Raw genomic sequence first — 111,969 nt, forward strand, 5'->3', positions numbered from 1 at the left:
AAGTGAATCAAATGAATGAAAGTGATTTGGTGCATTGGGTGAGTGTTTGAGATGCGCATTTTATGATACTGTGAAGTTCTGCATTTTAAGTTATTGTAATAGTTTTCAAAAATTGCAGTGTGACAATCTCCAATGTTGAGATTGTAGACTTGTTCACCAAGCCTGTGTGTTTGAATGCGCACTTTTTGTCACCCTGCTAGGTAACATTGTCAATGCGCCTCTGGTGAAGCATTGGTGTTCTTGTTATTTATATGCCTGGGGAGACAAACGTCGCCCGTCTGAGTACGACCCACAAACAGCTATACTTCCTACAGTTACCTAGCAGGGTGACGAAACATCTGCAATCAAACACACCAGCTCAGTGAGCAAGTCTACAACCTTGTCCACAACCTGAGATACAAAACTTCTCAAAAATATTCAATCTCCTTTTGTTTTTTTTTGAGACACTATGTAATGCATCTCTTGACTGAAAAAATTGAATATTGCTGAAAAGAGGCATATTGAACTCATCAGAACAACCCAATGCAAATTTCAAATATTGAACCAGTGTATACAACAGGAAAAAATGATACAAATTGGTTAGGAGATTCATAGGCTTTACATCCCTGCAAGTGGCAAACTCAATTAAACAATATGCCTTTTACTTTTTGTAATGAGCAGAGTACAGACCGTGCTCAACCAGGGCACCTTTTAAAAGTTCAAAAAGAAAAAGTATTTTTAGATGTGATTTTGTATTTGGGTAGCACTTGCTGGGCAATCCACAGTGTGCTACAGTCATGCTTATTACCAATTTGAAGTAATCAGTCAAGCACATAAAATGGATGGTTTTTAAAAAATTTATTCAAAGGACGTTTGTGTCGCTCGCTATTCTGGCTTTTATTACCCATCTCTAATTGCATGGAGGGCAGTTGTCAGTCAGCCACGTTGCTGTGGGTCTGGAGTCTCATGTAGACTAGATCAGGTAAAGATCGCGGCTTTCAATCCCTAAAGGATTTTAGCAAGCCAGATTTTTAAAATAACAATTGCGAAGGTTCCATGGTTGCTACTTGGCTAACTTTTTAATTCTGGATTTATTTTTGTTTAATTCCAATTTCATCATCTGCCATGGCAGGATTCAAACCCAGGTTACTGAGCATTAGTTTGGGTTTCTGGATTAGTAGCCCAGTGACAGACGCCGCTTTACCTTTGCTAGAAATGACATACTCAGTCAGGGCCCTGTTCTCTATAAACGAAAGGAGCATGTTCAAGCTGTCTGGTTATTTTGAATTAACTGGGATCTGAGAGCCTGCAGTTCCCTGTGGAAATGAACTTGGCCAATCTGAGTCAACTTGTCAGTCAATCAGCATTTTTTCTTTGTATTAATGGTCATGCTTGTTTAAAATTTGCATTCTCGCAAATGTTCCGATGCGTACTAGTCACATTTTCAGCAAGATGAAAATGGCTACCTCTGTCCAATTCTGATATTTCACACAAATGATCAACTTCTTGACCCTTGCTGTGCTTTCTTGTATTGACGAATTGTAAAGAGATTCAGAAAAATACCTGGAGCTCTGTTGTAAGGTGATGTAAGCGTTTGGCTGAGATTAGAAACTGATGTAACTGCCCCTTAGCATTCTCTAATTACAATTTGTAAGGTATTTGAACCTTCCACGTGCCTGTGGTCTTCAGTCCTGTCTAAGCTATTTTCAGCAGCTGTGGCTAACCAAACATCTGATTTAGAGGCATGACTGCAAAAACATTCCAACACAGGTGGTACTATTTGCAAATTTTGTACTAGTATTCAGATTTTTGATCAACAAGAGTCACAGGTCATGGGGAAACAAACCAATAAAGTGCAATTGAGGCCATGTTAAGATAAGCCATGATCTCATTGAATGATGGGATATGCTTGACGGGCAGAATGGCCTACTTGAATTTCGACTGATCTGGAGGACATGACAAGTGGCCTAAAAGAGTGGATGACTTGCACATAATCAAGATGGGAGAAAGACAGCCACAATCTTTCGTAGGACAAGTAGGAATGAAGGAATGATTCTTTATAAATGATTGTCTCCCTCAAAATTTGACTCTGCACCTAGATATTCCTTAGGGAATTGCAATATAGAATTCAGTCAGAAACCTCCACGCTGATAGGTGAGTTATGAAATTGTCTATGTCCGTGGCTCCTCAGTTTTGATTAATGATAGTGAAAATGTTTTCAGGTTTTAATAGTAAACCTAAGAGAAGTCATTGCAGAATATGACTGTAAAGCTCATGTTTGACTCGTGTTGAAGTAGCATTGGGATGCACGCTATTAAATGGCATCATTAAGGCAGGTACCTGGAGTTCTGCAGGAAGTGAACAACACTTGGAAAGGATTTTGAAACTAAATGAAGAAGATTTATTTAAAATTGTGTCAGAAATGGGGAGAGGCAACAGGGTGACCGGTATCAGTCATTGCAAATGGATGAAATAAGATGGGTCTGATGGACTCCTGCATCCCTAAGTATTGTGCAAATTTGGGCATGGATTACTTTTCACCAGTGCATGTGATGTGGCTCAACAGGAAACAAGAAAATTTTAATTTGTTTGATTTAATAAAGATATAAAATACGCTTTTGGCAAGAATTTAGGAGAAAATAACAGTTCTAGCTAACTTGATTCAGAGGTTGAATATAATGCAACATTTTTTAAAAAATTTTTATGTAGTAAATTTCTGCATGCGGTCCTGAACATAGTATGTTGATTAATGTACATTTTTATTTATGCAAGATGGAGGGGTGAACCTGCAGAAACTTAACCTAAGATTTAGCTGGAGGCCACGACCGAACAATTGTGACAAAACATAATCAGAAAGGTTGACATTGAGATCTGCAATGGAGTGTGGTAACAGAAGAGTGACCTAATTGCAATAACAGGAAGTCAAGTTTGTACACAGGAACTCATTTGCCCTGTCACCTCAGTCACTGGTAGTAGTTGGAGATGTCATAATCATGGTGTCAGTAGCAGATAAGCTGAATTTGGACAGAGATGCAGTGTGTTTCAGAGGTCCCAGCAATGAGGGTCAGGGTTCAGTAGCCAGCCAAGGTTCGGGTCAGATCGAACGTGAAGGCTGCAAACAGCCTGTATCATGCCCCAACTGTCAGGGAGAGGCATGGAATTGGTGGCAAAAAAGCTTGTGGTGAGGACTAAAGGCAAGTGCTTCAGTCTTTCTTTTATTTAATTGGAGGAAATTTCTGCCTATCCAGTACTGAATCTATCACACACATGAACAATCAGAAGTAATGAAGGAGTAGAGATGGTTGATGTTGAGGTAGAATTGGGTGAAATGCCAGTGTACGTGTGGATCATGACGTTTTTAGCTGATGTTGCCGAATGGAAGCTATGGTGTAAAGGGAAGGGCATTGGTTGGATTCAGATCTTTAAAAATGTTTACGTTGCATCTGACATTTTGCATTGTTACTTAAATGTGTACAGCATGCTTGGAAAGTTAATGCAGCACCAAATGCAATCCACTTCTTTAAAAATTTAATCACGATTACTTGATTATCAAGGCTAAACATGTAGAAAATGGAGCCGTTTTAAAAAGTGTGTACAAATAAATACTGAAAGCTAACATGGGAGGTATTCACTAAGTCTTGGAAGCAGGCTGGAAGTGAATTAGTAATTAGACAGGGAGTTACCCACTAAGAAATAAAGGAGACAATTTTGTAGGAGAATATAATTGAATAATGGCTTAAAACGTGAGAAATACTCCAACAGATCCTGGGAGCATTTATGGACAGAGGGACAGAATGAATAGTCCTGCCAGTGATTTTTATCAGAACTCCATTTGAATGAAAGATTATGGATCTGAAACATTTAATTCTTCATGGATATTGCCTGACCTACAAAGTATTTGCAGCATCCTCTCTATTTCAATTTTGTAGAACTGAATGATGGAATAATTTTAACAATATGTTGCCTTTATTTAGAAAAGGGAGTGAAAGAATTGCAGAAGTACCATAAAATGATGCTGAACCACAACTGAGAAGCATTAAAATGTGATCTGAAATTGGCTATAATGTGAAACAATAGTGAGTCTGTATTCTGGGACACTGCATCCCGGAGGCTAGAACATAGAACAATACAGTGCAGAACAGGCCCTTCGGCCCTTGATGTTGCGCTGATCTGTGAACGAATCTAAGCCCCTCCCCCTACACTATCCCATCATTATCCATATGCTTATCCAAGGACTGTTTAAATGCCCCTAATGTGGCTGCGTTAACTACATTGGCAGGCAGGGCGTTCAACGCCCTTACCACTCTGAGTAAAGAATCTGCCTCTGACATCTGTCTTAAATCTATCACCCCTCACCTTGTAGCTATGCCGCCTTGTACAAGCTGAAGTCAACATCCTCGGAAAAAGACTCTCACTGTCTACCTTATCTAATCCTCTGATCATCTTGTGTGTCTCTGTTAGATCCCCTCTTAGCCGCCGCCTCTCCAATGAGAACAGACCCAAGTCCCTCAGCCTTTCTTCATAGGGCCTGCGCTCCAGACCAGGCAACATCCTGGTAAATCTCCTCTGCACCTTTTCCAATGCTTCCACATCCTTTCTGTAATGGGGCAACCAGAACCGCACGCAATATTCCAAATGAGGCCACACTAGCGTATTGTACAGTTGCAGCATGACATCACGGCTCCAGAACTCAATCCCTCTACCAATAAAGCCTTACACGCCGTAAGCCTTTGTAACAGTACTATCAACCTGGATGGCAACTTTCAGGGATCTGTGTACATGGACACCAAGATCCCTCTGCACATCCACACTACCAAAAATCTTTCCATTGACCCAGTATTCTGCCTTCCTATTATTCTTCCCAAAGTGAATCACCTCACATTTATCCGCATTGAACTCCATTTGCCACCTTTCAGCCCAATTCTGCAGTTTATCCAAGTCTCCCTGCAACATTTTTCCACACTGTCCACCACTTTTGTTTTAGTGATATAGGAAAGCTGCTAATGAAATTTCCAAATACTTTGGAAATATCCGTTACATTGATGAGATTATGTCTTGCGTTACTTTTATTTAAGAAAGCAATTCACCAAGCACTGAACTTTTAAGCAGTTGGTTAATAAAGATGATAATATTGCTGAACAGTTGAAATTGAGAATTGGTCTCGTACTTGATAAAAGGCTTTCTTCTGGCTGGGAAGTCAGTTATGAGGGGTTGTGATGAACATAAGTCAGAGTAGGGAATAGGTGAAGTTGTACACGGTGGCTCAGTGGTTAGCACTGCTGCCTCACAGCACCAAGGACCCAGGTTTGATTCCACCTTCAGGCGACTGTCTGCGTGGAGTTTGCACACTCTCCCCACGTGTGCGTAGGTTTCCTCCAGGTACGCTGATTTCTTCCAACAGTCCAAAGATGTGCAAGTTAGGTGGATTGGCCATGCTAAATTGCCTGCAGTGTTTAAGTGGGTTATAAGGGAATGGGTGTAGACTACTTGGACTAAAGGGCCTGTTTTCACAGTGTAGGGATTCTCTGATTTTTAGGTTGCTGTGAACTTAAGATCATAGTTGAACATCAATATAACTGCATTTCAGTTTCATGTCTCATGAGGTGGGCAAGCAAATTTTGGAAAGATATGACCTTAGATGCTTATGTTGCTACTAATTAAAATAACAAAACTATGCATGTTTACGATCAAGTTTCAATTGAAAAGACTAATTTAATAAAATTTCTAATCATTTTATTGAACACTGATTTACTAAGGTGACTGGATTGCTTTTGCTTGTCCAGGTAATCAGTGACGTAAGGCTGTCAAATTTGCCAGCAAGTGTTTGAAAATAATTTTTCTTGTTACTGTATTTCTTTTTTTTTAAAAAAAAGGTATTTTGGTTGCTTTTGACCCTGGATAAATATCCTGTAATTCCATATCTAATATTATTGTGGGGGTGCTATCGGAGCACAGACTACGGCACTTCCAGAAGCAGCTTAAACAGCATGGTGGTAGCTGACAATTAATGATGGCATTGATAAATGCTGCTCACATCCAAGAATGTAATTTAAAACTCTGAACATTTGAAGTAGACTATAAAAATCTATCCAAAACCCTTGAACCTAAAATGGTTAATTTTAGATTGAGCAGATCTACTTGTTTTCAAAGTCCCACATTAGAAATTGTTAAAGATTAAACTTGGCAACAATTTCTCCGATCCAGTCCAGCTCAAACTGATGCTACAAAAAAGATTTGCAAGAGGCCAGTGACCAACTTTTGAGTCGCTATTCTTCCTTATTGAAACCAACACTTAACTTCTGTCTTTTTAGTCTAGGTTATGTGAACTATGCCTGCAATGAAATAAATTTAAAATACAGAGGATTAATTAATGAGAGATAATGGGAACTGCAGATGCTGGAGAATTCCAAGATAACAAAGTGAGGCTGGATGAACACAGCAGGCCCAGCAGCATCTCAGGAGCACCAAAGCTGACGTTTCGGGCCTAGACCCTTCAGGTTAATTAATGTTGGTTTTACCCCTCCATCTTCACCCCTGGGCCCTAGCTACACGCATGCTAGATCCAGTAACTCTGATTCAGTGAATTGCGTGGTTTCCTCCTTAGCTTCCTGGAGCCACAGCTTTAAGCTCCAAGGGGACAAATCTCTGTGTTATTCCTCTACCAGTGCTTTGTGACCCTTCTGGTGGGGTTCAATCACAAAGAGCATTCAGATGGGACTGTCACCATTGTTTGGGAGTGGGCAGCATGATGATAGGACTGCTTCAGCACCGGTTATGAAAAGTTTGTGACTAGCCAGACTCTGACCTGCAGTCTATATGTTGGACAATCCTGCCTGAAAACCTATCCATTATAGTGTTGAACATATTCATGGAATGACTCGGGTCTTGTCCTGAGAGGTGTAGAGCAAATCGGAATCACCATGTTAAGGAAGCTGTGTGCACATCCACAGCTTCCTTAACATGGTGGGACAAGTTGGTAAACTGGTTACAAAGGTGTGTAGATATTTTCCTTGGCTGAGGCATAAAATAAATGAGCAAGGACGTTATGCTGAAGTTATTAAAATACTAGTTAGACCACAACTTAAGTACAGTGGTACAACAGTTTTACATCAGTATTTTTGGTCACCTCATTTGTAGAAATTATGGAGCTGTGCTAAAGAGAGTGTAGATGAAATTTACATAATGTTAGTGGCGTTGGAAAATTGGGATAAGAGCGGTGCACAAGGTTATGAGGAGCCTGAATTGTGTGGATGGCAAAAATATATTTCCCTTAGAGGGATGGATGACTAAGTATAGAGGTATAGGGTTCAAGTGATTCAAAGGATTAGAGGGAGATGAAAACATTTCTCACTCAGATGGTGATATGAGTCTGGAATTTGCTCCCTTAAAAGGGAGTAGTGACAGAAACCCTCACCTTGCTTAAGGTGCCTGGATGTGCACCTGAAGTCTCGTAACCTCCAGAGATGCAGACTTATATGCCTAAAAATGGGATTTGGCTGGGTGACCTGTTTTTCAGTTGCTTCAGTGTGACTTCCTGAACTGGAATTTTTTTAATGTTTTCTAAATATTCTGAGTATCTGGAGAAAAGGAACGTGCAGAGCTAGAGGAGTGGAAGTATGGGAGAGCCAGCTCAAAAATGATTTGAATGGCCTTATATGCTGCAACCATTCAATGCTCTGCAGCCCCCAGAAATGGAGAATTCCAAACATTTATAAACTGAGTGAACACATTTCTCCTCCATTTAATGTCAAATCAGGTATTTTCTTAGCAATGAAACTAAGAACATGGTATAGGAAAGGGTTTTGAGTGTGCGGCTACACATCACTGAAAGCTAATATTTAAGAAAGGCTGCAGATGCTGAAGATCTGAACCAAAAACAAAATGCTGGAGAAACTTAGCAAGATTAACAGTTCTGAAGAAGGGTTACTAGATTTGATTTACCTCTAATTTCTCTCCTCTAAAAGCTAATACTTGGCTACAAAAAATAATCAAAAAGCTGATGGTGTGTTTGCCTTTGTCTCGGCGTATGGAATACTGTTTTTTGTTTTACAGAGCTTTGGTCACACCCCATTTGAGGTACTGTTCAGTTTTCAGCGCCAAACCCTGAAGTATTTTGGCTGTGGAATGGTTACTGTGTAGAAACGTCAAAGTTAAAGAAGGCTTTAAAGGGTTAAATTGAGATTGGGTTGAAAGACCCTGGCTTATATACCTTTTTCCATTTAGAAGACAAGTAAGCAAAATGACTCTTTTAGTATTTTAAAACTATTTGAGGTTGTTAATAGAGGAGCTTATTCTCATAAAATCAAGAACAAAGTGGTATGATTTTAAAACTTAAACTAGGCACGTGAATATTGGTAAACACCTAACAAAAAGCAGAGTAATGGAATCTGAAACCCTGTCCTCAAGCTTTGGACTATCCAAGCTGATTAAAATTTTCAAGATTGTGGTCGACAAGAGCTTTGTTGGCAAGAGTACTGATAGATACTGATCAAAGGCATGCAAATGGATTTGAGGTACAACTCAGTTGCTTTTTCACTTCATGGCCTAAAAAAGCTAAAGGAGCTAAATGGTCTTCTCTTGTTCGAACATTACTCTGAACAATTATTAAAGTTACTGCCAGAGCATTTTGTCATTATTCCCATTAAGGGTTCAACAAGAGAGGGTAAACAAAGTTCTCCAATATTGTTGAGGCTCTGCTGTTCCTCATCCCAAGCCAAAATATATTTTTAACATTGTGGATTAGAAATTTCAAGACAGCTGTATTGATGTAGCATTACATTGAGATCCATTCACACAAATTAAATTTTGAAATTACGTGGTTATATGGTGAATGTTTGGTCCTTAAATATCTCTGACTGAATGAGATGTTTATTGCAATTACAGAGGCAGACCATAAATAGGCTTAAATATACAGAGGATATTTATTTAAAAACTGGTTTCTGCATCCAGTCACCATTGGTTTTTAAAGTAATCTTGCTGCAGATGACAGTTTATTATCTACGCAGACATGTTTTGACAATTTTTATTAACTTATTCACTCTGACTTGTCCTGAACAAATTTCTGAAGTTGTGTAGGGTGTATCCGGCTACAAACAGTCCAGACATTTACACATCCTTAATCCTTGACAGTAAAGTATGTTTAATAATTCTGTGCACCCAGCCTCAGACAGCTGGAAATTGGCCTCAAATCATTCTATAGCAATCCATTTCCCACAGTTTCCACATTATTTCTTACACGCATGCGTAAGATCAGGAATCAGGACATGTACTGGTAGATCTTACAGAAAAAAGACATTCATTTATTCAAAATTTAACAAAGGAATAAAGAATATTCAGAAAATCTACAGCCTGTGTCCAATTTTTTTGGTTTTTTTTTGCAGGATGAATTTTAGTTGGGAGTGGACTGTCTAAAGTGTAGGATAAGCAAACTCCATGTGTGAAAGTGGGTTGATTTAATAATTGGCGGAAAAGTTAGCAGAGGTTTTGGGGATGAGCAGGAGAATGGGATTAATTGCATTTCACATTCAAAGCTGCTAACTTTAATTCAAAAGTTGGTACCAACACGATAGATCAAATGGACTTCTGTGCACCAATCTACAATACTATTTTAAAATAAATGTTAAGACTGAAAATAGGGACCAGCAGAAAAATCAGTTATCTTAATGAACAAATTAAGATTAAGTTTCAGGTATAGCTTTAAAGAAATGCTAGATAACCTCTGTCTTGGACATCACAGTATCACTGAATAAGCAACGTCAGAAATGCTCTCGTTCCAAAAATTTTAAAGCAAACGCTGCTTACTTAGAAAGTCACAGTGAAGCAGCAGCACATCAAAAGATATCTAATTCCTAAAATCTTTGAAATTACTGTCATGATAGTATACAAAATGCCTGAGAATACAAGAAGCCCCTGGACTTTTTCCAAGTTGGGAATTACTGGTCAGATTTCCAAAGCAAATTCAGCTTCTTAATGGTAGCATTGATAAACATGCAGTTGAATGAAATCTGTTGCAGGCCTAGAAAAATGAGACACTCCATCTCATGGGTTTGGTCAAGAATCTGAGCATCCAAAAAGATTCTTATGACTCTGATGATTCTTGAATACATCAATTGCTATATCTCCGAAAGTGTGCCTCCGTTCATATTTTCCCTCCAACCTCAAATGTGAGATCATCAAAGGAATGTTTGTTCAACCCACACAGCCATTTCTTTCAAAGCTATCTTGCAACATGACGCCTTTCTATGCTAGCTGGCTTTTAAATGCAACTTTTAAGTTTCTTTAAAACTCTTTTGAAGGAGGGTAGATTGATAGGGGCAGGGAACAATTTATAATATAGATTGTTGTATTAACATGTTTGTTTTTGTCATTCCTTCTTGAATTGCGTATTTATAGATATACTATGAAAACTTTGGCAGCCAGAAGAGTTGTGCAATTTGAACTGTAAAATCAATTTGGCTCTGTGTGCTCTGAAATGAAGAGGAAACATGCCTGTGACATTCCTGAAGTATAACTAAGAATAACATGAAACATGTGTGGCTGTGTTTCAGTTTACAAATGGAAACTACAAGGTGTTCACAGATTTCAAAACTCTCAAGTCACTACTGTATTGAACCTTGACCATAGCCTAAACAGCTAACCATTCAAGGTCATTATTGTTCCATATTTCTAAGTTTTTTTTTAATAATTTTCTTTCCTACACTTACAAGACAAGCAAGTTTTTTTTTGTTGTTAATGACTTGAATAGAGTGGTGCCTATAATTTAAGAAAAACGCTGAAGTGGTTTTAACTTGGTCAGTTAAGTAAGGTAAAATCAGTAGCTGTCTCTGCTCTTCTGCTTAAAAATAAGGCTGAGTTTACTAACTTACTTTCACTAGCCACCACACTCAGCTTCTGAGCAGTGGACAGGTAGCCATCCTGTCCAAAAACAGACAGTGGGTCTCCTTCACAATTTGACCTGTTTTTGTAAGACCTGATATTGGCAGACCCTGACTGTAAGCACATTGTGTTTGCAGCTGCTCTGTGTCAACTGTGTCCTATAACAGCTCTGAAAGGGATTGAAATTGTTTGAGATAGCAGGAACTGCAGATGCTGGAGAGCCTGAGATAACAAGGAGTAGAACTGGATGAACACAGCCGGCCAAGCAGCATCAGAGGAGCAGGAAAGCTGACGTTTTGCGCCTAGACCCCGCTTCTCGGCCCGAAACGTCAGCCTTCCTGCTCCTTTGATGCTGCTCGGCCTGCTGTGTTCATCCAGCTCTGCACCTTGTTATCTCTGAAGGGGATTGTATGCCTTTTAATATCCAGATAGTGTGCGACCATAGGTGGGAAATTATGTTGGTCATTGTCTGATATCCTGGGAACAGTCACATTGCCACAACTCAGAGTGGTTACTGGTTAACGACAACATCCTCTGATGAGGTGGCTGGTGACTCCTGTCTGTATAAAATAAAACCATGCTGACACATGAAATGACAGGGCAGGGATTCATGCACTAAAAGAACACCACTGGAACCATCCTACAGTACGCTGCAGAATCCTGCAGATGCGTCGTACAGCAATCATCAGATGACAGCCCATACTGTCAGCTATTTGATGAGAAGGAAGAAGGATCGACAACTTAATTTTTTTTGCGGACAGATTGAAAGCTGATTTGGGTATGGTATGAGCACTGAACGCCTACTCCCCATTTACCAACATTCCAACAATTTTCCTTTCCTCTGCCATTGACCATCTCGGTATTCACATTGTCCCCATACAAGGATAATGTAAACACAAATGTTTCAAACCAAATTTATGCATGAACCCACAACATCTTGCATGAAAAGATGAACCAATTGCCTTATTCTCTCAGAGCCAGTCTTGCAAATGATATTGTCTGTCCTAGTTTCTTTTTCCTGCAGGTCTACTCCAGTGATTCTAAGTATGCCTGGAAGAAGACTCCTAACTTACATTGGAGGAAATTTCAATTGGACCTTGGAGCATGATCTCAAGAAACTCTGGGCCTAGAAAACTTTATTGCCGAGACACCATGGTGCAGTGGTTAACTCACTGGCAGGTGACAGGAAGGGTATTGACAGAGGTGAGAGTGCACCAAGTTCATGATTCATGATGCAAAACACACCAGCAATCCGAGTAATCTGTTGGACAGATTGCTGAAATGCTGCAATGTCATGCAAACCCTATTGAACAGTAATAACCAGAACCATGATGACAGCAGTCTGAATCTGCACAGCAGCAGCTGAGCTCACTTGTCAGCAGCCAGTGTTCACTGTAATAGTCAGATATTGAGTGTCTGTTGCTTGGGTTTCAGTAGAAGTTGTGATCATGGTTTGGTCCACGAGTGTGCAAACAGAGTTGGTCAGTACTTCCATGCTGGAAAGAATGGGTTCAAGCTCTGTGCCAAATTGGTGCCAGACATCTTCGCACTTCCAAATGTTGAACACCATTGTAGGCTTCTGGTTTGTACTCAGTAATTTGCTGATTTTTAGGTGGTTTGAATTGTCACCAGTTCCCTGGTTCTGACACTGGACTTATTTAGGAAATGCAAAATGAAGAAGGCAGTAGATAGGCATTTCAGGGCAAAAGAATCTCTGCTTAAATACAAAAAAAACACAAGAAAATAAAGGTAAATGTAACAAACAGTGAAAGTAACACTATCAGCTATATAGAGGACAGTAATGAAATACACTATTCAAACAGTATTAGAACCTAAACAGCAGTTTTAATCTCAAAATTTAATCAGGCTTCCAACCCTTGGAGTCCCATGCACTGTCACCACCTGCCTTCCCCTCCCTGCTAGCTAGGTTGGAAACTTTTGGGGTCTTAGGACTTTAAGCTCACCGCTGAGGAAAATGCAGTTTTGAAGTTCTGCAGGCTGTTGAGGTTCTTGCTATTGGTTCAGAACAGACCTGTGTCTGGAAGCTCTTTATCGGATCGTGCTTGGTTTGCTTCCCTGCTCCCGGAATGTCCTTTGTTGCGATGGTACCCTTGGTTTGGGTTGCCGTCTGAGTTTCTGTTCGTCCTCTGTAGTTCTCCATTCTGAAGCTGCGTGTTGGTGCTGGAACTCTGGGGAAGCTGTTCATGCAGGAGTTTATTGTTGAAAAAGCTCTCCCCTCGGGTCAGATCAGGGCTAGCAGTTACACAGACCAATTGTCCAGTTATCCCCCCACAAATCTGTGTTGTCCTCACCGTTCCTGGTGTTTCCTTCTGAAATCAATTATCTTCCCAATAGTTGAGTATGTATAAATGGATTTTGATTGAAGTTAAATGTTTGGTATCTGTGTAGGGTCCATACTGCTTGTGCTGGGTAGCCCAAGGTGTAAAAGTTGGTTCTGATTTAGAGTGTTAGGTTTACTAGGTTGACCTCTTAAAGTGGAGGTGTAAATTGGAATCCCAGGCTGAACATTGGTTCTGAGCAGCCATCTCTGTGTTTTTATATTTTTTCCAGAGCTCAGCCCAGCTGACCAATTTACTTTTAAAAGTTTTGAAAAGTCCAGAGTCCTGTTCAGTATTTTATGATGGAGATTTTTGCTCAATCCCACACCATCAGCATTCTTTTGTGGGTTGCCTCACTGAAGTTTTGTGTGAGTTGTTTGCAGTGAACCCATGGAAGGCACCTGTGCTATCCTTGCCCATTTCAGCATTGCTGTGCTCAGGCCAGGTGTCTTACAGCATATGAAACTTTCTTCAGTGATCAACTATCATTCACCCTTGACATCTACAACACATTTTAGTGAGCCAGTTGAATAATAATATGGTGATTTTTTTTAAAAATAGCAATACCAGAAATTTAAACAGATTTGTTTGAAAAAAAATTTAAGAAACCCTTGGCAAAGTTTCAAATCCTGGATCTTCTACACTTACTTGCACCTCCCATATTTGTTCATGTATATCCCAGCTTCACTTTCAATGACCTCTCATCCATTGCATCATTGCTTTGTGGTTTATCCTTTAAACTGGAATTCTTGAGCTAATTCCAAACATTAGCACTTTGGGGGAGAGGGGGGTGGATGGGGGTGGGGAGGGGGTATTGGGACCATAAAGTGGAATCACGAGCTGAAATTTTGGGGCTGTCAACTCTGAGGCAGCAATATCTGCCATGGGGCTCCAAGTTCTAGCAGCATGCTCATTTCTAAGAGGCTGTTGTTTTCTCTGAAGCTACAACCACCCCCCCCCCCCAAAAAACCCTACTCCTCCACCCAAGTTCTCATTAAGAAGTCACAACAATTTTCAAGTCTAGAAATGGACTCACGGTGGGGGAAAAAGAATCGGGTATGCTGGCCTAGATGTTATGCTTAAAATAGATCATGAATTGGCAACCCTCTGACTCCAAGGTGGGAATGACACCACCTGAGCTTCAGCTGACTGTGCAAAAGCATCTCTTATCAAGTTTGTCAGCCAGTGAGCATTGACTGAATTTGGTCACACAGGATGATACAGTGACACCATTCTCAGCCAGTGCTTCTGCAGCTAGTTAATACGGACTTTGGAGAACAAACAGGACAGAAACGTTGATAACAAAGTGTGGAGCTGGATGAACACAGCAGGCCAAGCAGCATCTCAGGTGCTCCTGAGATGCTGCTTGGCCTGCTGTGTTCATCCAGCTCCACACTTTGTTATCTTGGATTCTGCAGCATCTGCAGTTCCCATTATTACAGGACAGAAACGTTGCCTTCCCTCTCCTCCTCGTCCCAGTCCAAAAACTGTAAAATACTTCAATGTCTGCCTTTCTAAGATTTGCAAAATTAGCACATTGGATTGGAATTTCCTCCTTCTGCCTGCTAGTACAATACCAATACTACCCAAGGAGCCTTACTCCTTCATGCAACATCCCCAAACCGCTGCTCTTTAACCGCAGTGTTGGAGGCTGATATTATGAACAGATTAGGGACTGAGGTTCATTGATCAGCAGTTGCAAAGAGCCGGTAGACTCGATGACTTCATATTGAAACTGAAGAAATGCACGAGGTAAAATAGCTTTTAAGATTGACTGGTACTCGCTGAATACAATGAGAATCGTATAACTGTACTGTGTCCATTTTAGCTCTATGTAGCAATTCCATTATGACCCACAGAGCGTAAATACGGCACAGGGCTGAGTGGTTTGTGTGCGGAGTGCCTATTAGAATCGTAGGAACCAAGTAAGCAAGTAGGGAGGGAGGAGACTTGCACAGCCCTGCTGCACTTAAGCACTCATGTAAAGGCAGCTGGTGGAAGAACCAGCCGCCCACATCAGGAAGTGGTCGGATCTCTCTGAAAGGAAGGGGAAGTAGAGGCAGCTTCTCAGTGCAGCAGTCTCTCAGCCCTTTGCTGGAGCTACTGCACTGCCGTTCATGTTGACGGAACAGAGTCCATGAACTGAGGCAACTTTGAATTTTTTTAAATATAAAAGCAAGGAGATTTACATTTCTTCTTAACTGCTTCATTGTGTTTTCTTGTGCAGGTAAGTTCACTGTTTTGGTTGTCTCCTTTTTAGAGCGCGGGCTGTCAGTTTGTTTGCGTAAGGGCTTCTTTCACTGAAGCCTTTCAGTATTGACTTTGGGGCAGGAATGTGTAATGACTGTTTGTAGTTAAATGCCATATTCGTTCCAAGAAATTGCTCCACATTGTCGCAGAGTAAGTAACAATCTTGACCATTTTGTGTCTGGGAAACGGTATGTTATGAACCAGTTAGCAGGAACTTTCAGGACGGTTAGTAGTGGAGAAACTGATCAAATGGGAGACGGGAGTTTGAGTATTTCCAGCCTCACCCGGACAGTGTCCCGTAGAAGCTAAAGATGCGGCGAAACTGGAACTTCGAATCCATGGGAGAAACATCCACGAGTTGGATTTTTAAAAATTGTTCACAACCACTCAAATATGTCGACTTAACTCCTTGTGGGCTAAATGAATTATCAGCTCCACCTGTCAGGTTGTGTGATCTGAGCGATGCTCGATTGGGCACTTTCACATTGCAATTTTTAAGCTTGCAGTCATTTTATTTTTGGGAAGTGAAAATGAAATTTCGATGCTCAGCCCCTGTTTGCTCTGGCATGGAGCATTAGGAAAGAATTCGTAACCAGCACTGTGAACCTGGATTGTATTTCTCTGGAAAATGTGGTGTAAGCGTGGAGTGCTCGGAGGAGCAGGAGTGATGCACTGCAACAGGATGTTATAGATATGGCTGCTGTGGTCAGCAGTGGGTTGGAACAGTGGAAACCATTAGTCAGTGAAAAGACATTGTCTGTTCCTTAGCCATGTTTCTGTTCAGCTTTTTAAATATATGCTACAGCATTACTTAACACTCGGTCTATAACACAGCCCCCTCTGAGTCAGGAAGTTCTACATTCTGCTGACAGATTTGAGCATGATAAAGGGAGACTGGCTCTGATGGAGTGCTGATTTGCCAGGGATGCCATCTTGAATGAGATGTTAAACTAATGCCTCTGTCTGTTCCCTTGGGTGGATGTAAAGCATCTTGACTTGGGCGAGAGTAAGGTGGTGACTGATGTTTTATTCACTTAATTCTGACGGGAATTACTTTAGGAACGTTGATATCTATCATTTTAAAAAATATATTTAAACAATTCAACACAATCTCTTTCTGCATTTTATTCCCTCCCTCCTGAAAAATTACAGGGCAGTTTAACCTCCAGTTCTTTTCAGCTGTGTTTGAGACTGCAACCTTGTTCACCTTTTTATTAGGCTGTAAAGACCTCAATAAAAGACCAGCACACTCCATGTTCTTCCTTTGTTCCCAATCCAAGTCTTGTCCAAAAATGTAGAGGCCTTTGGAACATCTCCGTCTCCCCTAAACTGATGTGTCTCTAATTGAGATGTAGGTGTCACTGGAAAGACTGGCATTCATTTGTCTGTTGCTGATGCTATTGAGAAGGTAGCGGTGAGCTGCAGCCTTGAACAGCCAACAAGATACTGGCAAGGTGCTGTTAGGTTTAAAGTAATGAGTTTGGATCAGCAGCAACGAAAGAATGGCATTACTGTGTTCAGATTTAAAATGGTGGGTGATTTGGAGGGAAATTTGAAGATATTAATGTACCTATGCATTTACAGCGCTTGACAAGAGGTAACAGACTTGGAAAACGCTGTCGGAGTAGTTTAGGCCTAAAAACTGAAATTTAAACCCAAGCCGCCTGCTAATTACCTGAATACTGCTGTGTTAAAGCCATAGAAATAGCTTGTATCTCCATTTGAAGTTCTAAGCTAATAGAATGAAGCATTGGATGCAGTGTTTGAGTTGTTTTGATATAGTTCAATGTGTAGAGTCTGTATCATGTTCACTTTATTGCTAATGAGAAAGGTGGAGAATTTGGTTATATTAAATAGATGGTCTACAGTCTGTTTTGAAGATTGGTAATAATGACATGCTTCTGCTTTGCTAGATATTTTAGTTTTATTTTGATATCCTGGCTCACCTCAACTGTCGTGTCAACCTATTCTAGACTTTAGAATGATTCCTGGTAGAATAAAGATTGTAATTGAGATCATTTTAAATTAGAGAATTTAGGGCTGGCACATTGCATGGGTAACAAAGTTTTTCAAGCTGCAATTATTCCTGAGGCTAAGCTCACTGACCTCAGTGTTATAGTTGGTAGCAATGCTGTTGAGTTGGGTGGGAAAAATCAGTCAATATTCTCACTGCTGTTCAGAAATGACTGGCTATTGTTGTTGAACATGAAATAGCTTAAACTAAGCTGTGATGATGTTTTCAGGTGGGGCTTTGAAATGAAGAATGGCATATATGACCAGAAGTAAACGTTTGTTCTGCCTTCTGGCGGGATCATGGCTGATCAGATTTTGAGCTTATCTCAATTGCACTGCCTGCCCCCATAGCCCTTAACTGCTAGTCAATCTGAACTGTCTAACTCAGTCTTGAATACATTTAATAAACCTTACCCCAGAGAATTCCAAAGACTAGCAACATTGAGTGGAGAGATTCCTGTGTTTCCATCTGAAATGGGAAACTCCTTAATTTCAACACAGTCCCCAACAGGTCTGGATTCCTCCAGTCAGCATCCATCCTGTTCAGCCACCATCACGTGGCATATTTTGGACTTGTCACAGTCTTGGGAAGGAAAAGGAATGGTCAGAAACATAGAATTCAAAACATAATTTGCAGGGCTGTGGGCAAGAGTAGGGGGTGGGACCAATTAGACCTTTGAAAGGCCTTCATGGGCATAATGTTCAAAATGGCAATCTTCAGCTTGTATTTAAAACTTGAGATTAAATGTTAATATTCAACACGATTTATTTTTATTGCAAAAATATTAATGATTGGCATTGAAAATATGCATGTAGTTTTTAAAGCAAAATTAATTTTTCAGGTTTACTCCCTGTTCCTAGTGAGATGCATATAAGACATAGCTGAGTATACAGAGGATGTTGTCATTATGACAGGTACAGTCTGACTGTAGCTTAGCTGCTGTATAAAAGTTAAAGATAGTTGTTCAGGTGTCAGATCACAAGATCAAACCCGTCTGTGCATATACACACCCTGTTGCTACAGCCATGATTTGCAAACATGCCCATCGGCACTGTGGATGGAAGGTTTCTCGTGAGCAATTGGGTATCTGTCATGACTTCTGAATGGCAAATAAGAAATATGACAATCAGCAGCAAATCTTAATCAAAAAAAATTCCACAATTGTGACCAGAAGTTTCTGAAAAATATCAGGAAGTAGCTTTGGGAGTGTAGCAAATGGATGACCCCTGTTCTATCTTGTAAGCTGGATATAAATATTTTATTTAAAGCTAAGAAAAGCCCATTAATGCATGCCACAGTTGTTAGAACATCATGAAACCACTGGTTCTTCTGTCTCTATATCAATGTGTGGCTCCAGTCACCACTAATTCTCTCCATCTGCTTTAGTTCCAGACAAACAGCAATGTCTTACCACAGCTTCCTGCTTGAGCCAATCAGCTGTCATGCCTGGAATAAAGACAGGACCCGTGAGTATTTGTTACAAGTAAATGCAGTGTAAACCCTTCTGGCTCACCGGAAATAAAGTACTTGTAACCAAGTGTCTTTATTTCAAATGCTAAATGACCTCAATGTTTTTACATCATTGCATATCTGCAGAACTCAATTGCCTCATGCCTAATGTTGCTTTTGGAGTTCCAAAGAAAGGAGCAAGAAAAAGAGTCAGTTAAATGCTTTGCGTTTTACCAAATACCGTAAAAGAACTCCTGAGCCAATGGTTCAAATGCCAATGAGTTAAACTTAAATTGTTGCTTCCCCCAGACTTCTACAAGGGCAGCACAGTAGCTCTGTGGTTAGCATCGCTGCCTCACAGCGCTGGAGGCCCAGGTTTGATTCTATCCTCGGGCGACTGTGTGTGGAGTTTGCACGTTTTCCCCATGTCTATGTGGGTTTCGGTCAGGTGCTCTGGTTTCCTCCCACAGTCGCAAAGATGTGCACGTTAGGTGGATTGGCTGTGCTAATATTGCCCATAATGTTCAGGAAGGTTAGGTGCATTAGCCATGGAAAATGCAGGGTTATGGAGATAGGGTAGGGGGATGAGTCTGGATGGGATGCTGTTCAGAGGGTCAGTGTGTGTTTGTTGGGCCAAATGGCCTGTGTCCACCTAAGGATTCTATGGAATGTATGTTGCCTCATCGCTTGATAAGCAAGCCACACCCATTTTGTGTTAGGGAGACTGATTGTAACTGTCATGCCATAGTTTCACATGTGAAATAAAACAGCTCAACAATTTCATATCTGGTTTGCTCTGGCCAGGTACTTCCATGTTTGTCTTTACAAAGGTTAAAAATGTTCAAGTACACGATACAGAGGTTTCTAATTCGAATAACAAAAATGCGTTGTGGTTAAATTCAGGAGTCACATTGTTGCTTAGGGTCGGACAGTGTAGGCACGGACTTAAATACAAGACATTCAGATCCCGATGTGAACATTCAATAGTACTATCTAGCACAAGACCTTAAACTTATGTCTGAAATTTCCTACTTTAGGTAGTACTGACATGCAATAAAATGCCCTTGTCTCTAGATCAGTTTCCTTTGTAAAATCAGTATAAGGTTCTCAGTCTGAGCATATTCATTATAGGATGTTTGATCACTGCACTTGAAACTTAGTGCTGTCGTTGGATATGTACTATACACTATACTGTAACTGAGAACAGTAATAACTAATCAAAGATGCCCATGTGCGATTTGTAATTGACTACTCAGTTCGAGCCCCCTGAAGATAGTGAGCCACATACTAGTTTGCAATATTTTCAAAATGCTGCCTTGGTCAATTACTGGAGACTATTTGACAATGAACGAAAAAAACCTTACGGAGGAAATTAATGCAGTTCACACACTGAGGAATCTATGCATTTTACTTAAATGCATAGAAACGATCTGTGCAACAAAGTAAAATCCAGATGGACAGAACACCAGAGTAAGATTACAGAGCTGCATTCAGTCACATGCAGACAGATCAGGGATCGTTTTGGCAGTCAGTGCTAATCAGAGTTTTTCAGCCTTGTTCGGTTAGCACCCTCATACTGTTCTTTCTGTTAGACCAGTGTGACTTATTTCGGTAGTTGCTCAGGCCTATTAACTTTAGCTTTCAGAATACGTAACACTGCCGTGCTTTGACAAAATCCCATCTCGTTGAGAGCATAGTGAACCATGGTATTTCTGTTGGGCTGTGATGAAGACAGTCTGACTTGAATCCATAACAATTCTACTGTTGAGGATATGAAAGATTCCATCTTAAACTTTCACAGGGAACATTTTCATAGAAAGAAAGCTCACTTTGTTACAAAGGTGTATTCTTAACCAAGATAGAATCACCTCAAAACAATTTTTAAAGAGACATTTGTGAAGAAATCACTAAACGCCTCTGTTAAGTACTCTTCCTTTTAGTTTAATTCTGTGCATTCAATTATTTCCAACAAAATTTGAAGCATATTTTCCTTCAGCAATGTTGGAACTTGTCGGGAAGCAGACTGTTGTTCAGCTTGATGCGGGCTTGTTGAGTTGCACTGGTATGTTGAAGTATTGTTCAATTACAGAAGCATTTATTCCAGCCCAGGCCTGTGTGGTCATGTGGTGCTGGTTCACAAAAAGTAACTCAGTAGAAGGCTCTTCAGGGATGTTCAGATGGAGCTGATTTAGTTTGGGTTTGTCCCTTTTCTTCGCCCACTTTATTTTGTTCTTGTTAGTCCTCTCGCACAACCTGCTGGTGTTAGGGTTGCTAACTGTGGTTAGGTGTGTTCTTCTAGGTTTGATTGACATCCCATTCCTCAACTGCCATAAAAAAATGTCCAGTGCAGCAATTCCCTTTCCTCACTTGTAACATTCTTATCTCTGATTCAAGTTTAAATGTTCAGTTGCATTAAAAATAACACATTTCTTAATGCCATAATGATTGCCCTTGTGGTCACACAATAGCTCTGCAGATTGATCTTCAAATCCAGAAGTCTCTGGGACAACCTTGGAGGTGTGGCAGTTTTATTTTATGTGCCAATGCTGCTGTAGCAGCCAATTGCACGCACACTGCTACCAGAGATTGCATGTCCATTTTACCAAGTTTCCACCCATCTTTCTTCAGTAGCCCAGTGAAACTGACAAATTTGTAGGCTTTCTTTTCTCCTGTCAGAAATACGTGCGTTTTGTTTTCGTTGTGTTGTCCCTATGGAACTCTAAATGAAATAATTATCAATTAATATGTCAAGATTGACCCGCAAGTAGTTCTGTGAGGTAAGGTGAAGTCACACTGGACTATCGTAGCGTGTAAAGATGTTAGCACATTGTGAAATTCTGTTGAAGAACAATTTTGTGTGTGGTTCATTTCATGAGCTCGGAGCATTCCAAAGGACTTTGTAGCCAGGAGGTAGATTTGGAATTGTATTTCTTGTAATGTAGGAGGCGCAGCAGTGAATTTGCACACAGCTGGGTCTCTCAAAACAGCAATTAACTAATGAGCATATTGTCTGTTTTAGTGACATTGTTTCAGGGATAAATATCGGCCAGTGCCTCATTTGGAAAAATCAGTGTGGGCCATCTGAAAGGGTAAACAGGGCTTTATTTAACATCTGCTAAAGGCAATGCCTCTGACTGTTCAGGGCTGGAAATGGCAGCCTAGGCTGTGTGCTCAACACTTCCATCCTGTCAGAACTGCAGGCAACAGAATTTCACACAAATATTTCAACATGTTTGAATGATCATGTCACGACCGCAACTTGATGTCAATAACCTGGGAGGATGCACCCTATTAGATATTTTTCAAATGATATTCATTAGATTTAGAGTAAGTGGAGGGAAGACGACAAGATCGAATATTATGAAGTTGTTGCTTACAACTTAAAATCTATAAAGAGTCACTGCTGATATCTGAGCTCCCTTGATGACCTGTGTTGATCTAGTGACACTCTTAACATTTTTTAAAAATAATTTGCTTCACCACTTGCAGTCGATACAAGCTGTCAGTCCGTGACTGAAACAATTCAGCATGGAGACATGAGGAAGCACACAGTGAGATTCAGGATTCCCATCAATGTTTGATCATTCTAAGTGAAGAAATCCCTGGCTTTTGCTCATTCTTTTTCTATTGAGGCAATGTGATGAAGGGTTAGTGCTGAGGGAATCATTTAATGAGGCTTGCCACACAAATAAGACATTTTGACAAGCTTTACCAATCAATAAGGTGAATGGTGAGAAGACCACAGTACTATTTGCAGTTCCAAGTTCCTGGCTGCAAGCATAGATTCAAGAACAATATTTTATATAATGCCTGTAAGATCTATGTGCCTCCTTTTAACACTTAGAGATGATCAAAATGTATAGATGCCCAGCCTGATGAGTGGGCAATTTGAACTGCGCAAATGAATCTTACAGAGCAACTCCTTTGTAGGATTTGTTAGTGGAGCTTCCCTGTTCTTTCTCGAAATGGTAGCTGAATATTGTACTGCAAAGATTGTAGATAGTATGTAATGTCACTTGTTACTAAGTTGCTGGCTGTCGCCCTCACAACTAACACCTGATGTTCTGAGTGCTTGCAGTCTCCGTAACAGCTTCTCCTTCCCTCCGTAAACTTGAGCTCATCAATTTATATCGTTGTGATACAAATGCAAATCGTTGTTCGGCTCTGGCCAGGAAATTGAGGAATCAACTGTCTGCTCATTATCAACAGTCCATTTGAGCCAGTAATGGTCAGAAGATAAGCTCAGCCTGATTGCTGGAAGGCCGTCTGCATTTTAAATAGAGAAATCTATAATTGTTGCGTGTTTTCTTCTTTCTATGTCACTGTACTAAATGTGAACTTCACTAAATGCACAGAATATATTATACCCCCCTCCAGAAGTTATCAACTAGTGCCACTGTGGGCTCTGAGTCAAAAAGTTCTGGGTTCAACTCCCACTTCAGAAGCCTAAGAATAACATTCAGAATTAGAGTTAGATTTTATTGTCATGTGTACTCAAGTACAATAGTATAGGAGTATGGTGAAGAATGTACTATGTCGCCACAGGAGGTGCCATCGTGGGTACCAAGTACCGAGTTACAAATCTTGGGTACTGAAATAGATTAGGTACAAAAATAGAGAAATAAAGAAAAAAAGCCAGAAGTTCTACATGACAGTTCTTCATAGTATAAATTAGGAAAATAAATAAAATTAAAAGATTAGACATTGAACTGCATGCAGGTGCCAACTTAGAGGAGTAGCATAGTTAAAGCTGCTAAGCTTTGGATGAGGTGCTAAAGTAAGGCTCTATCTCTTCCCTTGATCAGATATCAGAAACCCGAATTCAGTCGTCTTGAGATGATGGAGGTCTCAACTAACATTACCTAGATGTTTATCTCATTGGCTGTCCTCTAATTCTGGCTCCTTCTGCATTCCAATTTTAATTCCTCCACTATTGGTCAGCAGGCCTGGGGGTGGGGGTGTGAACCCAAAGCTCCAGACAGCTGTCTCCCCATCTTTCTGGTTCTGTATTTTGCCTTCCTCCTCGAGAACACTCTTCAAAGACTACATATTGACCGAGCTTTTGTTCAACTAATCTAATACCTCCTTAAGTAGCATAATGTCTTCTCCTCCTAAACTGTGAAGCTCCTGGGTATGTTTCATTGCAATGAAGATGTTATCAAAACACAAATTGCTGGTGTTTTGCTGCTTGTGGAACTTTGATCGAGTTTAACTGCTGTTTTGTACATTACAAGTGTGCCTACAGTTTAAAAATTGCTTCATTTGCTGCAAACAGCAAGTTGTTCATTTCCTGTAGGGTTACAACCATTCAAAGGATGTTGGGGAATTTTTTTTTTTGATTCTGAAAAAACCACAGAATGATGACATCGAGGAGCATGGCCAGAGCTTCTGGCCTGCCTGGCCATAGTAGAGGAAGCTACACCAAACTCCCAGCTCCAGCTAGCTTTGTGCACAGTCTGCTTTGCTGAGGCTACAGAATTCTTTTTGTTCTTGTTAAAACTTTGCCTAGAACAGAAAGGGCTTGGTGTGAAGTTGAGACAGCAGCAAGTTTCTTTTCCCACCAGTTTTCTACTCTGATTTCAAATTGTACTGTGCTCTCTTCTAGCCTGATGATCTTCTGCGCGCTTGCCTTCATTGCTCAGACCTTTCAGTATAGGAGTTGGGACGTCATGTTGTCATAGTACAGGATGTTGGTGAGGCCTTCTGGAGTACTGTGTACAGATACGGTAGCCTTGTTATAGGAAGAATACTATTGCAGTGGGTTCAGAAAGATTTACCAGGATGATGGTAGAAATGGAGGGTTTAACTTAGGATTGATAGGCTGGGACTTCTTTCACTGGAACATCGGAGGTCCAGGGCTGACTTTATCAAAGTTTATAAAATTGTGAGGGGCGTAGTTAAGCAAAGGTATTTTTCCTAGGGTGGGAGCATATTTTTAAGGCGAAAGGAGTAAGATTTATAATTGAAATGAGGTGCAACTTTTTCAGACAGAGGCTGGTTAGTGTGTGCAGTGAAGTGCCAGAGCAAGTGTGGATGAAGATACGGTTACAATGTTTGAGCCTTTGGATAAGTACATAAATAGGAACGGTTTGGAGGGATATAGGCTATACGCGGGCAAATGGGACTAGTCTGGTTTGGCAACATGGTGGACATGGACTAGTTGGACCAAGTGGTCCATTTTCATGCTGTATGACTCTATGTAGGTATGTCTGAATCCTAGCCTTTGTGCATGCACGTGTACATACGCAGCACACCCCCAAACACCATTAGAGTTCTCCATGACAGCTATCTCTGCGACCAGTCAAGTCCTCACATCCCATGGCTTGGCCATTGCGATACCATGCTGATAAATGATCTGCTACGCAACGGGCACTGTACGTGATGTTGTTATCCTCTGCCCAAAGCGCACAAGGAATGCTCTAGTACCTCAGGGAAATGTAAATCAAGGCAGTGAGGGACAGGTAGAGGAAAGAAACTGCAGCCAGATCCAGGCAGGTATTGGTGGAGGGCAATCGGGAGCAGGAATTACAGCTGCTCCTGTTAAAATGGGCAGGAGTACAGCTTGAGGCTCTGCGAACTCTGGTGAATGCTGGTTAATTTAAAAAGGAAAGCAGTGGTATTTATGTAGTATCTTTCTCCATTTCAGAATGTCTCCAAGAGGCTTAGCAGCCAATGGAGCATATTTTGGAAGTTCAGTTGATGTTATAATCTGGGGCACACAGCAAGCCTCCACAAGTAGAAACGCAGTAACGATATTTAGGATGTGGAGAAGTCACTGCTGAATATTGGTGTCAGTTTGATTACCGATGCACACGAGTGTTAATTAACCTTGGCTCAGTGGTGTTGGCTAAATCTCCTGCCTTCCTCAACTACTGCTTGCCTTTGCCAACTGAATATCAAAAAAATCTTATTTATTATTTTCCTGACTGATTTGCTAGATAAATCCCTCAACGATTTGAACCAATACAATATTTTAGTAACTTGTCATTATTTCATAGTATCTTCTTTCCCAGGAGGGTCAGAAATCTAAAACTCTGGTTAAAATCTGCAGCCATAATTCCGTAATGGGCCTTTGAATATCTCGAGCCTGGTAACTGATTAGGTACACAAGGCACAAAAGGTGTTTGCAGAAAGGTAGTGCAGTGATTAATGCATCTATGAATGTTCTTCATAGAAAGGTTTTGTTTAAATAGGGATTGCATGAATTTCCCATGGTCAAAATCTCAGTAGGCGGATGAATATTAAATTGAATTATTTTGAAAAAGTCTGCTCCGGGGGTTTCTAGAAAAATGTTTTCTTTTTAGTGCTGTTTTAGCTGATTTTTTTCTTTCTGAATTAGTTGGTACAGAATCTTCTTAGACACTTGAAGTGAAACAGCCAGTGCTAAATATTGAAGTTGGTTTTATTACCAGTGCAGTAAAGTGATAACTAACGTTAAGCTCAATTGGTAGTGCTCTTGTCTCGAAGCCTGAGATATATGGGTTCGAGCCCGCTCTACAGACTCGTTAATAATCATGGTAGCAACTTAGTTGCTCAATGGGATCTACAGCCTCCCTGAATAATTAAAGGGAAGTTACCAGCCATTTTCCCAGGCTGCTGGCAAAATAGAGTAACTCCAGTGCTTGGATAAACTATTGCACCCAGTGATGTCATGGGCCACTGAGGGGGTTTCATAGAACGACAGATGTCACTGCTGGAGAGCTTTTATATCAGATCAGCAGTACCTGCCTAAGTGGCCCCAGTACAGGAGCAAATGTTGTTTTTTAAAGTTCCTCCCAAGGTCGTCTGGAATGGAGATGTCCCCCTGCGCTTTGTACAGCTTCAGCGATGATGCCTATCAGAGCCATTATTGACACTCAGAGCTACCCACACACTGAGGTGGCCTTGTGTAATGCTAGCCCTTTGTCAGAAATTGAACATTGAGCCTGGTGACCTGTCTCTTGGCTTCCAGTAGGAAAGTTACCATTGGCCATCTGCGTGGCTCAGGATCCAGGTGAGACAAATAGTATTTTGGCCTTTGCAAGAGTGTTTGAATTCAGAAGTAGAGATGTTTTAATGCAGTTATACTAGTTCCTGGTGAGACCACACCTAGAGAACTGTGTGCAGGTTTGGCCTCCCTTTCTAAGAAAGGACATATTTGCCACAGAAGCAATGCAGTGGGCGTTTGCAAAGTTGGTAAAGGAATTACAGTCTGTCCTGTTTTGGGAGATTACTTTAACTGAGCCTGCATTCACTCTAAATTTAGATGGATGAGAACCAATCTGATTGGAATCTATAACATTCTAAGGGGGCTGGACAGACTGGATGCAGAGAGGATGCTTTCCCTGGCTCAGGAGTCTAGAACCGGGGTTTACAGCCTCAGGGGATGAGGTAAATCATTTAAGACTGAGATGAATAAACATTTCTTCACACAAAGGATAGTGAACCTGTGAAACTCTTGACCGGAGAAGGCCAAGAGCACCAAGTCACTGAATTCGATTCGAGAAAGAGAGAGAAAAATTTCTAGATTTTAAACGATCCAGGGGTATGGGGAGAAAGTAGGAATATGGTTTTGAGATAGAGGGTCAACAGGCTCAAAATCATTTACTCCTAATTTCTGTGTTACTCATCAGGACTCTCCTTGTACATAGAAAATTCTAATCTCTGCTACCCTGCCTAACACTTTATTCTAAATATTTAATAACTTCTGAGTTGAAAACATGTTTTCTCTGCATTAACAGCAATGGAAAAAAAAAATCCCTGAGGCAGTTTATTTGAATACGTGAGTCAGTATTAAGTTGCCAGCATAAATAGCAGGTCACCTGAAGTTAATATGATTTCTGCCAACACACTGCTTTGAGATTCGCATTGGCAACTGTTCTGGTCCATAACCACAAGCAATCTGCATTCTGACATTCAAATACAGTCCCACCCACCTTCCGTTTCTTTGTGATAAAACTTCTCTAAACAGTCTCACGCATTGCTTTCATCTTTTGTCAAAATCAAGTTCCTGTTTCGGTGCTGAGGTTACTTGCCCTTATTTGGAAATAATAACTTCCAGTTTTGTTTCCTATAGCTAACTCATTGTTCACTTTTTATAGTTTTCTACTGCTCTATTGTACAATGACTGACTCAGCGTGATACACTGACCAGTTATTAAAAGGTGCAAGATTGGTGTTAAATTGTCAAGTATCTGTACCTCTTAACTTGTGCTGAAACCCTGCAGGGGGCAAAAATATTCCAGGCCTGGTCAACAACTGCAAACCACCAGAAGTATTCAGGTCGTAAGTCCAAGCTGACTACTGACAACAGAAATCGGACAAGTAAACGGGTCAACTTTTTACCTGATTCAGATTGCATAATGAAGTTTCAGTTTGATGCCCTTCTGTCCAGTTAGTGATAGGATTGAAACCAGGACCGTATTCTTAATTGGCTGTATCTATTTTGCTCTCTCTTGTCTGTCTCGTTAAGATCCCCTTCGTTCGAGGCTGAGAATTCATGGCTTTCTTCTTGCCTCAATTGGCCAGTTTTTGGTTCACACTTCACTGCCTTGCCTCTGAGGCCTTGTATGTTTCCCACGTAAACTGGAAACTAGGACTGAAGGTGGAGATACCCTTCAGACATTTCATAAATGAGAAATGTTGGTTCAGGACATGACTTGGCTCATTACTACTGTATTTTGACTCCAATTCTTTCATCTTGGCCCCTGGCCAAGTTAACATTCACAGATGTTGGGGAATGCATGTTACAAATGCTGATTTCTTGTCTGAGCAAGTTTGTACAATGTGCAGTGTTTTATGGCTGCAACTTCAACATTCCAGTAAGTGTACTAACAGTGAGATTCAAACTAAGAAGAAACAACTTCCATTTATTGGGCAGTTTGACTCGGAGGAAGTCATATTAGAGCAATAGTGCAGCAAGACAGAAAGGAGATCAGAGGAATGGAGAATTTGAAGGTTTTTTTTAAAAAAAGAAAATGTGTTCTAGATGGTTTTTCAAAACGAAGAAGCAGCAAGGTGGGGATCTGAGTAAGGAGCTCCAGTGAAAAGGAGCAGAATAATTGGTGAAACCTGGTAGGGAGGAGGATCAGGAGATTGTCTCTTGGGTAAGATGAGGCAAAACCATAAATTCTGTAATCAGTACCTCAAGCGATAGGGACTAGAGCAATGTCATGTAAAATGAGCACGGAATCTTTTCTTAAAATCATTATTTGATGAAGTGGCTGTAGCTGGCAAGGCCAGCATTTGATGCCAATCCCTAATTGCCCTTGAACGAATTGGCTTCCTGGGCCATTTCAGAGGGCAGTAACTTTTTGAGAAGGCTGGTGTAGGATTCAAACTTGCACCTTGCCTCCTCCGCATAGGGACAACACCTCTTTACAGTCACTGGTTTTATTTGCAGTTTCAGGATGACTTATGAAGCGTGCAAAATGATTCTGATGCTATTGACCAAAAGGCCAGGCTTGCGTTATTGAGCACCTGCTGTACCCCGAGCTCCTTCAGTAGCCTTGGCAATGGATGCTAACCACAGGCTAACTTTCATGTGAAATTATACTCTCCAGTTGTTGCCAATGTTATATGTGCTAGAACTCCAAAAATCACCACTGTGCAGTGGAATAACTACCCCTAAATTGCATGACATGTTGTTTTAAAATATTAGACAACAGCAGTTTTTGTGCTTGTTCATGATGTTTTCTGTTTAATGGTGAATGTGAAATCTTATCTGTGTGGGCTGGGCACAGTGGATTGAACAACAGGAAATGAAGCACAAAAAATCCACGTCCCTTAACTAATGGAATCCCTCTTTTAGCCAAAAGTGACAGAATGCTTGATTTCCTCAGTAGTTAGCTATCCATTAATAATGTTGAACAAACAGTCGACCTTTGAAACATGTAGTTTGTTTAGCTGTTCATGTAATGTCAGAAAATGACCATTTGTTGTTACATGTAACCTTTTCCTCTGAGTCCTAAGATTTCAGTTGTTCATCTGCAAAATATCCTGCTAACCAGCTGTTATTATCCAAGATTTTTATAGGAAGTAAATAGATTTTCCTTGCACGTGTGCACTGTATTAGGTATTTGTAAGTTAAGCCCAGAAAATTGTTAAAATGTTAGAGTACGGATGGGATTTAAAAGCTTCCTGGATAGACGTTGTTGGTGAGCTGTGAGGGTCTTCAGTTTTACTTGTTAACTGTGAAACATTGCAGATGAAGCAGTTGGAGTTGGGAGGTCACACAATGAAACCTCCAGGTGCTCCGCTGATCAATGGAGAGAATTTACTGTCACACACTCCCTTGAATGCTGTACAGTGTACTTGAGATTTTTTTAAAAAGCCATTCATTGTTCAGTTTATTCACAGTCACAGCGTGGACATATGCAGTAAAATCAATAAAGTAAGGTCTGAAACCTTTGGCCATACCAGCCTTTCTAGCACCTTCCATTCCTCATTCCCATTGTTATTAAAAATGACATTCAATAAGCTAGCTCCATTATGGTACATGAAGCCAGTGCTTCCCAAACCTGTGATCCCATTTCAAGGATGGAAGGTTGATGTGAGAATCTAGGTAGCCTGCCTGGAGCAGGAGTAAGACTGATGTAACTCAGAGCTTTCTCGTTGCTGGGTCATTGGTGCCTTGGAGTTGGTGATCCCATTTGGATCCTGACCCTCAGTTTGGAAAGCCCTGGATTAAGGAAGCAAATAGCTTCTGATGTCCTTGAAACACATCACCAGGCATTTAATGTCATTCCTGAACTCGAGACAGTAATTCCTTTGCCTATTGTTGCTAAATTTCACTTAATGCAAAAGCAATTTTCTTCTCACCTTTAACTTCCTGTTTTTCACATTTATTTGAAAATGGTTTCTGAACTGTTTATTTTTGACTTTGCCACATGGTTTACATTTTTGAATTGCTTCCTCAGAAATTGCTATTTGTCCCAACAACCACGAGGTTCACATTTACAAGAAAGAAGGGTCCAAGTGGAACAGGATTCACGAGCTGAAGGAGCACAGTGGACATGTGACAGGTGAGACCCACTGTACGCCATTCTGTTGTATGTCAAGTTGTGCAAGACGTCTGTGACCGTACCAGCTCCTGGTATCAGGGCAGACTTACAGCTTAGTGTCTTATCCCTGATGAAACCTCATCACAGGCCAACTAATCTTCTAGACTTTGGATTTCATGAAGCTGAAATTATTCAAAATATTTTCCAGATAAATGATTGTAATGATTTTGCAAGTAAGGAAGAATGTTGTGTTTATATAGGGCCTCACACAATCACATGGTGCCTTGAGGTTCTTCAAAGCCAAAATACTTTGAATTTTAGGTATTGTTGTAATTTTGGAATATTAGGAGAAACTAATACAAATAAAAACATTTTTTATTTAATGACTTAGTGTCCATAGAGGACTCTGTCCAACAGTTACACCTACTCCAAGTTCCAATTGTGACAATTTCCTTCAGTAACTTATACATTCAGTCTGCAATGATTCTATGTAATTTACAAATTTACACCTTTACACCAATATAGAACATATATGGTGGAGATATTTGAATATATTTTAGGAAGGTTATGCCAGTATAAGGTGCACAGTATAGTTCAATGTATCATAAGCATGGTATGTTCTAGTATGATCATACATCCGAACTATTTCAGGTTCCCGTGGACAGCACGGATAGCAGTGGTTCAGGCTCTGCAGACAGGAAGCGAATGGATGACCACCAGACTAAACAAGAGAGATAGGCAGGAATCTCCTGTGACCATTCCCCTGCAAAACAAATATACCATTTTGGATACTGTTGTGGAGAATAACCTCCGGGAGGAAGCAGCAGCAGCCAAACTTGTTGCGTCACAATTGATTCTCCTGCGGAAGGGAGGAGTAGAAAGTGTGCCAGGGCAATAGTTATAGGGGCTTCAGCTGTAAGGGGAATAAACAGGTATTTCTGTGGCCGCAAACAAGACTCCAGGATGGTATGTTGCCTCCCAGGTGCTAGGGTCAAGGATGTCTTAGAGTAAGTACAGGACATTCTGGAGGGGGAGGGTGAACAGCCAGTGGTCATTGTATATGTCAGTACAAATGACACATCCCTTTTTTTTTTAAAAAAGCCTGAAGTCCTAAAATTAATATACAGGGAGCTAGGAAGAAAGTTAAGAAATCAGATCTCAAGGTAGTGATCTCAGGATTACTACCGGTGCTACGTGCTGGTCAGAGGAGAAATGACTGTATACGTTAAATAAATATATGGCTGAAAAATGGTGTTAAGCAGAGGGTTTCATATGCAGATAGGGCATTGGGACTGATTCTGGGTCAGGTGGGACATGTACAAATTGGACGGGTTACACTTGGACAGGACTGGGACTGATGTCCTGGGGGAGTGTTTGCTAGAGTTTTTGGAGAGTTTAAACTAATATGTTGGGGTGGCGGGGGGGGTGGGGGAAACCAATGTAAGGAGTCAGGAGGAGGGAACAAGGACAAAAACCAAAAGATAGAGAAGTGATAAGCTGAGAAACCAAGGACAAATTTCAAACAGGGCTATTGAGGAAAATAAGAGCGAGACAAACAACATTAAAAAGATGAGCTGGAAGGCTTTGTGCCTTAACGTGTGGAGCACTTGCAATAAAGTGGACTAACTAATTGCGCAGATGGATGTAAATGATATAATTGCAATTACAGTGACATGTCTGCAGGGTGACCAGGGATGGGAACTGAATGTCTCAGGGTAGTCTGTATTTAGGAAGAACAGACAAAAAGGAAAAGGTGGTGGAGTGGCATTGCTGGTTAAAGAGTAAATTAACACAATAGTGCGAATGGATATTAGCTCTGACAACGTGGAGTCTTATATGGGTAGAGTTGAGAAACACCAAGGGGGAAAAAAACATTAGTGGGTGTTATGTAGACCCCCCAAACTGGTGATGTTGGGAATAGCATTAAACGGGAAATTTAGAGATAAGGGAATAATAGTGATTATGGATGATATTAATCTGCACGTTGAGCAAATCGAATTAGCCACAATGCCATAGAGAAGGAATTCCTAGAGTGTACGTAGGATGAGTTTTCTTGACCAATATGTGGAGGAACTAACTAGAGAGCAGGCCATCTTAGACTGCATATTGTGTAATGAGAAGGGAATCATTATCAATCTAGCTGTGTAAGACCCCTTGGGGATAAGCAACCATAACATAGAATATTTTTTATCAATGTGAAGAGTGAAATAGTTGATTTTTGGAGACTAGGGTGCTAAATCTTAATAAAATAAACTCTGAAGATGAGACGTGAGTTGCCCTTGATAGTTTAGGGAGAGTTACGTAAAAGGATTCGGTGATGGCAAACATTCAAACATATTGGGGGAACTGCACCAACTGTTTATTCCTATCTGGCACAAAATTAAAATGGGTAAAACGCCATGGTTTACAATGGAAATTAGAGACAGTATCAGATCCCAGGAAGAAGCCTATAGATTGGCCAAGACAAAAATATGTTTGACGATTGGGAGCAGTTTAGAATTCAGCAAAAAGACCAAGGGATTGATTTAAAGAGGGAATTACAGTATGAAAGTAAGCTTGCATGGAACATAAAGATCGACACTAAGCATTTCTACAGGTATGTGAAGACAAAGAGATTGGTCACTCTCAAAAACAGGTTTGTCTAATTCTTCATTAGAGTTTAGTTATTCTCTTTACATTTCTAGTCACTAATCACCCCTGCCTTTGGTCAGCTTTAGTCTCTGTTGATGACTTTTCTTGTGGTGCAGGTATATTAAGAACTTTTAGATGTTCTTGAGGATCTGATCTTTCTTTGTACCATATGATCAATCCAAATCAATATGTTATTCTTGAATTAGGGATTGGCTGGGCTCCAGAGAGCAATCGAATCGTGACCTGTGGCACTGACCGTAATGCCTATGTCTGGACCCTGAAGGGAAATGTTTGGAAGCCTACTCTTGTCATTTTAAGAATCAACCGTGCTGCACGATGTGTGAAGTGGTCACCAAAGGAGAACAAGTTTGCAGTGGGCAGCGGGTCACGAGTGATTTCTGTCTGCTATTTTGAGCAGGACAATGATTGGTGAGTTTGCAGTGACTAGAATATGAAATAAAAGTAAAAGCAGGTACACAATAGTCAAGAAACCAGCAACGCTGATAGGTCATGGAGTTGTTCAGCACGGGACCCTTTGGCTCAATTTGTCCATGCTGACCAGATATCTTAAATATAGTCCCATTTGCCAGCATTTGGCCCCTGTCCCTCTAAAGCCTTCCTCATCATGTATCTATCCAGATGCCTTTTTAGATATTGTGATTGTACCAGCCTCCATCACTTCCTCTGGCAATTCATTCCATACATGCACTACCTTCCTTTTTGAATCTTTCCCCTCTCTCCTTCAACTTATTTCCTCTAGTTCTGGACTCACCTACCCTGGAGAAAAGTCCATGCCCTTCATGATTTTATAAACCTCTATAAGGTCATCCCTCAACCTCCAATGCTTCAGGGACAGTAGCCCCAGCCTATTCAGCCTCTCCCTATAGCTCAAACCCTCCAACCCTGCCAACATCCTTGTAAATCTTTTCTGAACCCTTTTTCAAGTTTCACAACATCCATCCTATACCAAGCACACCAGAATTGAACGCAGTGCTCCAAAAATGGCCTAAACAATGTCCTGTACAGTCACAATGTGACCTTCCAATTCAATGAACTGACCAATAAAGACAAGAATACCAAAAAGCCAATGGCTGCTGTTGCCCTCTCAGTACAGTCTGTTCATTTCTCTGGCATGGAGATTGGAGATTCTTTTGAGGGGAAATAATGGGCACATTTGCATCTGGGAGAGCTGGGGTAGCATTTGGTTCTTGTGGTGTTACATTGCAGCCTAAATCAAAATCTCCCATCCCCAATGGTCCTGCAGGAGAGGATTTTGACAAGGCTGAACTGAATTTCTGGGGGCAAAGTCTTTGGTTTTAATTAACACAAGCTTGGAGTAGCTCCAAAAATTCCTCTTGGGGAAAATGAGGGAAAATATCAAACAACACATTGTTTCAGAAGAAAGGACACTTTTGAGTTTGGAACTAGCCCACCTTGAAGTCGCAGAACCAACGATGCCGTGTTCAAGCCTGACACACACAAAAACAGGAATTGCTGGAGAAACCCAGCAGGTCTGGCAACAGCTGTGGAGAGAGTTTAACGTTTCACATCCAGTGACCCTCTTCACAGCTGCTGCCAGACTGCTGGGTTTCTGCAGCAGTTTCTATTTTTGTATGTTTCAGATCTCCAGCGTCCACAGTTCTTAGGATTGATCACTAAAATAATACAGACTTTGGTACTTAGTGTCTGATAAGGGAAATGCTCCCTATCCTAGCACCAACAAATGTTGGCCAGGACAGAAGAAAACACTTACAGAAATCGTGCAGTATTAGACAGAACCCTGGATTAAGGAGAATGTGTATACCAGGAAAGAATGAATGGAACAGACTTAAAGAAAACCTGGATTCTGTTTTCCACATCACATTAGGATTTAAACTTGGACACTTACGTTTTGCAGGTGGGTTTGCAAACATATCAAGAAACCCATTCGTTCCACTGTACTGAGTCTGGATTGGCATTCCAATAACGTTCTATTGGCTGCTGGATCCTCTGACTTCAAATGCAGGTAATGAAGACCTGATGCTTTCATTATTTGAAATGTACTTGGCAAGGTTTGAAAAATCAACTTTCAGTCTGCACAACTTGTTTGATTTTATAATTGAAATTCACTGATTCTTAGGAATTTACTTCTCCAGAGTAATGGTCCAGGTCTGTGCATTATTAATCCAGTGACTATTTAGCACAACAGCACCATCCACCCTTTGCATAATACTGCATGTGTTATACTTAAATATCTCTACATCTCTTGTGTGTATTCTACAATGGAGTATACAGTTTATATTATACTAGAAATGTGACATATGTGGTTGTTGGGACATGAAGCAATTAGGAAATGTAACTCGGGTGAGAACTTGGGCATGCTTATGTTAAGGGAATAATACGGTTGTAAATTGTAGAAAGCCAGGAAATTAAAAAGGAGAAGCAAATTGCTTTTACGCATCGGATAATAACGAGTAAACAAAACATAGGAATTGACATTGTTCTTGATCACCAGTTCTTACCATTGCCTGTCTATTAACTTTTTTTAAACTTCCCTTCTGATTCCCCCTCATTCAGGATTTTTCAGGAAAGGTAGTCATGTCACTGGATTAATGATCCAGAGGTCCAGACTAATCACTGTGACCGTGGAGTTGTTTTCAATTTTTGTGAAAACCCAGTTGATTTCTTTATGTCCAACACAAAAGGAAATCAACAGTCCTTAACGGAGATAATGGGAACTGCAGAGACTGGAGAATCCGAGATAACAGTGTGAAGCTGAACAAACACAGCAGGCCAAGCAGCATCTTAGGAGCACAAAAGCTGACGTTTCAGGCCTAGACCCTTCATCAGAAAAAGGGTCTAGGCCCGAAATGTCAGCTCTTGTGCTCCTAAGATGCTGTTTGGCCTGCTGTGTTCATCTATCTCCACATTTTGTCCTTAACACAGTTTGGCCAACGTGGTTGACTCTTAACTGCCCTCGGAAATAGCCCAGCAAGCCATTCAGTTCAAGAAAAGTATAGGGATCAGCAACAAATGCTGGCCTTGCCAGTGATTCCAACATTACATAGTGAACAAATTTAAAAATAGTTTACAGTATGTGAAGTAATGAGCGTGTGCATATAAAACTACATCTCCACTCTCAGGAGAATTATTTTACATTATGTGCAATATCACATTGACCCCGACATTGCGCCAATGATTTCATCTGAGGCACCTTTAAAGCTGCCAAAATAGGTTTCTGTTGTTTGGAGCAGGGGTGAAGAAAATCAGCCTCTGCTCCCTGCTCCTGGTTTGAAGCCCATTACTGAATGTCAGGATCAATCTTGGATGTGTGAAGCTCCACAAAAAAGGCCCTCACCTTTGCCTCCCAGATCAGATGCCATGAATTCAGGGAGGTAACAACAATAGCAGTGAAGCTTTCCTGAAATGCAAATGCGTAAACCTGAACCAGAGTGCGAATGATGCAAGAGTAATATGTGAAAAAAACTCTGTTGCACTGTGAGTATTTTGGGGTCTGGAAGGCACTGCTTGGAAATGAGATGAAGGCAGGTTCAAGAGGGGCATTGGATTATTAATGATAGAAATAGTGTGTAGGGATATAGGGAAAAGGCAGAAGATTGGTGCTAGGTAAAAGAAACAGTGTAGGCAGCATGGGGGCCAAATGGCTTCCTGGACCATAGATAACAGTATGGAGCTGGAGGAACACAGCAGGCCAGGCAGCATCAGAGGAGTAGGAAAGTTGACATTTTGGGTCTGAAGGTAGGTCCCAACCCAAAACGTCAACTTTCCTGCACTTCTGATGCTGCCTGGCCGGCTGTGTTCCTTCAGCTCCACACAAGTGTTATCTCTGATTCCAACTTCAGCAGTTCTGACTATCACCTTCTGTGCCATACCACTTCTGTGATTTGGAGGTGCCAGTGTTGGACTAAGTCAGAAGTTACATGACACCAGGTTATAGTCCAAGAGTTTATTTGAAATAAAAAGCTTTTTGGAGCATAGCCTCGTTAACAGGTGAAGTGAGAGAGGGGGCACACAGCCAAAATTTATGGACAGAGAGATCAAAAGACCATGCAAATGGTTTGAGCGGAGTGTCGAAAAGTAAATCCCTGTAGGTGATCCAAAGTGTTAGACGGTGTGAGTAAAATGTCAACAGCTGTATAACAAGCAAAGGGATGACCTATTATCCGATTTAAATGAGGCAGAGAAAAAATGACACAAAAGTTTAAAAATAAGGTGGTGCTGGAGATCAACCAAATGACCAGAATAACTTAGAACCATCGCACATGCCGAGGGTCTGACTAAAGTCATAAATAATCCAAAAGTGTACAAACTAAGAGAGGAGATAACAATTTATCCAGGTGACGGTGACTAAACAGAAGGGTAGGCACAATTATACAGATACAGAATGGTTATAGTGGGGTCACACTTAATACAGCTTGAACAAAGATCATGGTTGAGGCTGTCTTCATGGGTACAGAACTTGGCGATCAATTTCTGCTCAGTGATTCTGGGTTGTGTATCTCGAAGGCTGCCTCGGAGAAAGCTTACCCAAAAATAGGCTAAATGTCACCTGATTAAATTGTTATGATCTACCTTAGTTTGTACACTTTTGGAATCTTTATGACTTCAGTCACATGCCGAGGGTCTAACTATTCTGTTATTCCGGTCATTTGGTTTGTCTCCAGCACCACCTTATTTTTAATTATTTGTAATTATCTCTCTGCCTCATTTAAATCAGATGATAGGTCATCTCTTTGCTTGTTATACAGCTGTTGACATTTTACACTCACCATGGATCACCTACAGGGATATATTTTTCAGCACTCTGCTCACACCATTTGTATATTCTTCTTGATTTCTCTCCATCTGTGTGCTTCTCTCTTACCTCGGAAAGCTTTTCATTTCAAAGAAACCTATTGGAGTATAACCTGGTGTTGTGTGACTTCTGTGATTCTGATACTATTGGATTTATCACAGCCTTAGGCCAGTTAGAATCTCAAGAATGCACAGTGCTTGGCAGTAGCTAGCTATAAGAATGTAGTTTCGTTGCCAGCATTCTAACTACACTAAAACTTTCTCATCATCAGGGTTTTCTCTGCCTACATTAAGGAGGTTGAGGAGAAACCATCCCCCACGCCGTGGGGTTCGAAGATGCCATTTGGAGAACTTTTGTTCGAGTCCAGTGGAACTGGAGGCTGGGTTCATGGAGTCTGTTTCTCTGATAGCGGGAACCGCTTGGTCTGGGTCAGCCATGATAGCACTGTGTGTGTCACTGATGCCAACAAGAAATCAACGTAAGCCTCCATTTTAAACCACGCTCATTACAGTTTGAGAACATGTTTTTAAATGCAAAAATGGTCCAAACAACACAACTTTTCATAATGTGGTTTTGTGAGTAAAATGTACATTTTTTTTTCCTAGAAAAGTCAGAACAGTAGTCATGTTTAACATCAAACTGCTACCAGTGTAGAGCCCCTCTTACACTTTGCATCAATAGTGGTCACTTGGTCATCAAAGGTATTCGCAGTACTGCTCTGAGCAGGTTTTGTGTGGCAACACACATCTCCATTCCAGAGTGTATGCGTTATGTTGAGAGACCTCTGCACCATTCTCTCATTCAATCAGGATAATGCACATATTCCCAGTAGATATTCTAGTCTTTCCATTAACTGGTATTATGTTAATGATGGGATAGAAGATAGACTTCTTTGTGTCTACGTTACTGACCCAATGCTGATATACAGCCAATTTTGTGACCCAAGGAGGTCTGCAATTTAGCTGGATAATTTCTCAGGCATCATTGAAGAGCTCTTCAGGAAGCGGACATCCCTCAAAGTCAGGTAGGCCCAGGCTGCTTTTTGTTGTACTTTATTGACAATGAGTGCATCTGAGGGATGGCTGCCCCAGTCATGTTTGATTGATTGAAATTTACTTTGTGGAAATGAAAGCAGGATCCTTTCTCCCCTCTCTACAATAATACTGCTGTCTGTCAGCGTGTCTCCTCCGAGTGTCTTGCAGTCCTGCTGAATATCCACATCAATAAGGCTGCTGGCCCAAATAGCTTTCCCATAGCATACAAAGGGTGTCTGTGGAGTTGCAGCAGGAACCTGGAGCTGACAAAGATTTCAGGAAAACCCAACTGTCTGCTGTTTGCAGAGAATCTACACTAGGCCTCAAATTGTCTTGCCTGTGGAATATTAATGTGTTGGGGAAGGATACAGTTGGGTTATGTTGAGAGATGTACCCAGATTATGCAGCTAAGGCCAGGTGCAACAGTGTCTCAGCCTAATGGCCTCGTTCTGTACTGTAATGCTTCCGAGACTTAGTGTCAAGAAGCTCCTGGGATATGTTATCTGTTTGTTCTTCGTTTTTCTACTGACCTGAGTTATTTTCTCATGCTTCCAGGATTACTACCCTTGACACTGCGTCTCTACCTCTCCTGACTGTTACGTTTATCACCGAGAGCAGTTTAGTGGCAGCGGTGAGTCACTTTGCCAGACACCAGTGGATTTCTACAAACTGGGATAATGGGAACTGCAGCTGCTGGAGAATCAAAGATAACAAAGTGTGAAGCTGGATGAACACAGCAGGCCAAGCAGCATCTCAGGAGCACAAAAGCTGACGTTTCGGGCCTAGACCCTTCATCAGAGAACACTCTGAAGGATTTAGGCCTGAAACGTCAGCTTTGGTGCTCCCGAGATGCTGCTTGGCCTGCTGTGTTCATCCAGCTTCACACTTTGTTTTCTACAAACAGGATCTGGTTTCTAAGTGTCGCTGTGTCCACAAGGGACCAAGCTGCTTGGAAGAATTTCTTCTCAAACATTGAAAAATATAAACTTAGTTGATGGCTAACAGCCAGAGTAATAATCAATATGAAATTTTCCTACACCCTGAAAAGTAATATTGGAGTTTGCCAGGTGTTAGTATTGGGACTAAAACTTTTTTTCTATTTACATTAATGATCTGGATCCTGGTGTGCAGAATAATCTCAAAGTTTGCAGACTGTACCAGTGAAGGACACTGACACACTGGCTGGACAGATGGCAAATTAACAATGCAGAGAAGTGGTGAGGTTGATACATTTGGGAATGAATAACAGACAGATGGTTACAATAAGTGTGATTATTCTAAAGGGTGCTCAGGATTAGAGACACCTTGATGTATACATGCATTAAATCATTAAAGTATCAGGACAGCTAGAGAGAGCTATTAATAAAGCACGGTATTCTCGGCTTCATAAATAGATACATGGAATACAAGAGCAGGGAATGATAAATTTATATTAGGTACTGGTCAGTCACCAACTGGAGTGTTGTGTACTATTCTAGGTACCACACTATAGGGAGGATGTGAAAGCACAGGAGTGAGTGCAGAAGACGTTACAAGCATGTTTCCAGGGATGACATTTTCAGTTCTGATGAGGATTGATGAATAAGTGGAACTGATTTCCTTTGAGAGGAGACTGATAAAATTTGTCAAAAATCATGTGGGGTCTGGACAGAGTGGATAGGGGAGAAACTGTTCAAGTATCAGAGGACACCGGTTTTAAAGAGTTTTACAGTAAAATACAAGATGAGAACAAGTGAGTTGTCGAGAGTTCGGAATGCACTGCCTGGAAGTGGTAGTGGAAGCATTCAAGAGAACATTATTTAAATAATCAATCACCCAATGCACGGGGTTACGAGGAAAAGGCAGGAATAAGATTGGTGCTCAATTAAAATGCTTAGTCAGTGTGGGCAAGATGAGCCAAATGGCCTCCCACTGCAACATAACAATTCTTTGAAAACAGTTCTTTCACATACTTGAAAAGAGATGTAGAGCTGATGTTAGTGGTTTGGTACCTGGATGTAAAGTAATTGGAAAAGCTTAGGTGATTTAATGGAAGTGCTGAAAATTTTAGAAGTGTTTTGAGTATGTTAGAGATACTGTCTCCACTGGCGAAGGGTCAGTAATCAGAGGACAGAGATTTAAGATAATTGTTAGAAGAACCGACAATGACATAGATCAATATGGTTTCTGAAATGTGACAGAATATCCCAAGGCACTCCACAGGAGCATTATCAAATCTTAAAAGTTGCAGAAGGTCAAAGGTTTGGTCAGAGTTAGGTTATATCACTCTACAACTGTAGTGTCTCCCATCCGCCCTCCTCCTCTAACCTAGTTAATAAGGTAAGGTTCATTCTAAACTTTCTCTATTGAACATAAGTTTGTTATTAATTTGTTATTATTACTTGAAATGAGCTTTTTGCTTTAGTATTGAGTGGGTGTTCAGATAAGTGGGGTATGGATGCTAGGGCAGTTGCTTGCTCCTCCTGCAAAATGTGGCAGTTGGGAGATGTGGCACACGTCTCCGCTGGCTACATCTGCGGGAAGTGCACCCAGCTACAGCTCCTTGAAAACCGTGTTAGGGAAATGGAGCTGGAGCTGGATGAACTACGGATCATTCGGGAGGCAGAGGGGGTAATTGAGAGGAGTTACCGGGAGTTGGTCACTCCTAAGGCTCAGGACAAGGATAGATGGGTTACAGTTAGGGGGAGGAAAGGGGACAGACAGACAGTGCAGAGATCCCCTGTGGGCATTCCCCTCAGCAATAAGTATACCGTTTTGGATACTGCTGGGGGGGTTGACCTACCAGAGGAAAGCCATAGTAGTCAGTTCTCTGGCACTGAGCCTGACACTGTGGCAAAGAAGGGAAGGGGGCAGAATAGAAAAGTACTCGTGGTAGGGGACTCGATAGTTAGGGGAATCGACAGGAGATTTTGTGGGCAAGATCGGGATTCCCGGAAGGTATGTTGCCTCCCTGGTGCCAGGGTCCGGGACGTCTCCGATCGGGTGTATAAAGTTCTGAAAGGGGAGGGTGAACAGCCAGAAATCGTGTTACATATTGGCACAAATGATATAGCCAGAAATAGGTTTGAGGATATAAAAAGTGATTTCAGGGAGTTAGGATGGAAGCTGCAGAGCAGGACGAACAGAGTAGTGTTCTCTGGTTTACTACCGGTGCCACGAGATAGCGAGGTGAGGAACAGGGAGCGGGCGCAGCTGAACACGTGGCTACGCAGCTGGTGTAGGAGGGAGGGTTTCAGATATGTTGATAATTGGGATGCCTTCTGGGGAAGGTGGGACCTGTACAAGAAGGACGGGTTGCATCTGAACTGGAAGGGGACCAATGTCCTGGGTGGAAGGTTTGCTCGAGTAGTTCGAGAGGGTTTAAACTAGTATGGCAGGGGGGTGGGAACCTGAGCTGTATACCAGAGGTGAGCGTTGATGCAGGTGAGGCAGTAGCAAGAGGTAGACCAGCTAGTGGGAAGGATTTTCCTGGGAAGGAACCAAGGGATCGGTTAAAGTGTGTTTGCTTTAATGCAAGGAGTATCAGGAATAAAAGTGATGAACTTAGAGCATGGATCAGTACCTGGTGCTATGATGTTGTGGCCATAACAGAGACATGGGTTTCTCATGGGCTGGAATGGTTGCTGGATATTCCAGGGTTTAGAACATTTAAAAAGAATAGGGAGGGGGGAAAAAGAGGAGGGGGTGTAGCACTACTAATCAGAGAGGGTATCACAGCTACAGAAGCTTCCATTGTCGAGGAAGATCTGCCTACTGAGTCAGTATGGGTGGAAATTAGGAACAGCAAGGGAGTAGTCACCTCGTTAGGGGTTTACTACAGGCCCCCCAATAGCAGCAGGGAGATTGAAGAAAGCATAGGTCGACAGATTTTGGAAAAGTGTGCACGTAGTAGGGTTGTTGTAATGGGTGACTTTAACTTTCCTAATATTGATTGGAACCTCCTTCGAGCAGAAGATTTGAATGGAGCTGTTTTTGTAAGGTGTGTTCAGGAGGGTTTCCTAACGCAGTACGTTGACAGGCCGACGAGGGGAGAGGCCATTCTAGACTTGGTGCTCGGAAACGAGCCGGGGCAGGTATCAGATCTTGTGGTGGGAGAGCATTTTGGTGATAGTGACCATAACACTCTCTCATTCTACATAGCTATGGAGAAGGAGAGGATTAGGCAGAATGGGAGGATATTTAATTGGGGAAGAGGAAACTATGATGCGATTAGACACGAGTTAGGAAGCATGGACTGGGAGCAGTTGTTCCATGGTAAGGGAACTATAGACATGTGGAGATGGTTTAAGGAACAGTTGTTGGGAGTGATGAGTAAATATGTCCCTCTGAGACAGGCAAGACGGGGTAAGATAAAGGAACCTTGGATGACGAGAGCGGTGGAGCTTCTAGTGAAAAGGAAGAAGGTAGCTTACATTAAGGTGGAGGAAGCTAGGGTCAAGTTCAGCTAGAGAGGATTACATGCAGGCAAGGAAGGAGCTCAAAAATGGTCTGAGGAGAGCCAGGAGGGGGCACGAGAAAGGCTTGGCAGAAGGAATCCGGGAAAACACAAAGGCATTTTACACTTACGTGAGGTATAAGAGAATGGTCAAAGAAAGAGTAGGGCCGATCAGGGATAGCATAGGAAACTTGTGTGTGGAGCCTGAGGAGGTAGGGGAAGCCCTAAATGAGTTTTTTGCTTCTGTCTTTACGAAAGAAACGACCTGTGTAGTGAATGAAACCTTTGAAGAGCAGGTGTGCATGCTGGAATGGATAGAGATAGAGGAAGCTGATGTACTGAAAATTTTGTCAAACATTAAGATTGACAAGTCGCCAGGCCCGGATCAGATTTGTCCTCGGCTGCTTTAGGAAGCGAGAAATGCAATTGCTTCGCCACTTGCGAAGATCTTTGCATCCTCGCTCTCCACTGGAGTCGTACCTGAGGACTGGAGAGAGGCAAATGTAATTCCTCTCTTCAAGAAAGGAAATAGGGAAATCCCCGGCAATTATAGACCGGTAAGTCTCACGTCTGTCGTCTGCAAGGTGTTAGAAAGGATTCTGAGGGATAAGATTTATGACCATCTGGAAGAGCATGGCTTGATCAAATACAGTCAACACGGCTTTGTGAGGGGTAGGTCATGCCTTACAAACCTTATCGAGTTTTTTGAGGATGTGACTAGTAAGGTTGATGAGGGTCAAGCTGTGGATGTGGTGTATATGGACTTCAGTAAGGCATTTGATAAGGTTCCCCATGGAAGGCTCATTCAGAAGGTCAGGAGGAATGGGATACAGGGGAACTTAGCTGCTTGGATACAGAATTGGCTGGCCAACAGAAGACAGCGAGTGGTAGTAGAAGGAAAATATTCTGCCTGGAAGTCAGTGGTGAGTGGGGTTCCACAGGGCTCTGTCCTTGGGCCTCTACTGTTTGTAATTTTTATTAATGACTTGGACGAGGGAATTGAAGGATGGGTCAGCAAGTTTGCAGACGACACAAAGGTCGGAGGTGTCGTTGACAGTGTAGAGGGCTGTTGTAGGCTGCAGCGGGACATTGACAGGATGCAGAGATGGGCTGAGAGGTGGCAGATGGAGTTCAACCTGGATAAATGCGAGGTGATGCATTTTGGAAGGTCGAATTTGAAAGCTGAGTACAGGATTAAGGATAGGATTCTTGGCAGCGTGGAGGAACAGAGGGATCTTGGTGTGCAGATACATAGATCCCTTAAAATGGCCACCCAAGTGGACAGGGTTGTTAAGAAAGCATATGGTGTTTTGGCTTTCATTAACAGGGGGATTGAGTTTAAGAGTCGTGAGATCTTGTTGCAGCTCTATAAAACTTTGGTTAGACCGCACTTGGAATACTGCGTCCAGTTCTGGGCGCCCTATTATAGGAAAGATGTGGATGCTTTGGAGAGGGTTCAGAGGAGGTTTACCAGGATGCTGCTGGACTGGAGGGCTTATCTTATGAAGAGAGGTTGACTGAGCTCGGTCTCTTTTCATTGGAGAAAAGGAGGAGGAGAGGGGACCTAATTGAGGTATACAAGATAATGAGAGGCATAGATAGAGTCGATAGCCAGAGACTATTTCCCAGGGCAGAAATGGCTAGCACGAGGGGTCATAGTTTTAAGCTGGTTGGTGGAAAGTATAGAGGGGATGTCAGAGGCAGGTTCTTTACGCAGAGAGTTGTGAGAGCATGGAATGCGTTGCCAGCAGCAGTTGTGGAAGCAAGGTCATTGGGGTCATTTAAGAGACTGCTGGACATGCATATGGTCACAGAAATTTGAGGGTGCATCCATGAGGATCAATGGTCGGCACAACATTGTGGGCTGAAGGGCCTGTTCTGTGCTGTACTGTTCTATGTTCTATGTTCTATGTTCTAAAATACTTTGAAAGAGAAAATGCCTGTGGTCCAACAGGCTCTCAGAATCCTTTATCCTAGCATCCACTGTTGCTCAACTTTTTAAAGCAGCTTTCTCAAAGAGATGACCTTACCCAGCTTCTCTCCTTTCCTCCCCTCCTCCCCCGCATCAACACAAACAACATTAAATTGTGCCCTCAGAGTGAGGTAGCGAATTTGAAATTAAAAGGTGCTTAACTGGGTTGAAGGTCATAGTTTCAGACAGAAATGAGGAAATTCTTCATGAAGCTAGTAAATCTCTGCAATTCTTTGAGAGGCTGGGTTATTAAGTACATAAAAGGCTGAGGTAGATGGATTTTTAATCTGTAAGGAAATCGGCACTAAAGTAGAATTGAGTATTATCAATAACTCTAACAATATCTTGAAGCAGATTTGATGAGCTGAGTGACAGGTGACTCACGATCAAAAAAGCCCTAAAAGGAGCACGTTAAATTCTAATTTTTGAAGGGAGTTGGATGTGAACTTGAGGAAAGGGTGAGGGTCAATTTCGGCTGAATGGATGTGAAATTTTGCTGTACTAGGCTTATGCTTTGCAAAGTGTTGCTGCTGAAGGAGGCAAATTATATTTGGTCATCCTGAGTCAGTACATGTCTACTGTGCTAATATCAAATAAAGGACACTGCTCAGGCTGACCATACTATAGTAGCATGTTGAACATTGAATTGGCCTAGTGCCCTAGCAAAGAGGTGTATATCGGTCAAATTGCTCATTTCAGATGCTGCCAGCTAACTCCTAGTGCCTATGTGGACGTGAGATGCAAGGCCAACCTCATGGTGATATCCTGTGAAAGTTAGCCTGCTGACGAAATTTGCACATGGCCTACCCTCAGCAACTTCTAAAGGACTGCTTGTGCTTGGATACCCTTAGCCCAGCATTTTTCATGCCTTTAGTAAGAAAGCAATTAGAAAGATAAATCTTTGAGTTTTACATTGAAACACTTAGGTGTAGTATCCTACATAATGTACATTAATAAAAGATGATGGCAGGCAAAGAGATGAAAATTCATTCCCTAGGTGTAAGTAAATTGTAATTTATATAGGACCTGAACATTCACTTTGAGTCTGCTGCCTTTTCTTAGGGTCATGACTGCTACCCTGTGCTGTTCACTTATGATAGCACCAAAGACACAGTGACAATCGGCAAGAAGCTGGATGTTCCCAAGCAGAATGTGCAACGCGGAATGACAGCTTTAGCAAAATTCAGGAACCTGGATAAAACTGCATCTGCTGATAACACCACCAACACCCTGGAGACCCTACACAAGAACAGCATCAGGTACTGTCTTTCAAAAGTACCGGTTCACATTTCTGCTCATTGTACTGTAATGAACTCTACAACTCTCCTCCTCATTGCCTGCCACTTTGATAAAATAAAATGCTGTAGCCCCAGGTGGTGAGAACAGCAAGCATAAAATGGTCTCTTGGTGTGAGACTTAAATGATGTAAATCGCTTGAGTCACCTAAATTTTAAAAACCTGAGCATCTGACTTGGGAAGAACTCTACACTACACTAGCTCTACTTATCACCACTTTCTCCATATTAGGGGTTGTCTGTAAACAATGACGTGGGTTTGCCCATCAGTGCTTTCACAAGAATGGGGCAAGCCAGAATTGGCTGTCCATCCTGTACCTGCTTCTGAGCAATGTTCAGTTGCAGCATGACCTATGATAGGGTGCTCTCTGAGAATCAAAGGAACATTGCGTTCAGGGTGTTGATGCCTCCACCTCCAGTATGGAGGTATAATGGCTGACTGCTGGGCTGCTCCCTCAGTGTGTAGCTCAGATCAATCATACAGTTCATCAGACAGCAGATATTATCAGATGAGTTTTCCTGGATGAATGATAACATCCCTCAGAAAAAGAAAATTTTTCAGAACACTGAGGTGAGAAAGAGGAAATGAATGGGTTTCAGAGAGGCAGTGAAACCAAGTGACTTGGAGAGAATTGTGAAAGGCAGGGAAGCAGTCACCTGTACTGGAAAACTCAAAACTACTAACAAAGCCTGATTTCCAGGAGATCAAACATTGCTTTCCTAGAATAGTCGTTACATGATACAATAATTAAATAAAATGGCTATATATCATGCCCTGTAAATGTTAACACCGACCAAATGATTTGGATCAATGAAAATCTATTACTTCAGAAAGATACTGCACAGTCAGGAAGTGAAGTGTTGTTCAGACCCTCCGAATCCAGAATCTAATTTTTTTTTTTCCATGCGGTGCAGTTCAAACATTTATTTTCTTGTAATGAATTCAGTGTTCTGGGTGACTCAGTATCCACACCCACAGAGACTGGCTTGAGAACAAGTCAGGCAGTCCATTAGACATTGCATGCTCCATTGATTCACTTTTGACTCTTTCAGTTCTGCCTTTACTACAAACCATTTCCTGATTAACGAGCAGAGACAGATCCTCCAACTGACTTGACATTTTAAGGTTTTTTGTCTCTGTTATATGCCTGCCTCTGCATTAGTTCCAAAGACATTAAGTTTATACCTTGTCATACTGATAAACTTGCTCCCATGCAACCTAATCAGTAAAGAAACCAATTGATGTGAAGGTTCAAAATTGCAGAGTATTACAGAACAGAATCTTATGTTAGATTAAAAACCAAGGATTCTTAACTTGCTGGCCCACAAGTTGTTACTAAATAGCTGACTTCCTTGATTTCTGTTCTATAGTAAATCAGGTCTGAGTTCAGGTCTCATTAGCCACTGTTAAACTTAGAGTCAGTCAGTGCTTTACATAAAGGCACTATGTCTGGGCCACGTGACTAGAAAGTTACAAGGCTACTTCAGTGCTCCTGCCTGCTTTCAGTAGTTATAGATTAGATTCCCTCAACTCTACGTCCACAATTCTTCTTTTTTGTTACAGCCAAATTTCCATTGTTGAGGGTGGAAAGAAGAACTGTTCTAAATTTTGCACCACTGGTATGGATGGTGGAATGGCAATCTGGGATATTAAGGTAAAAATTACACTGACTCTTCCTCTCCTCCCACCGCCTGCACCAAATGTGTCAACTTTAAGTGTGGTACTGAGCTTCATAAAACAGGAGGCCTGGTCTGTGATCTGATCTCAGCACTTGGGACCAGCTATTGCTACTTATGCACTCCCCCCAACTCTTAAGAGAGGATATAGGACCAGTATTCCTACCTCCAGCAATCGGAGATGTAGGGTCAGGAAAACAAGCCCCATCCCCATGCTGAAATAGATTAACATTGCACTTAAACAAACATTTCAAATTTTGACAATCCGTTGCTAGTTCTACTAAGGAAAACTTTTTGACAATTATATTGATGCTCATTCACTTCCCTTGTTTTCAAAGTTCCTCCATGCTATTGTCCAGTTGCACCATCTCAGATTTCTTCTTAAATTAATCCACGGTGCTGAGTTCAAACATCTGGCCACCAAGCACTGTAGTGAATTGAGTCTCTATCATCTTCCTGACCAGAAAAATCTCCTGTCACTACCAGCTTTCTGGGCTGCACAACTCAAAGCATCATATAGTTTGGCACAAACTGAGAAAACTCAAGCCGTAAAGTTGAGGGCCAGTTTGGGAAATTGAACAATTTTCCCCCACACTCTTTCTCCCCCTGCTGCACCCCCCCCCCCCCCCCCCCCAGCACAGTAGTTTCTCACTTTTGAAGGGGAACTTTTGAAACTTCCTCCTGTAATTTACCAATTCTGGATTTGCCCATTGCTGCTAATCAAAGCTAAAACTGAAGCAGGGCATCTCATTACAGAACAACATGGTAAAATGTTTTTTAAAAAGAGGGCACTTGCAGACTCCTTGTCTTAAAATCTGAGGTTTTTTTTTGTTTTCCTTCCTCCCACAGACGCTGGAAGCTGATTTGAAAGATTTGAAGATTGTCTGAATCATTGAACTGATGTCTTAAAATCTGCAAGTCCTTAAACTGCCCTGTCATTTTTTTCACATACCTATGCTTAATGCAACATATTTTCAACCAACTCAAAGGCAAAGTACATTGAGTGATGCCCTTTATTATAATCCATGTACCTAATAATGCCTGGTACACAAGGTACAGGAGTCTGAAATTCAGTGAACTGCTTTGCAAAGACTCTGTGCTTTACTTTTGAATGCTGCATATGGTGCCTTGGGCAAGTTCCATTTAGGGTCCTCAGGGATTTGTCAGTTTAAACTTAAGATTTTCTAAAAAGCAAGAATCTGCGCTGTTTAATTAGTTTCAGGCTATCTTTGCTGGTCATAAGATGAAATCTATCAAAGTTCTTGCAGTAATAAAATTAACAAATCAAGCACATTTTTGTTCTCATTTGTTTTTCTTATGGTTGCAACTAGAGAACAAAAAACCTGTGAATAAACAGTTCTTCCATTTTAAATGAGGACAATAAGTAAAATACTGTACTCATCTCTAGTGAGAATGTTTAAGCTGTGTCAGTCTCACAAAGGATGCATGCTCAGTGGGTACAAGACAGGCAAAAACATTATTAATCTGACCCATGCTGAGGGTTGTTTTGGGGTCTTGTGTTGCAGTTGCATAGTTGTTTTACACTTTTGTTTTGTATTTCATTATCTCTTACTCAGCTTTCAAATACAAATCGGTTCAGCCACAACTTACTGTGCTGAAGGTTAAACAGAGATTTAACAATCTCAAGATTTTCAATAAGGATAAATAGGTGGCTGGGTAACAAAAGTACATTGAAGGTGATTGGCAAAAAGACAGGTGCTGGGGAGAGGAAAAACTTTCTTCAAGCAGCAACTGAAATTCTTTTCATTCCCCTTTCAGAACACAACTATATTATTGAAATTTAAAAAGGAAAAAATGATAGGGATCAGGACTAATCAAATAGCTCAGCAAACTGGCACAGACTGATGGATCAAATTGTGTCCTACTGATTGCATCTCCATCTTTGTAAATTATTTACAGGCTATTGAAACTGTTGCTCCCTCACTTCATACACATTCTTCACTGCCTGTCCAGCTCTTATCTACCAACAGGTCTCGATGCAAATTGTTTCATTGTTTTCAGGTGTACTTGATGCACATTTCTGATGACAAATTGAATCATTGTAATCTCTGATCTACAGCTATTGCTGCCATCTTGTGCTTCAACTCCAAACTGCATGGACAAAGCAGTGCTTTGCAGGAACACAGGCACAGCTTGCTATTTAGCCTCAAGCCAGTTTTTCTTTCTCGTGACAACATGGCTACTTTTGTTACTTACCTTCCTGTATTTGACTTTGTCTCTTGTTCCTTAATATCTAGCACCTATTGTTTGGAGCGGGAGCGGGGTCTAAATTTCAGTCCTGAAATTTGTCACTAGTTTTTAAAACTATATCCCCTTTATCTTGACAATTCATTAGGAGAAAACTTCTTCCAATATATTTTACTCCATGCTTTGGTCAAATCATCTACCATGCTTCTACACTGCAGGAAATACAACCCTAGTTTTACTTAGTCTTTGAAGCTCTGATATCATGATAATACACTACACGTTGCAGGGCATAAATGTACCGTTCAAAACTGATCAGTCCTTCACGTGTGATCTAATCATGTACTGTGTAAAAAAAAAAACCACTACTATAATCCAACTATAAATTATTTTCTGTACCTGATTATGGTACTTAAATTACATGTACTTGAACCCCCAAGTTACTTTGCAGCTCCATTGGTCCTAGCTTATCACCATTTAAAAAGTATCCTGTTTTATCCTTTTCAGACCTAAGTGAACAACTTCCCTTTAACTGCAATAAAATCCATTTTTCCAAAGTTATTCCCACTTATTTCATCAGCAGATCCAAATCATCACATGGGATCCGACGTACCTGCCCGAAGTCCTTATTCTGTCTCATTCCACTCAGCCCATTTCCTGACCTCAACTTTAACCAAGTCTCTTATGGGGGATTTTACTGAATAATTTCTGGAAATTCAGATAAAGATTACACATTTCCATGCCACTACTTTAGCCACTTGTTCATAATTGATCTACTAACAGGTCAGTTTAAAAGAAAATGCTGAACAATTGAAGCATCTTTACACCAAAACCTGCTACCGGTGGATGCCCTGTGAGATGTTCTTGCCAGGTGAACATCTGCTTTGTTAAACATTTTCAAAATTACTACACTCCAAATATCCTGTATTAAGATCCCTCTTTGAAACATTTCAAATTCTTTATGAACCACATGGAAATTAATAACACCTATGAACAGGACTAGTATGAGTGCTTGATTAAATGACTTCATCGGAGAAGTCCATGGCCCAGAAGTCCAGCCAGGAAACTCCAAAGATAAAACTACTTTTAGTTTGATCTGGGTCCAATATATTGGATTCCAACCCAGACGTGTGGTGCTGTCAAACACTAAGCCATTTTTGCTACTGTATCAACTGAATCACTTCTACAGGGGGACAAATTTACAGATATGATTTATGAACGTGATCATCTACAGGTGTGGATTAAACCTATATCAGACATGAGCGTTTCCTCATGCTGACAGCTATTTTACATTGTCCTATGTTGTGTTCTGTTTTGCAAATAGGATCGAGAATAGGGCACGTGTATTGCTATTATAAAAGTAGGTTTCCTTCTTACAGCATCCCTAACTTCTGGTTACACTAAGTAATGACCTAGTTCTGTGCAAGTGGCATTATTCTTCAGGGAAAAGAAAACACTAGTCTGATTATTTTTACATTTCCAGCATAGTTGCCATTCTAAGCTCTGGGCTTACTCAGATGTAACACATTGCTAATGTTGAGAATTTTAACAGTTCCTTTTGAATTGACAGTTGTTTAAAACAAACAATCTCCTAGATGGGAAACTCACCATATCTGTTTCTACAATAAAAGTTACAGGCATTGGCTGAAATCAATGTGTCCTTTTCATGAAGTTCACGCTGGCATTAAAAGGCTTCATTAGCCTTCAGCCTTTCCAGTCCCCCCTCCTCCAATAACATGCTACATTCCTCGACTTCATCCTGTGCAGCTATGATCTACCACTCGGGAAATAAATTCAAATTTACCTGAAGTTTGCTTCCAATAATAACAATTGACCTGCTCGGTCAGCAGTTGATATTTATGGAATATAGCTGGCATCAAGTTTTGCAATAGAGACTCATTTCACTCTTGTTCATTGAGACAATATTTTCCTCCAGCAGAGACCTATAAATAATGACTCTTATCCAACATAGTTTTACTTGCACAAGGTTAATAACTAATGGCAATTTATTACTCACAGGAGAATACAAATTGTGAATCACGTTCCTACCAAATCAGAGAACGTTGAACTGATTATCATGAATAGCACCAGCTGAAGCTTACCCACTAGGTGGCTTTAACATTATGCAGGGGTAGTCAATGATGTTTTCAGTTGAAGAGGAGACCAACGCTAGGGGCTATAAACAAAAGATAGTCACAAATAAATCAATTTAGAATCTTGGTAAATTAATATGAAATCTGCCACAACAGGAAGCTAGCAAAGGAAATAGGATTATGCTGATGGGGTCTGATGCAGAGGGTTAGGAGGTTGCTTGAGTGCTGGCATTCTACAGATCTTTTCATCTGTTCATGAAATTTGGATAGCAAGGGCAGCATTTACTGCCCATCTCTAATTCTCCTTGAAGATTTGTGCTGCAGTCCTATTTTGCTAATCAACCTGTTCAGAGATGATTATACACCTCTAAGGCAAATGGGACTTGAACCTGGACCTCCTGGTCCAGCAGAAGGGGTCACTAACACTGCACCACAAGAGGTCCACATTATATATATTGTGTAATTTTATTTTTACAGAATGGTCCATTTTGCTTGCAGGTAAAATATAGAGAAGCAAAATTATATTAGACTAACTGATAAAATTGACATTAATGTCCTGTAAATCAAAGTGAAATCCTTGCATTACTCATTTGTAATAATTTCTTTATAGGAAGGATCACTCCCATGAGTTGTTATACTCTGTGTACATTAGATGATGTTTCAAAACTTCAGTTGAGCCATGAACATGCTTTACAGCCAAATAATTTAAAAATAACTAGCTAATCAAACAAACTGGTTTTCAACACTGAAATAGACAGACACCGATTTTTGACAGAGCAATTGGAAAACAACTCCAGTTCTGAAGAGACTAAAACTTGATTCATTCTGGAACAAAGACTTACTTTACTATAATCCAGTGATACCATTTAAATTTTTCAAGGAAGCACTTGGATATTAACTCAACCTATAATATAAACATATCTGAAAGCAGAGGTAGGAAAATTTCTACCAGCACACACTTACCAAAAAAAACTTACTACTCAGGTTATGAAGCACAACTTAGGTGACTGGTCCAAAATACCAGGATTGAAAATGTTTTCTTCAGGACACTGGTAAATAGCTGAATTTCACTGCCCACCCCAATAGGAGTTATGATTATTCTCCATCACCAACAGAAGAAAGCAGTGTGCTTGCAGTACAAGCAATTACCCACTCTTGATTGATACTCTTAAGCTTAGAAGTAGCCAAGGACTAATCAAGAGACTATTACAGTGAAATCTAACAGTGTCATCACTTCATGTTCACTCTCTTGCTTGTAAAGGACTGAGACATTTTTGGTTATTTTTCCTCTCCATATACAGAGTAGAAGTGAGCAGATAATAGTGCCTTCTTCAACTATATTTCCTCTCCCTAACTGCAAGGCACCATGGTCAATTGTACTGCACCCACCCCCAGAGAAAGGAAACCTATCAAAGGATCTTTGAAGCTACCTTCAGCCTCAAACAGCGTGTTGCATTTTTTCACAAGGTTGAAACTCCCTGCAATCTGTTTGGGAACTGGGTGAAGGTCAACATGGAATATAACAGCCACCAGCACCTAACTTCATCCCCCAAACCTGCCGCATTCAATCCCATTATCAGGTATTGAGGCATCTCAAAAGACAGGAGTCAAAAGTAGCATTTTTGGCTAGTTAATTGCTTTTAATTTTCTTTTGAAATCTTTCTTCAGTATTTAGCACTGTGCTAAAATGTGCAAATTCATTGTCTTTCACCTCTGCTGCAAACTAAACTATTCAATTTACAAGTTTTACCAAATTCATTTTTAAACTGGCAAAAAAAACACTAATTTTTTATTTGAGTCAAATGAGAAGCAAATCAGGAACATGTCCCATGAGAGATAGATCACCTTCCCCGATTTATATTTCCTAGATAGGCAACAACCCAACAGTTAAAAATCTACTCAACACAATGACACCCTCATACTATTAAACAAATGTTTACACCACAAATACTTTTGCTATCAGAAGGACAGTGCTACATCAGAAAACATAAAATGTAAGCTTTGAGGATACCAATATACTTCAGAACTAATCTGGAATGACATGTCAGAAGCATACCATAATTCTGGGATCATACTTTGAAAGCAAAAATACTTCAGTTTACACTAAACATCAAAAATGTCAGTACCAAAAGTTGGATTAAAACAAAATACATTTCTGTTCAATGTAGAATTTAGTTAGTTCACAGGATACACCATTGTTTCTACCTCCTCCTTTCTGCTTGTTCACCTCCCACCCTACACTTGTCCCAGACTCAGAATACAGGTTGCGGTACAGAATCCAAAACAGCTATTCTTTACTCAAGAGTCTGGACTTCGGTGGATTGTCAGCCGTTTTGAACCAGCGGAGGGTACTGCAGAGCTGAGCCCAATTCTCATCTCACATTTATTAAAGTAGTGCTTTTGGGGTAGCAAACAGGAGTGGAGAAAGTCAGGTTCAAGTTTCCCTTCTCTAGCTCTGACTCCCACAGACCAGCTTCTGTGCTTTAATACAGTCGTAGCTGAAAGCACCTCATTCAGTCCAAACGGCTAAGTTATTCACTCACTGATGAAGCCTAGCTTTAAAAGGATTCCTTCAATATCATAAATATGAAATCTTAGTTTGCTCAAGAAATGTTATCACTGAGCACATCAAATCTAACAGATGTGGCCTGTTGCCCTGCATCAAGCGATTTGATATTGGCTCCCTTTACTATCCAAGGTTTGATCATCTTAGTGTACCGTAACAACTAGAAATCCCAGTTGCTGATGACAGTTAATGTGGGTACAGACTTAAAAACACACAAGCATCGGTGCAGTTTTGGGACATTTTCAGACAGTCTCCTCCAAAAAACATGAGCTTCAACAAATCCCATATTCAGTTGCTGGGGAACAGAATACAATGCACAGATTAATTCTGCTGCAATACTAATGATTGGAAAGCATTTTTCACATTGTTCTGTCAATCTTTAAACAAAGTTCAATAAAAGGTGCAACATTTCAGCAACACATCTAAACAATAAAATATTTTAGCATCACCAATCACATCCTTGTACATATTGGATTACAATATTGTAAAGTGGGCATGCAAGGCACCTACCAGCACAATGAGACCCTCTGGGTAACAGTGGATAGCAGATGGGACAAGTGTTAAGAATATCAAGTGCACTCTTCTATTAAGTATGGCCACAGATAGGAGCTTAAGGAATTTGCTAATAACAGCCCAAAAAGCTGCAGATGAGTTTAAACAAAGTAGCAGTCAATTTCCTCAATACCACTGTCAAATAAATTACCACTGCAGAATTTTTAAGGCTGATTGCTTATTAGCAACAGGCATCTGTGAATACTAGAAGATAACGGAGGGCTCTCCTATATCATCACTTAGATGATCAGTGGGCATTTTGTGTTAATACCTAGTTTTCAATAGCTTTTGGTCATACTAATCCCAAACATGATGTGCTCTGCAGAACATTAGGCACAGGTGAAACAAATCATAAATGAGTTATTTATGTCTATCATGACCAGGGGGTTTGTAAGTCGAACATTACAATTTGGACTCAATCCAGTCATTTCATACCTATGTTAAAAAAAATAGTCTCTACTGCATCATTTAGTTGTGGAAATGGCCAAATTCCAGCAAACCATTACCTCTCCTTGGCAACTTTCTCAAATTAACTTTCCAGATCATGTCCAACTATTGAACTTAATTAAATATAAGCAAAACCTTCACATTTTAACTTAAAGCTAAAAAGTAAAACAATTCCATGGTCCCTTTCAATGATCTCATTTTAACAACCAGCACTTGAAATGTGCTTCTTTATTGCTGCCGCTGATGAACGAAAAACCATTATTGTAGGATTGCTACATTGTAAGAATTCTGAAACACTTTGCCAGAGGCTACAAGTGGATTTCGGTACTGGCTGGATACTGGCTTGCTGAAGTTTGTCCATTTGGACAATAGAAAAAAAAATTCCAAAGTCAGACTGCTAAACCATTCTCCAATCTGAGGCACAAAGTAGCAACCCCACCCCATCTGACATACAGCAATTACAGACATGCCAGCAGAAATGCAAGGTGGTCAAGACGCAGGAAAGAAGTAGTGCCCTAAATATCATTTCCCTAGAAAAAAAAACTGTTGTAACCACATAATTCAACAAACATGGTATACCAGCTTTTATTTTCAGAGTAAATTACAAATATTCACTCAAAATTTAAACCCTTAGGATAAGGTTGTGATTCATTTTTGCTGTCACACACTATGAACCATCCCTATTTGGAGCAAGTTTTTTTTTGTAAAAATGATCAGTTTGCCCCAAAAGACTGAAATTCTAAGGACCAGAACTTCACATTAGTCTGATTTCAGCAGCTCAACAAACTTCCACGAAGTTCCAAATACAGGAAGCCAGAAAGAATGTTTTATTGTTTTTAAGAAACTGGATTGGGTGGGGTTGCTACCTTACAACTCTTTGGAAACCTATTGCTCAGGATAGAGGAACAAGGTACTGCAATTTTTTTTTCCATTTGCATTATGTAACGAAAGATGAATTCAGTGGGAGAACAACTAGACTGGCAATATTATAGTGGCTTCTAAACTCTCAACTCTTGGCACATGTATACATGCAAAGCGAATAGGCTCCAGGCTGCATCAGGCAGCACATCGTGTTTTGGCCAGAAAGAGAAAAAAAAAGACATTTACTCTAATTCTTTACAGGAATTAAAAGCCACTGAGGGAAAAACAATATATTTCTTACCCAATATTAAAGAATTAAGCTACAGCTACAATTTTATTTAAAATTTTCCTTTCATACTTTTCTTCACTTTCTGTCCTGCAACGATAAAAGTCTGTAGCAGCATCACAATACAGTTAATTGCAAGTGTTCACTCTGTCAACATGTGCCAGTTCACAAGTCAAAAGTCACTCGCTCTTAAGAATCAAGGGAGGAGTCTCATTGTCTTCATCTAATCGCAGTGTGCCAATGTTCAAATCATCATCTGGTTCAACTCCACCCACTGCTCCTTGGTCCTCTGGATAGGCTGCACAGAACAGATAATATAAAAGAACAAGTTCAAGTCATTTCAGTTTATCACAGTCAGAGTTATAAAGCACAGAAACAGACCCTTAGTCCAATTCATCCACACCAACCAGATATCAAACCAACTTAATCCCATTTGACAGCACTTGGCTCATATAACTCAAAAATTTTCCTATTCAGTCCCACTCCATCAGCAAGTTACTGCCTACTGACATCAGGAGGCAAATAGTACGCACTTTTTTTCCCCAAATAGGCTGACAGCCCTGCTAACAGCATGGAGCTTTATAAAGTTCTGTTACATTCGAGTGCACAACATTAATCAACTCGTACACATTCAGCAAGAACAGATACTGAATCAGGCAGTTTGAAGGAGCTGATGAATTTCTGTGTGCTCCAGAAGCCCACTGTTACAACAAAGTAGCAACACTTACAAAAGGGCAGCACGGTGGCTCAGTAGTTAGCACTGCTGCCTCACAGCATCAGGAACCTGGGTTCAAATCCACCTCAGGCCACTGCATGGAGTTTGCACATTCTCCCTGTGTCTGCGTGGGTTTCCTCCCACAGTCCAAAGATGTACAGGTTAGGTGGATTGGCTATGCTAAATTGCCTGTAATGTTCAGGGATGCCTAGATTAGGGGGGTTAAAGGGGGATAGGTCTGGGTGGGATGCTCTGAGGGTTGGTGTAGACTTGTTCGGCTAAATGGCCTGTTTCCAGACTTTAAGGATTCTATGAAATTTGAAACTTCCAGACAACCGACCAGTGTCTCACTAGTTTATACAAACCTGGAAAATGAATCTAATATTTTGGATACTCATCCCCTATAGACCATCAAGGGTACAGGAAGAAATTAATTCAGCAGAGTAAGTAATTTGGTTAGATTTTGTGAAAGACTGTAGTGCATGATCTCATTAAGGGACAGTGTTAATTATTTAAATATTCTTTTACCATTCCACAGGCATTTTTTTGGTAAGAAGTTCTTAGTTATCCTCTAACTAGAATTTAACCTAGTTAATACCAGACTTTCTGCAATGCTAATATTCCCATGGATTTGAAACATTTCACCATGAATTTCATATCATACAATAAGCACCAAAGACTGTAACATTTCTAATAAGCACAAGTGTAAACTCTGGCTCTTTCCATAAGTGAACTCACTACTGATTTATAGCAACAGACTCCCTCTTTTGGGAGCCGATACAGATGACCAATCAAATGGCTTCCTTCTGTACTGTAAAATTCTACAATTCTAAGTCTGGTCGAAATGAATGCAATGTATAATACATTAAAGAAACCCCAAGAACTTAAGAATCCCTAGAAATCAAAAACATTTATTATAGTCTAATACATCCCAGCTATAATCAAATCTCACAATCAAAATCAATGAAATTTCTTTCAGCTATCTAGATGTTAGTCACGAAAAACATGCTCTGAAATGTCAAAGCAATTACTGATGACCATTACCATGGTTGTAGTTAATACTTCAGAACAACTGAAAATTAACACAAATAAATCAATAAAATAAAAGGAAGATTCCACAGTTACTAAAATATCACAATACAGGGATATATAGAATATCCAAACTACGAAGACTTGTAATAATGAATGCGATCAAATTCAGGGGCGTATTGATATTAAATTTTCAAGTTCCAACAGACAAATGTTTCCTTGTACTTAGGAGTTATTTTACACTGTCTTGCATCATGTTCAGACTTGCGTACAAATCAACTAGCTAATGAACTTAAGAACAGAACCCATTCACAAGGACTGCATGTATTGGTCTTTCCACTTGTGCTCCATCTGTTACCATAATTACTGCTCTGATTACAAGCTGTAAGGATTAAGAAAGGAAACCTGTATATTTCTAATTAAACAGTGCCTTCAGAACAACTCAGAATTTGTAGTGCAGAAAAATGACAGCCAGCCAAACTGCTCCCACACTACTACATGTCATTATCATCCTGTTCTATCCCTCCCTCCATATATTTAATTGGCTTCCCTATCAATGCATTGAAAAAAATGCCCAAATATGATTGTTCAAGACTACTACCAGCTCTTTACCATGTCGTGTTGGCGACGAAGGGGTATAAGTAACTTTGGCAGCAGGTGAACTGTACGTCTGAGACACTAATGGCCGGTCGTGTGGTGAAGGCTCCAGAATCTCATTGGCCGATTCCACACTACCATCTAGCCTACAAGGAAAGACAGACAGCACAGAAATCAAGTCTTTTAAAAGAATGTCACATGAAATTATTTTCACTGCATGGCCATCTGAATCACTGAACTGAAAGAAAATGTCAAAATATTAAAGATTCAGTAACCACACTGATTTATAGAACTTTATTTAAATAATTGTATGGAAGCAGACATTAATTTTCAAACAACTAAATTCCTGTAATAAAAATCTGAGGAATGCATTGCACAGGATGAATTTTAAAGAAGCAATGAAAAAAAGTGCATCTTAATAAAACTTAATCTGGTCAAAAGCACTGATTCTATTAAATTGTTTCCTTGACTTTTAAGTAAGGAAATATAAATGCAATGACAAACCATCTCCCAATTTTCATTAGGGTCAAACTCAGGAGCAGGCCTCTATTTATAAGATGGTCAGTTCTAGACTTGTAGTACACACTCAAATTCATCAAGCTGTCTTGCATAAATGATTTGCTAGTATGGACTACAATTACTAACAGAGAGGATTTCCTTAATGGTTATAAGCAAATAACTATAAAAATCCAAGGAGAACTGTTCCATCTTCTGAGACAGTCAACAGCACATCAAAACATTGTGCATATTAGGATTGGATTTCTGATTGCATCTTGCAGTCAGTAATTGTGAAAGACGACTATCCAGCATTTACAGAACCTGCCTGACATTTATCCCAATTAAACCAGCATAATGGAGGTCAAGTAACTTTCATAAAGAGTAAACATCCCATTTTCCCAAGCAATGAAAATGACAATCTACTCATGTTTAAGTGAAGCAAATTAAGTGTTTTGAACGATAAACACCACATACAAAATATCTAAGTGACTAAGTAGTATTTATCCAAAGGTTGACTGGAAAGACCAGTTCCACCTAAATTTCTTTGTATCCTGTCATTGCTGACAAACAGCCACACAATGTACTCCCAATAATGTGGTTCATATGCTCCAAAATATTTGCTTAAAAGAACACTTTTGGGGGGTGCGGGCAGAGAAAGCCTTTTTTGTTTGCTAGGTGGAAGGGGAAAGGGTTTGACTATTAAACCACAACCCAACAAAAAAAAAAGCACCATCAACAGCACGTAGACCTTTTACTATGAAAGTGGTTAGACATTTTAATAGAACAAGGCATGTGATCTGTGAACTAACGTGTTACTTCCTCTCAATTCTTAGCATTTTAATCCTCGTACAAGAGCTTGATTTTACTTCTCAACACAAGTGAAAGAGTTTCTAGTGCAATGTAGCCAATAATTTCTATACACAAAATTTCTAAATGCAACATGTGGAAAAATGCAGACAAAAGATTAAGAGGAATATTCGGAACCTAATAAATCACATCAAATCAAATTTCAAAAAAGCCTTCCCAATTATGCATTATTGATTTTTTCCCTTCTTTGGTCTCATTGTTAAGGTTGTAATTCTTATATAGCTATTCAAATATACATGACATTCAGCAAGTTGTTGCATCAGTTGTGATTTTCAAGAATCCCTAGAGTATGGAAATAGGCCATTCGACCCAACAAGTCCACACTGACTCTCCAAAGAACATCCCACCTGAGCTCACCCTCCTACCCTATCCTCACAATCCTACATTTCCCATGGCTAACCCACCTGATCTATACACCCCTGGACACTATGGGCAATTTAGCTTGGCCAATCCACCTAACCTGCACATTTCTGAACTGAGAGGGGAAACCAGAGCGCTTGGCAGAAACTCATGTAGACACAGGGAGAACGCGCAAACTCCTCACAGACAGGTGCCAGAAGCTGGAAGTGAACCTGGGTCCCTGGCGCAGTGAGGCAGCAGTGCTAACCACTGAGCCATTATGCTGCCCTTATTATGTGTGTTAGATGGGAGATGCAAAAATAGAGCAACATCCTGCTATCAAAAAGTTCTATTTCGACATATTTTCTAGTCTCCACAGTGCAATCGTTCCAAAGATGATTTCCTATATGAAGTTATTTATCCTTGACCAGAAATGCAGAGTTGTCCTTTTTTCTGAGAAAGGTTTGCTTCAATTAGGAGTCTCTTATACATTCCTCTACTTCTCAATCAAATCAAAACATTGAAATAATAGCAAAATGGTAAATGCGGTAAATTTGAAGTAAAAACAAATAATACTGGAGAAGCTCAGTAAAATGAATTGCATCTCTGGATAGAGAAGCAGAGTTAACATTTTAAGTTCAATATGAATCAGTCATATGGGACTTGAAATGTTAACTTTGCCTTATTCTCTACAAATGCTGCTGAATTTGTCCAGCGTTTTCTGTTTTTAATAAACAAAGTAATGGCCTGGATTTCAGTGTCAGGCACAAAGACTTCCAATTATGCATTATTGATTATGCAGACTTCTCCTTAAGTAGACTTCTCCTTTCCCAATGTCAGTTTAATTCTAGCAATTTCAAGGCATACAGCAGCAGTAATATCATCAACAGGATAAACAGCCAATCAGATTGAACTGTTTTCACTGACAGCAAACCAGGGTTAAAAGCCATTTTATCCTTGGTTATACAGCAAAATAAATTATGACTGAATTAGGATAGAAGCTAACCTAACTACATACATAAATTCTGTTGCAAAATTTAAAACATGACATTTGAAACAAAAAGAGAAATTAGTGGAATATGAAATGTGAATTAGTCTTTTAGACCTGGTTAGGTTGTTCAGCAGGAACAATCAGAATAGTGTACCATTTAAAAACTTAGTTTCATCTCTTCTAATAAGATACAGCTTTTAAGCGTTTTTACAACAACACTTAATATTGCAGTACAATGCATGAACTGCCTATTGATTCCAGTCTGGGGCGTCTCAACAGTGCACCTCTGGAGAAGCACAGCATCACTGAAAGCTGCGACTTGTCATTCTGCACATGTACAGACTTCACAACTTGCCATCAGTTTAAATGGAGAAACAATGGGTGTAGCTGACATGTCATTATTACCAAGACAAAATCTCAATTAACAGGCATCATCTTACAAGTGTGGTGCAAATAATCATTTCACAGCAACTTCTGGAATGTACTTCCAGCAGGCCACAGTCGTGTTGCTTACTTGTGCTGTTTCATTAGTGTGCACTCGCCCCCTTCTTGTGGGTCCAAGTTATACATGTAGAGATAACCATCTGCCGCTGCTACCAGTAACCGCGGAATCTTCTGTATTCTGCAGAAATGTCAAATACCAAATTAAGATAGTGGGAACTATTGCCACGCTGCACTTACTTCATTTTTCCTTATTTATCCTCCTATTCCTGACTTTTCCAATTATTTCCTAATGTCACATTCCTTCCTTTCAGATATTTTCCCCCCAATTCTTTTCCATATTTTACTTCTTTCAGACAAACTAATTACACTACACCAGAATTGACAACTTCTCAATCAGACTATAAAACTGAACAGTCAAAACTTACTGAATACTCAATGCATTTTATCACTAAAAACTCCGAAAATGACAGGCTTAGTTTGACTATAAAGTTTATGCATTAATTTTCATAAAATCCAAAAGTGGATCATATGTCTAATCTTTAGCACAATGTATACTTACGTTGCCAACGCACAAATATTTCTATGCCCCGAGAATGGCAGCCGAACTGTTGCAAATGCCCTCCCTTGATTGAACATCTCAGTGACCTGGGAAGGCAGGTAACTAGTGGAAGCCATGAGCACCTTCCCAAAATAACCAGTCCACGTGGTTGGCTCCTCCTGTGGTCTAAACAGGGAGAGGTGTTCGGAAATATTACATAACCAATCTCTTCCTCAACCCCCTATTATTTATTCACAACAAAAACAGAAGTTGCTGGAAAAGCTCAACAGGTCTGGCACAATCTGAAGAAAAAAAATCACAGTTAACATTCTGAAGGGTCACTGGACCCGAAACATTAATTCTGCTTTCTTCTTTACAGACGCTGCCAGACCTGCTGAGCTTTTCCAGCAACTTCTGTTCTGACATTCCAGGGAAAATAGCCCCATCTTATTCTTGGAGCAGAAACAGTTGAGGTGACTTTATTAAACTGTTCAAAATTATGAACAATTTTGACAGGGTAAAGAAAGGTATTCTGCTTCCACGAGTTTGTGGTAATCAGTAATTAGGCATCACAATTTCAGGGATTGTTAGCAAAAGAGCTAGGAATGAAATGAGGAGAAACATTATAAAATGAGGGGCATGGGTTCAGTGAATGGTCAAGGTCTTTTCCCCAGGGTAGTGGGGTCCAAAACTGGACGGCATAGGTTTAAGGTGAGAGGGGAAAGATTATAAAAGGATCTAAGGGGTAACTTTATCACACAGAGGGTGCTGAGTGTATGGAATGAACTGCCAGAGGATGTGATGGAGGCTGGTACAATTACAATATTTAAAATATTTACAATATGAATAGGAAGGGTTAAGGAAGGATACCACACATCGTCATAGAATCCCTACAGTGTGGAAACAGGCCCTCCAGCCCAACAGATCCACAATGACCCCAGGAGCATCCCACCCAGACACATCCCCCTATAAACCACCTAATCTACATATCCCTGAACACTATGGGCAATTTAGCATGGACAATCCACCCACCCTGCACATCTTGGACTGCGGGAGGAAACCGGAGCACCCAGAGGAAACCTATGCAGACGTGGGGAGAACGTGCAAACTCCACACAGACAATTGCCCGAGGGTGGAATCAAACCTGGGTCCCCGGCGCTGTGAGGCAGCAGTGCTAGCCGCTGAGCCACTGTCTTGCCAATACGGGATATAGGCCAAATGCTGGCAAAGGGGACTAGATTAATTTGGGACATCTATGGACGAGTTGGATCAAATGAGTTGCTTCTGTGCAGTACATCTCTAAGAAGGATTCACTCAATTTCTCAATTTTTTATCTTTTCTAAAATCCTGGCATCTAGTAAATCCCCTTTGCATTCTCTCCAGGGCTTTAACTTCCTTCCTTATATAGGAAGTTCAGAACTGAACACAATACTCCAAATGCAGGAGGTATAGCATCATTTCCTTGCAGGAGGTATAGCATCATTTCCTTGCTTTTACACTCTATGCCTCTACTTATAAACCCAAGAACCTATAGCCTTCTTTTGAACGCCTTACTGCACTGAGAACATTTGAACAGTCCCTCCTCAGTGCGTACTTGGCAGTGACTCAGAAGGTGGGATAACAGTTATTTTAAAACTTAAGCAAGACCATGAAAGCTAAGATAGCTGAAATAAATTGGCCTACTAGGCTAAGAAACAGATGAAAAGAAAAGCAGTGCTATGCATTTAAGGGGTATTTCAAAACACTCAATGATTACAGTCAAATGACAAATAAATTTCATGGGGAAAAAGCCACCATTGGATGCTAAAGAAGTTGTGAGCATCGAACTTAAGGGGGAAAAAAAATTGCACAATGATGAGCGGCAGATCAGAAAAACAGATTATGATGTACAGATAGACTACTAGATTAAATCAGAGGAACAGTAGGAGAGGAAGCTAGCTAGAAATGTAAAAATCACAGAGCAAGAGTTTAAACAAATATTTAAAAAGAAAAAGTGCACGTAAAAAGTGTCTTGGTCTGCTATGAAAATGCAAATGTTAATAGTAAATAATAGGGAAAAACGAGAATGAAAACAATTCATATTTTGCTTCAACTTTACTAGAGGTTACCAAAAACATTCCAGTAATAGTAGTCAATCAGAAGGTGGAAGAGAGACTGGAACTTGGTGGAATTACAACCACCATGGAAACTGTAATGAAGAAACTGATGAGCTACACGCTAACAAGTCTCCAGGTCATGACAGACTTCATTTTAGGGTCTTAAAATGAACAGCTAATGAGATACGGAGAAGCACGTGTGTTAATTTTCCAAAATTTGAGACGTCCTTGGAAGTTTTTTGCTTTTTCCAGCTGTATGAAACCTGTTTACTCAATTAGGGAGGGCAGCAGAAAACAAGACACTTAAGCTTGACTGTTGTGGGGAAGACATCTCTACCAACTGTCAAGTTAGTTATTGTTGAGCACTTCAAAAATCCAAGGAACTAGGAAGTGTCACCATGTTTTAGTGAAAAACAAATCATGTTTGACCAATTAATCGCAGTTCTTTGAAGGAATAACATGTACTAGGTTTAAAGAGGATCCTGTAGGCACACTATACTTGAATTTCCAAAAGGCACTTGACAAAATGCCACATCAAAAGGTTATTGTGCAAAATAAGAGCTCATGGTGTAGCTCAAACATGAAAGATTGACTAGCTGGTAGAAAACAGTATGCATAATCAGGTATTTTTTTGATGGACAGGATGTGAGAAGTGTACACACACAGGTCTGTGCTGGCCTCAACTTTTCTTCGATCTATAATGGGTGACTTAGATGAGGTTGTCAAAGGCACGGTACCCAGATTTGCAAATGACACAAAGATATGGAGTCATATATGTTTTGAAGACACAAGGAGTATAAAAGATCTTGAATGGTCTTGACCAGGTGGACATAGAAAGAATGTTTCTTTTGTGGGTCAGTCCAAAACTAAAGGGCACTTTTTAACAACTGATCTTTTCAGACAGATAAGGAGAACTGTTTTCTCTCAGAGCTGAGACACTCAAACTCTGTCTCAGAAGCGGAGGTGGCACCAATGAACATTTTTAATGCAAAGATTGACAGATTCTTGTTGCAACATGAATCATAAATTATTAGAGATAGGTGAGAATATGAAATTCAAAACAAAAACTGATCAGCCCACGATCTAATTGAACAGATAAATGGTCTTGAATGGCTGAATGGCCAACTGCCGTTTCTAGTTGGTATTTGAGTGAGGGAAGTTAGGAGAGAGAACGTGAAATGGACAGAGGGAGAGGGAAAACAGAAACAGAAAGACAGTGAATGGGGAGCAGGAGGGGAGAAGAGCTTGTGGGGAGGGGAAAGAGAATGAGGGAGAGAGCTGCAACGTAAAGTCATGACACACTGTACAGCATTTTTGGTGAGTGTCTAAAAGTCATTGTGGTCAACAACACTGCCGTTCTGGTGGGACTTAATTGAGAATCTTTCTTTCATGAGGCTTGTCATTCAACACTGACAATTATTTCAGTGATTACTTACTTCTCTTTTTGCGTCTCCAGTTTGAAGATGTGAACTGTTTCTGTGTTACTGGATGCAGACAGGAACATTCCATCCATACTGAATGCTAATGAACAAATACTGACACACCTAAATGATAAGAAGTTTGTCACTGAGCAAGTAAAAGCCTGCTTATCGAACTAAGACCTTAAAATTAATGTCAATAAACTTATGACAAAAATATCTAGCATTTTAAAAACAAAATTCTCCATATGCTACCTTCCTGCAGAAAATGCCCGAAAATGTCACAAACTCCATTTCACGTTAGTGTCAATTTTAAGTGACTAATGCAAAACCCAAAAGCAGGCAAATATAATTTCAACTAGCATGAGCCTGTCTCTTCATCCCTTCGTTTAACTTAATGTAATATTTGAGGTTTACCTTTTCCACTTTTATTACCATATCTTGAAGACTTTATATAGGATACCCTCTCGGCTAAACAGCACAAATGTCTTCAATTTTTCCTCACGGCTCATCCTCCCATGGAAGATTCTCACATTCCTCCAGCACCAGAAATTGGCCTCTGAGGTCAAATACCAGAACTCTCAAAACACTCAAGATGTTGAAACCAGAACACTGAATACTTCAATCATAACTTTTTCAGGTTTATTCTTAACTGTTCCAGTCATAGCATCATAGGAACAGACCCTTTGGACTAACTTGTCTGCGCTGGCCAGATAACGCAAACTACCCCAGTCCCATTTGCCAGCATTTAGTCCATATCCGCATAAACCCTTCCTATTCATATATCTATCCAGACGCCTTTTAAATGTTGTAATTATACCCACCTATACCACTTGTTCTGGCAGTTTGTTTCAAGCACGCACCACCCTCTACACAAAAAATTGCCTCAGGTCCTTTTTAAATCTTTCCCCTCCCACCGTAAACGAATACCCTCTCGCTTTGATTCATCTACCATGGGAAAAGACCTTGGCTATTCACCTTTAATGTCCCTCGACTTTATAAACCATGATAAGGTCAACCCTCAGCCTCCAACACTCCAAAGGAAAATGCCCTAACCTATTCAGCTTCTCCCTACAGTTCAAACCCTCCAGGCCCAGAAACATCCTTGTAAAATTTTTTTCTGCACCCTCTCAAGCTTAACAACATTTTTCCTATGGAAGGACAACAAGAACTGTTTGCAGTATTCTAAAAGAGGCCTCACCAACATCCTGTACAGCCACAATATGATGCCCCAACTCCTATATTCAATGTTCTGGCCAATGTAGGCATGGATGCCAAATGCTTTCTTCACCACCCTGTCCACATGCAGCTCCATTTTCAAGGAACAATGCACATGTAGGTCTCTATGTTCAGCAAAACACCCCACAATGCTACCATTAACTTTACAAATCTTACCATGGTTTGCTTTACCCAGATGCAACATCACATTTATCTACATTAAAATGCATCTGCCACTCCTTGGCCTATTCTACTGACTGCTCGGAATGGTTTGCTTATACATGGCACTCGTATATTAAGACTCCGAAGTCTTTCACGTTCTTCCTTAGATATTTCAATACCATTCATGGACTAAGTGTATCATCCCATTTTCCTTACGCACAATATCTTACATGTTCCAACACAAAATTTAATCTGATATTATCCTCCTCATCTACGTTTTAACTCTCAGTCTGTTAGTACAAACTTCCTCAGATTTAGTATCATTTATAAATTTTACATTGCTTTTAGATTCTGAACTGTTTGAAATAGAAACCATAATAACCCTAAATATGGAACAAATCAGGTCACAATTCCTTGTACCATAATTAGTTCCATTCCTTTAACACAAGGCCATTGATTTCTCTCCCTCAGTAAGCCTCTTACCTATGAATTGTTGTAACGAATATCTATGGCTAATGGAACACAGAAGAATAGTGGTAAGGCTACAGAGTTCCAGAACTATGCTCTGGGGACATGGGGTAAAATCGCACCACAATGAGATTTGAATTAAATAAAAATAAAGTTTAAAAGTGCGTCAAATTGTGATAATTGTTACAATTGGCAAAAAAATTAGTTTGGAGCTTAAGTTGTAACTTACATTTTTAATTCCTTCTTGGAATGTAAGCATTGTTGGCTTTTCACTAGTCACTCTTGGAGAAGATGCTAACTGTCTTGAATGCTACAGTCCATGCAATGTTGGTAGACCCACAGTGCTTCTATGGGAATTCCAGGGTTTTGACTCAAAACTCAAACTTAAAATGTATTTTGTATTTCACTGCGGAAGACTTAAGAAAAACAATCTAGATATTGTAAGGAACAAAGATCCAATGAAAATGCAGTTCTTAATTTAAGATTAATATGGAAAAAAATTCACTGGAAAATTTCATATATGTGTATAAGTAGTGACAAATCCAATTCTGCTCACGGCCCACACCCTGGATTTTGTTTTTTCCAAGAAAGAAAAAGTAGTTCCATAGATAGTTGGTTGCATTCCCTAGATTTTAGTATGGCCCTTATGAATTGTAAAGAAGCAAACATAGCCATGTTATTCAGGAAAGGGAGGGAAAGAAAGGACAGAATTAAGTCATTAGCCAAAGATCAGTCATAACAAGTTTAGAATTTAGTTTTCAGGACATGGTTAACATGACACTTATAGATCATAATGACCGGATAGAGTCAATATGGATTAATCAAAGGAAAATTAAGTTTAACAAACAGTTGAGTATTTTGTTTGAGGTTGTAGGTAAAGAGAAATTAGCAGATGCAGTGTACTTGCATTTTCAAATGCAACATTCAATAAAGTAGCACTCAAGAGGTCATTCCACAAAATTAAGGTTCATGTAATTGAAGCAGTGGACTGATATTACAGGATTTCAGGATTGTCTAAGGGACAGAAAGGAGAGGGCAGGAACAAACATTTTTGCATTGCTAGGCTTTAATCTAACAGGGTACTGCAAAGATGAGTGCTATTTACAAACTACATCCATGACTTTGATGACAGCAAACATGAACAGACATATGCAGTTCTAACAATGCAAAGTTTGAAGGGTAAGTAAACGGTGAGAAGAATGCAAAATGGTTGTAAAGCAAGACTGATAGGTTAGGTGAGTAAGCAAAAATGAGGCAGATGAATTACGATGTGGAGAAATGTCAAGTTATTGATTTTATTTAGTAGCAAAGTTAAGAGACTGGAAAAACTTAGCTGAAATACAATAAGTGATCTCAATGAAACATAAGAAATATACAAAAGGTGTTTCAATGGGTAGATGGTGGTAAAACATTTTTCCATCAGCAGCACTTCTAGAGGCGAAATATCTTCAAAGTTGTGAACCTTGGAAATTCATTACCCAAGAGGACTGTACAAAGTTTTTGACGATACTCAAGACAGACTTTGATAGATTTTTGACTACCAAACACTAATTCTGTAATACACTTGAAGGATGGAAATGGGTTATTCTGTTTCTACTTGTTACATTTTTGTTACTGTACTTCAGATGAATTGGGTTTTTATTCCTTACAAGTCTAGCAGGCTTGCCACTAAGTTTACATTTACCTTCTTTCTTACCTCTTAACTCCCCTTCGGAATTCAAAGAGTTTCTGTCCCTCTGGAATGGAGAACACTCTGATGACTGTTCCCTACAACAAAACAAACGAAACAAAAATCAGCAAAAGAAGCATGAAAATGCAAGTTATAGTAAACCAAGCTGACTAAGCAAGGAAAACATTCTGGCTCTGCACTGCGTTAATACATTTACTTTAAAAAAAGGGCCATTTACGAAATGGAATTCAAATACTATCCTGTCATACAGCATAGACTTTATCAAAAATTGGAATATAACGTAATGGCCTGATACCGCTGTGCTTTGCAGCAGAGTGATATTCAACCCATTATGATGAAGAAGAATTTCTTTTGTCAGGGTGGAGACTCTGTTGAACTCATTGCTGCAGAGGACAGAGGAGGCCAAGTCATTGAGTGTATTTAAGATAGAGAGGGATAAGTTCTCAATTAGTAAGATGATAAACGGTTGCAGGGAGAAGGCAGGAAATGGGGCTGAGAAACATATAGCCATGATTGAATGCAGAGCAAACTTGATGGGCTGAATGGTCCAATTCTGCTCCTTCATCCTATGGTCTCAAGTTCTAGGTATTAGTGCAGTTTCCACAGACAAGACTTGTTCACAGAGACAGAAACCATAGCAACAGGCCAGAAATAAATCGGCCATTCCCAAATGCCTCGTAGCAGCTGGCCACAATCCACAAATGGCTCACCCACCTGACATCTAGACCCTTACTTCAGATTTTCTGACAGATCTTATATGTTAGTACTTGTAAAGAAATAATATAAAAGCACAGGGGTAACAACTAAAGAAGTGGGGTTATAATAGTTCTTATGGTAGTGTCGTGACTACAACACTGAACTAGCAGGAAAGCAGCTGCAAGCTCATAATCACATTATGACCAGTCGTCATGCAATGAATAAATAAATCCAGTAAAGCTAATGGCTATCATAAAAGTCGAACTGACTGAGCAATGTACATTGGAAAGAGAACTGGCCAGCTTCCCAAGGGCCAACACAAAACTCTAGACTTATGAAATATGGTTAGCTTTTCATGTTCTTCAAGATCTAAAAAAAATCTCGCACTTGTAAAATAATTGCTACATTAAAGAAATTGATAGCAAGATGGTTAATAGATACTCCACAGCATCTCTGCCCAAACTCCAAGGAATAGTTTTAGAAATAACAAGCACAAAGAATGGATCAAATGGGTGAGATAGCTCCCTCCTCTATTGTAACTGCCATTGTTTTACACTGATGGCTTTTAACAATCTCGATCCAGGATGCAACAGATATTTCTTAAAAACTGAATTATTTCAAACACTTGGAGAATGAAGTTGTTTTAAGTCAAGATTTTTTAAATAGAATACTGGACCATCACATGCAAATCATGCTGACAAGAGTGCAACATACAGCAGAACAAGACAGAAGCATTTGTCAATGGTTTTTACAGAACCAAATGTAGAAAGAAGGCATAGATCACAGTGCAGAGACACAATTAAAGAGAGAAAAATAATATGGGAAGTGGTAATCAGATACTGGTAGGAAATAGCAGAATAAAAAAACCTTGGAGTACACCAAGAATCAAGACTACATGTTACATAGATAACAAAAATACAATAATAAAAGACGTCGAATGTTATGCACATTCACATACCAAGTTTAAAAAAAAATGATAGCTACAGTTATGTAAATAAATGTGATCTGCTGACCATTTCAGAGTCTTGACTTTAGATTGACAAGCACTGTCTCCGGAATATTGAGGGCTATACAGCAATCAAGCAAAATAGGAAGGGATAGTATAGAAATCAAGGATGGCACTTGTGCAATAGTTAAAGATAATTAAAGACCATGGTTCTAAAGATCAGGATTTAGAATCTTTTTGGGTGGAGATGAGGAACATAAAGTAGTCACTGACAGGACAGTTTTGCAGGCCCCCTTACAGTAACCATAATATGGGACAAAATATCCAACAAGATTGAGTACTTGTGATTCAGCAACAGCAGTCACAGATGATTCTAATATACATAATTAAACTGGGAAAAAAAATCAAATTGGCAGTAGTAGGTGGAAGACAAGTTCATAGAATGTTTTTGAGATCATTTTGTAGAGCTACACATTTTGGAACCGACTACAGAGCAGGTTATATTATACTTGGTGTTGAACAATGTGACAGGATTAATGAATGATCTCAAGGTTCAGGGGCCCTTGGGTAGCAGCAACCCAGCAACATTGAATTGCACATCGACTTTGCAAGGAAGATTCCATCTAAGACTAGCATTTTAGATTTAAATAAGGGCAGCTATGTGGGCACGAACATTGAAATTAATGGGCATAATAGGTTAGGGAGTAGATAAAGAGAGGCAAGTGGCAGACATTTAAGAGGTTATTTCAGAATACTCAAAATAGAATATTTCAGCAGTAAAGAAAAATTCTCAAGAGAACACATCTTTTGTAGTTATCGAAGGTTAAGGGAAGCATCAAACAAGGAAAAAGCACAAACTATGCAAGCATAAGTGAAAGGTCAGACGTTAAATCAGCAAAAGAAAAAAATAGAATATGACAGGGTGCTGGCTAGGATACAAAATGGATATAAAGCGTTTCTACAGGTATTTAAACAGGAAAATGTTAAGTAAAATGAACACTGGTACCCAAGAGAGTGAGAATGAGGAGTTAATAATAAACTTGCAAATCAAATGAACACTATTTTGCTTCTGTCTTCACCACAGAGGATACAAAAAAAATTCCAGTAATAGTTGTAAAATCAAGTGGAGGCAAAGGAAAAAGTAAATTAGCAAGATTATAATCACTACGAAAATAGCACCAAGCAAACCAAAGCAGATGCAGGCTGACAACTCCGACTTCATCCCAGTCTCAGAAGAGATGGTTAATGAGGTAGATGATGTGTTAGTGTTAATTTTCCAAAATTCCCTACATTTAGTAAAGGTTCCATCAACGCGAAGTAGTAAATACTCAACATTCAATTCTCTATTCAAGAAGAGAGGAAAGATCAGCCAGTTCGCTTGATGTGTCAAAGGGAAGATGTCAAAATCATTAAAGAAAAGTATAGTTACACACTTGGGAAAAATTTGAGGTCATCAGGAAGAATGAGCATAGTTTTGAGAGAGAAGTGATGTTTAACCGATTATTTGGTGCTCTTTGAAGGAATATCAGTGCTGTGGAAAAAAAAGAGGATCCTATAAGATACTAAACTTGGATTTTCAGAAGATAAAATGTCACATCAAAGTTTATGACAGAAACTAAAAGTTCATGCTATATAAGTAACATAGTAGCACAGACGAAAGATTGATTGCTTTCTGCCAACCAGCCAGCCAAAGTATGACTAAATTGGGTTTCCATCACAGATCGTCAGCTACAGTATGGAGTCCCATCGGATTCTGTGCGAGGACCTTGACTTTTTACAATTTACATCAATGACTTAGATGAGAGGATTGACATGAAGGCGCCAGTGTTGGACTGGGGTGAACAAGGTCAGAAATGGCAACACCAGGTTACAGACCAAACATCGCGTCGTGTGATTTCTGGCCTTAGATGAGAGGAGCAAAGGCATGATGGTCACAGACAGCACAAAGACAGGTAATAAAGTATGTTTTGAAAGCCTAAGGAAGATGCAGATGAATACAGACAGGTTGAGTGGGTTGGCAAAAATCTGACAGATAGAATATGATATGTGCAGAAGTTAAGTTCATTTTGTCAGGAAGACATCAAAGCTAAGTATTATTTAAACACAGAAGAACTGCAGAATTTGAAGGTGTCTAAAGATTTGGGTGTTTTAGTGCATGAGTAGCAAAGCTAATATGCTGGCACAGCACAATCAAGAGCTTATGAGATGCTGTCCTTTATTACAGAGGAACTGAGCATAAAAGAAAAGACATGACGCTTCAGTCATACAGGGCATTGGTGAAAACACAACAACTCTGCAGTTTTGGTATCCTTAGTTAAAGGATATAAATACAGTGGAGATGGTTTAGAGGAAGGTTACAAGATCAATACCTGGAATACAAGGGTTGTCTTGAGGATAAATTGGATATGCTAAGCTTGCTTCCAATCAAGTTTAATAAAAGGTGACGACTGGATTAGAAAGTCTTGACAAGGTGGATGATAATAGAACATAGAACATAGAACAATACAGTGCAGAACAGGCCCTTCGGCCCTCGATGTTGCGCCGATCTGTGAACTAATCTAAGCCCCTCCCCCGACACTATATAAAAGGAGGTTCTCTCTTGTGGGTCAGCCCAAAACTCAGGGACATGGTTTTAAAATTAGAGGTACTTTTTCCAGGCAGAGAAAAGGACAAAAGTGTTCTCATGCAACCTTTTGTGTACTCATCCCCTACAACTTTCCAGAATCTCCATGCTCCTCCAATTCTACCACATCCAAAATTTTTACAGCTCCATCTTTGCCAGCCATACCATTAGTTGACCAGTAGTATACTGTCATGTTCACATGGAATGGCAAAACAGGTATGAGGTGCTGCACAGTTTATGCTTGCCCCTTTTTCTTACAATCTTATAAAATTCTAAAGCAGCGTTAATGAGACGTTTAATAAAGTGTGAAGCTGGATGAACACAGCAGGCCAAGCAGCATCTCAGGAGCACAAAAGCTGACGTTTCGGGCCTAGACCCTTCTTCAGAGCAGTCTAGGCCCGAAACGTCAGCTTTTGTGCTCCAGAGATGCTGCTTGGCCTGCTGTGTTCATCCAGCTTCACACTTTATTATCTTGGATTCTCCAGCATCTGCAGTTCCCATTATCTCTTAAATGAGATGTTTTACCTGTTATGGGAGTCAAGAACTGTAAGCCATAGTCTCAGAACAAGGATATCAGTCATATAGGGTCAAAATAAGATAAAATTTGTTATAGGACTGTGAATCTTTGGAATTGTCTCCCACAGAATTGTGGATAGCGAGTTGTTGAATATTTTCCAAGAATGGGATCAACCAATGTTTGCCAACTAATGGAATTAGGGCTATGGGAATAGTTTGGGCAAGTGCATCAGAGGTGGAGAATCAGCTATCTTATTCAACAAGAGGTGTATGCTTGAGGAACAGACTATCTTCTCCTCCTACTTTTTTGTTATTCATGTTCGCAAAAGCTACCACTTTGGCTGTTTTTTATTATCTATCCTAACATTCCTTATATAGATTTGCTACATTGAGTTGGTAATCCTTCCTGGATAACATCACAGTATGAGGTTTCCGTACAAATACAACGTTTAGCCTGTCAAGACATAACTTATTTCTCTGTCTCCAACTGCTAGCAAAACAATGCTATTGATTAAAGCTAATATTCAAAACATACATCTACTTCAAATAGGTTACCTTTTCAGAGGCTGTCGCAAGTTTCATACCACTTGCATCAAATGCTAGAGCAGCAAGTGGACTGTCATGAGCTGGGATCATATTAGCAGCTCTCTTTAAAACAAAAAGAAATAAATTCTTTCATGAACATTCCATTTACTAAACAAAATTGTTCAAAAAATAATCCTAATATTTCTTATAAGTATATTAATAACAGCCCAAAGTGAAATATGATTGTACAAACAAGGCAGTGAATAATTCAGAATCTCAGCAAGCTAAAAAGCAATTACATACACTCTGTCGTGATCAATATCAAGCATTCACTTAGTTCAAAGGCCTTCACCTCATTTTCATGACTCTTGTGTTGTGATGTCAAAGCTATATGGCAGGTATCTTAAACCCTCACATTTAAAAAATATTCAATTAAAACTTTCTATTCAAAAATTATGCAATGTACGTAAAAGAATACCATGCACAAAAGAATTGTTATCTCAAGACTTAACTAGCCATTTGAAGTCATGGGCGGTGCAAATGTACTGTACCTCAACACCTATCCATGCGTGCTGACAGCATGTACAAAACTCAAACTGTGCAATGACTGGATCATTTGGAATAAAGCAGGGTCTCTATGCAAATTGGTTAATTTTGGAAGAAGCATCACAGAAACAGTAACAAATATTGATAAAATTCTTTGTTCATGCATGATTGTAACGTTTATTTTGGAGAACTGGGTTTACATTCGAAGGAAATGAAATTGAAACCTCCAACTCCGAATCATTAGTAATCACCACAGAAGAGAAAATAAATTCATACTTTCAGTGCTCATTTGGTCTCTGGGCTTCATTTCAACCTTAATCCAGTAGCAAATTAGCAAGGATTTAAACTACAATGCTGTCCAATAAAGTTACTATGTAGCTTTTTTTTGAAAACTAACCTCCAAATGAACCATCAACCCAATTCTAGGCCCCTCAGAAGAGTCAGTTGAGTCAACAGATAAATGCACAGCTATTTACAGCTGTTTTTTTGAGGCTTTATTATGAATAGCCAAGGAAAGAACAAAAAGACCTCCAATTTCCTTCCCTTCCGACCATAATCAGTGCTGTGTAGTTAGAAAAGATAGATATTGGTTTCTAAAATCAGTGACGTCCACAACAAGAAGAGCAAAGGCAGTCAATGTCTGGCAACACCGCAACCTTTATGTTCCCCTCTAGGCCACACATCATCTTGACTTGGAACTGTGTCATTCTTCCTTTCACTGTCACTTGATCAAAATCTTGGAAATATCTTGCTAACAAAACAGTAGGTGTTTTCACACCCCTAGGCCTTCAATTCAAGGCAGCAGCTTACAATCTATTTCACCAGAACAATACTGTGCCCTGGTAGATAATGACATCATCTTCTAAACAAATATACATTTAAAAAATGTCCATTAGTCCTAACACTGGCCATCCACCCCAAAACAAGAACCGTGCTAACCTCCATACTCCTCCTAAACCACAGACAGCACGCAATTCCAACCCTATCCTCAACCTCACTGCGCACTAACTCACATGCTGGAATGTCTGCACCTGCCGGGCTACAATAGTTAAGCCAGCATTGCCAGGATGAGGGTGGGTGAACTGAGAGATTTTGTAAGACAAGACAAAAAGAATATTGTTGATGGTATGCAAAATGGTGGAGCAGTGTCAGGTTGAGGGCGTGGAGAGAGATAGAACTGGGGGCTGAGGGGATTTTCACAAACAGAAATTCTAGCCACAGGATAATTAATAATTAATTTTCCAAAACAGTACATAAAATTTCAGCTGTGAATCAGAGTTGGAACTAGCAGAATTAACAAACTTTGAAACATTTAAATCTTAACAGAGTACAGCAATTGCTGCCATAAAAAGGGGGCCTTGACTGTCCCATACTGAGAGATAACAGCTGGATTGGAGGTACCATTGCCATCTTTGAAGCTGGGATCAGAAATGCAGAGCTCAGCCCTACTGCAAAATAGTAGGAGCACAGACGCAGTCATTGATTGTTATTCCTCAGAAGTTTCAGACAGTTCATTTCAAAAATCACCATTCCTCCCTGGTTTAATTTCTCACAAAGCAACCACTTCTCGCCTGCTATCCCATCTTGAAGCTTCTCTGGAGGGTTCAGCTTCCCATACAATGCTCCAAAGCCTTTCACTCCAACATAGCTTCTAATCACCAAATATAAGTGTCTCTTGAAATTCCATTCCCTAAGCCTGCAACCATCATTTAACTCGTTAGCGTACGAAAAGTAATTTCATCTTGTGGAAATTCCATCACACAACCTTCTTTAGTCACATTGCTCAACTGACCTCATGCTCGTCCAACATGTCCCCTGTATCTATTCCAACCCCTGTAAATATTTGAGATAACTCAGTGTGCAGCTGGATGAACACAGCTGGCCAAGCAGCATCAGAGGAGCAGGAAGGTTGACGTTTAAGGTCAAGACTTTCTGAAGAAGGGTCTTGACCCGAAACATCAACCTTTCTGCTCCTCTGACGCTGCTTGGCCTGCTGTGTTCACCCATCTCCATGTGTTATTCCAGAATCTCCAGCATCAGCAGTTCCTACTATCCCTGTAAATATTTAAATTTGTTATTGTGTCAAATTAAATTTTCTTGCCCTGGCAACGATATTCAGCTGAGAGAAGAGCCAGGTATTTTGCAAAGCAGTGATGGATGATAAATAAATCATTCTGTTCTGACTATGCATCAATTTTGGGCAATTTTAGATGTGTATATGCTGAAAAAAATGAGGTTATTTACAAAGTTGCATCAAATAATATTGTACAAGTTGAATACATAAATAATTAATACAGCCTTTCTCAATACGTAACTACTTACCAAATTGATAGTATCGAAGACTTGTACCTCCCCAATTGTTGCACTTCCAGGGTACGCAAGATAGCAATTATCATTATTAATGGAAAGTGCACATAGCCCTGAACGGTAAAAAAAAAACTTGTCTTTATTAAGGGGGATTTCGTAAATTTCATAAATGCTTTAGGACTGAATATACATAACAGTACATCGGAGCAGGAAACAATGTACACATTTATGAAATAGTGTAAGTCTAACTAAAGTTCCATAATAAAACAGTACAGCCCAGTTTATATCTATCCAAGGCTGTGAAAATAAGATTTTCATGGAAAGAACCACTGTCATTACCCTTCTCAATTAGATCACTGCACTCGGAGCTCCTTCAAAATTCAGTTAAAGCTTCCAAGCTCCAAGAAAAGGCAATAAAATGTCATCTGAACAATACAATACTGATTTTTATATACGATCAGTGTCATGAAGGCTTCATACTTATCAAGTTTGGAGGGTTGTCAATATTTAACTTTTCGTAAAAAAAGTAAAAGAAAGAACGTTAGATTTTCTTTTAAACAAGACATTTCTCAGAAGTCACAAACAAATCTAATGATTCCTGATTATTTACTAGAGAGCCTGTGCTTGGGTTTCTGACCACCAGGCTTCACCTGCTTTGGATATTATTTTGGGTAGTTGGTGATCAAACTCAAGAAACATAAAGAGCTTCCCAGCTTAGTTCTCCCATTTCTGGAAAATCCTTGTGAAACTCAAACCTTTGCACACTTCCTGAATTATAAACAGTGCTCACCTCTGTGTGGAACCCAACCCAGCATGAAAGCCAACTATCTTTTCAAATAGTACGAGGAGGAATTCTCAATACTATGCAAACATGGTTTCCTCAGAAGCAAATATCCCAGAGAAAACTACATATGCTTAGTGACACTCATCCATACATGCCAGACTACCATGCCGAGAGCTGCTGGATCATTCCACACCTTATCCTTTTGCCTGCAAGAATGAACCATTGTTGGGAAAATAAAACATTTTTTGGTCAAAGTGAAACTCTGTGCAGAGGGCAACCTGTTTTCTCCCTTATTTCCTGGTGTGAGTGTGCATTCACGTGTATATTGAAGTATTTAGAAGGACAGACATTTATAGAACACAGAACAGTACAGCCCCTTTGGCCCATGATGTTGTGCCAACCTATGACCCTGATAAGATCAATCTCCCCAGCATACCCTTCATTATACTATCATCCATGTGCCTATCCAAGAGTCACTCAAATGTCTCTAATGTATGTGGACTCCACTACCACTACCACTGCCAGCAGCAGATTCCAAGCACCCACCATTCTGTGTGAAGAACCCACCGATGACATCTCCCCTATACCTTCCTCCAATCACCTTAAAATTATGCCCCTGATAACAGTTAATTCCACCCTGGGGAAAAAGTCTCTGACTATCCACTCTATTTATGCCTCTCATCATCTAGTGCACCTTTATCAAGTCACCTCTCGTCCTTCTTCACTCCAATGTAGCAAGCCCTAGCTCCCTCAATCTTTCCTCATAAGACCTGCCCTCCAGTCCAGGCGGTATCCTGGTAAATCTCCTCTGCACCCGCTCTAAAGCTTCCACATCCTTCCTATAATGAGGTGACCAGAACTGAACACAATATTCCAAGTGTGGTTTATGCTTTCATTGTTCAAATTGTGTTGATTAACTCTATATTTTTACCAAATAAATCACATTTTCAAGATGCAGTCATAGAGTCAGATGTACAGTACGGAAGCCGATCCTTTGATCAAACTCATCCATGCCAGCCAAATATCCTAGATAAATCGGGTGTCATTTGCGAGTAACGAGGCCCATATCTCTCTAGACACTTCCTATTCGGATACCGATCCCAATGCCTTTTAAATGTTGTAATGGTACCAGCCTCCATCACTTCCTCTGGCAGCTCATTCCGAATGTGCACTATATGCTGGGTGAAAAAGTTGCCCCTTAACTCCCTTTTAAATCTTTCACCTCTCACCTTAAACCTATGTCCTCTACTTTTGGATTCCACCACCCCAGGGAACAGACTTGTCTATTTACTCTATCAATGTCCCTCATGATTTTATAAACTTCTAATAAGGTCACCCCTGAGCCTTCAATGCTCCAGGGAAAACAGACCCAGCCTATTCAGCCTCACTCTGTAGCTCAAATCCTCCAACCCTGGCAACATCCTTATAAATCTTCTGAGCCCTTTCAAGTTTGACAATTTCCCTCCTATAGCAGGGAGACCAGAACTGCACGCGGTATTCCAAAAGTGGCCTAACCAATGTCCTGTACAGCCACAACATAACCTCCCAACTCCTGTACTCTATGCACCAACCAATAAAGGCAAGCATTCCAAACGTCGTCTTCATTACTCTATCTACCCGTGACTCCACTTTCAAGAACAATGAACCTGCACTCCAAGGTCTCTTTATTCAGCAACACTCCCTAGAATCTTACCTTTAAGGGTATAAGTCCAGCCCTGATTTGCCTTTCCAAAATGCAGCACCTCATTTAAGTAAATTAAACTCCATCTGCCACTCCTCGCCCCACTGGTCCATCTGAGTGAGATCCTATTGTATTCTGTCCAATACACGTCAAATTTTGGCATTATCTGCAAACTTACTAACCATACCTCCTACGTTCACATCCACATCATTTATATAAAGTGACAGAAGGCAGAGAAAGCACCACTAATCCATGTGGCACACCACTGGTCACAGGCCTCCAATCTGAAAAGCAACCCTCCACCACCCTCTACCTTTAAGCCAGTTCTCCTTGTATTCAATGGGATCTAACCTTGTTAATCAGTCTACCAGGATGAACCTTGTCAAGCACCTTACTGAAGTCCGAGCAGATCATATCCACCACTCTACCTCCATCGATCCTCTTGATTACTTCTTCAAAAAACTCAAGCTATTGAGACACAATTTCCCATGCACAAAGCCACGTTGACTATGCCTAATCAATCCTTGCCTTTCCAAATACACGTAAATCTTGTTCCCTCAGGATTCCCTCCAACAATGTACTAGTCTATAGTTCCCTGGCTTTTCCTTACCACCTTTCTTAAACAGACGCAGCACCTTAGCCAACCTCCGATCTTCCAGCATCTTACCTGTGGCCAATGATGCAAATATCTCAGCAAGGGGCCCAGCAGTCACTTCCCTAGCTTCCCACAGAATTCTAGGATACACCCGACCAGGTCTCAGGGATTTATCAATTTAATCTATACTGCTGTCTGACCCAGCAGTGAATGTGCACAGCTACGGCCTCTGGTGTTTGATTTCAAATATCTCTGGATAGTGGAGTTCATCTAATAAAAATTAAACAGTGATATTCAAAGCTGACCTTGGAGGAACCCATGTGGCAGAGCTCACAGCAGAGGAGCAGCTAAGTGGCTTTTTTAAGTTTAACCTTACCGTTTATTTTGTAAAGCTACAGTAGTGAATACAGTGTTTTTTTTAATAATTTGTTTTATTGAGATCTGTCTCTTGATTACACTAAAGAAGTATAAAATATAAGTACTGTGTTAGCCTGGAGCTGTGTTTTCTTTTAGAGCAGTAAGGTTGTGGTATTTTCTGGGTCTGCAGATAGTCAAGGTACAAAGATAGTCTTCAGTAGAATGATGCGTACTACCTGTTGGATGTGGGAGATTAAGTTTCTATGTTACTGATGATTAGGACTGCAGAAAATGCATTTAGTTGCAAATCCTATTGGATCTGTTGCAGCAGCTATTACACGCAATGAGGAATTCACAGAAGTTAGGGGGTGTGATGGTTGGCTACTGTAGGAAGGGGAAAAAAAACCCACCAACACAGTCAGGTAGATGAGTTACCATCGGGAAAGGGCAGGTTGTGTGGGAGATCCCTGTGGTTATCCCCATCTCAAATAAGATTTGAAAATAACTTAACATTTTGCTGTTTTATTAAAGAAACCCAGCTGATAGATATTTTTATTCTAAAAAGTATTAACTAGTCATATTGGTAACTGGGTAAAATATTCAAATGTATTTTGCAGTCATTGTAAATACAACCAAAGTCAAATACAGTGCCTGCCTTCAGGCACGGCCATAACAACAGCAGTTGCCTATAGGTTTGGGAAGACCATCTGCATCGTTTTGTATCTGTGGACAGAAATAAAGTAAAAAGTAAATTAACATTTCAGGTCAATAGCCCTTATCTGAACTGTTTTGACAGAAAAGGTCATCAACGTGAAACATTAACTCTGCTGCTCTCCAAAGATGCTACCTGATCTACTGAGTTGTCCCAAAACTTCTGTTCTTATTTCAGCTTTGCTTGGTATTTATTGTGTTTCCTGAATACTGTGACTGAATTGCAGCTCATTATGAATACTTGAAGTTGTCAGTATTATTCAATTACAACTGATTTGATTTTTGTTTTAAAAAGATGATCAGACAACTAGAATTGTGATGATATTATGATTAGGAATACAGGTTTAACTGATGAAGAAGTACAACTAATAGGACAGCAAGATATTGAAAAAATTAAAGGTAAAGAGTCATAAAGGATTTACTATTAAAAGACACCTCTGCAACGATCAGGAAAAGTCAGAAAGGTCCACCTTGAAAATAGGACACACCTAGAGGGGACATGGAGTGCGCGCGCGCACACGCACAGGCTTTTAAGCAAGCACAGACTTCAAAGAGATACGAACAATAGCTTAATCAATGAAGGCAAAAACTGAAAAGAGACTTAGCAGCATCACACCTAGGCATGAAAATAGTATTAATATTAAGAGGAAGACTGGAACCCATACAACTGATAGGCATTTTCTAACCAAACTATTCAGATGCGTTATTACATACCTGTGGGGCAGGTGGGACTTGAATCTGCACCACAACAGCCCTCACCAATCCAATCTGTATCTTTGAAAAACCTATTTTACTCGTCAACCCGTTCAGAGATGTTGTTACACTTGAACTCAGGCCTCTTAGTCCAGGGTTAGGGACACTACCACTGCACCACAAGGGGCCAATCCAACAGATAGCAAAGATCCTCATCGCATGAATACCATTAGAAAGTAGGACAGACAAAGGCAGAGAAATTGAACAGCTTTAGTGATACAATCTTATCAAAGGTGTATGCTTGAAAAGAATATGTGATAGATGAAAGGAATTATCCATACATGATTATAAAACACTGCAAATACAGGGGCTGGATAAAACCTCAAATTAATTAGGGAATCTTTCTGAAACTGGGAGGAACTATACGAGGGGTAACAGGAGCAAAGCAGGAGGAATCCAAGTTTAAAAAATTCACAGAAAATTTAGAAATATTACCAATGGTCGGATTTTACTTCTCAAAAAGGTTTATATTTTCCCAGTAACAAAAAAATCTTTTTTACTCAAGATTTTAAGCTATACCTTTAAATGATAATTTTAAATAGCATGGCTAAAGCTTATTAAAATTAAGCAGGCTATTTGGAGGAAGGTACCATTTTCCTTCCCCTGTAAGACAATGTCAATTCTACAGACCCAAACCTGAGCATTTGGTAGATTGATTAACTTGAACTCAGTGGCTATCAGGGGAAATACTCTTACCTTAAATTAGCTCCAAATAAGTGTGAAAAGCTATAAATCCCTTCAGGTAAATACTATGTCCCACATTATATCAGTGCATACTGGGTACTACTTTTAGTTGAACAAGTTCACCGCATTCTTCGCTAGGAAGATATATCCAAATGGCTCTAAAGAAAAGCTGGCACATAAACCCACTGCCTCAGTTTTTGAGATAATAATCAAATGTGCTGTGCAAGAATTACCTGTCGGGTTTGGAGGAGTTTCTCGGATCGTATGCAGTACTTTCATATCTCGGATGTTGTGAATGTACAAACTCTCTTCTAGGCATACTATCAATCTCTACATGTCAGAAAACAAGTCAGTATTAGCCTGGGGAGAACAGCAGCATGCTGACATCACAAAATAAAGAACTAATATCAGTACTGGTTTAAGTCTGAAAGATAACAGGACTCCATTGTTAACATTGAGAGGTTGGAATTCAATTATTGAAGGATTGCGGAAGAAACGTACACATTTTGTCATCTGCAAAGGACTCTCAGCGCTCAAAGTTGCAAGTTTGCCCTCTACAGGTGTTGGGATTTAAAAGTAAAACATTCTAAACTTGGTTTTATTCAATGTTACCACAAAATACTCCTGATTCAGACGAAATGTCCTTACTAACTACTGTAAATAATATCAGCATGCTAAATATAGTCACCTGAACACAAACTGTTCCAACGAATGCCCCATAGAAAACATTTTGGTTGCAGAAGGTTATCTGTTTTGTTTAGCGTGGATCTATTATTAATATAAGCTGTGGCAAAAAGTTGCAGCCATACTACACAGTAGTGTAACCTTAAAACTGTAAAAAAACTTGAAAGAGTGTGTAATCAAATGATGCAAATTTAAGGTAACTGGCAAAAGAAAATTATGTAGTAAATTTCCATGATCTTAGAATGCACTGTCTGAAGGTGCGGTGGATGCTGACTTGATTGTAACTTTTGAAAGGGAAAAGAAAAAGAACAAATAAATAATACATGGGTAAAACAGCAATATGTGGGACTTATTCAACAGCTCTTTCCAAGATATGGACCAGTATGAGGAGCCAAATGAGATTTTTATGCTATTTCACCTAATAATTCAATTATAAGACAGTATCTTAAACTGATACTCTAAGACACAATCACATCTCTTTTCTTTATATTTAAGTATTTCCTGGCTATCTATTGAAAATAAGCAGTTTAATTAAATCAATTACATTGTAAATAGGAATTAATCATGTGGATGTGTTAAACTGTATATCAATTTGGGTCAATTGTAAACAGATGATAATTAGCAATTGTGGTGGCTTCTCTCTGCCCATATGGAAGCACAGACTAAGTCTCAACAGCTATAGAGGTGTGTCATAATATATCAAAACAGGCCCATTAAAAACATATTTTCTATAGAAGCTGGTTAAAAGATTGGTTGTTAGTTGGAGATGCATGATACATACAAATATACCTCTGACATTAGAAGCTTTTAAGTGGATCAAGACCAGGCTCCAGTTCTATCCTTCACCACATAGCTATCCAAATACTTACACTGATGCACCATTGTCTAACTACTGGCATTTAATTCACAATCTGTTACAGGGAAAAATAACACTTTACATAACCCTAGACTGCATATGTTATGAAAGCAAAGACTGTATACAGGATTCTCTCTCTTGGTTCTGGTGATGATTCAGTTAGATTACAATCTTAAAATCTCCACGGTACATTAAATTACACAGATCTAACATGCACACACACAAAAATATGTATGTTGAAAAGACAAAAAATGTTGGAAATGCTCAGCAGGTCTGGCAACATCTGTAACAAGAGTTAATGCTTCAACCTTCCATAGCCAGAAAACATTGGAAAATGTTTTGAGCAAGTTCAGAGAGAAAAAACAAAAGGCAATGTCTTTGATGGAGCAGAGGGCAGGGGAGAGTAAATGGCAAAGTAGTGTTCATGATCCAAGACCATAGGGAGTGGTAACAGGATAAGTGACACAAGAACAAGGGGCTGAAATAGATTTGGAAATAGTCCATGTTCTAATGGAACAAGACCTAGACTATATCCATGCTTCGGTTTATGAGTGGCAAGTAACATTATTATAACCCAAATACCTGGCAATCAGGTTTTCCAATAAGAGAATCTGGCTACCATCGAATGACTTTCAATTGTGTTACCATCACTGAAAATCCCCACTATCAACAAGCTGGGGGTTACCATCAATAAGAAACTGAACTGGACTTGCCATATAAATGCAGTCACTATATTAGCAGGTCAAAGGCTAGAAATACTGCAGCGACTAATATAGTGACTCACCGCCTGACTCCTCAAAGTCCATCCACCAAGTCAGGAATGCAATGAAACACCCATGACCACTAACACTAGAAGGTCAAGTGCAGCAGATATAGGAAACATCACCAGCTGCAAGTTCCTCTCTAAACCACTTACTTGGAAATACATCATTCTTTCAGAGTCTTTGTTCAGAATCCTTGAATTTCCTCCCTAATGGCATCTTGGATCACAATGGTCCAAGAAAGCAGCTCTCCACAACTTTCTAAAGAGCAATTAGGGACGAGCAATAAAATACGGGCCTAGCCAGCAAAGCTGACGTTCCATGAGCGAATTAAAAACTTCATTCTTCTAAACTCCAAACGACAGCATGTTAACCTGGTCAAGCTTTCATAAAACAAGCCTTCATCCCAGAAAATCAACCTAGCGAACCTTGTCTGAACTGCTTCCATCGTATTTATATCTTAAGCAGCGACTAAAACTGAATGTGCTCCTTTAGCTGCAGTCCCATCAAGAGCTGCACAGATCATAACAAAACTTCCTTACTTTCATAATCCATCTCCCTTGCCTTCCTAAATATATGCAACAAAGATGTGTCTACAGACGGTGAGAGTTTTATAATCATGAATAGACACTGTTCGATAGTTTGCCTGTGGCAGTGGTAGTATCCCTACCTCTGAGTCAAGGGGCCTGGGTTCAAATCCCACCTCCTGAAGTGCATAGTATCACTGAATTTGTTGATTAGAATATGTACAGCTATTGTCTGAAGATGAAAGAAAAGAAGAAAAAAGAAAAATAGACAACTTAAAAGGAAGCAAAACTGGGTAGATTGTGACCTTTGCCAGGTGAACCAATTGAAAGATGAGGTGCCTTTAGAATGCTGGAAGGACAGGGAAGGATGCATTTGAAGCACATTCTGGAAGTGGCAGAAATAATGGAGAATGGCTGGTTGTGGATAAGGACAAGGAGAACCCTGACGTGATTTTACAAGAGATGAAAGGGGCAAGTGCATGAAATGCAGCCAACAGTCTCGAGCTCTGTCAATCATGGAACAGCATAACTTTCAGTTAAGGAAAAGACATATCAGGAAACAGTAAGATGAAAGGCTCCACCCTCAGAAGCAGAGGGGGGAATAAAAAACCTAGAAAATTGGAATGAAGTCCTCACAGGAAGTGGGATGTGAGGAAGTGTAGTCATGGTAGCTTTGAGAGTCAGTGGTCTTATAATGAATATTAGTTTGCCTGCGTATCAAGAAAGAGATGGGAAGACTCAGTGATGGATCATAAAAAAGGCTGGAAATTAGCAAAATAGCTGAAAAGGTTTCCAATTTAGGGTGAGAAGTGGAAGTGACATGGTATAGTCATTGAAGTAATCGGCAGTCGAGGGAAACTGCCCATGTCAAACTGGGACAAGAAATGTTCCCTATACATACAGTAAGACAAGCATTCATGAGAACAGCCACAGCAACATCTTTTCTTTGGAGGAAGGGAGTACAATTGAAGGAGATGGGAGTGGAATTGAAAGATTCCATAAAAAAAAAATCAGCTAGGCAGAAGGTGGCGGTATTAGATGAAGACTGTGTGGACTTCTGCAAGCAAAAGAAGCAGCGAGCTCTCAGAGCACACACACCAAAAGGTTTGATGCCAGTGTTAAAAATGTATCTAAGAGAACAATTTGCCAAGAATATTAATAAGCCCAAGCTTTTTGTTCATAAGGTAGTGGCTTTGACCAGGACCTAAGAAGTGACTCATCAGCTGACAAGCTATCTGTGGCTTACAAGGTTTTATGGCACAATTTGAGTACTTACCGATGGTGAATATTTTTAATTCTAAACAAATAGTGTCTCATACATAGAAAGAAATGCAGCAAAACATTTAGCAACAGTTCAGTGGGTTGCATGGATGGGAAGGACTAGTGATGGGCAGAATCAGTCAAGGAAGAAGTTAGATACACCAATAATTAGACAGAGGAAGGAGCAGAGGGGACAATGTTTGCACAAGTTTTGTTGGGAATGAACATGAAGGACATCATGACAGTGCCACCGACCTTTCGAGGCAAAGCTACAAGGATTGAGAAGCATATAAGCCTGAACAAGCTCAAGCATATCATGGTGTGTAGAAAAATCGTGTCATGTTTAAAGGACATGTATACTTTTGTACAAGTTTAGTAATTCTGTTGAATTTCAATGAGACCCTTCGTTGCTTAAGCCCTACTACCACCCAGATAGCTTTAAAAAAAAATCTCAGATCCTCACCTGTCTATTTAGCTTGACTGCCAAGATTGTATTAGAATAACTGTAGTTGCAGATCTCTGTTCCTTTCTTAAAGTGACAAACCTTCAACTTTCTGGGTGCTTTAAGGCTCACAATAGCTACTAGACTGCTGGAAAACAACCGTTCCACAATACAAACATCTTCTGTGTCAGCTGTAAATAAACATTAAGGAGAAAAAAAATTACATTCAACATCCATGACAAAATTCTAAAAATTCCTGAATTTAAACCTTTACCAACAGTAAGATATATTTAACTGCGGCTCTCTCAGTGAAACGGATTCCTCTCTCCCACACAATTACTCAACTGCATTTCAATTAACGAACAAGACTTTACTTATTAGGTTATTTGCTAATTAGTTAGAACACCATCATTGTGCTAATTTATAATACGCTACATGCAAAAACAAAAATCCTAGGTCAAAGTATATTTGTTTCATAATTTTCTCCTACTCAAGTCCTGAAAACAATGATTTTTCCACTAAGTAACTTGCTATACACAAGGAATTATCATTCACTCAGATCTCTCAAAGTTATTATTCATCTGTAAGAGTATAGTTGTGTTCATTAGTATTTTCTTTCATGACTTTTTCTTTATATAACAGAGGAATGCTACAGGTACAGTTTATAGTTGGCAGATAACATTCTGTAAGCATAGGCTATTTCATCTTTGTTTTTTTCATCATGGCCTATGGCCTCCCCAAAGTGATTATTTTCTAGATAGTGTATCTAGAATGTCTAATTACCTCACTGGAGTTAGTGGAAGTATCAAAAAATAATTTACCCCTCAAGGTACATGATTAATACTATACTAATGTAATAAGAAAACAAAGAAAGACAACAACTTGTACATTTACACCACACTGTAAACTGCTTTGGACAACTGTAATTCAATTAGGATCACTTACTGCATTCATAAATCTGTTCCAATTTATCCACTGATGATAGTGAGAAAAACTTGTAACCAGATTTGGTACCAACAGCAAGAGACCTATTTTGAAAGGAGAATAAAAGAGAGCACTTTCAATGGATAACTGAAAGCAGGTCAATTTTAATCAATGGCTGCTCAAAAATAACAGCTACTGTAATCTAATTGTACACAAAGACAGGATTTATCCTGCCACATAAGTTAGCGTCTTTTCCACATTTTACACTGCATTCCCTTATCTTATTTCACTTACAGCTGCCTTTGAGAATGCATTAGGCTCGATAGCTAGATTAGCTTTAGTAATTCCCTCAGAATAATGAGCAAAATGACCTTTTTGTTAATTATTTTAGTCGCCGAAAGCATGCCATTCCTGTGTAAAACTGCAGAAATCCTTCCCTTTAATAATGGTGTAATTTCACATCAGATCTCGTTTTAGGCTTGATTAAGCAAGTTTACTGAACATACACTGACTATAGAAATATTTATAGTTACTTGAAAGTTAAGCAATAAAACCTCAAACTAATTCCTAAGACTCTTGTGCAAATGACTTTTATGTGAATGTTCTTTCCTCTGACCTTCTAATGTTTTAGAAGTGTGTGTTCTGACCTTTACTAAAAAATTTAACCTATTTTTCAAATCAACCTGAGCAGAGAAGGCAATAAACACCAGCAAGTGGTGCTCGAACCTGGGCTGCTGGGTCCCAAGTTAAGGACATTATCATTGCGCCAAAGAGGGCCTAAATATTGCTCATCCCTGGAGTAGGTGGAACTTGAATTCACACACACCTGGATTCAATGGTAGGATGATACTGCTATATCATTCTGACCTTCTAAACTGTCTTGCTGGTATAGCTCTTTAAATATTAAGAAAAAAAAAACTCAACCACGATCTGGTAAAGGAAAAAGTGAATACCATATACCAAAGCAAGTGGCGGATGCAGGTATGGTTACAAAATTTAAAAGACATTTGGATAAATACACAAATAAGAAAAGTTGGGAGGGATATGGACCAAACACAGGCAAGCGGGACTAGTTTGGTTTGGTAACATGGTCGGTGGGGATTTGTTGGACCAAATGGTCTATTTCCATGCTGTATGGCTCTACAATCAAACTAAAACATTCTACATTCTGCGTTTGCTCAAAAATAGAATGGGTATTCCCTCAAGTTTTGAGGACAACTAATGAATTGTGCAACATCTACAACTAGTCAAATGTGGACAGAATTCTAGCCGTTTCCAGTTTTACAAAAGCTAGATTAAAGGATTCCTTCAATTTTTTGTCACACTCCTCATAACCAGACTATTTCAAAATGATATGAATGGTATGTACTATGTATGTATCAAATATAACACTCAAAATCAAGGACCAAGAGGTTACTACTTACCTCCGATTTAATGAATAAACAGACTACAGTTTTAACTGTAGAATATCACAAATTAGGAAGTCCTTGCACTTCAATGCTTGAGAACCAAAAAATCCCACTCATGACAGGTAACCTGGATCCAAGTGCAGATGTGTTAATATCCAGGAATAACATGGCTCATCTGTCTCTACTGACTCCACAATAGAAGAAAAAAAAAACTTACCAATGCTTACATAAGGAAGCTGCAGTGGACAGCATGTATTAGATATGGAATACTACCACATACAAAAGAGGAACTGATGGTGAAAAATATTTGCTGGAAATGAAATTCCAATTGCACAATTTGTTCTCAGTTTCTCAATATATTGTATTTTAAATTTAGCCTAGCCTAGAGGCTAACATCAAATGTTAGGAGAGCAGCTCTCAAAGTGGGGAGGAAGGGACGTTTTGTACAGTCAGAGAAGAGAGATTATATCCAGAGTTAGACACAGGCTGAGTGAGCATAAAGTTCTAGGAATTTAGAGACAACGTGGAAATTAGGTGTAGAAGAGAAGAGGCGCTTTTTGCTCTAGTTTTGGCTCAGAGTTAGCAATTTTTTTTTCTTTAACAGGATAAACTAAAGCCAAGGATCAGGAGCTCACCAGAAAAATAAAAGTGACACACTCCTTAGATCAACTACCTCTAATCTGGTCAGGGGCAGGACAGTGTGAGTACAAGCAAGGCAGGTAGAGGGATCCAGAAGGTAACGACGAAGGTACCTCATGGCTATTAGAAAAGCTCAAGGGCAGAGATTCTGGCTCCCCGTGTGAATGAGAGTGGGGGCTGTAGGAAGAATGAGCAAACCGACCACACCACCTTGGTGCAGAAAGTCATTCAAGTGTAGGGAGAAAAGAGAAATGTAATTGTAAATTAGAGATAGTATTGTCAGGGAAATAGGCACTGTTCTCTGCAGGCAAGATTGAGAGTTCTGAAGTCTGTGTTGCCTGTTTGTTGCCCAGGTTCAGGATCTCTCATCAGAGCTGAAGGAACTAGAAGCAGGAAGGGAAGATCCAGCTGTCGTCGTCCATCTGAGTACCAACAAATAGGCAGACACAGAAGAAAGGTTCTGCTGAGGGATTATGAACAGCAAGGGTGTAAACTAAAAAGCAGAAGCAAAAGAAGGCAGTAATCTCTGGATTACTACCGAAGCCACAAGGAAATTGGCACAGGGTCTACAAAGTTGAAGAGATAAATGTCTGACTCAAAGATTAATGTGGGAGAAACGGTTCAAAAATCATGCAACGAGTACCAGGGAAGGAGCATGAACTCCACCTTAAATCATGTTGGGATCAAAGTCGTGGCAAATAGCATAACTAGGGCAATGGATAGGGCTTTAAAAACTAAAGAGTGGGGTGATAATTTTCAATGCAACTGAACCTATGGAAAAGGTTAACAAAGGGGTGGGGGGGGGTCACAGGTCATTAAAGTTTCTAGAACAAGTAATAGGACAGAGCATAGAAGGCTCAGAAATCTAACTTCAGGCACAGCAGATGAGGAGAAATTATGAGAAGGGAGGCAATCAACACAGGGCTGAGGGTATTGAAATATAATGTTCGTGATACAAGATAAATGAGCTAGTAGTGTAGACTGAAATTGGCAGGTACAGTGTTGTGGGTATTACACACACATGGCTGCAAAGGGGTCAGGGCTAGGAACTGAATATCCAAGGATATACGTCCTATTGAAATCATCGGCAATTTTTTTTGGGGAAGGGTTTCCTTTGAAGAAATGAAACTAAAAATTGATAGCAAGGAGTGAGATTGAATCAGATGGCAAAGAATCTGTGCAGGCAGAGTTCAAGAACTGCAAAAGAAAAAGATGCCCAATGGGTGTTATGTACAGGCCTCCTGGCAGCAATCAGAATTTGGGGAAGAAAATAAATCAGGAAAAAGAAAGGCACTAAGACAATAATCCTGGGGGTCTTCGATGTACGGGTGGACTGGGAAAATCAAGTTAGTGGCAGATCAGGCAAAGGTGTTTGTGGAATGTCTACAAGAATGGAACAGCTTGTGGTACAGCCACGATGGAACAAGCAATTCTGGATTTGTTGTGTCATGAGGCAGACTTGATTAGAGAGTTTAAGGTGATGGAAATGCTTGGCTTTTTTTGGCAATGGCAGCAACTATATGATAGAATTAACTCAACAGTCTGTGATGGAAAAAGAATGAATCCGATGTAGTGATATAATTGAGTAATGGTAACAAAGACACAAGGGAGGAGTTGACTGGGAGTTACGCTGAGCAGGGAAGATAGCAAAGCAGCAATGACAGGAACTTCTGCAGGTAATTCAGGAGGCACAGAAGAAATTCTGCTCAAGGAAGAAGAAGCACAGTAAGGGCAGAACGAGGCAACCGAAGGGTCATGGTCATGGAGATGCACAGCACAGAAACAGACCCTTTTCTTATTCATATATCTGTCCAAATGTCTATGAAATCCAGAACCAAAACGTCAGCTTTCCTGCTCCTCTGATGATGCCTGGCCTGCTGTGTTCATCCAGCTCCACACCTTGTTATCAATAGCTGACAAAGGGGAGTAAGGGACAGCATAAAAGCATACAATGTGGGGAAAATGATTGGGAAGCTTGTAAAAACCTGGAGGCTTACTAAAAATGAAGCAATAAGAGGGAACAAAATGAAATAAGTTGGCTAATATTACAAAAGATGATTGCAAGAGTATTTTTACATATCTTAAAAGGTAAGAGGGAGGCAGGAGTCCACATTAGGCTGCGAGAAAACAAGGCTGCATAAGTAGTAAACAGGAACAAAGAAATGGCAGAGGAACTGAACTGGTACTTTGCATCAGTTTTCACAGTGGAAGACACCAGCAGCACACCTGAATTCGAAAAGCAGGAAAGCACAGTTGAGTGTAGTGGCCAAAGAGAAGGCACTGGGGAAGTGGATAACTTATCTGGAGCGTATGGGCTACACCAAAGACTTCTGAAGGAGACAGCTGAGGAGACTGTAGAGACTCTAGTGATCTTTCAGAGTCGCGGAGGGTCCAAGAGGATTGGAAATGGCCAATGTAACACCCCTGTTTAAGGAGGGAGGTATCAGTAGACAGGAAATTGTAAGCAGGTTAGCCTGACCTCAGACGTTGGTAAGATTTTAGAGTCAATTATTAAGTGGGAGATTGTGGAGTACTTGAAAGTACATGGCAAGGATTGAGTCAGAAAGGCTTTTTCAAGGGGAGGTTATGTCTGCCAAATCTGTTAGAACTCTGAGGTGGTAATGAGCAAGTTAAACAAAAAGGATAGCCAGTGGATGGGATACCAATAAATTTCCGAAGGCCTTTAACAAGGTACCACACAGGAGGCTGCAACATGAGATACAGTCTATGTTATTACGGGGAAGATACTGGCGCAGATAAAGGATTAATTCACTGCCAAAGGACAGAGGGTCGGGATAAAGGGTCTTTTTCAAGACGATAGCCAGTAACTAGTGGAATGCATTAGGGGTCTGTGGCAAGACCACAACATTTTACATTAATAATCAGGACAAAGGAGCGGAGGCGATAAATGTTAAATTTGCAAATGACAAAAATAGATGGAGGGACAGGCTGCAGAACCACATGGCCAGGCTAAGACAGCGTACAAGTGGCAGATGGAATATGAATGTGGGAAAGTGTGAAGTAATACGTTCTGGCAGAAAGGATAGAGACATTGACTATTTTCTAAATGAGGAAACGCTTCTGAAATCTGAAGCATAAAGAGACTTAGGAGTCCAAATTCAGGCTTCTCTTAAAGCTAACATGCAGGGTCATTGCCTTAGATTTTCTAAACACCGATGTTAGCATTTATTTCATGACAGCCAGAATACAAGAGCAATTATGTTCTGCTAAGGCTGTACAAGCCTCCGGTCAAACCACATTTGGAACACTATGCACATTTTGGGCCTCATATCTAAGGAAGGATGCACTGGTATTCAAGAGAGTCCAGAGGAGGTTTAAAAGAATGATGCTGGGGATGAAGGGCTTGTCATTTGAGGAGTGGTTGAGGACTCGGTGTGTACTCAGTGGGGTTTGGGTGGTGGATCTCACTGAAACTTAGAATACTGGAAGGCTGGGATAGAGTGGGCATTGAGAAGATAGGAGAACAGACTAGGACCTGAAGGAGCCCCCTCAGAGTGAAGGGATGACTCTTTATAACTGAGACAAAGAGGAATTTTTTCAGCCAGAAGGTGGTTAATCTGTGGAACACATTGCCATAAAAAGGGCTGTGGAGGCCAAGTGATTGAGTGTATTTAAGACAGAGTTAGAAGGTTTTTGATCGGTAAGGACATTAAACATTATAGGGAGAAGACAGGAGAACGTTGTCGAGAAAAGTATCAACCATGATTGAGTCTGCTCTGCTATTCTATGGTCTGAATGGCCCAGTTCTGCTCCAATATCTTATGACCTTATGGAAAGAGTAGGAATCAACCAGTTTTTCATCCAATACTAGGAATCTCCAATTTTGACATTTGAGCAAGATAGGTTACACATCACAAGGCCACAGAATACAGGTTAACAGACAATACAGGTTAGGAAAAACAAATACCACCCTCGATAACGAGATGAGAGGCTGGACGAACACAGCAGGCCCAGCAGCATCTCAGGAGCACAAAAGCTGACGTTTCGGGCCTAGACCCTTCATCAGAGACGGGGATGGGGTAAGGGTTCTGGAATAAATAGGGAGAGAGGGGGAGGCGGACCGAAGATGGAGAGAAAAGAAGATAGGTGGGGAGGTGGGGAGGGGATGGGTCAGTCCAGGGAAGACGGACAGGTCAAGGAAGTGGGATGAGGTTAGTAGGTAGGAGATAGAGGTGCGGCTTGGGGTGGGAGGAAGGGATGGGTGAGAGGAAGAACAGGTTAGGGAGGCAGAGACAGGTTGGACTGGTTTTGGGACGCAGCGGGTGGAGGGGAAGAGCTGGGCTGGTTGTGTAGTGCAGTGGGGGGAGGAGACAAACTGGGCTGGTTTTGGGATGCGGTGGGGGAAGCGGAGATTTTGAAGCTGAAGTCCACATTGATACCATTGGGCTGCAGGGTTCCCAAGCGGAATATGAGTTGCTGTTCCTGTTAATTTCGGGTGGCATCAGTGTGGCACTGCAGGAGGCCCATGATGGACATGTCATCTAAAGAATGGGAGGGGGAGTGGAAATGGTTTGCGACTGGGAGGTGCAGTTGTTTATTGCGAACCGAGCGGAGGTGTTCTGCAAAGCGGTCCCCAAGCCTCCGCTTGGTTTCCCCAATGTAGAGGTAGCCACACCGGGTACAGTGGATGCAGTATACCACATTGGCAGATGTGCAGGTGAACCTCTGCTTAATGTGGAAAGTCATCTTGGGGCCTGGGATAGGGGTGAGGGAGGTGGTGTGGGGGCAAGTGTAGCATTTCCTGCGGTTGCAGGGGAAGGTGCTGGGTGTGGTGGGGTTGGAGGGCAGTGTGGAGCGAACAAGGGAGTCACAGAGAGAGTGGTCTCTCCGGAAAGCAGACAGGGGTGGGGATGGAAAAATGTGTCTTAGGTGGTGGGGTCGGATTGTATATGGCGGAAGTGTCGGAGGATGATGCGTTGTATCCGGAGGTTGGTGGGGTGGTGTGAGAGAACGAGGGGGATCCTCTTTGGGCGGTTGTGGCGGGGGCGAGGTGTGAGGGATGTGTTGCGGGAAATGTGGAGAACGCGGTCAAGGGCATTCTCGACCACTGTGGGGGGAAAGTTGCGGTCCTTGAAGAACTTGGACATCTGGGATGTGCGGGAGCAGAACAACTCCGCTCGATTTGCAATAAACAACTGCACCTCCCAGTCGCAAATCATTTCCACTCCCCCTCCCATTCTTTAGATGACATGTCCATCATGGGCCTCCTGCAGTGTCACAATGATGCCACCCGAAGGTTGCAGGAACAGCAACTTATATTCCGCTTGGGAACCCTGCAGCCCAATGGTATCAATGTGGACTTCACCAGCTTCAAAATCTCCCCTTTCCCCACCGCATCCCAAAACCAGCCCAGTTCATCCCCTCCCCCCACTGCACCACACAACCAGCCCAGCTCTTCCCCTCTACCCACTGCATCCCAAAACCAGTCCAACCTGTCTCTGCCTCCCTAACTTGTTCTTCGTCTCACCCATCCCTTCCTCCCACCCCAAGCCGCACTTCCATCTCCTACCTACTAACCTCATCCCACCTCCTTGACCTGTCCGTCTTCCCTGGACTGACCCATCCCCTCCCCACCTCCCCACCTATCTTCTTTTCTCTCCATCTTCGGTCCGCCTCCCCCTCTCTCCCTATTTATTCCAGAGCCCTCACCCCATCCCCCTCTCTGATGAAGGGTCTAGGCCCGAAACGTCAGCTTTTGTGCTCCTGAGATGCTGCTGGGTCTGCTGTGTTCGTCCAGCCTCACATTTCGTTATCTTGGATTCTCCAGCATCTGCAGTTCCCATTATCACAAATACCACCCTACCTGGCCAGCTTCTTCAAAAGAATCAGGAAAGATTTTCTTCCATATTGTTGTTGATGGTCTAAGAACTGTACATCAGAATCAGGCAGAAATGCACCAATATAGAAGTAGTGAGGATAACAGAGGGAGAAGGCAAAGTATAGATGACAGCAAGACAAGTTTGTTAGAATCTTGGAAGACAGTAACTGGCTGTTAATAGGTTCATGTAAGAATTTTTTGGTTCAACATTGACAATCCCACAAAACTAATTGAGCAGGAGCAACAAGTTATCCTGGATAGCATTATGTCCTGATACCCCAATGCTTCACACTGAGATCACAGGGAAAAAAGAAATTAATGGAGAGCGAAAGCAAGACAGACAAAAGACTTGCTAACGATCAGGGTGGGAGGGTGAATAGTTGTTAATGTGTACCGTTAGTGACTAACAACAGGGGGTGTGTAATGGCAGGCTATGTGATAACAAAGATCCTGTGTATGGGGTAGGGGGCTGGGACATGGGGTGTTTTAGGTCCTAAAATTATTGAACTCAATATTGAGTCTGGAGGGCTGTAGGGACCCCAAGCACGAAATGAGGTGTTGTTCCTCTAGCTTGCGCTGGGCTTCACTGGAACACTGTAGCAAGCTGGAGACAGATGTTGGCCAGGGAGCAAGGTGCATTGAAGTGGCAAGCAACAGGTAGTTCAGGGTCTTTTTTGCGAGCAGAACGTAGATGTTCTGCAAAGCGGTCACCAAGTCTACGCTTCGTTTCCCCAATGTAGAGGAGATTGTGAGCAGCAAAAGTAATAGACTAGATTCTTGGAAGTGCAGGTGAAGTTTTGCTTCACCTGGAAGGTATGTTTGGGCCCTGGGACACTGCGGGGGGAGGAGGTAAATGGACAGGTGTTGCACCTTCACAGGTTACAGGCGAAGGTGTTGGGGATGAACGAGGTATGGACCAGGGTGTCCCGGAGGCAACGGTCCCTGTGGAAGGCAGACAATGGAGGGAAGAGGAATGTGTCTGGTGGTGGCATCTTGCTGGAGGTGGCAGAAACGCTGTCTGACGATCTTCTGAATGTGGATGCTGGTGGGATGCTAAGTGAGGATAAGGGGAACCCTATCGCTGTTGTGGGAGGGAAGAGAAGGAGAGAGGGCGGAAGTGCAGGAGATGGGTCGGACCCAATTGTGGGCCCTGTCAACAACAGAGCACCAACCCTCGGTGGAGAAAGGACGTGGACTTTGACAACTTCGACAAGGGAGCCTCTGAAATGTCCAGATGCAGATGCTGGAGAATCTGAGATAACAAGGTGTAGAGCTGGATGAACACAGCAGACCAAGCAGTATCAGAGGAGCAGGAAGGCTGATGTTTCGGGCCGAAACCAGCCTGCCCTCCATTGACTCCGTCTACACTTCCCGCTGCCTCAAAGTGGGAAACATAATCAAAGACCCCTCCCACTTTGATTATAGTATCTTCCATCAGCATAAGATACAAAATTTTGAAAACACATCCCAACAGATTTAACAATAGTTTCTTCCCTGCCATTGATATTTTTCCCGTAGCTGCAAAACTATATTCTGCATTCTGTTCTGTTACCCTGATACACTAAAGAAAGATACCATTTATCCAAATTTCTCAAAAAACCAATACTTTTGACTACATGTCAGTACATGTGATAATGATAAATAAAATCAAAATCAAGGATGAGGGAGTGATTGTAGGTGAGGCAGTTATAGAAATCCAAAGGGGCAGCTCTTAAGCCTGTCCAACAGTTGAGGTTCTTGCAACTGTGTGGATGAGAGATTGGACTGTAGGGAGGATGAACAAACTGCCCACGACATGATTGAACAGAAAGCTATCCAAGTTGGAGGAAGAAACACAGTAGTAGTAGGGGCCAGTATAATTAGGGAATAGATAGATGAGAGTCCTGAATGCTGTCACTTGTCCAGTACCACCGTTAAGAACATCTCTGCAGAATTGGAAAAGAATTTAGAGTGGGAGAAGAGAGATGGAAGGCAACGGCCTAGTGGTATTGTCACTGGACTATTAATCCAGAAACTCAGCTAATGTTCTAGTGACCCGATTTGAATTTCACTGCAGCTGATGGTGGAATTTGAATTCAGTAAACATGCCAGGATAACCGCAACCGATGCAAATGCTATCAAGTTTTACTAAAACAAAGGGCTGACATCTCTTCATTGGTAATAGTAAGATTTTAAACAGCATTTTCTGTGGTCAGTTTTGAACTGTACACCTATGCAAATATGCAATCACAAAGATCTTTAGCAGACCATACAAGTTGATGCCAACTATACTAGACTTTAATACATGCGTCCTCGGACATTAAAGAACCAGCAGAATATGAAAAGGACAGCAATGTGTCAAAAATTGTTACTGAAATCATTAAAAGACAGACAAAACCTAAATGAATCCTGCTCCAGTTCCATCCTCTCCTCCTGTTAACCAGACAAAGCTTTGTTTTGGTCCATTCTTCCAGGAATTCTGATGGCGATATCCCATTAGGTTCCGTAAAGAACCTAGTAATGAAAGCTTATTTCATGAGTACATTCAGCCTCAATATCTTTCATTATGCATGGGAGGGTGACCCCAAGTGTCAAAACGACTCTTGATGAATACAGCAAGAGGCGTATTCATGAATTGTTTGATGGGATTCCTGATGCACATATATCCAAAAATTTAAAATATAAGATAACAACAAAATCAAGTAACAAGACAGAAAAAAAGACCTAAATTGTGATTGAGACACAGGTGGGTGGGGTCCACACAATGCATTTACAAGATACATCAAGCGTAGAATCATCACCCGAACTCTTTCCATCAACATCCTTAGGGGGGTTACCACTGACCAGAAGCTGAACTGGACAAGACTTACAAATATTTTGGCTACAAGAGCCAATTACTGGAATGTTACATGAGTAACTTGCCCTTTGACCGTCAAAAGGCACAAGTCAGGAGTACTACGCAATACTCCACACTTAATTGGATGCGGCATCTCTAACGTCACAAGAAGCTTGACACCATCCAGGACAATGAAGCCCACTTGACTAGCAGGCATGAATCCACTAACATTCACCCTCTCCATCATCAACACTCAGTAGCAGCAGCAGCGTGTACCATCCACAAGATGCACTGCAGAAATTCATCAAGGCTCCTTGGACAACATTTTCTAATCCAGACACTACCATGGCAAAGGACAAGAGCAGCAGATACATGGGAACATCACCATCTGAAAATTCCCTCCCAAGCTGCTCACCATGCAGATTTCAAAATATCCCAGTGTCAATAGATCAAAATTTTGGAGTTCACTCCCTTTGTCGGTCTACCTCTAATAAAAAAAGACGACTGCAGTGGTTCAAAGAGACGGCTCGTCCACTGCCTTCTGATGGGCAGTAAATATTGACCCAGTCGGCAAGCCCACAACTCAAATGAATGAACCCCAAAAGTCTCTTCCCGTACGCACACAACACAGAATATAAATACAAACATATTATATTAATTAGCTAGAAAATGCAGGTTCAAATTCAACACTGGCTGACACGACAGTTCAATACCGAGACAGAACTGTACTGTCAGAGGCATTAGCTGTGCATATTTCCATGTTGCTTACATTCCAAACTCTATCAGAAGTGAAGCATAGTTTCAGTAAAATTGCCAACATTGTCTTTTGTACAGGAAATTAAAATCTAAGATCTCATGACACTATATGAAGAATGGAGATGGAAAGTAAGGGATCACTTGGGGCGACCAATATTTCCCCATCAGCCAATGTTGCCAAAATTGTTTCAGTGGTCATTTTATATATTAATACAAGGCTCTGAAAGTGGCAAATTGGCTGTCAAAAAGGCAAGAAAGGCTACATTTCCAATGTAATTCAAAAGTAAAATATTATAGCTACTGGAAATTTTAAATAAGAAAAAACCGTCAGGTAGCACCAATCGAGATGGAAATAAAATTAACCGTTCAGGTTAACTATCTTGCACCATAAAAAGTTCTATTGCCTGACCTGAGTAGTTCTAGCATTTTCAGTTTTGCTGGGATAAACTTTGATTTCCTGAGGATGTAAATACACTTAAAATGCAAGCAGTTTCTTTAAATCTTCTAAGCTTCTAATGGAAGCCTTTTTTGAAAAAATATTAACATTGCCGGATTACATCAATTATACTGTCACAATAGCCGATCATTTTTAGTACTGGCAAGGATTCAAGTTGGGAAAAAAAAGTCACTGACTTTCATTCATTGAAAACTAAACGTACCTGCACGATACAAGTTGTTTCAATAATACTGGGAACCTGATGGCTGTTCTTCACTACTGCTACTGTACATCTCCTCTCAATTATTGTGCCAGAGCAACAATTGAGAATACCAAATCAACATAGTTGAAAAGGCTGCCAACATTTATGAGTAATGAACTACAATAAGTGGGTCAACTATGCTACCTTATTCACTTCCCTTATTACAAAAAGGAAATCTGGAAGCATTTTTCAATAATGGGATTCAAGAAGTGTTAAAACCATGTACAGTAAGGATCTATTTAGTGCACAAGGGTCCATCAGCCAGACCGCACTCAACAGAACTCTGCAGATACACTCACACAGCAGCAGAATTTGAAAATATTTCAACGGAAAACAAGCTGAGTTCATTATTCAAATGTATAAAGTTCTGTTAACTTCTAAATTGTTAAAACAAAGAAGTGGGAATTGTTACAATGTTGACTAACTCCCCACTTTAGGGTTCAGTGAATTTAGGGTTTTTAAAACAAACTATCATTCTAAAACTTAAAACTTACAACTTTTTAAAGTGTGCTGTGAATAGAAATATAATTCCGCAGGATTAATCACCAATGATACCGGTACTTAATGTCACATCATTTGTTCACAATGATTCTCCCCCTCCCACCACAACGACTAGTGATTTCAACTATCACATCAGTCAAATTGTGTAAGTCAGGATAAAAATTTTGTTTATCAGAATACAAAAGTAAAACAATACAACAAAATACTGATACAAGGAACACATAATAAAGTTATTGTCTCTAGCACAGAAAGAAAACGCCTTAGTTCAGCATAGGGACAATTATTTGCACTTATTGCATAAGCAGTTTTACAACTCCCTAGGGTGTCAGATCATACTCAGTACCTTCCCTCGAAGCCTTTATTTCTCAAGATGCCAGTATTACAAATGCTCATAACATGGTACTACTGGAGAACCTGAATTTTACTTTTCCAGTTCAATGTACATTCTGCCAATTCAATTTTATAACCGCAAGAGGGCCACAAGAGAAGTCCAGAAGCAGACTCATAAGGAGAAAGAAGAGACCCATAGCATTAGTCCTGCTGTGAATACTTTCCAAGTAGTCAGGGCTGGGAGAAGTCCCAAGTTGCTGAGATGTCAGTATGAGAAAACTCCAAAAGAAGATGACTGTGGAAAAAGTGTCAGAAGGATAGCCATCATGTAAGGCTGTTGAGGACATGGGTTTAGGGAGCTGATATGAAGTATAATAGTGATCCGAGTTAGTCATTTGTTTTACAGATCTTAGGGAAAAAACAATCTGAAGAAAATATCATTAAAGTGAATGCACACAAATTTGCCCAAAAGAAACTGATTAAAGCTGCTTACTCAGCTGGAGTAGCTATTGTATAGAGATAGGCAGTAACTCTTCACTGAAGTTTGGGCATGTGAGTTTGCTGCTGAAGTAAAAGGAATGAATTTTTATTTCAAATGTTTCTGAGATTGCTGTAAAGTGCTTCTTGAAAAGTGGAATAAAGTTTGTGGTTTTTTGAGCAATCAACGGTTTTTTTAAGTTAGAAGTACATTGGCAGCCTCTTGTGATATGTTCGGTGACTGACCTCTGTGGTAAGCAAAGTGAAAAAGAATACTTCTAATCTATGAAACTGACATGTCTAGTGCAACCATCAACTGTCAGAACTTAACATCAGTAATAACTAACTTTATCTCTCAAGAATGGAGTGTGATTTGAGGGCAGCCCTGAATGAAAGTTGTTTAGAATTTCAACATGGTCACAATCATCAGCAACTAGATTTTGTATCTGCCCTTATTGTGACAAACTTGCATTAATCAAACAACTTCAAACAAACTAAATCGATTTCAGATACAGACTTTTGAGTAATGTTATTTACTCAAAATTACAGTGTCTTGACTACTTGCTTCACTACCTTTCACGTATAGAGACACTGTAGAGTTAACAGAAATAACATTTTAAATTCATGACACTTATCCAGCTGTGCTTCCATCATGGAACCACTTTCTCAGCCAGCAATCAATGCTTTGCATGCAGTTCACATTTTCCCTAAGTGGTAACTATCATCTCAAATGTTCAATTACCAATCATAACCTTAAGTAAAATACAAGTAGAGACTGCTGGAAACATTCAGCAGATCAGACAATATCTCTGGAAACAGCTAATATTTCACTTGCCGGTTTTCAGTAGAACCAGAAGACGTGAAAGACTTTGTTCTAAGTAAACGTGCAAATAGCTAACCTAAACATTAGGTAACAAAAACAGCTTTGCTTATTTTATCATTCTCTTGAATTCTTCTATACCATACTTAATGTTTGCTGTTGAGAGTTGATGTTTCAAGTCCAATATGACTTCACCAAAACTGTTTAGTTTCTCTCTCCACAGGCACTGGCACACCTGTGGAGTTTCTCCAACACTTTCCGTATTGCTGTCCAGTGACTCAAATTTGACTTGACAAGACTGTTGTCCGAATGCTTATAGTCCTGGCTCGAAGGAGGACAACAGCATTTGTTCAACTGTCTTTGCACCGAATGTGACAATTTGGCAGAGGAAATGACAATGGAATTTCTCTGGCAATCTTAGGCATCACTATTTCACAGTCAACGTGTCAATGCAATAGATGAGTGTAGAGATGAAGAAAACGCCGGCTCTGTACGTATTCTGAATTAACCCAATCAGACACCGTGACATCTCTACAGAGGTAGGACTTGAACACAGGCCTTCTGGCCCAGACACAGGGCCAATGCTCTTGTGCCAGAAGAGTTCAAAAATTGCTCTGTAATTGGACCTTAATTGACTTGCTGAGGCTTTTGCTGTCAAATAGTTGCTGCCACAGTTTGTAGAAGGGTGACGTGGTGCAGCTGATCTGATGGATCACCTCAGTTTTTTTTGTGGGGGGGGGGGGTGTGCATGTGCTTTAAGGGAGCCACTGCCAAGGTGGACAGAAGTGGCTTGTTCACATATCAACATGTCAAATATAACCTTGTACATAGATTCTTTGAAAGCAATCTTTCATCTTCCCCTCCATTCCAGCCTAGCAAATATCCAGAGCTGTTTAAATAACTCAGCCATTTGTCAGAATTTTAACTTCAGCAAAAACAGATGACTTCATCATTGTTCACAAGTTGTATGCAGCACAGCCCTATCTGCCACATTTACCCACATGACAGTCGAAACTACACTGAAAAAAACCCAGCAATTTTATTGATCCTAAAACATTTTGGCCAAAATCATGAAAGACATTTTGTGAATTCAATTTCTATCTTTATTCACTTCATATCCGTGCAAAGTTTCTGATTAATGATGACACTGCTTAGACATGAGGAGTTAGAAATATCTACAATACCACAGTTACACTGTGCATAACAAAGCTATTTTACCCTGCAGTTTTCAACTATCATGATCCCCAGAGTAAAACAATGTGATCCACTCAGACACCAAATGCATAAATCAGGTTTGTACAGAGTCACAATTCCTTGGGGTTTATGACGCACTCACTATGGAGTTGAGAAAAAGAAAAACAAGTTTCTACAACACTCATTTCTGTAAGTGTTTCAAAAGTGACATCTGACAGATTCCATCAAACAGATTGCTCACCTTCTCAACTGGGTACTGGTGCATCACACAGGACAGATATAAATTACAGACATGAAAATTAAACTAAAAAGAGAGTTTGCAGTATAACATCTATACTTATAACAGGTGGCCTAATTGTCCACCTGACTGAACACAAAAATATGTTTGGAGACTGATTTGGTTTGAGGACAAGTACATCAAGTCCTGAATATTGAACTTTTAAATCAAACCACAAAGGAAATGACATTTTAAAAATCAGCCAGACTATAACTTGAGAAGCAAACAAATTGCCCATTTGTATTCAACAGCAAGTTTGCAAACATCTGGGAACAAACCACATAGCCATAAACAGCAGCCACTCCTGAACAGTTAATTCAGATTCTTTAAACCAATAATCATAATACTTTGATCAATTAATCACCGGTACAGGACCTCTTTGCATTGCCCAGAATCACCATCAAATCAGGTTTGCAAAGTCGCATTACACTTCCAATAAGGGAACTATAGGATATTTTAAGCATTATGTATAACACTTCCATTTATCGCTGAGGAATCATCTAAAAACAGTTTCATGCTTACTTCAAAATGTATCTTATAATACAGCTATAAGTTAACCTTTCCCACATACATAAAGATTGCATTAAAGGAGAACTGATTAATAACAGCCAGCCTCAAAGTCTGTAAAAGATGTCTCTCGCTGTCAGAGCACAGCTTGCAACCACTGAGGTTTTATCAAATGACATTACACTTTTTGCCCCCTCTCAAAGTCTCAAGACACTGTCAACTTGCGGCTGAAAAAAAAACAGGTTGGGCATACTTTTCTCCACTCCTTCAGGTAATTATTCCATAACTGCCACTAAGATTAGATTAGATTACCTACAGTGTGGAAACAGGCCCTTTGGCCCAACACATCCACTCTGCCCCCCTGAAGCATCCCACCCAGACCCAGAAACCCCTGAACACTACAGGCAATTTAGCACGGCCAATCCACCTAGCCTGCACGTCTCTGGACTGTGGGAGGAAACCGGAGCACCAGGAGGAAACCCACGCAGACACGGGGAGAATGTGCAAACTCCACACAGACAGTTGGCCGCGGCTGGAATTGAATCCAGGTCCCTGGTGCTGTGAGGCTGCAGTGCTAACCATAAGCCACCGTGCCGCCCTATGTGCAACAGCACATGGGAAGAAATCTCCTTTTTAGCTTTCTCCCTCTAAAGGGCTAGCAAGACCCAGCTGGATGGGGAATGGGATTGTATCTTGATTATAGGGAGTTTAAAAAATGGAGCCTTCATTTACACCACTATGGCACAGCAAATTATGAAACATATTTCTAAAACTCTCACTGCCCCTGTTGAAGGGGCTGTGCACCAAAAGCTTGAGAGATTCCAAATAACCCTATTGGACTATGACCTGTTGTCATGAGACTTCTGCCAGTGAGAATGTCAAGCAGTTCTCAGGCATCGTGATATGGATGTAAAACCCTGTTCTCTGGATGTGAGTTTGCTCGCTGAGCTGGAAGGTTAGTTTTCAGACGTTGTCACCATTCTAGGTAACATCATCAGTGAGCCTCCGACGAAGTGCTAGTGTTATGTCCCGCTTTCTATTTATCTGGTTAGGTTTCCTTGGGTTGGTGATGTCATTTCCTGTTCTTTTTTCTCAGTGGATGGTAGATTGGCTCCAAATCAATGTGTTTGTTAATGGAGTTCCGGTTGGAATGCCACGCTTCTAGGAATTCTCGTGCGTGTCTCTGTTTGGCTTGTCCTCGGATGGATGTGTTGTCCCAATCAAAGTGGTGTCCTTCTCATCTGTATGTAAGGAATAGCCATACAGATGAGGAAGGACACCACTTTGATTGGGACAACACATCTATCCTAGGACAAGCCAAACAGAGACACGCACGAGAATTCCTAGAAGCATGGCATTCCAACCGGAACTCCATCAACAAACACACTGGCTCCAAATCAATCCATCCCCTGAGAAAAAGAACAGGAAATGACATCACCAATGCAGGAAATGACATTACCAACCCAAGGAAACCTCAACAGATAAATAGAAAGTGGGACATAACACCAGTGCTTCATCGGAGGCTCACTGATGATGTTACCTAGAATCGTGACGAAACGTCTGAAAACTAACCTTCCAGCTCAGTGAGCAAACTCACATCCAAAACCTCAACCTGAGCTACAAATCTTCTCAAAACTCGCTACCCTCTTCTCTGTTCAATAACAGCTCAATGCAAGGTGATGTATACCTACTACATCAATATGAAGTTGTATATTTCCATATTGGATAAGTACTCTGTCATATTGTCCAAATGAAATGTTCCATCCAAATTAGTAAAATTACACGAATCATTTTGTGATGTGAACATCCACCTAATGAGATGCTGATTGAAGACTACCAGAGTGCATTTTGTTCACATTAATTACAAGTGATAGGAACTTTTAATTCATCAGCATGAACCGAGTTCAAACTCAGGTATCTGATGCAACTAAACTAGCATACTTTTTTTTTTACAAAATGTGTTCTTGGTCGATGCAACATTTCATCATTTTAAAAAGTGGCAGAAACACTTCAATGTTCATTTGAGCCCAAGCTAAACTGAAGCACTATTGGCCAACAATGATTTGCTGGATATCTGGGAGAGAAGCAATAACAATTGACCTGGAGTAATGAAAATCTAGCAGCTGAGGTCAACACAAAGAACGGGAGCAGTCACAGAAGTTCAAGATCATCACATGACAAATACATCACTACAGAAAATATCTTCTGTGGGCTTACAACCATTTAAGCACAAAATGGACAATGTCCTCAGCATAGCTAGAGGCTGCTAACCAATCACAATAGAAATAATACAGCATATAAAAATCAATCAAGGAAATCGGAAAACATTGCTCAAATTCAGAACTTCACTAAACCTTTGAGACTCAGGAACCACTTGCAAAGGGGAATGTAAAAGATCCAAGGGAACAAATTACAGTGAAAAAAGGATTGGCTTTAGGGCACTTTTAAAAACACAGATGTTCTAAGGTAGGTGTTTTCAGAGAAGAAAATGTCAAGGGCCATTTAAAAGTGAGAAGAGAAGCACAGACAAAGTGAAAAGATTGGAAAAGATGCACCATGGTTTATGGCTTGATCCAGCAAGGTTATGAAAGGATACGAGGGGTAGGATCACTGGCTTCAAATAATTTTTTTTCTGACACAGGACTCCACGTGAACCTTTCGAGAACAAGGCTAAGTTTAGTTACAGCTGCAAGCAACATCAAAATGAGACAACACAATATGGAGCTAGAGGAGCAGGAAAGTTGACGTTCAACCTGAAACATCAACTTTCCTGCTCCTCTAATGCTGCCTGCCCCGCTTTGCTCCTCCAGCTCCACACTTACCTCTGACTCCAGCATTCGCAGTTTTTGCTATCTCCGAACAATCCAAATGAGTTGTGGTTTGGAGAAAGTAAGGTGATTAGGCCACCACAGCTGATCTTTTTTCTACTATTCCAAACTATGCAGACCATACAATTCTGAGCTGTGACAGTTCACCCTATTGATAATCATCTGAAAATACTTCCAGTTGTAAAAGTGCCATGAAGTTGAAGCACTCTTGAAATAAAATTTTCCCTGATCAACACACCTTCAAGAAAATCAGAGCAAACAGATCTCCTACTATGAAAGAAACGCAGACAAATTCATCCTCATCCTACTATCAATACAATTGTCCTCAGGATTAATAGTCTAGCATGGGAACATATGATCATATTTGGACACAATGAATCTAGTTTTGTATATGAGACCTGATTTAACACAATGAATCTCAACCTAGACATGCTAGAATTAAAACTTAGCAACAGCCAAGTCCTTTTGTCCTGATAATACTGTTTGATAATCCATTACATGTGAAGGGCTGAAACATTGCACTCAATGTGAGAGAAAAGACATGAAAATACAAACAGTTGCTATTCAGCAACCTTGCAAGAATCAGTCCATACTGAAAATGTACTTCCCTCCCAACATTGTATTGCCCTTGCAGCAACTCGAGAACCTGAATTATACAAAATGAAACATATTCATGAACCACCGTAGGTACAGACCCTAACAGTACCCTTATGTAATTAAAAAAAACTTGTGCTAACACATTACTCAAATTACGCCAAACCAGTAACGCAAGACAACATTAGGGCAAATGCAAAGGCGGTTTCTAAACAGTTGTCTTCCTTTTAAAAAAAACGCAGAAGTATCCCTTTAAAGTGGATGCTGCAGCTTGGGATCTGGCAACATACAAACCTGGCATTTCCTTCTGTTGCATCTCACTTTAAAAATAAACTGCATCGCGTTGTGGCGGGGAGTGGGGGGGGGGTGGTGTTAGGTGTTTCTCAATGTCTGGCTTTTAACAGATTTAAAATCCCCCGCTGATGATCTGAGCAGCCGTTCGCGAGGCCAAATCATTTTTTTTCTCAAAACAAATGTCAACAAGGAGGAGGGACAGTAAGGATGATGACAGGAGCTGATCGCCAACCTTGGCGGTGCTTGCCTGGTCAGCCTAGGCCGCAGATCCCCAGGCTTACTTTGCCCTGCCCAGCCCTAGTTTCCCCGACCCCGGGCCCTCCTTACGTGGTGTCCTGGTTGAAGTTGGCGAACAGGAGCTGGCTGCTGCCGCCCTCCCCGCTCTGGCTGGCCAGGTTCATCGGTCCCGGTGTTTCCCTCCCCCCAACAGAGGTGGGGGGGGAGCGGAAGAAACGCCCGCACCGGCTCCGCCGCTATTTTCGGCTCGGCTCCGCGCGACGTTTGTTTTCGTTCTCCTTTAAACTCGGTCCAGGAGCAGCAGCTCGAGCTCCGCACCCCTCATGGTGTTTGTGCAACGGCGGCCGCACTGCGCTTGCGCCGACTCCGCCCCATTTCCCCGCAATATGGCGGCGCCTCATTTAAGGCCCTACTCAAATCCTCACCTCTACCTCCATCACCACCAACACCTCCTACTTCACCACTACCCCAACTCCCTATCTAACACCACGACCTCCTCCTCCTCCTCCTCCTCCTTCTCCTCCTCCTTGTACTCCACTTCCACTACCTTTACGTTCACCACCCCACCTCCCTCTCCAACAACCACTACCTTCTCCTCCTCCACCACCCCACCTCCTCTTCCTCCTTCTTCATCACCACTATCTCCACCAACACTACCACCACCCCACCTCCTCCTCCCTCACCTTCACCACTGCCTCCATCAACACTACCTCCTCCTCCTCCTGGTCTTCGTCCTGTTGGTTATCAGACCCTCTAGGTGCTTCAAACATATACAAATGTAGCCCTGTACAAGACAGAAATGCCTTGGTTTTGTTACATTGGCAGGGAAGGCCAAATTTCCAATGTTCATTGTTAAGAGGCCATGGCCTAGCGATATTGTAGATGCATAGAGATGTACAGCACAGGAACAGACCCTTCAGTCCAATTCGTCCATGCCGACCAGATATCCTAAATTAACCTCATTCCATTTTCCAGCATTTGGCCTATATCGCCCTAAACCCTTCCTATTCATGAACCCATCCAGATGCTTTTTAAGTGTTGTAATTGTATCCGCCTCCACCACTTTCTCTGGCAGCTCATTCCAGACATGCACCACCGTCTACATGAAAGTTACGTCTTAGGTCCCTTTTAAATCTTTCACATCTCAACTTAACCCTGTGCCCTGTAGTTTTTGACTCCTGCACTCTCCAAAGGTAATGTTCTGGGAATCTAGACAATTTAATATGTGCCTGGGAGAGGGGTGGTGGTGCTGGTGTAGGAGGGAGGGCTTTAGATTTTTGAATAACTGGGACCATTTCTGGGGGAAGGTTCTGCGGTAATTGCCCAGTGGGATAGTCTTCACCCAAACAGTGGATGGTATTGCAAGAGTATTGGTCCCATCACTGTTGGATGGACTTTAAACTAGTTTGGCAGGGAGTTGGGAACATAAGGGGAAGATATGAGTTAGCTAGCGTAGGTGAGGACTTAAGGAAAAGGAGAATCAGGACAGTAAATAAAAAGATGAGTGGAAACCAGAATAAGTGAAAATGTTTGAAAACAAAGGTTCTTCTGGTGGAGGTGTTGGGATTCAAAATGCAGAAATATGGGAACATTACCTGAATGCCTGAAGTATTTGAAACAAGATAAGTGAGTTGATGGCACAAATCATCATGAATGGGTATGGTTTACTAACCTTCACAGGGACATGGTCTCGGGGTGGTAAATATCAAGGAGTATCAGACTATTTGGAAGGACAGACAGAAAGGAAAGGGAGAAGGTGTAGTTCTAATAT

General features: G+C 40.6%; 2 protein-coding genes across 3 annotated transcripts; one reads left to right on the forward strand and one right to left on the reverse strand.

Moving 5' to 3' along the window:
- The first annotated feature begins 15,209 nt into the window (after positions 1 to 15,209).
- Positions 15,210 to 50,018, forward strand: LOC125462471 (actin-related protein 2/3 complex subunit 1B-A-like). The gene is made up of 10 exons (XM_048552528.2): positions 15,210 to 15,420; positions 18,844 to 18,923; positions 30,803 to 30,907; positions 33,724 to 33,946; positions 35,415 to 35,522; positions 38,584 to 38,790; positions 39,902 to 39,977; positions 46,816 to 47,012; positions 48,613 to 48,703; positions 49,575 to 50,018. The coding sequence occupies exons 2-10, from the start codon at positions 18,860 to 18,862 to the stop codon at positions 49,611 to 49,613; spliced, it is 1,110 nt and encodes a 369-aa protein (XP_048408485.1). The 5' UTR covers positions 15,210 to 15,420; positions 18,844 to 18,859; the 3' UTR covers positions 49,614 to 50,018.
- Positions 50,019 to 54,777: 4,759 nt separating this feature from the next.
- On the reverse strand, positions 54,778 to 110,557 carry wipi2 (WD repeat domain, phosphoinositide interacting 2). Of its 2 annotated transcripts, XM_048551941.2 has the most exons (12): positions 110,289 to 110,557; positions 90,005 to 90,087; positions 89,081 to 89,250; positions 84,763 to 84,859; positions 78,980 to 79,077; positions 76,142 to 76,234; positions 70,812 to 70,882; positions 67,286 to 67,393; positions 63,775 to 63,939; positions 63,286 to 63,393; positions 60,092 to 60,222; positions 54,778 to 58,033 (listed from the first exon to the last, which is right to left on the reverse strand). In XM_048551941.2, the coding sequence occupies exons 1-12, from the start codon at positions 110,360 to 110,362 to the stop codon at positions 57,915 to 57,917; spliced, it is 1,317 nt and encodes a 438-aa protein (XP_048407898.1). In that variant the 5' UTR covers positions 110,363 to 110,557; the 3' UTR covers positions 54,778 to 57,914. The 2 variants fall into 2 exon arrangements, with proteins under 2 accessions (XP_048407898.1, XP_048407899.1); XM_048551942.2 differs by lacking the exons at positions 89,081 to 89,250; positions 90,005 to 90,087.
- Positions 110,558 to 111,969: the final 1,412 nt, after the last annotated feature.

This window comes from Stegostoma tigrinum, chromosome 23 (genome assembly GCF_030684315.1).
Source record: "Stegostoma tigrinum isolate sSteTig4 chromosome 23, sSteTig4.hap1, whole genome shotgun sequence".
In the NCBI taxonomy this organism is placed as follows: domain Eukaryota; kingdom Metazoa; phylum Chordata; class Chondrichthyes; order Orectolobiformes; family Stegostomatidae; genus Stegostoma; species Stegostoma tigrinum.

What these genes read in the sequence shown, in the direction of transcription:
- LOC125462471 (XM_048552528.2), top strand. Translation starts at nt 18,860, where the DNA reads ATGTCTTACCACAGCTTCCTGCTTGAGCCAATCAGCTGTCATGCCTGG. An exon ending in GATGCCAACAAGAAATCAAC is followed by an intron (nt 38,791 to 39,901) that starts GTAAGCCTCCAT and finishes TCATGCTTCCAG; the next exon opens with GATTACTACCCTTGACACTG. An exon ending in AGAGCAGTTTAGTGGCAGCG is followed by an intron (nt 39,978 to 46,815) that starts GTGAGTCACTTT and finishes GCCTTTTCTTAG; the next exon opens with GGTCATGACTGCTACCCTGT.
- wipi2 (XM_048551941.2), bottom strand. Translation starts at nt 110,362, where the DNA reads ATGAACCTGGCCAGCCAGAGCGGGGAGGGCGGCAGCAGCCAGCTCCTG. An exon ending in CAGTCAAGCTAAATAGACAG is followed by an intron (nt 84,860 to 89,080) that starts GTGAGGATCTGA and finishes TCTGACATGTAG; the next exon opens with AGATTGATAGTATGCCTAGA. An exon ending in TTCGTCGCCAACACGACATG is followed by an intron (nt 58,034 to 60,091) that starts GTAAAGAGCTGG and finishes TGTTCTGTGCAG; the next exon opens with CCTATCCAGAGGACCAAGGA.